The 132,392-nt window shown below is 43.2% G+C and overlaps 2 protein-coding genes and 1 long non-coding RNA gene across 8 annotated transcripts; 2 read left to right on the top strand and 1 right to left on the bottom strand.

Moving 5' to 3' along the window:
* The first annotated feature begins 27,225 nt into the window (after positions 1-27,225).
* Positions 27,226-61,654, top strand: LOC133366459 (gasdermin-A-like). 3 transcript variants are annotated; one of them, XM_061589586.1, is made up of 11 exons: positions 27,226-27,325; positions 32,678-32,926; positions 36,199-36,328; positions 44,128-44,293; positions 44,397-44,490; positions 52,571-52,609; positions 55,303-55,392; positions 57,094-57,248; positions 58,100-58,250; positions 58,941-59,014; positions 60,124-61,654. In XM_061589586.1, the coding sequence occupies exons 2-11, from the start codon at positions 32,710-32,712 to the stop codon at positions 60,352-60,354; spliced, it is 1,347 nt and encodes a 448-aa protein (XP_061445570.1). In that variant the 5' UTR covers positions 27,226-27,325; positions 32,678-32,709; the 3' UTR covers positions 60,355-61,654. The 3 variants fall into 3 exon arrangements, with proteins under 3 accessions (XP_061445570.1, XP_061445569.1, XP_061445571.1); XM_061589585.1 differs by having other exon boundaries at positions 36,199-36,391; XM_061589587.1 differs by lacking the exons at positions 27,226-27,325; positions 32,678-32,926 and adding an exon at positions 34,700-34,829 and having other exon boundaries at positions 36,199-36,391.
* A 4,997-nt stretch (positions 61,655-66,651) lies between these two features.
* Positions 66,652-91,858, bottom strand: LOC133367191 (uncharacterized). 2 transcript variants are annotated; one of them, XR_009758536.1, is made up of 4 exons: positions 91,575-91,858; positions 72,927-73,054; positions 71,573-71,813; positions 66,652-66,959 (listed from the first exon to the last, which is right to left on the bottom strand). It is a non-coding gene; the product is annotated as an uncharacterized LOC133367191 (long non-coding RNA). The 2 variants fall into 2 exon arrangements; XR_009758537.1 differs by lacking the exon at positions 71,573-71,813.
* On the top strand, positions 91,728-126,117 carry GSDMA (gasdermin A). Of its 3 annotated transcripts, XM_061591110.1 has the most exons (12): positions 91,729-92,216; positions 92,692-92,786; positions 97,183-97,431; positions 104,176-104,368; positions 104,744-104,909; positions 105,019-105,112; positions 109,843-109,881; positions 111,612-111,674; positions 117,391-117,545; positions 120,080-120,230; positions 121,791-121,864; positions 123,296-126,117. In XM_061591110.1, exons 3-12 carry the CDS (start codon positions 97,215-97,217, stop codon positions 123,569-123,571), a joined length of 1,428 nt encoding a protein of 475 aa, XP_061447094.1. In that variant the 5' UTR covers positions 91,729-92,216; positions 92,692-92,786; positions 97,183-97,214; the 3' UTR covers positions 123,572-126,117. The 3 variants fall into 3 exon arrangements, with proteins under 3 accessions (XP_061447096.1, XP_061447094.1, XP_061447095.1); XM_061591112.1 differs by lacking the exon at positions 111,612-111,674 and having other exon boundaries at positions 91,728-92,216; XM_061591111.1 differs by lacking the exons at positions 91,729-92,216; positions 92,692-92,786 and adding an exon at positions 96,610-96,676.
* The last annotated feature ends 6,275 nt before the right edge of the window (positions 126,118-132,392 follow it).

Raw genomic sequence — 132,392 nt, 5'->3', positions numbered from 1 at the left:
TGGTTCCTGAGTCACATCCTGGGCCTGACAGCTTGACAGAGCCACCTAAATCACCCTCAACGCTCTCTTCACTTGACTGGGACAAGATGTCAAAGGGAGCAGCGGGGGGTGACAAACCCCACTTCTGAGACGGAAGAAGTGGAACTCTTGAGGACTAAGGTAGCTGATTTGCAGACGGATGTTCAAGCCCTGCTAGCAGCAGTCAAGGCGCTGAAGACGGATAATCAAACCTTGAAGGCCACGATAGACCAGATGCGAACAGCCCCTCCAGCTGCCGTAGTAAAGGTTCCCATTGGATTGCCCCCAAAATACGCGGGACAAAGTGATCAGTTGGCAACCTTCGTGGCTCAATGTGAGTTATATCTGGATGTCAGGCACACGGAATTTCCAGACGATGGGGCTAAAGTAGCTTTCGTGATTAGCCTCCTGGAGGGAGAAGCTGCAAAATGGGTGACTCCGTATCTCGTGAGAAAGGATACTGTCTTAGGAAGGTACAGAGGATTTATACAGGAGATGACCGAGATGTTTCAAGACCCGCAAAGGGCTGAAACAGTAACGCGGCAACTAGGCGCTCTGAAGCAAGCTAAAGGGACTGTTTCCGAGTACACTAACGCTTTTAAAATTCTGTCCCAGGAAACTGGTTACAATGACGCCGCCCTGATGTTTATGTACCGGAGTGGATTAAATGCTGAAATCCTGGATGAGTTGGCCAGGACCTCCCCCCCCGCTGACCTACCAGGGCTCATCCGGCTATGCCTACAGATAGATCACCGGATGGAAGGAAGGCGCCTGGAAAGGAAGCAGGAGGTCCCGAGATAGTCAGCCTCGGCATCCCGCAACAAGACCCTTCCCACTGCAGGGATGGCAGGTAATGCAACTGAGGGACAGGGAGGGGCTAGGCCAAGACTGTCGGAAGAAGAAAAGGAAAGACGAAGCCGGGAACGTTTATGCTTTTATTGTTCAAAGCCGGGCCATGTGGCCAGAGACTGTGGACTGAAAGGGGGGAAAGCCGAGCCGTCGGGAAACTAGAACACCCAGTCCACGTGCAGGCCGGTGGACTGGGGGCAGCGTTGTATAAAGGCCCCCCAACGATCCAACCTCCCTCAAAGGGGGTGTTGGTCTTGCCTATTCGGATTACAACTTCCAGAGGAGTGGTGTTTAATTCCACTGCCTTAATTGACAGTGGAGCCTCCACAAATTTTATTGATGCAAAGTTAGTCAAGCATCATGGAATTTCCCGGTGGAAACTGGACGCTCCCCTAGCTGTGGAGACTATCGATGGGAGACCCCTGAAGTCAGGAGGGGTGACACAAGCCACGGAGGAAGTGAAACTTCAAATCCCTGGGCACGAAGAGTTCATTTCGCTATACGTGTCAGATCTCTCGAACTTTGAGGTGATTCTGGGAATGCCCTGGCTAGCAAAGCATGAACCCAAAATAAGTTGGAAGGAGGCGGTGGTGTGGTTCACCTCACAGTATTGCCAGGAGAACTGTCAATCTGAAGGAATCAAGAACACCCTAGCGGGGGCAGTGCAAAAGATCGAGCAAGTGACCCTGCCGCCAAAGTATGAAGAATTCAAAGATGTGTTTGATGAAAAAGAGGCAGAGACTTTACCCCCCCACTGCCCTTACGACTGTGCGATTGACCTAGTGCCAGGAGCCAGCATCCCATCAGGGAGAATCTACTCTCTCACAGAGAATGAGAGGGAGGCCCTGAAGGAATTCCTGGATAAAAACCTGAGGCGAGGATTCATACGCCCCTCACAATCCCCTGCTGGAGCGCCACTATTGTTTGTGAAAAAGAAGGGGGGGAACTCAGACCCTCAGAACTCAGACTCAGAACGACTATCGCGCATTGAACCAGATCACCATCCCCAACAGCTACCCGCTGCCCCTGATCTCAGAGTTGCTGGACCGACTGCGCTCTGCAAAAATCTTCACGAAGTTGGATTTGAGAGGAGCGTACAATCTGATCAGAATGAAGGAGGGAGATGAATGGAAAATAGGATTCTTGACCGCTTACGGACAGTATGAATACCTGGTCATGCCGTTCGGGCTTTGTGGAAGTCCAGGAATTTTTCAAAAATTCATGAACGACGTGTTTAGAGACTTGTTGGACACGTATGTAATCTGTTACTTAGATGATATCCTGGTGTTCTCAAAGAACCAGGAAGACCACGACCAGCATGTGAAGACGGTGTTGAAGAGACTGAGAGAAAATCACCTGTATGCTAAATTAGAGAAATGTGGATTTGACCTCAAGTCTCTAGACTTCCTTGGATATCGAATCTCAGCGGAAGGCGTGGAGATGGACCCAGGGAAAGTAAGCTGCATATTGGACTGGGGCCAACCTGTCACCAAAAAGGATGTACAACGGTTTTGGGGGTTTGCCAATTATTACAGAAAGTTCATTCCAGGGTTTTCCAAATTAACAGCTCCTCTGACTGACTGTTTAAGGGGGAAGAAGAAGTTTCAATGGACAGAGAACGCCACCGAGGCCTTTGAGGAGCTGAAGAGAAGGTTTGCTACTGAGCCCATTCTGCGCTTTGCTGATCCGAACCGCCCTTTCGTAGTGGAAGCAGATGCTTCAGATTTTGCCATTGGGGGGGTCCTGCTACAATTAGACCAAGAAGGGAAGGAGCTGCACCCCTGTGTGTACTTCTCTCGGAAGTTAAAGCCTGCAGAGAAGAACTACACAGTTTGAGAGAAGGAGCTGCTGGCCATCAAGGACTCTTTTGAAAACTGGAGACAATACCTAGAGGGGACCTCTCATCGAATTGAAGTGCGCTCCGACCACAAGAATCTTGAAAGCCTCCAAACCGCCAGAAAGCTGAACCAGAGACAGATAAGATGGTCCCAGTTCTTCACTAGGTTTAACTTCCAGATTACTTACCATGCCCAAGCCAAAAACCAGAGAGCGGATGCCTTATCCAGACAGCCACAATACAAAGAAAGTGAATCCGAGGACCAGCCTCAGTACGTAATCCCGCCAGAGAAATTAACGTTGGGAGTATGCCAGCCTTCATGGGAAGAGGAACTCAAAAAGGCACAACAAGAAGATGCAGACATGCTAAAATATCAGCAGGAGACGGGACAAGGTCAAGACTCAGAAGTAACCTTTCACTGGAGAAATGGACTGTTATGGTTCAAAACCGCCAGATATGTGCCAGAAGGGGAATTAAGGCTCAGAATCCTACGCCAGTGTCATGATTCCATCACAGCGGGACACTTTGGGATTTACAAGACCATTCAGAACGTGGCCAAGGACTTCTGGTGGCCTAAAATGCGTCGGGATATTGAGAGTTATGTAAAGTCCTGCTCTGTCTGTCTGCGGACAAAAACACAAACAGGGACACCAGCAGGACTGTTACAACCGTTGCCTGTCCCACATGAACCCTGGAAGGACCTCTCCATGGATTTTATAACTGATCTACCCAAGTCCCAAGGAATGACAGCCATCTTAGTAGTGGTGGATCTACTTACCAAAATGGCACACTTTCTTCCTTGTGCAGGGGCCTTAGAGGCTAAAGAAACGGCCAAGTTATTCATAAAAGAAGTCTACCGGCTGCATGGATTGCCAAACAGCGTAGTCTCAGACCGAGGAACTCAGTTCACAGCCAAATTTTGGAGAGCAATGTGGAAACAGTTGCAGACGGAATTAAAACTCTCCTCCGCCCATCACCCCCAGACAGATGGGCAGACGGAACGCTTGAACACCGTTTTGGAAAGATATTTACGAAGTTATGTGTCCTATCAACAGACTGACTGGGTATCATATTTGTATTTTGCAGAGTTCGCCTACAATTCTCTGCACTCCAGCACTCAACAAACCCCGTTCTTCGCTAATTATGGATTCCATCCTAAAGTCTTTCCAAGCAGCTCAGAAGGAATGCTGGTACCGGCAGCTGAGAACTTCCTTAAGGAATTGCAAGCGGCGCAACAGACACTGAAACAGCAGTTAAACGAAGCCAAAACGGAGTACAAGCGAGTTGCTGACCTGCACAGGAAGGAGGCCCCCCCCCCTTCAACCGGGAGACCAGGTATGGCTGTCCACCCGCTTCCTCCAGATGCCGGGCAAATGTAGAAAATTACAAGACAAGAGGGTGGGTCCTTTCGAAATAGAAACTCAAATCAATCCCGTGGCGTACCGACTGAAGCTGCCTGACACGTTTAAAATACATCCTGTGTTCCATCGATCCCTCTTAACGAAAGCCGCCCCTCCCAGTGAGTTACGGCCGGAGGAACCTCCCGGAGCTCCACTCCTGGTAAATGAGCAGCTTGAGTTTGAAGTTGAGGAGATCTTAGATTCCAGGATCAGACGCCACAAGCTGCAGTACTTGATTCACTGGAAAGGCTATGGGGTGGCTGACAGATCATGGGAAGATGCAGCTGATGTGCATGCTCCAGAATTGGTAAAAGTTTTCCATCAACGTTTTCCCCACCGTCCCAAGCCAGACAAGGGGAGGGGGGCACAGCCTGGGAGGGGGGATGGTGTCGGAAGGCAGAGCTGGGGTCCCAATCCCGGGGAGCTGGATCCCGGAGAGTTGGGAGAAGAGTATTCGGATGGATGGCAGAGGGAAGGGGGAGGAACTTCCCCCCTTTGGAGCGAAGACAAAACAGAGGAACTGCCAGTGATAAGGTCGCTTAGCAACGGGGAGCCTGAGCCCTCCCTGGACATTCTCACGCCTCCCCCTCTTTCAGGCTCAGAGCAAGAGGGGAAAGAGGGAGGGCTGCTCACAGCCGAAAAGCGGGGAGGCAGTTTACCATCAGCCCCTCCCCTATCCCCCATCCTGGAATCGGAAACTTCAGAAGAGGAGGGGGTGATGCTTCCCCCCTCACCGCGCACACGCAGACAGCTGAAAAGACAGGAGAGAAGGGGGGGAAGGTGGGCAGTACCTGAGGGGCAGTTAAGGAGGAGCGAAAGATTGCGCGCCCGTTTGGCCCCTTCTTAAAGAACAGGCGGGAAGAAGTCCCTTGCTCTGTCAACTTTCTCCCAATGCCGCAGGACCTGTATCCCTGTATTGCTTCATGAGAAAACGCAGTCTTTGTTTGGACATTACCCTAATAAAACACGAATTAACTACAGCCGTTGGTCTAGTTCCTGAGTCACATCCTGGGCCTGACAAATGCAGAGCTGCCAATCACGCTTTTGGCAATAGTTATGCTATTAGAAAAGTGAACTCTTAAAAAAAAATTATGTTGGCCAGGTCAAGACCATTTGAAGGCTCAGCTGAGAGGTTGTTCTTTCAGACAATATTTAACTTATTTTTGGTAAACTTTCAAAATCAAGTGGAGAAAAGAGCTGAGAAAAGAGAGCCTGGTTGGTAGTCATTCCTACATGCTCATTTGCTGAGGGCTTGCTAATCCTGACTTTGTCAAACAAAGCAAGTCCCATCAATACAGCATCCAATCCACAGTTCACCATATTCCCTGATAAAACTGCTTCTTGATTCTGACAAGAGAGTTCACACAGTTTCCTTGTTGACTGCTTACTGTAAAATATAAGATAGAAAGGGCTGCTTTGCTAAATCTGGGTCCTCCGCCAAAAGAGGCAGGATTCTGTACCCTGTCAAATTTAGTAGTTGCAAGTTGTAGCTTATTTTTGTGGCTTATTATATGCACTCTACTTACAGGGTCTGTGCATGCCCAGACCAATGCACAGAGCTGTCTAGAAGAGAAGAATGCTCCCCCTCTTCTCAGCAACAATCTTCTTGCATAGCATGCAGATTCCACAGAAAGACTGAGTGGCTGTGTACTTCCTGTTAAGGGCTGGCAAATACATAGTGCAAGGATGGGGAACCTGTGGACTTCTAGGTATTGGTGGGCTCAGTCCCATCAGCCCTGACCAACATGGCCAATGGTCAGTCATAATGGGGGTTGTAGTCCAGCAATATCTGAAGGCCTGTAGGTTCCCCATGCCTGGTCTACAGCAAATACAGGCAGATGGTCAAGCAGTCTGCATAGGCAGATGGATAGCATAGTGGTCTTTCTCTGAGATTTGAAAGATTTGTAGCAGAATTGGATTGGCTGTCTGGGGATCAGGTAATTCTCAACTGTGGTGCTAGTGTCCCAACTCCTCCCACCAGCATCCAAGGTGGCTCAGTGAGTTGGGAATTAGTGGCAGAACTGCATTGCACCCGATATGATCCTTACTGCAAAAAGTTTTTTAAAATGCTCCATTTCTTTCTGACAACAAGTACCCTGGAAATTAATGGCTACAAAAGAGCATTGGTGGCAGCAGAGGTGATGGAACTTGCAACTGCATAATAGTGTACTCTAAGACCAGTGGAAAGGAAGCAGCAACTGCTTTCAAAGTTGTTTTGGGGGCAAGACTCCTTGTTGATTGTTAAAGCATCACTCCTAATAAGTAGAACCAGGTTATGGGTTTGCAAACAGCATGTTCTCAGCCCAATTGGAGGTGACTGTCCACCTGGTACAGTTTAGCAGGCTCATCGAGGCAGTTCATGAACATGTGACTGCATAGGGAACAGTGATTAGTAGATGTCATCAGGAGTGCATGTAACTCTTCCAGCACTCTAGAAACAGAAGGGAAAAAAGCATCAGGCTCCTTTCACAGCTTAGCAGCAAGGTGCTGTGCTTACTACAGGAGCTAATACTTGTAGGTTTAATTAACAATTTTGCATGAATTGACTGGTGGGATCTAGGTTTTTCACTTAGCTTTGGGCTGTTTACTTCATGAGTTTTTTTAATTAACTATTTTAAAAATATGGTAGTAAATTCTTTAGGAGGGCAAGGTAGCTGAATTATCACAAACTGCATTTTATGACATGTCTGTGGATTGTTCTTTAATTGTAGTGAAATAACCTATTGCATTGATTTACCATTATCTGTGAAATACAATTTTTGGAATGCGACTGTGAATGTTTTCAGTGAGTGTTACATGGAACACCCTTGTGTCAGATGTAGAATTACAGTTGTGTTGGTTTCTTTTTGTCTTCTTTCATTTTTGGATTTGCTCTTGTTTTGTCATGTACACTTAAGCAAAGAAAATGTTCATCTGGAGAACTTTCTAAGACAAAGTGTGAATATTATTTTTATGAGTCCTTTCTACAGTATTCCAAGATAAACTAATAAAAAAAATCAGTATTCATGTAGTATATCTTGTGTGTATTCCTTGAATCTGTGGTTATGCAAGAATATAAGAAAAGCCCTACTAGGTTAGAGGAGCCTTCCTCAACCTGGTGGTCTCACAAAGTGTCATTGCAAACTAAATAAATATATAAATAAAATAATTACACAATTACCAAAGAATCATAGAGTGGGAAGGAGCTTTGTAGGCCATCTAGTCAACTCTTCTGTGTCCTCCGTATCCTGTCCCCAGGTTGTTCCCCTGTGCTGCAGAGGATGGGGTCTGGAAACTTAACCAGGAACTCTTTTTTTGGGAAAGAGGATGCATTGCAACATTTTGTTGCAACAAGGGCCCCTTTTGTGTGCATAAGTGTCATTTTCAGGCAGCTTGGACAGTTCTGCATGGAGCGTTCTTGCACCAGATGTAAAGTTTCCATTGTGTGGGTCTTTTGTTTTCTCATGGCATTTTGCTGTGTACACAAAAGGGAAAAATAAATCTTCCATCTTCAGAATTTCCTGTGACAAGATGTGGATATGATTTCTATTAGTGTTTTGCACAGTAAGGCAAAGGAATAACAAATATTAATGAAATGCCTTATCTATATACTTTTTCAGCCTGCACTTGAGTAATTGAGAAAGCCATTTAATGTGGTCTGCAAACCATAATCATGAAATACAGTGCTGGGATATCAAGGCAATCACAGCAAAAAGGAAAATAGACAAAGAAGAAAAAGGAGAGTGTACTTGCACAGAAATTGTGTCTTTTAAAATGAACAGTTAGTTAAAATACAGACAATTTTGACTCAGAACTTATCATCCCTTTAATAATTGCCAACTAGTTTTGATGGCTACAACAAGGAACTTGGCTATATTTTCTGCGATCTTATGGTTAGAAACTGCCACTAAAAATGAAACATAATAATAATAATAATAATAATATTAAATTTAATTTCTTCGTCGCCTATCTGGCCAATGGCCACTCTAGGCGACTTACAAAATTATTAAAATACAATTAATAAAATACAGTAATACAATAAAAACAATAGATCTACAACAACAATATTAAAACTGGGTAGGAGGCATTACAATTATATCGATTAACCCTCCCCGGATACCCCGAAGGCCTGCTGAAAAAGCCAGGTCTTTAAGGCTTTCCAAAATACATTTAGGGAAGAGGCGTGCCGGAGATCTTGTGGGAGGGAGTTCCAAAGAGTGGGGGCCGCCACTGAGAATGCCCTCTCTCTTGTACCCGCCAATCTGGCTGTTTTTGTTGGCGGGATTGAGAGAAGGCCCTGTGTGGCCGATCTGGTCGGGCAGCATAATTGGTGGCGTTGAAGGCGCTCCGTGAGATAAACTGGGCCGAAACCGTATAGGGATTTAAAGGTCAATACCAACACCTTGAATTGGGCTCGGAAAACAACTGGAAGCCAGTGTAGGTCGAACAACACTGGTGTGATGTGATCTCGGCGGCGACTATTCGTAAGTAGTCGAGCCGCCGCATTTTGTATCAGTTGTAATTTCCGGACCGTTTTCAAGGGTAACCCCACGTAGAGCGCATTACAGTAGTCCAAACGAGAGGTGATCAGGGCGTGTACCACCAGTGGGAGCTGATGAACAGGAAGGTAGGGTTGCAGTCTTCGTATGAGGTGTAGTTGGTACCAGGCTGCCCGGCTCACTGCCGAAATCTGAGCCTCCATGGACAGCCTGGAATCAAGCACAACCCCAAGGCTGCGGACCTGGTCCTTTAGGGGTAAACTCACCCCATTGAACTTCAGGTCAATGTCACCCAACCTTCTCTTGTCCCCCACAAGTAGTACCTCGGTTTTATCAGGGTTCAACTTCAGCTTGTTCCTTCCCATCCATCCACTCACGGATTCCAGGCAGTTGGACAAGGTCTCCACAGCCAACTCTGGTGAAGATTTAAACGAGAGATAGAGCTGAGTGTCATCCGCATATTGATGACACTGCAGCCCAAATCTCCTGATGATTGCTCCCAGCGGCTTCATATAGATGTTAAATAGCATGGGAGAGAGGATAGAGCCCTGTGGCACACCACAATTGAGAGGCCAAGGGTCTGATACCTCCTCCCCCAACGCTACCTGTTGGTACCTGTCGGAGAGAAAGGAATGGAACCACTGTAATACAGTGCCTCCAATTCCCAATCCCTCCAGGCGAAGCAGAAGGATACTGTGGTCGACAGTATCAAAAGCCGCTGAGAGATCGAGGAGGACAAGAAAGATGGATTCTCCCCTATCTAATGCCCTCCTCAAATCATCAACCAGAGCGACCAAGGCTGTTTCAGTTCCGTGACCAGTCCTGAAACCCGATTGGTATGGATCCAAATAATCCGTTTCATCCAAGTGTGCTGACAACTGGTTGGCCACCACTCGCTCAATGACCTTGCCCAGAAATGGTAGATTCGAAATTGGGCGGAAGTTATCTAACACTTGGGGATCCAAGGAGGGCTTCTTTAAGATGGGCTTTACAATTGCCTCCTTGAAGGCTGATGGCATCACACCCTCTTTCAAGGATGCGTTTACCACCGCTTTGATCCCCTCGCCCAATTTCTCTCTGCAGCTCACAAGGAGCCACGAAGGGCAAGGATCAGTAAGACAAGTGGTTGGCTTCACAGATGAAAGCACCTTGTCCACTTCCTCAGAAGGGAGAAGCCAAAACCGATCCCAATTTACCGGCTTGCAACTGGCCAACTCTGGTTCATTGACTGTGTCCACGGCGCGCGGGATCGAGCTCCGTAAGTGTTCGATTTTATCAGCGAAGTGTTTTGCTAATAGGTCACAGGAGGCCTTTGACTGTTCCAAGGGTTCCTGAGCAACTGGACCAACCAGGCTTCGGACCACCTGGAACAGCCTTCTGGGACAACACTCCGCAGACGCAATAGAGGCAGCAAAGAAAGCCTTCTTTCCTACCTTTATTGCCACTGGGTAGGTAGCTACTGCTGCTCTAACCTGTGTCCGGACATCTTCGGAGCGGGATTTCCGCCACTGGCGCTCTAGTCGTCTCACCTCCTGTCTCAAGCTACGCAACCGCGGTGTATACCATGGAGCTAGCTGAGTTCTATTCAGGGGGAGAGGACGTTTCGGAGCCACCTGGTCTAATGCCCTGGTGATCCCCACATTCCACTCCTTCACCAGGGTTTCGACCGGGCGACCTTCAGCAGGTTCCAATTCCCCAAGCGCAGTCAGGAATCCATCCGGATCCATCAGGCGTCTGGGGCGGACCATTTTAGTAGGTCCTTCACCCCTGCGGAGGGGGCATGGCAACGAGAAGTCCATATTTACCAGGTAGTGGTCTGACCATGACACAGGAGTGGCATGAATCACTCCCAACTTCAGACCACTTCTCTCCTCTCCCAGGACAAATACTAGGTCGAGAGCATGACCGGCTACATGGGTGGGCCCAGTATTACTTAGGTACAGTTCCCCAGGAAGCCATGGTTTCCAGGAAATCCCGAGGGGCTCCTATGAGAGCGGCCTCGGCATGCACGTTAAAGTCACCCAGCACTACCAGCTCTGGGGACAATGCCCGTACAGCTGTGACCACCTCTAGCATCTCGGCCAGGGAATCTGCCGTGCAGCGGGGTGGGCGGTACACCAGCAAGATCCCTAAACTGCCCTTCGGGCCCAACCTCCAGTACATGCAATCAACAATTTGAGTCCTATGGAGGGGAGGTCTGGCAAAAACCAAGGACTCTCGATAGATGACTGCCACACCCCCTCCCCGCCTTCCCACCCTCGGCTGCTGTGCATAACGCACATAAAATTCATCTTCAATTCCCCAGTGTAGAGAAAGTACTGGGTGAGGTGCCGTGGCAGCCCAGCAAATGGGCCTTCCTTAATTGCTAATGGCAAAGCATTAGGGAAGTGTGGTATGAAAACAAGAAGTATAGATGTACTTCTTGCCTATTGTATAACCCTAAGAGACTTCCTGCAAAAAAAAATGCAATTGCAAAATAATACTTCCACAATGCTTTTTGGTATATATGAGGGCAATGCTAACAGTGATAAGGCCTACTTTCTCTACCACCCCATAGACGTTCCTAAACTAACATTTTTATCAGCTGACTTGCTTCATTCTTCCTCTCTATTAGTCAGCATCTATTTTACACCTGTGTCATTTATAAAAATTCCACGACCCACAAAACAGACAAAAAGCACAGACTATTGCCTAATTTCTCAAACTATGGTTCAAGATCCCTTAGAAACACTTGCAGAGGGCGGAGGAATGCAGAGTTGCTACCAAATTGTGCTGAAAACAACATTTCAAGGAGGATTTGAGCATGCCATTAGCAATATGGATGTATGTATATATATTCATTGAACACTTCTTCACTTAAACACTATTGCACATTTTAATGTGTTTTAGCACAAATGAAAAAGTTAAAATTTATTAATATGCTGCTAAAATGATATTGACCAGAAAGGTAATAGTGGAGGTGTGTTAAAGTGGAAAGGCACAGCAATTAGGTTCAGCCCTCACTGCATCATTACATGCATCAAAATGGCACCTTTTCTGATGGATGAAATAATAGCACAGAGGCAATCTACACTTGCAGAGGGTGCACTGCTCTTGCATTCTGTGCCCCCAAAAGGCAGATCTTGTGAGCTCCAAAAAGAAACAGGAGCAGTACTGGAAAAACACAAGAGACAAACGATTTATGATCACATTATGCAGGTACCATATAAGGTGAGTAATCAAAGAGTGACCATTCTAAGGTAAGTACCATGGAAGCATTCTTTATTAGATAAACAGCTAGGTTGGTGACAATTTTTATTAAGGGAGTTGACATTGACAAGGATCCAATTGATCCATGGTTGTCTAGTGCACACAGTTTTTTCCATCTGGATGTTGCCTTTGCCTAAACAGGCATTGAAAGTTTGGTAAAGGACTACAAGAACCTTTTTGAGCACAGGCAAAGCTGGGACCAAATAAATTAGCCTGTACCAGAGGCCATGATGGTCCTGTTATACTGCATTCGGCGCTATGGGGTGAAAGCTATTGTCCGTCTCCAGCTCTAGTAACCTTGAACAGCATTCTCTCCCTGAAGTAAAAATGGAAATGTCTTCAAGTCGATCCCGACTTATGGAGACCCTATGAACAGAGTTTTCATGGTAAGTGGGATTCAGAGGTGGTTTACCATTGCCTTCCTCTGAGGCTGAGAGGCAGTGACTGGCCCAAGGTCACCCAGTGAGCTTCATGGCTGTGTGGGGAATCGAACCCTGGTCTGCCATGTCGTAGTCCAACACCTTAACCACTACACCACACTGGTTCTCGTAACCTGAAGTAAACCAAGGTTTTATTGTGATATTACAGTCTCTTTGACTACTGGAGCTAGAAATAGGGATTGCTAAATCACTGCTGCTGTTGATAGTAGTTTACAAGTCCAAGATTTAGTCTGCATGGAAAAGGGAGAAGTGCAACTAAAACAGCACAGCAGAAAGGAAAACAACATGGCGTCACCACACAGCACCTTTGGGCAAATCACTGCTACTGTTGGGACTGATGGCAGCATATAATTCTGAGATTTCATAAGTGTGGGAGGAGTGAATCCCCATTTCCCTGAAGTGAGATAATGAAAGAGAGAATGAATGCAACACAGGATCGGAGGGGAAAACCACAGAGGCCAAGGCACTCATACCAGTTTTCAGAAGTAATTTATTTATCTGTTCAAGAGCTCTCAGTCATACAACACATTCACACATGAGGGATAGTGGGATGGAGCAATAGTGGATCACTACAGAGGTTTTACCCAAAAATATATCTTTTCCTGGAATTCTTACAGGCTTTCTGCCTCTAGTTGTTCAATCCTCAAAGCCTCTTTCTCCATTTACTCTGTCCAAAGTTTAGTGTGAGGCAAACTGACATCACGATTACAGAGTTCTCTTGCCTTATCAGGATGCTGTTGTCCTTTCTGGAAGACCACTGTCCTGACAAAGCAATTTCAGTCAATTCATAACTTTGAGGAAGACAGCTCACCTCTTGATTTCTCAAAGGCAAAATCTTATTTGAGATAAACCACTGAAAGCTGTTGATGGATAAGTAGAGCTAACATCCATTCAAACACCCACTCTTTCGTCCATCGTATGATTACATTAAGAATAGTATATGGATAATAAAAACGTAAATGTAGTGAGTATCAGACTTAATATACAAAATAATATCTGACTTATTGTGATGTGTGACAATTTCCCTTTTGATACTGAAATTATCTTAATTGAGAGATTACACAGTTTTAACTATATATATATATTCTGGTAAGACAGAAGAATTAGGTTTCAACATTATGTTATGTATTTTTTGTAATTACACTTTATCCAACAGCACATACCCAATCATATAAAAGATTATTATGCTGAGAATAATAACCAAGAATTATTATGACCTAATAACATTAAAGTATCAAACATTGAGGGTGAATGCCCAGTACAAATATCATAGCAATGGCTAGTTCAATTCTTTGCTTACTCAGTCTTATCTGACCATGCTGAAGTTAAATGTTCCCTTTTAAATGTATGGAATGTTGCAATAAAGTGTCTCACTTATTCCAGCCTATACCTAGTCAAATAGTAAACATAAATAAGTGTGGTGAATTATAGACTGCAACAAATAAAAGTAAAGGAATTAAATATGGGGCATATATATTATTCTACAAGCAATTTAATTATCTTTCCAATATACCTGAGAGATAGGACACATATTTATTTATTATTAAATTTATTTCCCATCCTTCCAGAAGGAGCGCAGGGCAGCAAACAAAACACTAACAGCATTCCAAAAGATCTTAAAAACACACTTTAAAATATATTAAAACAAAACATCTTTGAAAACATATTTAAAAAAAGCTTTAAAAAATCTTAAAAAGCAATTCCAACACAGACACAGACTGGGATAAGGTCTCTGCTTAAAAGGCATGTTGAAAGAGGAAGATCTTCACATATGCCATCCTTCCCATTATAACAAACCAATGGTCCCCATCCCCAGACTCCTTCATGCTCCTATACACAGGTGATACTAGTCAAATTTAGATCACATGGTTCAGCTGCTGCCAGTGCCAAGGGCAGACAATTCCAATATTTATCTGTCCATAGAGGCTATGTACAATTGCTTTCCAGAAAGGACCTCTTACTATAGTTGGCAGAACCAGAATAGGTTTTACTACTGTCTTAACCGTATCTTTCAATTATCTTGTATCAACCTGAGATTAGATCAATTTACTCTACCCTGGTCTGCAGGAATAAAAGTTCAATTACCATAATTTTGGGCACATGTGCAGTAAAGCCTTCAAGTTACCCCATGCTATCCAATCAGCTTCCCCTTTGTACAGCCTGTATTGTCATTTCTTGCATGGCTAGAATCACCATTCCTAATATAATTATATAACAATGCCTAGGTTACCAATTCAGATTATTGTATATATTTTAAGCATATATTGGACCCTCATAGCCTATTCAGTTAGTTCGTAAATAGCAAAGTCTTAGATTCCTGTTGAAAGAGCAAGATGTAATCTCAGTTGTTCATTGAGTGAACTCAGGATAGCAACACATTCATGTTAAAAACAAAACAGACGTCATGTTAAGCAATCCACATTAACCAAAAATATTAAGTTTCTCAATTTGTTGTTGTTGTTATGTGCCTTCAAGTCAATTATGACTTATGGTGACCCTATGAATCATTGACCTCCAATACCATCTGTCATGAACCACCCTGTTCAGATCTTGTTAGGATCCTTTAATATCTCATCAAAATGATCTGTTCAATAAATCTAACATGTGCATAAGATTTTCTGTTCATGATAATTCATGTATATAAAAACAAATTATTCTGTGGCAAACAAAAATAAAAAGTTATTTTTGAAAATCAGTGCTTTTTATTCTTCAGGAAGCACAAAATCGAACAAGTTATGGCCATTTACATGTAACAAATCAAAAATAGAACAGATAGATATTTATGTAGGATACAAAATAAATTGTATTGTTTGTTGCAGCTTGTCTTTTATAATTTCTTTAACCCACAAAGAGACATAAGAACATAAGAACATAAGAAGAGCCTGCTGGATCAGGCCAGTGGCCCATCTAGTCCAGCATCCTGTTCTCACAGTGGCCAACCAGGTGCCTGGGGGAAGCCCGCAAGCAGGACCCGAGTGCAAGAACACTCTCCCCTCCTGAGGCTTCCGGCAACTGGTTTTCAGAAGCATGCTGCCTCTGACTAGGGTGGCAGAGCACAGCCATCATGGCTAGTAGCCATTGATAGCCCTGTCCTCCATGAATTTGTGTAATCTTCTTTTAAAGCCATCCAAGCTGGTGGCCATTACTGCATCTTGTGGGAGCAAATTCCATAGTTTAACTATGCGCTGAGTAAAGAAGTACTTCCTTTTGTCTGTCCTGAATCTTCCAACATTTAGCTTCTTTGAATGTCCACGAGTTCTAGTATTATGAGAGAGGGAGAAGAACTTTTCTCTATCCACTTTCTCAATGCCATGCATAATTTTATACACTTCTATCATGTGGTATAGTGTTTAGAATGCTGGACTAGGCCCTGGGAGACCAGGGTATGAATCCCCACTCAGCCATGAAGCTCACTGGGTGACCTTGGGCCAGTCACTGCCTCTCAGCCTAACCTATCTACCCATTTTGTCCTACAACCCCCCCCAAATTTTTTTTTAAAAAGAGAAAAAGAACTGCTCAGTACTACAAGCATTATTTTCTAAGCCAAATATGTTTCTCAAGGGCAACCTTGTGTTTATTTGAGATACCCATTAGTAACTTTCAGCAGACAATAGCACCTGCCCAGGAACTGGCCCAGGGTGAGCCTTGTTTAAACATATTTACTTGTACAGTAGGGCCCCGCTTCCCGGCACTCCGCTTCCCAGTGTTCCGCTAATGCAGCGGCTTTCCTCCCCTCTTTTAAAGCCGCTTTTGCTGCTTTTGTGGCATTTTTGTGCAATGCGCCCCATTAAAGTCAATGGGGTTCCGCTTTACGGCGATTTCCACTTTACGGCGGGGGTCTGGAACGGAACCCGCCGTATAAGCGGGGCCCTACTGTAAAAATTTTTTTTTGCTTTTGTCATCTGGCAGTGAAACATGCAATAGGTGGCTACAGTAAATAAAAAGGCTGCCCTTTGAATCCTTCCCCAACGCCCCTGAGCATTGCTCTATAGCAGCATTATGTAAAGAGCATGAGGTGAGTGTGTTAAAATGGTGGCTGTAATGCTCACTTAGTGCAGCTGCTATGCTTTGCTACAGTCAGCCTGCACATCCCTGGAGTAGATGGGCCCCTTTAAGAACTGCATACCCAATGCTGAGAGGTATCTGCATTAAGCAACCAGGCCAAAATTTTATCTCTTTCTCAATGCTTCTGATGTGTGGCACTACCATGCCAGGGGGTACAGAGAAAATAAAAAGAACTGTTTACTTATTCAGTGCAGGCACATTGAATGAATTAATGAGTATTTATTACGGTCAGTGACCAGCAGAAATCACAGTGCAAACTATAAAAAGCATCATAAATGTTAACAGTACAATAACTGTATACTGATAAGACTATAAACTCAGTCTAAAAAATGTTCTTCAAACTCCAACGGCCATTGCTTTGGCAGTGCTTTTCGATATTTAATCGCCGCATCACAAAAACCCGCGACCTTGGTTGTTACTAGGAGTTTTTTATCAGCTAAAAGATAATGTACATAAAAAGCAGGGTCCCTACCTGGAAATTTCTGAAGGAAAGGAGTAATAAACCAGATGCGGAGGGCGTGATAAAGGGAACATTCTAGTAAAACATGACTCTCAGTCTCTAGAGCACCAGTATCAAATGGACAATGACGTTCAGAGAGTGGGATTTTCTGGTACCTACCCTCTAGGAGTGCAGAGGGTAGGATGTTATGTTTGGCCAGTGTGAATGCTTTCCAGAGTCTAGGTATATGGAGGAGGGCCAGGTAGTGCGCCGAGGTAAAAGCTTTTGAATAAAGGATAGGGTCAGAGTTAAGACCAGAACAGGACAGGTGGTTTTGGAATTCCATATAGAATATTCTCTGCGTAATAGCCAACTTTGCTTGGGAGAAGCCTAACACTAGGATAGCAACAGAAGAGAAACACAGAATGGAAAGTTTAGTAATTAGAGATTTTTTCCATTTTGACTGGTACATATCAGATAACACGAGAGGGGCCAAACCGACTGGTGCAAAGATCAGTTTTAGGCAATACCTGAATTTAAGCACCCATATATGAGCCTCAGTGGTAGGCAGCCCAGCTTCAAGAAGTAGGTTGGCATTCGCGACACATGGGGGAGTGCCCAATATGTTCCTTAGAAACTTAGTTTGAATAGTTTCAAAGGAAGTATAACCGCCATAGACACTTATCTAGGTGCCATACAGTAATTGGGAGATGACTTTAGCAGAGAATACCTGCAGTGCGGATGGAACGAATTGCCCGCCCTTCGTGTAGAAGGAGGAGAGGAGTGCCTTAGTGCTCCTCATAGCATTTGCCCTAGCATTTTTTGCCTGCGGGTGCCATAATCCGGAGGAGTGAAGGGTTATTCCCAGATATCTGTATGATAGTACTTGTTCTATAGGACGTAATAGGACGTATTGGTGGCGGAGTTGCTCTATATGTGAAAGAAGGCATTGAATCCAGCAAGCTCGAAACCCCAAAAGAGGCAGACTCCTCCACAGAATCGTTGTGGGTGGTGATACCGTGCCCCAGGAGGGACTTAATACTGGGAACGATCTATCGTCCCCCTGATCAAAATGCTCAGGGAGACCTTGAGATGAGATATGAAATTGAGGAAGCTTCCAAACTAGGAAATGTGGTAGTAATGGGTGACTTCAACTACCCGGACATAGACTGGCTGCATATGTGTTCCAGTCATGACAAAGAAGCAAAGTTTCTAGATATTCTAAATGACTATTCCCTAGATCAGTTGGTCATGGAACCGACCAGAGGGACGGCAACCCTGGACTTAATCCTCAGTGGGGACCGGGACCTGGTGCGAGATGTAAGTGTTGTTGAACCGATTGGGAGCAGTGACCACAGTGCTATTAAATTAAACATACATGTAACTGGCCAATTGCCAAGAAAATCCAACACGGTCACATTTGACTTCAAAAGAGGAAACTTCACAAAAATGAGGGGATTGGTAAAAAGAAAGCTGAAAAACAAAGTCCAGAGGGTCACATCACTTGAAAATGCTTGGAAGTTGTTTAAAAACACTATATTACAAGCTCAACTGGACTGCATACCGCAGATCAGAAAAGGTACCGCCAGGGCCAAGAAGATGCCAGCATGGTTAACAAGCAAAGTCAAGGAAGCTCTTAGAGGCAAAAAGTCTTCCTTCAGAAAATGGAAGTCTTATCCAAATGAAGAAAATAAAAAAGAACACAAACTCTGGCAAAAGAAATGCAAGAAGACAATAAGGGATGCTAAAAAAGAATTTGAGGAGCACATTGCTAAGAACATAAAAACCAACAACAAAAAATTCTATAAATACATTCAAAGCAGGAGACCATCTAGGGAGACAATTGGACCCTTGGATGATAAGGGAGTCAAAGGTGTACTAAAGAACGATAAGGAGATTGCAGAGAAGCTAAATGAATTCTTTGCATCTGCCTTCACAGTGGAAGATATAGGGCAGATCCCTGAACCTGAACTAACATTTGCAGGAAGGGATTCTGAGGAACTAAGACAAATAGTGGTAACGAGAGAGGAAGTTCTAAGCTTAATGGACAATATAAAAACTGACAAATCACCGGGCCCGGATGGCATCCACCCGAGAGTTCTCAAAGAACTCAAAGGTGAAATTGCTGATCTGCTAACTAAAATATGTAACTTGTCCCTCGGGTCCTCCTCCGTGCCTGAGGACTGGAAAGTGGCAAATGTAACGCCAATCTTCAAAAAGGGATCCAGAGGGGATCCCGGAAATTACAGGCCAGTTAGCTTAACTTCTGTCCCTGGAAAACTGGTAGAAAGTATTATTAAAGCTAGATTAACTAAGCACATAGAAGAACAAGCCTTGCTGAAGCAGAGCCAGCATGGCTTCTGCAAGGGAAAGTCCTGTCTCAGTAACCTATTAGAATTCTTTGAGAGTGTCAACAAGCATATAGATAGAGGTGATCCAGTGGACATAGTGTACTTAGACTTTCAAAAAGCGTTTGACAAGGTACCTCACCAAAGGCTTCTGAGGAAGCTTAGCAGTCATGGAATAAGAGAGGTCCTCTTGTGGATAAGGAATTGGTTAAGAAGCAGAAAGCAGAGAGTAGGAATCAACGGACAGTTCTCCCAATGGAGGGCTGTAGAAAGTGGAGTCCCTCAAGGATCGGTATTGGGACCTGTACTTTTCAACTTGTTCATTAATGACCTAGAATTAGGAGTGAGCAGTGAAGTGGCCAAGTTTGCTGACGACACTAAATTGTTCAGGGTTGTTAAAACAAAAAGGGATTGCGAAGAGCTCCAAAAAGATCTCTCCAAACTGAGTGAATGGGCGGAAAAATGGCAAATGCAATTCAATATAAACAAGTGTAAAATTATGCATATTGGAGCAAAAAATCTTAATTTCACATATACGCTCATGGGGTCTGAACTGGCGGTGACCGACCAGGAGAGAGACCTCGGGGTTGTGGTGGACAGCACGATGAAAATGTCGACCCAGTGTGCGGCAGCTGTGAAAAAGGCAAATTCCATGCTAGGGATAATTAGGAAAGGTATTGAAAATAAAACAGCCGATATCATAATGCCGTTGTATAAATCTATGGTGCGGCCGCATTTGGAATACTGTGTACAGTTCTGGTCGCCTCATCTCAGAAAGGATATTATAGAATTGGAAAAGGTTCAGAAGAGGGCAACCAGAATGATCAAGGGGATGGAGCGACTCCCTTACGAGGAAAGGTTGCAGCATTTGGGGCTTTTTAGTTTAGAGAAAAGGCGGGTCAGAGGAGACATGTTAGAAGTGTATAAAATTATGCATGGCATTGAGAAAGTGGATAGAGAAAAGTTCTTCTCCCTCTCTCATAATACTAGAACTCGTGGACATTCAAAGAAGCTGAATGTTGGAAGATTCAGGACAGACAAAAGGAAGTACTTCTTTACTCAGCGCATAGTTAAACTATGGCATTTGCTCCCACAAGATGCAGTAATGGCCACCAGCTTGGATGGCTTTAAAAGAAGATTACACAAATTCATGGAGGACAGGGCTATCAATGGCTACTAGCCATGATGGCTGTGCTCTGCCACCCTAGTCAGAGGCAGCATGCTTCTGAAAACCAGTTGCCGGAAGCCTCAGGAGGGGAGAGTGTTCTTGCACTCGGGTCCTGCTTGCAGGCTTCCCCCAGGCACCTGGTTGGCCACTGTGAGAACAGGATGCTGGACTAGATGGGCCACTGGCCTGATCCAGCAGGCTCTTCTTATGTTCTTATGTTCTTATGTTCTAAGGGGATACTGTTTACTAGCCACCAATGTTTCACCCTCTTCCTTGTAAATACTATCCGCAACTTTTATATGGTGCTCAAATTACTACATACACGAATTTTACAAAGCTAGAATCCATTCAAAACTCTTTCCTAAGATCTATATTAGGTACTCCCACCTGCGTTCCAAATCATATCTTGAGACTAGAGTGTGGTCTCCAATCCATAGAGTCCCGTGTATGGCAGCTGAGATTGTTTTTCTGGTTGAAATTGGTATTTAATCCTCTAGGTTTGGTCCCCCATGTTCTCTCAGATAATCATTACTCCTCGTGGGAGAAATCAATCTTTGATAAGATATCAAGTTTAGGTCTCTCTTTACCATATATCTTACACCTGGGTTTTGAATCGGCTCGTGATTTAGTCAAACAACGGCTAAAAGATATTGATTTTCAGCACCATTTACTTCTGATTAGGAACCAAAGATACAACCCTAAATTTGGTACCCTAATGTCTTATCTTTCGACTTTGGAGCTCCCTCACTATCGTAGAGCTTTCATGTTAATGAGATTAAATATCCTGCCGTCTGCGGTTCTCTATGGTAGATACAATAAAATTCCCTATTCAGAGAGACTCTGCCCATGTGCTGAGGGAGATATTGAATCAAATGACCATGTTCTCCTCCGATGTATATACTATCGTGATCTAAGAACTCAATTAATCTTACCTATTTTATTGCCCTTCCCTGGTCGGTCCCAATCCTTTTATCTGGATTACCTATTAGGTGACCATTCACCGGAGGTGACATTCGCAGTTGCTAAATTTAGTGCGGCAGCCATCCACTATAGGAAAACAATGATGAACTATCCTTCTGCTAAATAATTTGTATTACTGTTTTAAATGATTTTAATTAATCCCTTTAGGGTCAAATTTTAATTTTAACAATTTTTTAGCATTCATTTAATGATTTTGTATACTCTGTGAAATGATTTTTTGTGTGAAATGGTCTTTTAACTGTAACAATAAATTCATTCATTCATTGTAAATACTACAACCTCAGATTTACTGTGATTAATGACCAGCAGTTCGTTGTTACAATAACTGGCGAGGGCTCTGAGCAGGCGATGAAGGTCAGTACTTGTGAGAGACAAAAGTACTGCATCATCTGCATATAGAAGAATAGAAAGAGGCCTATTCGACAAAGTAGGATGGTGCGTGCAGCATTGCATCAGGGCTTTGATTAGGGAGTTAATATATAGATTGAACAATGTGGGGGCTAAAATACAGCCCTGCTTAACTCCTTTGAAGGTGGAAATGGGTCTAGACAAGTTGCCAGTGCTAGTACATCATATACGAACCTGAGTGTTCTGGTATAGGCCACGAATTAAAGCTAATAAGCATCTGTCAATGTTCGTAGATTCAAGTTTTGACCAAAGCTTATCTCTTGGAATAAGATCAAATGCTGCCTTAAAATCAATGAAGGCAGCATAAAGAGCGCCCCCTGGCTTGGAGGTATATTTTTCAACAAGATGTTGTAGGACAAAGGCGTGGTCCAAGGGAGAGCAACTCGCCCTGAAACCAGCTTGCTCCTCCTCCAAAATATTTTCCCGCTCCATTCAAATTTGCAGTTTTGTAAGTAGGTGACTTGCGTAAAGCTTGCTGAGAATATTTAGCAGGATAATCGGTCTATAATTGGCTGAGTCCGCACGACTACCCTTTTTGAAGATTGGAATAATAGTGGCAAGGCCCCAGTCCTCAGGGATGCAGACAGTTCGATCAATACTCATAAATAAAACTGTCAGGACCGGTGCCCACCACTCTGGGTTAAATTTGATTGCTTCTGGGAGAATGTTATCAGGCCCTGGAGCTTTACCCAGCTTAAAGTTAGTGATTAAGGAGGTGATTTCCTGAACAGAGACTGGGGGCCAATTGGGGAGATCATTTGTGGGGTTCACTGCCCATTCGGCCCCAGTTTGATCTCCTGAGTAGATGTTACGGAAATGTGACTCCCATGAATTCGCGGGTATATGGTAATTCAACGAGGTAGAAGTGTTGGGCCAACCCCTGGCTACCAGCTTCCAGAAGACGGACGAGTTCTTAAATCTTGAGGCTGCGATCAAGGACTGCCAAAGGTGAGCCAGTGCAGAATTTCCCCCCCGCTTAATTAAAAGTTTGTATTTCTTTTTTAATGCGAGGCACTCGGCAGGCAGAGTCGGGAGGTCCTTTGTTCTGTACTCCCTATATTTCTCTACTAACAATTTTTTCAGATCAACACAATCCTTATCAAACCATGGTTTGGAATTGTGTGGACGGATGGGGGGTCTTGTCGATGGCTTGGGAATTAGACAATGTTGTACGTCTAAGATCAATTCATAATATGCAGCTAACATTGCTTCTCCAAGGGCTGCTGCTAGTAGTTTTTCGTGATGATGAAGACAGCTGGGTGAATAAGGTATTCCTTTTAGGTCCTTCTCCAACTTAGTCGACCATCTGACACGTGAAGCTCTTATTTCCGGGACCACTTTCAAAGTTGGGGGCTATTCGATGTGGATTGTTTGGACACCACAGTACATAGAAAGGATCACTGTCAGGGTGATCGTCGACTATGCAGGAGGACAAATTACTTAGTAGGTTGGTGGACACTATGAAAAAATCAATTGATGATGCTCCCATGCTAGGGAAATAAGTGAATTCACCGCTTTTGTTGCCCTCCACGGACCCTTTTGCTAAGACAAGATTCAATCTGAATAGCACTTGAATAAGACAGAAACCGGCATAGTTAAGCCCTTGATCTTTAGAGTGGTGAGTTGGTAGAGTATGGGTCTCGTCAGGGGCGGGGGGACTTCATGGAAATGGGCATATAGGGCCTCATCACTAGGGCCTATCCTGGCGTTGAAGTCGCCCGCTATCACCACCACCGCTTCTGGGTAGAGCGTTGTCAGCTTGGCTATGTATGCCTCTAGTTCTTGACAGATTTTGTTTACTCATTTTCTGGCAATTCGGGGGGAGGTATACATTTATTAGTAGTAGAGACATCCAATTAAGCTTGAGAACTTGAGACATGGCTAACTCTGGCAGAGAGTCCAGTCTGGTGGTGCTGGTTCTAAGGTTTGTGGCAACCAACACACAGACCCCCTTTGGGGCGGCCGCCTTTATCACTGGGCGTTGCCGCCAGCGAATGAGTGGAGTAGCCATCTAGTTCAGGAGCGTCAGTGGCCCAGGTGTCCTGAAGAAACACAATATCGTGCTTGCTTACATAATCCAAAAAGGAGGGATCTACCATTTTGGAATTCCATCCTGCGATATTCCAGGAGAGAAATAACAGCCGGGATGCCAAGCAAGTTGTTTTTAGTCAGGGCTTAGCAGGTTTGCTTCCTGTAATTTGTTGGGATGGTAAGGTTTTCTGCATATGAGAAGCACTGGCCATTAGAGGTGGTTCAGTCGACAAGAACTCGATTGACTGTAGAATTGCATCCTTCCGACTGACATTGGATATTGGTGTCTGTTTGGGGTTACAAGGAAAATCCCTAGAGGCAGGTGCCTTTTGGGGGGAGCATTCCTCATTTTTGCCCAGCCATCTCATTTTTGTCCAGGTAGGACAACGTGTTGCAACTGTTGCCCTTGAGGGCGCGGATATCTGAATCTTTGTTATGGGAAGTTGGGCTAAATTTGCTGCTGGCAGGTTAATTTCTGCTGTGATTGATTGAAGGGCATGTAAATTGCTTACTGGAGGCCTGTGGCTAAAAGTTGTTGACATGGGGATAACCTCTGCCTTGCTAAGAGGCTCCTCCATCAGTTGGTATTCTTTCCGGGCACTGTTATTGGTCGTCGCGGCCGACAGGTGCTTTAGTTATATAGTCAGTCTCTGCAGCCTTGAAACAATGTCTATTTGAGCTGGTGCCGGTAGAGCAACGTAGGCCTCGAATAGATTTTTTTCTTCTTCTGTGGGCAAGTCATTCCCTTCAGCACTCCCTAGACAGTGGGCTGGATCATTATCCATAACCGCTGACTTAGGATTGGCTAGGTGAGGCGGTGCCCACGGAGGTAAGGGTTGCTCAGTCTCAGCTTCCAATTCAATTAAGTTTTCTCCGGGCGCAGGGGCTGACGTTACCAAAGGGTTCTTAGTTGATATAAACGAATGACTAATTAAGGGCTGTGGGGTGGCTATATTTTCAGAGAGTCTTGTTGTGGTTATGCTGGTTGATTGAAGGGCGTCTCTGTTTTTAAATAGCTGGCTAGTTTTTTCAGGAGAGCTGAGGGTCACTATAGTTCGAGCTGTGACCTGGTTAAAGTATAAATATTCCACATTGAATATATATCCGGAAGAGAAAAGGCCTGGCATAATGCTTTCAAATATTCCAAGAAGGTGAGCCTTGCATTTTTTAAGTACAATGTGACACAGCAGTTTAGGGTAGTTGGACAGCACTAGCTTTAGACGATTAAGGATTAAGGTCCATTTAGCAGAGTGGTAAGCGGTGGTAACGCAGCCGAAAGCTCTGCTCACGGCCAGAGTTCGATTCCAACGGAAGGAGGAAGTCGAATCTCCGGTAAAAGGGGTCGAGGTCCACTCAGCCTTCCATCCATCCGTGGTCGGTAGAATGAGTACCTGGCATATGCTGGGGGGTAAAGAAAGACCGGGGAAGGAACTGGCAATCCCACCCTATATATACGGTCTGCCTAGTAAACGTCGCAAGACGTCACCCTAAGAGTCGGAAACGACTCGCACTACAAGTGCGGGGACACCTTTACCTTTAGCCTCAGAAGGGAGACTCTGAGCTGATTTAGCATCCAGGAATGGAAGCGACCAAGGGTCTTGCTGGTCTGAAGTCTGACACTGGTGGAGGTTGGTAGTTGCAGGAGGTAAAGGGGAGGGGGATGTACCTTTGCGGTTGGGGGCAGGTTTGTCATCCTCCAAACATTCCTGCTGCACTACAGGTTCTAACCTCCGACCAGTCTTCTGGTTAGGGATAGCGTCCAGTAGTTGAAAACGTTTGGCAAAGTTCATTTTGCTGTAACACTTAAACTTTGGGTGTTTCATGTTCTTACTCTTCTTGGAGATGTTGCTCTTTTTGATGATATTACATTGTTTGTTTCGTTTTTTCCTGGAGGAATTCTTGGGCATCTTAGCGCCCTGCCGCTTGGGCTTTACCCTTCGCGTAGTTTGGAGGTGACTTATAGAAGTCTGGGTTCCCTGTGATGTGCTACCAGACCATCTGGTAAGCTTGCTATGTGCCTCCACTAGTGTGGTTAAAAGTTTATTAGACTCAGACAGAAAAATCATGATAAGATCAATGTCCCTGGCTAGCATACAAAGCCAGCATTCAAGTGGGAACTTGCCGTCTATATTTAGTGGATTCTCCTCATCTGATGGATCGAGGGGAGTATGTAAGTTTATATTAAATGATGAATCATTACAGGTTGGGTGAATAGATGGACATTGGCACCCAACTTTCGGCTTCGTCTGGTCTTTGGCCACAGCAGGAGCCTCCATCTGGTCCAGATTTTCCGCAGCGGCGAGTTCCCATGCAAGGTTAGGAACAGAAAGGACGGGAGCCTCTGTTTGTAGCACTCTATTAAGGTCCAGCGACCAGTCCAGGGGAGTATTTGTCAAGGGAGGAGTATTTTCATCTTGTGCTGTGGGACTGCTGGCTCTATTGTCATCTCTGCTGGGGCTTCTAGATATACTGGCCCCACTTCCCTTCAGCCTCTTTCCATCTGTCATATCCACTGGATTCTACGGTTGTTCTTTAGAGATAAAAAAGCGATTTATCTTTGCTTGCTTGAGTTTCCTAGTGTGAAGGACGAGCTCCGATTGGGCCAGCCCCAGGCCGGGCCTGGTAACCAAGAGGTCTTCTGTATCTTTAAAAGTTGTGGATGGGGGAGGGAGAATGCCACCTTGTGGTTTTTCCCATTACAGAGTTGCAAGAACATCTGCACTTGGCTGACTTTCTCTTCTCCTAAAGATACAGGATCAGTCTCAGGCCATGAACCTGGCAACTCTAACCAATTATAGGCAAATGAACAAAAACCTGCTATTTGATTTGAGAAACCATAATGCAAAATGTGGTTATGATATCTTAAGCGTCTGAATGCATGGATAACAGAGTGACAAAGATGAACAACTTTCCAAAATATAGATGTAATAGAATATTAGTGTTTTAGTTTATTAGGAATAACACTTTCCATTCTAACATTTCTCAGTAATTGCAAGGATTGCAGACCCAAAAAGAGAACCAAGCTCCACTCTCTATTTCCCCAGCCTTTTTAAAAAAACTCTGCTTGTTCCATTTGGCTTAGCAGATACGATAACCCAACAAGCATTCTTCTGTACCTGCAGATGTTGTTGGACTGCAGCTCCATTCCATCATCCCTGACTAGGGTTGCCAGGTTGGGGCTGATGGGAGTTGGAGTCCAACAACATCTGGAGAGTCACAGAATCCTTGTACAGATTTCTGTATAATTCTGAACACCCTTTGAAACTGAGTTAATCTGTCACAAACAATACTAAAACCTTAAACCATTATACCTCATTTACTCATCACTTCATGCATTCACCTGTCACCTTGACTAATTAGTGAAAGCATTCCTTGGAAGTTTGATCAAGAGAGGGAAATAAATTACTGTCACAGTCAGTTCATTTAAAAGGAAAATGAAACCAAAGACATGCAAAATCTGCCACAACAGGAAGTTGGAGAGAATTTTTTTAAATTTCCTCTATTTGTAACTGAAGTGTGGCAAGCATAAGAGACCACACCAAGAAGAAGACACAGCTGCTCAAAGCCAAAGGAATCAGCTTTTCCTGAAAAGTCTCTGTTTAAGTACAGGAGAGGTAAGAAGTGTTCAGAGTTTGCAGTATGAGTTGGGTGGGTCTGCTAGCTATGAAAACCTTTTTCTGAGCTGTTTCTTTGTTCATTATGCTATTGAAGAAGGGATCTCTGTGATTCTTAGTGACAGGATTTCCGAGTTTTTCAGTGACCAACGGGTGAATAAGAAGCAAATAGGAAAACCACTTTTCCTCAAAAGTGACAGCTGATATGTTTATGCTTATTTGATCTTTGATCACTAAATAATCTCAAGCCTTGAAAGTGATTATTCAGATTGCTGAAAAGGAAGCAAAAACAAAAGGGCAGAATAAAATAGGTGTTTGTAAGACAGATCATTGGTTGCCTGAAACTTAAAACAAAGGAATAATTTCCTGTTAAGTTTTGTTTTTTAAAATAACATTTAATTTTTTTATTGTTTATCAAGTCGGCACAGGAAGTGTAACAAACGCCCACAATATTTGTTTTATTGTTAGGCGAGGATCCGCTCCCAAGTACAAGGTTTTAATATTACTCAAGGAACAACGAAACGGTCTTAAAAGTAAAGCCAGAGTTTTATTGAATCACTTGCAAGTGGAGAAACGAACAAAGCCGAGTCTGCCCCTCCCTGGACGCAGCCAGGTCTTATACCCTTGGCACTACATACATCATGCATACATTAACTGCTTGCTCAGCCTACTTCCTTATTTTCATGCCTCTCCATATAAGGCTTGTTTGGCCCTTCGCCACATTCCTTAGCCAGGCGTTGTCTCTTCACTCAGCGCCATTGAAGGCACTTGCACAACCGGTTTTTCAGACCAAGATAGTTTACTCAAACAGCGAGATAGCCAGGCCAGTTTATATAAACAGCAACGTCCACTGAATCACCAGCATTGTCCTTATTTCCTGCAGCCAAGCAAATTTTACAAAAGCCAAATAAGCATTATTTCTTACAGCACTATTTCCTACAGAAGGAGTAAGGCAGTGCTTCTGTATAATACTCTGGGCAGTATGCCCTGGAATCTCTGCCTAATTATTCCAGGGTAGAAATGGGTACATAATTTGATTTCTCTCAGTTTATTTTTCAGTTTAAATTCAGTTTTCCACACTTCCGCATCATATTGCAATTATTTTTAGTCTGCATAAAAATTCTCCATCATTGTGTCTATTAGGAGAAATTTGTATTACATTTTTGCATACAGTTTTACCCGATACACACATTTTTGTAAGCAATTGTCCCCAATGTGATATATTGTATGTTATTTTCACTCATATACACATTTTATGCATACTTGCTGCTAGGATACACTTTTTTTTTGCTCATTATTTGGTTGAAGACCAGCTTCACAATATTTGGAGATATATAAATTTTGAAGAATACTGTGTTTTGGTTCAGATGTTGTTTTGGAATTAGGAAGATTCACAATAAAATTTAAACGGAACAAAATTTCACACTAATTCTATGCATGTCCACTTAGAAGTAAGTCCATTATTTATTTATTTATTATTGAATTTATATTCCGCCCTTCCTCTCAAAGGAGCCCAGGGCAGCAAACACAAACAAATTATTTAACAAGAGGAAAAACATACTAAAACAATTAAAACATTCCAAAACACAGTTATTTATAATTAGAATATTTTAAAACACAGTTAAAAACATTATTTTAGTGAGTGTCAGGTTGCCAGGAACAGTACTCTTCAGCCATCAAGTGCCCAGGTAAACAGGAATGTTTTCAAATTCCTTCTGAAAGTTAATACTGGTGGAGACAGACACTCCTCACTGGGGAGGGCATTCCACAAATGACGCATTCCACAAAATTCAAACCAGACCTAATTTCACCCCAATTCTATGCATACCTACTTAGAGTGTTGCAAAGTTAGTGGATTAATTTTTTGTTTTGCTATGTAGCTTTTTGGTTTTATGTTTTATTTTGTATTTAAAATGGTTTTTTTACCTATTTATTGTAAACTGCTTGGAGAATGTTATATTATGGTGTGGTATAAAAATGCCATGAATAAATGAATGGATAAGTGAACAATTAACTTCATTAAGGCTGCAACCCAAGCCCCTGATCCATCAGGCTAGAGGGGGTTTAAGGATCAGGCAGAAGTGTCTGCCCTGGCTTCCATCCAACCCTATCTGACTGCCAGCCTCCATCAACACAGGGCACCTCAGTGCACCCACCTAAATGGAAAGTGAGCAGAAGCTCCTGCTGATGGTATCATCGCTTGTGGTAGCCAGTGTTAAACCTCTGAAATGGGGTGTTTCAGGGGCAGGGAGGTGACAAATCTGGGCTGGCAAAGGATCTACTGGATTCCAAGCACACCCTGCTGCCATGATGTGACTGCAATATGTAAGGCTAGAAATAAAATGTGCATATTCAAACACATATAATTATACAGCCACGAGAGTGGCTGTATACTATAGTCAGCGGGGATTTTTCACATTCCGCAATGTTAAATGGAAAATATCCCCCCATGCCATTCTGAGGCTTCCCATAAGTTCATTTCAAAACAAAACCTTACAAAACTTATAGTTCTGAACTCAGAAACGCTTGCTTAACAACCCTGTCAATTTTCATGGCGATACACAAAACAGTCAGAGAGAATCGAGAGTTCAAAGTCTAAAAAGAGAGAAAAAAACTCAGCCCTTTTGGATTTTTTCCTGCAAGTTCTCATAATCTGTTGAAATTCATTAAAAATCAGCCATGTTCACAGAGTACCTGTAATCCTAATACTGACCTTGCCCCATACTCTGACCTTCATCTACTGCAGTTTAAAAGTTTAAAAAATGCCTGGTTGAGTTTTAATTAATTTAAGAAATTTTGGCTGGAAGCCTATGATAACGCGGGGCATGCTCAGTAAGGACCAACTGTCAGTGTTCTAAAAGCCTCACAGCTGCTGGGCTTGGCTAATCAGTGGGCCACACCCATACCAGACTTGATTTCACTTGAGACAGTCATGGCTTCCCTCAAAGAATCCTGGGAAGTGTAGTTTGTGAAGGATGCTGAGAGGAGACTCCTATCCCCCTGAGAGAATGGTTTAACAGTCAGCCACTCTGATTAAAGGTCTGTGAGAGAAACAGGGAGTCTCCTAGCAACTCTCAGCATGCTTCACTAACTACACTTCCCAGGATTCTTTGAGAGAAGCCATGATTGGCTTTGAGCCATGGCTTTGAGAGAAGCCATGATAAATTGTTTTTAAAAGATGTGTTTTTAAATTTGTATATTTGTTTTTAATGTTTTTAGTTATTGTAAACTGCCCAGAGAGCTTCGGCTATGGGGCGGTATATAGATACACTAAATAAATAGATAAATAAATAATGATTGTCCAAAGTGTAATAGAGGCCTGGTGTGGATGTGGCCAGGAACAGCTTTGTTTTAAATTTGGGTGGGAGGTAGGGTTGCCAGGTTCAGGGCCTGAGACTGATTCTGTATCTTTAGGAGAAGAGAAAGTCAGCCAAGTGCTGGTGTTCTTGCAACACTGTAATGGGAAGAACCACAAGTAGGATTGTCCCTTCCCCCTGCCCAGCTGTGAAAGATACAGAAGACGTCTTGGTTGGCAGGCCCAGCCTGGTCAGTTTTACCTATCCTAATCATGATTGCATAGGAGTATATCCTATTCAACTCAATAATCATACAAATGATCAGACCTGCCTTTTTCCTCCTTCCCCTTTCGTCTCCCTTTCTCCTCCCCTCTTCCTTCTTCCGCCTTCCCTGCCCACTCCAGCCCTCCATCCCTCCCCCCCAGTCAGTTTTACCTATCCTAAGCATGACTGCACAGGAGTAAATCCCACTGAACTCAATAAACATGCAGACGACCACATCTGTCCTTCTCCCCTCCCCCTCCTGCCTGCTCCCATCCCAGTCCTCCCCTCTGCCTTTCCACCCCTCCCTCCTCCCCCTCCTCCCTTCCCCATCCCCTGTGGTCAGTTTCACCTATCCTAAGCATGATTGCCTGGTGTGTGTGTGTAAATCCCACTTAACTCAATAAGCATGCAAATGATCAATCCATTCTCAGCAAACTTGCACAGGATCCCATTTCTTACCTCCCGGATTAAAAAGCAAGGAAATTCACTAATAGGCAAAAAACCTTGCGGTTTAAGAATGTACCTATAGCCCACAGATATTTCTACCAAACTTTAAAAAGCAGGGAAATTGAGCAGCTATAGTGAATGCATGATTTCCTATAGAAAACTTCACTAAAATTGCAAAGTAAATCAGACATATTTAAAGTGACCATCTGAACTGTATCAACTGTCTTAATAATGTTGCTTCCTCCCGACTAAAATAAGACCAGCACAGGACATATCTTCTTTCTATTATTTGGGCTGATTACAGGTGTTGCCACCACTCACCATATGCTCAGAGGCACGTTACCAAATTCTTCCAAGCTACACAGCAAGTGGATTGGACTGTGAAAGACCAACCCAAATTGTGTTTGCATTTTGACAACTTTGTAGGGCAGTACAATATCTCAGAGAGGAGTTCAGGTCTCCTGCTCCCCTGGTGCATTCACTATAGCTGCCCAATTTCCCTGCTTTTTAAAGTTTGGTAGAAATATCTGTGGGCTATAGGTACATTCTTAAACCGCAAGGTTTTTTGCCTATTAGTGAATATAGATAATAGATCATGTTCAGACTATTTATTATAAGGAAAGATTCAAGGTTATGAACACAGAATCATGACCATATCATACCTAAAAAGTACTTAGGAATTTACAACAGACGCAGAAGTAAAAGAAGGCACATAGAGAATTCTGTGTATCGAGTCTGGAACAGCAAGGCATTTTGATAAAGACACCTTGAAGAAGAAAGTGGTACAGGGAAAGAGAAGAATAAATTAGAAGGAGAAGCCAGCATTTGTAAGACAGGTCATAGGTAGCCTAATGTATAAAATGCAGGAATTATTTCCTATTAAGATTCTTCACCATAAAAAGTTTCTCACAGATTTTTTTTAATGCTTTCTTATTCATCAAGCATTGGAAGGACAAAGACAGTTCTTCAGTGTAACTTTGCAGGACCGCCTTTCCCCATATGTGCCCACTCAAGTGCTTCAATCTGTGGAACTGGTCCTGTTATAGGTGCCCCTGCCTGCTTCGTGCACTAACTCCATGTGTACACACACACACACACCTCCCAAAAACACCCCCACATCCAGCAACTCCCCAAATGACCCTCAGGCACTTGTCTGCCACTCACTTGCTCACCTACCCCTACCACTATAGCTCAGTGGAACGGTAAAGTTGTAGCTTTGCAGATTGCAAACACCACAGGCTGGGAAATATAAATAGCCCATCATGTAGTACATCGGACAAAAATATATGGCAAACTACTTTTCTATTCATGAATATGTTTCTCTTCTCATTGCTTCTCCTTCTAGGTCAAACTACAGGCTTTGCACATATCCCAGAAATGTCATTTGATAAGGCAACTAAATCTCTGGCCAAACAACTGGATCCAGCAGGAGACTTGATCCCAGTACAAAGCATTATAGACCAAATTCATTTCAGGCCTTTCTGCCTAGTTGCAAGGAAGAGAAAGAATTATTGGTGGCAGAGTTGCCCTTATAATAAAACTGAATACAAGCTAGGTGATGTGATGTTATCAGGAGACCTTGCTGCAAAACTAGGTAATTGCCAAAATTTATAATCCTATGTGTCTACTCAGAAGTAAGATTTATTGAGTTTAATGGGACTTACTCCCAAGTAAGTAAGTAGAGCAAAGGCAGGGAATCTCTGGCTCTCCTTTTGCTTGCGGATTATAATTCCCTTAATCTCTGACCATTGGCCATATTGACTGGGGCTGATGTGAGTTGAAGTGTGTGAAGGCATTGGACTGTTCAGAAGAAATAAAAACTTTATATAATTTGGATTTGAAATTATGGGGTTCATTTGCTTCCTAGAGCCAACATTAGGTGGCTGATAAACACCTCGTGTTGTTACAAAATAATGAAGCAAAGTGTGGGTTGTGGTCAAATCTAGTCTGCAGAGGGGATTAAGGTAGAAGTGATCTTCTCTGATGTTTGGTTTATTTGTGGATTGGGAGATATATTCAAAGGGGGCTTGAAGGTGTTGGGAAAAATTGAACCCAGGGCCTGACGTAAAAAAATCCTCAGAGACTCTAATAGGCAAATCTTGAACCAAGCTGTAAGGGTTGACGAGACACAGAGGAGGTAGGAAGCTTAAGCTTCCTGGGTTTCGTTTTTCCTTGCGTGGGAACCCAGACTCAGAGGTGCCTGCAAGGCTGCAACTTGAGAAGATAACTACATTCTGTTCTACTCTCCTTGCCCTTTACACTCCTTTCACGCCCACATATCTTTTCTTGCAAAATCAGCAAAACAATCCCATGGTTCTCATTAAAATTGTAGCAGTTAGAGTGACCCTTTATATGTATGTACTTCCATGCTTTTGATCTCTAAGCGACAACTCAAGCCCCTTCTTCATTGTCTTATTTAGAATATTGTTCATAGTCCTGATTTTCAAAGAAACAACATCCTGGCTTTGAAATACAAGAAGTGATATGTAGCTTGGGCTTGTTATTTTTTTCTTTTATGTTATGATGTATTTGGTCTGCTAATATTTTTGCTTGAGGAACTTATAAAATGGTGAAACAGATAATAAACAGGGCTCTCTTCCTTACCAGACTCTCGTGTCTGTGTGAGCTTGAAACCCACTTTTTGATCAAGAAGTGTACATGTGTCATTACTTGGTATCTGGCTGAACATCCAAGCAGGTAATTGGAAGCCTCACTGCTCGCACTCCTTCTCGGGGTATTGAGGTGAGCAAGCCCACCTTTGGTGGGAACTAAAAGTCACCCTAACAAAGGTATAATTAAAGAGTTGCTTGGTGAAGGAGAAAGAATAGAGAGGGCTACTAATTGATGTGAGATCCTAAAAATTCCAACTGAACTTTGCTAAATGGAATCTTAGGAGGGAGCAGTTTTGTAAGTACTAGTTGAGTGCATCCTTATTTATTTTCATTGTCCTTTTTGCTCTTTTGGGATTAATTTGTGTGCATGTAATCATTCAGATGTTAAAATCTTTTTCCTAAGAATAATTCACTTTTTTAGTAAACCTTTAAAGTTATTTCATACAGTCTTGTGGTCTCTTGTCCGTGGTTTGCCCACCCCAAGCTTAAAAACCAAGCCCCACACTACCTAAAGATGTTCTTGATGAGACCCAAGGGAATTTAGGCTGTTTGCTGGAGGCAATCAGGGAAAAATAAAAGATTTCCACCTGGTGACATGAGAAGGGAAGGGCAAATGAGAGGGGAACATTCTATTTGGCCTGTTCTCCCTTCCTCACACAGGCCAGCATGTAGCTGGGGACCCATCACAGAGCCAACAGGTCTACAGGTTCCTACTCCCGTTGTGTAGAGGATTACAGACTTATCCTCCTTTACAGGGTTCTGTGAATACCATGATTTGGCAGGAATACAGAAAAATGCAGAACGTAGTACTGGGTGAAGAATTCAGCTTCCTGAGCATTTTTAAAGCAAGTTTCCAGTACTGTACAAGATTTTCAGTGGTTGATGGTGAGGTTTCAGTGCTCTTGATTGTCCCATGAAAAGGAAAACCAGTCTTAATTCTACAAAATAGCAAAGATCACACAATAAATTATGCAGCAAACTTGTTCAATTTTCATAATCTATACAGATTTAAGCATTTTTCCTTGCATACTTTGAATTGCCAGGTAAAGACTTTTTTTTTAACTGAAAAATACATGCAACTAGGGTTGCCAGGCTCAGGGCCTCAAAATGATTCTGTATCTTTAAGAGAAGAGAAAATTCAGCCAAGTGCATGTTTTCTTGCAACACAGTAATGGGAAAAACCACAAGGTGAAATTCTCTCTTCCCTCTGCACAACTTTTAAAGATACAGAAGACCTCTTGGTTGCCAGGCCCAGCCTCCAAGAGGTCTTCTGTATCTTTAAAAGTTGTGCAGGGCAAAGGGAGAATTTCACCTTCTGTTTTTTCCCATTATAGTGTTGCAAGAAAACCTGCACTTGCTGAATTTTCTCTTCTCTTAAAGATACAGAAACATTCTCAGACCCTGAGCCCGGCAACCCTACATGCAACCCAATTTGATTAATTCCTATTTTGCTGCCTCTATGTTAACCTACAGTCAGAGTGCAAGACTGACATATGGGGTTTGGGGCCATGGTAACCCTTTTTATTCTTATAATTGGTTATGGCTACTACTTCTGTTGGCTCTAGGGTGAATTTGTATTTTTAACACTACATTCAAATGGTTTTGTATTTTTGGCTAAAATATCAGTTGTTGTTTTATTATCTCATTGTTAATTGATATATTTCAGGGATTGCCAGTCTTCAAGAGAGAAAAAGTTAGCCACGCTTGCCACCTCATGACAAAGGGGGGCAGGGAGTGGGGTGTCTTAGATGCTTTGTGAGCACCAGGGGAAGATCTCAGGGGCACCATTGTGCGTACAGGCACCATGTTTGTGGCTCCTGGTATACTGTTTTAGGGATTTTCAATCCTCTCCTTCCCCCTGTGCTCCCCAAAACTATCTCAAGAATATTTATATTCTTGTTGTTCTCTTTTCCATCTTGTCTAAAAATACCACTTATTGGAATCCTCAGCCTGTAACTCAATAGTGAAGAACATGCTTTGCATGCAGGAGTTCCCTGATTCCACCCTAACATCTCTATATAGGCCTGGGAAACACTCCTGTCTTAAACCTCAGATAGCCACTGCTAGTCAGTGTAGAGTAGACAGTACCGAGCTACATGGGCCAATACTCAGTACAAGGCAGTGTCCCATGCTGTTTTTCACTTCTGGCTTTTTCCTGCTCCCCATTTAGACAGTTGCTCTGCTCCTCCAATTACATTTGTTGTTCTACTGTCCCTTTCACTATCACTGATTTTTCTCATCTTTTTGTCTCCAGATATTCAAGATTCAGGTCAAATCACCATTGTAGATCAAGCAGACGGAACACTGGAGGGAGATATTGCCGGAAATGTTGTTGACTCAACAGCAGTACAAGTAATGGGTAATGCCAGCATGTCTCATGCAAGGTCCGTGAAGCTAAAAAAGATACATATTTGCCCTCAACTCCTTGATTCTGTAAGAAGAGATGGGTAAGGCAAGAAAAAAATAAGTTATAAATATCGACCTCATATAACCAACCAAACTTGATATCTCTCATCACCATTTTCATTCAAGGATGCTCTGATTCCTAAATCAACTAGAGTTAATTTCCAATTCCAAGAGCAAAACCCTTTTTGTTACGCTACTTGTTCCTAACCTTAATTCCACTAGAGAATATAGCTCAAAAGCCCTACATACTAATATGGCACAAACCACAAAACGGAGGGGAAGTCAAACGTTAAAGGCTGTACATTATGAAAAGATTGTAAAAAAGCTGTGTTTATTGGATTTAAAAAAAATACATCATAGATTGCTTTTAAAATTATACAGGCATACCCCGCTTAAAGTCGATTCACTTAATGTCGCCTCACTATAACGTACATGCTCCATACATCCCCATACCCCGCTTAACATTCGTGCGCTTTGCAATAACGTACACTTTATCGGCATGACGCTGCTGCCATCTAGTGGTGATTGCATGCAGTACAAATGAAGACAATTGCTTCACTTAACGTTTATTTTTGCTTACAGTATACTCTCCAGTCCCATTGCGAACGTTAAAGCGGGGTATGCCTATATTTAGTTTGTATATGTACTACGCTCTGTTGGATACTGTGATGGGAAGGGAGATTATTGCGTTATTTATATTATTAACAAAACCCAGTGTCCAGTGGAAAGGCTTTTCTGCACTCATCTGTACCGCTGCCACCATTTAATATCGCTTATGCCCTTTGCACCCTTAACTTGCCAATAACCCTGGAAACTGTGGGATAAAGGTGTGGTACAAAGCAGCCAGATACAGTTACTATAATTAACATTGAGTTATTAAAAGTTTATGTACAGCATTAGCTTATTTGGTTATTTTAATATAGTACTGTTTCTTTAAGTGGGTATAAGTCTTGTTAACTTGTTACTGGCACTTTAAATACCACAAGCATATTTTACACTACTATTACTAAACCAAGGCAGTTTTGAGGAAGCAGTTAGTAACCCTATTAAATCTCTTTTGCCAGATTGCCCTTGTATTTCCTTCACCCTTGTTAAGCCTCAACTTATATAACTGAGGACTTTTGCTGAAGCCTCTGTTTAAACCCCTACTGACCTATTGAAGCGCAGGTCTCTTTTTGCTGTACTGTCCATGAATCTTCCTCTGGCTCTCCTACCAGACACCAGAGCCTAGCATTCCAAACTGGCTCTCGCTTCTTCTCTCTGTGCTGTAGACATGTTCTCCCATCACCTCTTCAGCCTAAGACAAATAATTTGGCTACCCCAGCAAGTCTACAGCCACCAAGCCACTCTGCCTTCCTCTCAGGTCTACCTTCTCTTTCTTCGATTCTCTCCTTCTTCTGGCTATCCACTGCAAACATCAAGCCACAGCTTGGAAGATTACTTTTAAAAAATAATAAATTACAGTCACAATTACATGGCCCCAAAAAGTTTACCGTCACAATTACAATTGCTCTGAAAGTAACTGATTACTTGTTCTCAAAAATAATCACTACAATTACATTTCAGTTACTTTAAAAAAAAACACCCTACAAGGTGCTGGCTTTGGCTGCTGCACATCTAAGTAGCCTAAAACAACATTAAAAATAAACACACACATACAGAGGTAGTAGAATAATTCTTTTTATCCATAAAATAACGCACCTCCCTTCATCCTTCTTTGGCCCCAGTCCTCATTTCCCCCCTCTGTTTAAGGTGGCTCCTGCTAATTCCCCCCCTCTGTTTTAAGGTGGCTCCTGCTCATTTTTCCCGTTCTACACTGCATGCTGGGATGCCTGTCACATGAGCAGCTGTAACTAGCGGAAAACTCCCGCGATGTTCCGTATTCCCAGCCTTGCTAACGGATTATTTGTGGTATTATTTGTCACTGAAATTAGTGCTAAACTTCCACTGCATTCCACCAGAATTGCGAAGCTAGCTTGTGCGTCGTGTGAAAGGTCAAATATAATGCGGAAATTAACAGGTAAGAAACTGTCAGAATAACGGAATAAACTGCAGTATGAAAGCACCTGTTGTCATCTTTCCCCTCCACAGTTCTTTATCTCCATTCTGCTGCTGCCTCCTTCTCCTTTATCTATTATTATTATTATTATTATTTTATTTTATTTATATACCGCCCTAAGCCAAAAAGGCTCTCTGGGCGGTGTACATAAGAGATAAAACAAGCACAATATATAAATACAATAAGTATAACAAAATCAAAAATCAAAACAAACAAATAACAAAGAACCAACAACGTCAAGATACAACAATAATGAAATACTGATAAAATACACTATAAAATACAATTTAAAATACACTTTAAAATGCCTGGGAGTATAAAAAGGTTTTCACCTGGCGCCGAAAGGATAGCAGCGTCGGCACCAGGTGTACCTCATCGGGGAGACTATTCCACAGTTCGGGGGCCACTACCGAAAAGGCCCTAGTTCTAGTCACAACCCTCCGGGCTTCTCGATGGGATGGCACCTGGAGGAGGGCCTTAGATGTTGAGCGCAGTGTACGGGTAGGTTCATATTGGTAGAGGCGTTCCACCAGGTATTGCGGTCCCATGCCGTGTAGGGCTTTATAGGTCAAAACCAGCACTTTGAATTTAGCCCGGAAACAAATAGGAAGCCAGTGCAGACGAGCCAGAACAGGTGTTATATGAGCGGACCTTCTGGTCCGCGTCAGTAATCTGGCTGCTGCATTCTGGACTAGCTGTAGTTTCCGAACTATCTTCAAGGGCAGCCCAACATAGAGCGCATTGCAGTAGTCCAGCCTAGAAGTTACCAGAGCGTGAACAACTGAGGCGAGGTCGTCACTGTCCAGATAGGGACGTAGCTGGGCTACCAGTCGGAGATGGTAGAAAGCATTCCGTGCCACCGAGGCCACCTGGGTCTCGAGAGACAAGGAAGGATCGAAAAGAACTCCCAAGCTACGAACCTGTTCCTTCAAGGGGAGTGTAACCCCATCAAGAACAGGATGAACATCCTCCATCTGGGCAGTGAAGGTACTCACCAACAGCGTCTCGGTCTTGTCAGGATTGAGCTTCAGTTTGTTAGCCCCCATCCAGTCCATTATCGCGGCCATCCAACGGTTTAGCACGTTAACAGCCTCACCTGAAGAGGATGAAAAGGAGAAATAGAGTTGCGTGTCATCAGCATACTGATGACAACGCACCCCAAAACTCCTGATGACCGCACCCAGCGGCTGCATGTAGATGTTAAAAAGCATGGGGGACAGTACCGATCCCTGCGGGACTCCACAATGGAGAGTCCAGGGTGTCGAGCAATGTTCCCCAAGCACTACCTTCTGGTGACGACCCACCAAGTAGGAGTGGAGCCACTGCCAAGCAGTACCCCCAACTCCCAACTCCGTGAGTCTTCCCAAAAGGATACCATGGTCGATGGTATCAAAAGAGCTGAGAGATCAAGGAGAATCAACAGAGTCACACTCCCCCTGTCCCTCTCCCGACAGAGGTCATCATACAGGGCGACCAAGGCTGTTTCAGTGCCAAAACCGGGCCTAAAACCGGATTGAAATGGATCAAGATAATCAGTGTCATCCAAGAGCCCCTAGAGCTGGCCGGCAACCACCCGCTCCAGGACCTTGCCCAGGAACGGAACATTCGCCACAGGTCTATAGTTGTTCAAGTTATCTGGGTCCAAGGAGGGTTTCTTCAGGAGTGGTCTCACCACCGCCTCTTTTAGGCAGTCAGGGACCACTCCCTCTCTTAAAGAGGCATTTATTACCTCCTTGGCCCAGCCCGCGGTTCCGGTCCTGCCAGCTTTCACCAGCCAAGAGGGGCAAGGATCCAGTACAGACGTGGTCGCCCGCACCAGTCCAAGGATCCTGTCAACATCCTCAAGCTGCACAGACTGAAACTCATCCAATAAATGAGGACAAGACCGTGATCTGGATACTTCATTAGGTCCAACTGCTATAATATTGGAGTCTAAGTCCCGGCGAATGCATGCTATCTTATCTTGGAAGTGCTCGGCGAACTCATCACAGCGGGCTACAGATGAATCTATAATATCCCGAGGGCCAGAATGTAAAAGCCCTCGCACAATTTTAAAGAGCTCCGCTGGGCAGGAGAGTGATGACTTAATAGTATCAGCAAGATCTATGTTCTTGCTCTCCGGCTCCTTTTTCCCTCCACTCCTTTCTTCACCATCACCACCCACTTTCTTAAACAACTGTTTTCTCCACTCCACCCCGTCTCTCTTTCCATCTCCTCCCTCGTCGTCTCCTACCCACCCACAGATGAGGGAAGAGCGACACTGCACAGAAACCCAGTTTTGAGGCACATGATTTTCATCCACAAATCAGAGGAGCAGAAGACTTCCCCTGCTTCACCCCCTCCAAGCAATGCCCAAAAGTAATGCTGAAAACATTACAATTACTCCACAAAAGTAATAAAATTACTCCTAATTGTATTACAATCAAAATGTAAAGGAATTACCCACTCGTTCCTCAAAAAAGTAATGAATTACAAGTAATTGTAACAAATTACTTCCAAGCTCTGCAAAATGCATTATATTAGGAGAAATTGCTTGCAAAAATGTGTACATTTATGAAAATGATAAAAAATGTGTTTGTTAGCAGAAATTTCCATTAAGATGCTGAAGAATTTTCATGCGGATTTTTTTTTAAATGCAAATTGCTGCAGAAATGAGAACTGAATTTAAGATTGGAAAAACTAGAAACTAAGAGAACTGAAATGGTCAGTTCTTACCCATCCCTACTGCCAGGCCTCCGCATTTGGTTTGCGAGGCTGTTTCTGCCAAGCCAAGCTGCTGCTATCTGCCCTACACCTGGCAAATATAGATGCGGCTTGCACCAAAAATTGGGTTTGTTGTCATGTGATCAGTTGAGCAGCAGGGCCTGGAAAACCCAGTGAAATCAAACCACACAGGCAAAGGAAAATGGGTAACCAGATGTCCTTGTGACATCAGGTGATTGACAGGAAGGAGGCCCCACTCACCTGTGAAACTTGGCCTACAGGAGGTGGGAGACGTGAAGATCTTCTGCAAAAACCAAATCCAGTTCTCCAACTTTGCAAATATTTCATGGATCTTTTCTTAATTTAGATTTTAAAAATATTGAAAGACTTAAGGTTTGTAAGATTTAGAAATGTATCTTCTCTCCCCAACTCTCATGATGCTAGAACTAAATTGGTTACCCAATTTAGGCAGCAATTCTAAACTCATTTGACGGAGTAAATCCTATTGGACACAGAAGCACTTACTGAGTATAAACATGTATTGGATTGCACTGTAACGTGACTGCCAGTAGGTTCAGGACAGACAGAAGAAAGTATTTACGCCATATGGCAGCCCCAACAAAATGTTGCAGTGTGAAGGGTTCCTCATCAGTGGCTGTGTATGTACACACTCTGGTTTACGCTGCATCTAGTGCACTCCCTCCACTGATTTGGGAAGCCTTGTACACATGACATTACCCACAATCCTATTTGTCCTGCATCTATTCTCTAATTTCTTATGACATACTGTGCTTTGATGTGTTTTCCACCAAACCAGTTTTGATCCAAACTGAGAAAAAGAACAACCTAGCTGCACTTGAAGCCAGTAATGAGTACACAGCCAGTGTTTCAGCTAGTCATGCCCTCTTCCAAGATACATCATGCCATTCCACCCTCCCACATGGTCAAGTCAGGCTGCATTCTGAGGCCACTGACACACTCCTCTCTATGGTGTTTTTGGATTCCCTCCCCTTTTAGCTTTTTCCCTAAAGCTTTTGTATACATCTGCAAAACACGGGGTCCTCCCAAACATGCTTATACCTCCATGTCTAATGCATAGGTGATGCCGTTTTGGCTATATAAGCAACAGCAGTCACAGCCTGCAGATGGGAAATAGATGGAATTATAAAGTTCATTACCACAAGATGTGGTGATGGCCACTGGCATGGATGGTTTTAGAAGGAGATTAGACAAATTCATGGAGAACAGTTCTATTCACTAATAGGCAAAAAACCTTGTGGTTGAAGAATGCACCTATAGCTAACGGATATTTCTATCCAACTTTAAAAAGCAGGAAAATTGGGCAGCTCTAGTGAATGCACCAGGGGAGCAGGAGACCTGCCCTGCCCAGAGTGTGAATCATGAAATGGAGGCGAGACTGGAATTAATTCCTGTTTTATTAGAGTAACATCAAAGGCAATGCATTTCATAGACTTAGCTATGCTAACTCACTGTAGTCCCTAACTAAGCTACCTAGGCGTACTCTGCAGCGTGTGAAGAAAGTTGACTCAGCAACCGGGTCAGGGGGGCGCCGCCTTAAGTAGGGAAGGTCTTCGCCCGCAATCTCTGACTCCTTCGAAGTCCCACCTTCTTGTGACATCTCATGCTGGGCGAAGGGGAGCAAGCCTCCGCCGGCTCATCTGACAGTACAGGCTCGATAGATGCCTCAGGAGGTGGGAAAGCATTTGAAGTGCCAGGCGGGGAATCCTGGGGGGGTGGAGCTGGCGCGCCTGCCCGATCATCCCCCAACGGCTCTGTTGGGGCATCTGTAGGTGATGCGAAGTCTGCTTTGGCGGGAGAACTGTCTGTGGGAACTGGCCGGCTGTCAATTATTCCCCCTCCCTCATTGTCCTTGAAAGTCTCATCTGCCTCTGATTCCTCCCCCTGCTCTATCTGAGGAGGCTGGGGCTCGGCTGGCTCCCCACCCTGATCCCCCTAGGAGAGCTGGGGCTCAACAAGACCTGACCTCTCTGAGATATTGTACTGCCCTACAAATTTGTAAAAATGCAAACACAATTTGGGTTGGTCTTTCACGGTCCAATCCCCTTCCTGTGTAGCTTGGAATAATTTGGTAACATGTGGGAGGGGAAGGAGGAGGAGAAGGAGTGGGAAGGAAGGGATTGGAAGGGGATGGGGGATGGAGGAGGGGAGGGCAGGTTTGATCATTTGCATGCTTTTTTACTTCAGTGGGATTTACTCCTGTGGTGGAGGCCACTTTGTGTGCCAAGTGCAAACACGGTACACACACACACACACATTGTCATCTTTCACCTCCACAGTTCTTTATCTTCATTCTGCTGCCGCCACCTCCTCCTTTATCCATGTTCTTGCCCTCTGGCTCCTTTCTCCCTTCACTCCATTCTTCTCCACCACCATCCATTGTTTTCTCCACTCCACCCCTGTCTCACTCTCCACCTCCTCCCTCATCGCCTCCTACCCACCCACAGAGGGAACAGCGATGCTGCACAGAAGCCCAGTTTGAGGCACATGATTTTCATCCACAAATCAGAGGCACAGAAGACTTACCCTGCTTCACCCCCCCGAGTAATGCCCAAAAGTAATGCTGGAAACATTACAATTACTCCACAAAAGTAATAAAATTACTCCTGGTTCTATTACAATCAAAATGTAAAAGAATTATCCACTTGTTCCTCAAAAAAGTAATGAATTACAAGTACTTGTAACAAATTACTTCCAAGCTCTGCATCAAGCACCAACCAACACAAACTGCCCCCACCCAAGTAACTCAAACCAACCCTCTGCTGACCAGCATCTGGCTATATATACATTTCTTCTGCCCCTCAAGTCCAGCCCCAGTCAATCACACTGTCTAACTGAAAATTCTAAACCTGCATCCACCAATCAAAATGTATATATATTTTATATTATTTTTCCATACTGAGAACTCTAACTCACAACTGTCAGGATTTCTTTGCAGATACATACTAGATAATGGATGCCTGTTTTCTACTTTAGGAAAATCGACTTGAACCATGATTTCATTAAACAGACAAAGGCTATGCAGAAGGATCTCTATGTGATCACTGAGGCAGTAGAGGCTGTGGAAGAGGCAAAGTTTGAGGAATCCAACAAAACAGAAGGCAGCATCTTTTACGAAACTTATATCAAACTGAAACTGGAGGTCAGAACTGAATTGTGGCCTTTCATGAAATAGGAGGAGAGAAAAAATAAATCTCTTCCCACTATTTTATTCCATGTAGTTCCAATTTGTTTTTGTGTTCTAGGGTGGCAGAGGCAGTAAGAAAGAAATTATCATCCCAAAGGCCTGCATCCTGGCATTCAGAGCGAAGAGATTATTAATCAGAGATGGATCCTTAGGTAAGATGCTTTTTATTTGGACAAAGGCCACTGTGATTAGCTGCTTAGCTGTGGTGAGAATTTGTTAGCATCTATTCCAGCCAAACTGTGAGTTCTCATGGTGATTAGATCTGGTATCTGGCGGCAACAGCTGGAAATCAGATGCTGGACTACAGGGATGCTTGGCTGAAGAGCTCTTCTTATGTCCTTCAGGGCCTAGAAGAGTTCCCAAGGAAGACAGCAGTAGTGTAGTGGCAAATTCAGAAGTGTAGGGTCTCTCCATGATTGTCACACCACACCTCCTCACAGCTACGCCCCCTATTCCCTCATCTCCCTTACTCTCCATGTTGTCTTGCAATTCCATACTCCACTAAAGTCCCTAGGAGCTAATCAACATGAAAGAAGACTGTGTGTTAGCTACTGAGAAGAGTGGCTGACTCACCTCCTTTCGCCCTGATAGGCTCCAGTTAGCATGAAAGGACAAAGATTCTTTGTAGTGGCTAACATACTCCCCTATACATGCTAATTGGCTCATACCTAGGGACCTGACTGGGCCCCTGCTCCCAAAAAAATTGCAGGCCTACAACCCCCTGCTATCCTGGATGACTACACTCCTGGAAGACAGATGTTGATGCAATAGCTTAACTAAGGCTTCACATCCCTCTTCAGAGTCTGAAGACTTCCACAGTCCCGCCCTCAAGCAAGAATGCCAAGACCTTATGCCGATTTGGAGTCTGAAAAGTTTTAAGCTGCTTCTCTTAGACTTACTGAAAATAAATCTTTTTGAGTTCAATGAGATTTACTAGTAAATTTATCTAGTAAATTTCAGAAATATATTTTGGCAGAAGGGTCTATCTCAGGCTCCAGATTTGGCAGAGTCAAGGGCGACAACACCTCCTGGGCAGATGATATGGACTCAAGGGTGAGAGGATGAGGTGTTACTGACAGATGGGTCTGGAAGCTTTTATTATTATTATTGTTGTTGTTGTTGTTGTTGTTGTTGTTGTTAGTGTTGTTGTTTATATCCCACCCTACGTCCCACCAGGACCAGGATTGTTTCATTGGAACATATAAATGGGCAAACATTGGCTTGGATCCCAGTATAAGCTAACTTATGGAAGAAAGTTTTTTATCACCTCCTCCTCCCCCCCCAGCCCTGTTCCCCATATCACATCATACAGGAGAGCCTCAACCTTCCAGAGAGCCTGATCATGAGATGCAGGCAGTGGAAGGGATGGGGAACTTTCCTTCTGTGAAGTTCTGTAAGTTGGACCATTGGTCTCACCTGAAGGGTGATTTTCTCAGGTAGACTCCATCATGTGGGATATAGCACCATCCAGCGTTTGAAGGCAAGAATGTCTTGAAGTCAGGACATGGGGCATTGAGCCCCTCCCACTCCAGTTCATTTGTGACAAGACCAAAGTAAGATATATCTAAAAAGACACAAAAGGCCAACGGGCCTACCAGCAAGGAAAACATTGTCCCAAATAATAACACAGAGACTATATGCATTTGAACAGTTCCAAAAAGGTCTTGACCTGACTAAAAAGTTTAAATAGTATAACTGTGAAGAGTGAGAATTTGAGAAGTACAAACTATCCAGATAGCCCCCAAGGGAGGGCCATGATGGAGTCTACCTGAGAAAATCACCCTTCAGGTGAGACCAATGGTCCATTTTCCTCAGGTAGCCTCCATCATGTGGGATGTACCAAAGCAGCCCCTAATAGGGAGGGACCGCCCCCTGATTACTTGTCATAAAGAACCTGTTGCAACACACGCCTCCCAAAGGAGGCATCGGCAGAAGCATAACAGTCTATCTTGTAATGCCTTATGAAGGAATGTGGGGTAGACCATACAGCTGCTCTGCAAATCTCTGCAAGAGTTGTGTTGGTTACGAAAGCAGCCGTAGTGGCTGCTGACCTAGTTGAGTGCACCATTATCTTACAAGGCACTGGCAGCTGAAGCGACTCATAGGGTAATGCAATGCAGGCACGCAACCAACAAGATAACGTAGAACTGGCCACCTTTTCCCCAAGAGTACGAGGATGAAAGGATACAAACAGTGAATCTGTTGATCGTATATCCTGAGTTTGAGACAGGTAGGTCTTGAGGGCCCTCTGGACATCTAGCGAGTGCCAGGCCTTCTCCAGTGGATGGATGGGATTCGGACAGAACGAGGGAAGAACAATGTCCTGGTTACAGTGGAACAGTGACTCGACTTTGGGACGGAAGAAGGGATCTGGATGCAATATCACTGAGTCCTTATGGAACATACAGAGATGGCGGGCTGAGGACAGTGCCCCGAACTCTGACACTTTTCTCGCTGAGGTGACTGCCACCAGGAACAGGACCTTGAAGGACAAAAGTCGTAATGGCACAGATTGAAGGGGCTCAAAAGGAGGACGCTGCAGGGCTTGCAGGACCTTCAATAAACTCCACGAAGGGAAATGGTGACAAACTGCCAGCGATAGTAGGGTAGCTCCCTTCAAAAAATGTTTGATGAGTGGGTGTGAGCCCTTAGGAGCACTAGGAGATGAGACGGAGGGAATAGAGGATATGGTGGCAGCGTGGTGATGCAGGGTGTTAGGTTTAAGTCCCATCTTCAGACCTCTATGTAGAAATTGCAGTACCTGTTGAACAGTAGCCTGAGATGGTTGGACGTTCTGGGAGTCACACCAGTTAGAGAAGGCAAACCAAGTGCCCTGGTAGATACGAGAGGTTGACTGCTTTCTAGACGCGAGGATTGTATCCACAACCTCCTGAGAAAGTCCTGAATTAATCAAGTGTCCCCGTTCAAACGCCACGCTGTCAGACTGAGCCATTCGGGATCTGGATGACATATCGGACCCTGAGAGAGGAGATCTGGCCTGAGTGGCAACCTCCAAGAGTCCGTCGCTGATAGGGAGAGCAGATCTGAGAACCATGGCTGGCGAAGCCAGTACGGGGCTATCAGGACCAGGCGGGCCCTTTCGTGTCGTAGCTTCCTTAAGGTTCTGCCCAGTAGCTGTATTGAGGGAAAGGCATATAGGAGGCCTTCCGGCCACGGTGTTAACAGGGCATCTACGGATTCTGCGTTGGTGTCCAGATACCTGGAGAAGTAGTGAGGTAGCTGGCAAATGTGACTGGATTCAAACAGGTCCACCGAGAGGATGCCGAACTGCTGTTGGAGAAGGTCGAACACCATAGGGTGAAGCTTCCATTCTCCCGGGATCACTTGTTGTCTGCTGAGCCAGTCGGCAGTAACATTCAAAACACTGCTGAGATGTTCTGCCCTCAGTAAAATCAGATGTATCTCGGCCCAGTCGAAGAGTTGAGCCGCTTCCATCTGGAGGAATTGTGATCTGGTTCCCCCTTGCCTGTTCAGATGTGATTTCACACATTTCACATTTCTGTTCGAATCAGTAAGCCTCTTTCAGGTCTATGGAAGCCAGGAAGCCCCCTTCGTGTAGAGCCTCTATAATTGACGCCAGGGACTCCATTTTGAATCATCGATACTTTACGAAGCGGTTGATGAATTTGAGGTCTAGCACTGCCCTCCAAGACAGATCTCGCTTGGGAACTGCAAAGAGGAGAGCGTAAACTCCTTCCGCTCTCTCCGCCAATGGTACTGGTTCTATTGCAGCTATGTCGAGAAGATGAGCTATGGCCTCCCGCATGATCCAGCACCTGTCTCAAACTCTGGGCAGGAGGGAAGGAATGAATCTGTCTGGGGGGGTCAGCCAAAGTTCCAGTTCGTAACCGTGAGAGAAGAGATCTCTGACCCAAGCGACCTGTGTCAGACGCAGCCAGTGACTTGCAAACAGTAGCAATCTGCCCTCAACCGGGAAAGCATCAGTATTGTCTGCACTGATGAGCTCCCCTGCTATATGAGAAAGTGGGGGCTGCTTGATTCCTCCGGTTCTGGACTCTGCCTTGAAAGCGTTGTTTGTTCCAGGCCCCTCTGGAGGAACAGAAATTGGAAAATTGATAATCGCGGCCCCGTGCTGCAGGCTGCACTCCTCGAAAGGGCTGAAAGGAGCGGTAGGGAGCAAAACGTCTGAACAGCCTATGATCCTCCCTCTTGGATGTGGCCAATACTGGTCTTCGGCTATCTTTGGGGTCTACCAAGACCACTTTGAGGGCTACCTCTCCGAAAAGTAATGACCCAGAGAAAGGTACCCTTGACAAGTTGACTTTGACAGCAGTATCAGCGTCCCAGTGCCTGAGTCAAAGCATTCGCAGAGCGACCACCTGTGCTGCTAGGGCTCGCGCTCCAAGCTGAGTGGCATCTAAGGTGGCATCAGCCACAAATGCGGCAGTCTTATGTAGCTTTACGAGGCCCTTTCTGAGCTTTACTGGATCCAGATTCGGATCATCCAAGATTTCATCCAGCCACATCATAGACACTCTTGAAAAGATGGAAGCTGCAGCAGAAGCCTGAATAGTAAAGGCGGTAGCTTCATGATTGTTATGCAGGGCGTAGTCCATGCAATGTTCAAACAGGTCCTTTAGCTGTGATTCCCCTTGTTTTGGGAGGAGGGACCTTGAAACTAAACTAGAGACTGGCTCGTCTATTCCTGGGACACTCAGGTGGTTCATGAAGTCCGGGGACAATGCATAATGTCTTTTAGCTGTGATAGAAAAGTGGCGTGCCTGCAGCGGGCGATCCAATTCTTCCTTGGCCAGTTTGTCGATGGGGTCTGGCACAGGAAGGTTGTGCTCCATTGATCTTGGAGATTTGAGGACCTTAGCCCCCTTCACCGGAGGAGCAGTAGATTCAGGTTGTGGGGTCTGAAGGCCTAACGTGCCCAGAACTGTGCGAGCAAGGGGAAGATAGTCGGCCGTATCAAACAGGAGATAGGACATGTCCTCCTCGAGTTCTGCATCATCACCCCACTCATCTCCCTCGGCTTGAAGAAAATAAGCTGGATCCTCCAAGCCGGGATTCTCATCTCCAATCCTGCCTCTGATGACATCGAATGGGTTAGGTGAGGAAGGAGAGCACACATCACTACAGCTGCAATGAGCCAGAGCACAGGAAATTCGTTAATCACTTTGCTAAAGTAATGGAGTCATTTGGACTCTTGACTGCTCTTGTGATAAGAAGCTCAACATATCCTTCAACTGCAAAAGGAATTTGGGAGACAGCTGCAGTCCCAGTAAAGAAGCAGGTTGTTGCCCTTGTTGAGGCACCGCTACAGGGGGCTCACTAGACTGATGAGATGTATGAGCTGTAGTAGATAAAATGGGTTGAGAGGGATAGTCCACAGGCTGGGTAGGAAAACCCTCAAAGTCATCCTCAAACGACCCAGCTGGCAAATGAAAGAGAGCTGTTAATCTTTCTTGGCCAGCAGCATCAGAAGGCGGAACAGAAACGTAATGTGCTCGCTTGATGGCGGTGTGGTTAGATAGGTGTTTGGTTTTAGCCACAGTCTTGGAGTGAAGTCTGGGCTGTTTGTGCTTAGCTGACTTGTGAGGTGAGGCCTTGCAGGGTTGCTTTTCCCCAGATGAATGTGCCTCTGGTTGTTGATCCGCCATTGTACACGGCCAGAGATGCGGTAAATATCACCAACACACGCACAGAGGTGGGGGGTGCAGTGTGGCAAGGGACTTCCGTACATGCCCACGGGGGGGGAGAATGTACAGTCCCAAATGCACAGTGCAGCAGTTGTGTGGCCAAGTCGACTTCTGTACATGCCCACAGGTGGGGGAGAATGTACAGTCCCAAATACAGTCCCAAACGCACAGTGTAGCAGTTGTGTGACCAAGTCGACTTCTGTACATGCCCGCAGGTGGGGGAGAATGTGCAGTTCCAAATGTGCAGCTGTTGTGCAGATAAGCTGTGTGGGGGGAGTTCAGTACACACCAACAGGTGGCAGAGAATGTACAGCCCCAAATGCACTGTATTATAGAACCTCTGTTGTGGAGGTGCCTTGTGAAAACTTTTTCTGCACGTTACGTTTAAAATAAAAAACGGTCTATTTTTACACTTTAGACTAAATAATTCTGAACTATGTCACACAGAAAGGAAGCAGAGAAAGGGAGCAGATTCTGAAGAGAAAGGGTGGGGAAAAAGGGACAAAACAAAATGGCGCCCGCTAAAAAGGGCGGGAAAATGTGAAAGCAAAATGGCGGCCGGGAAGGAGACAAAGCAATGGCGGTGGTCAGGAAGCACCTGCAGCCTTAACAAAGGGAATCTTGATGAAAACGCAGCCAAATAATGAAAAGGCTGCCTCCGCGTGGTCCAAATGGCCGCAGTTGCCAGCTGGAGGGAACGAGTCGCGGCCCCCTTCACCGCCACAGTAGCAAGCCGGGGGGAGGAGTTCTAAGGCCGTGGTTGGTGCCACGTGGCTGCCTACAAGTTGGTAGAGAAGCACCACAGGAGTGAGCCCCAAAGCGCTGCGTGCTAAATATAGCCACCGCAGCCTCCTGCAGCAAATTACAAGCTGCTGCTGCCGCCACCTAAAGTTACAAAGGCAACAAGGCAGCCAACAATAAAAACCACCGCCACCTGGGTGGAAAGGAAGATGGTGGTGAGGAGCCGAAAAGGCTTTAAAGGGGAGCCGCAGCTGCAGCTCCCAGCCAAGACTAGTCTCAGGAGAGACGTTGAGCCTAAGCGGGGGAACGGCAGCCGCCAGAGCCCCCAACAAAGGGACTGAGGAGGGGAATAAAAGGTAAGAAAAAAGTAAAGAAAAAATCCCCCAACAAACGTCCCAGGTAGACAAAATGATGAAAGAGGGAAGGAAACGAAAGGAAAAGGAAAACCAATCAGTCCCACACACTCAATCACTGACTTAGCTAAACAAGGAAATCCAAATGCCTCAGACGAAGGCAAGAATGAACTGGAGTGGGAGGGGCTCAATGCCCCAGGACTTGACTTCAAGACATTCTTGCATTCGGATGCTAGATGGCGCTATATCCCACATGATGGAAGCTACCTGAGGAAAATAACTTATCTTAGGATCCCTTTCATTTCAATGCCACTGTGCCACAGCTGTGTCATGTTATGTAGAAGAGATTAGGAGTACATCAAGGTGGCAAGCAAACAGGGAAATTGTGGTTTGTTAGGGCCCAAAGGAAACAACCAGGAGGTGGAGCTGCCCATTGGAAGGGAAGAATAAGCTGAAACAGGAAAGGAAATGAAAATATAAAAGAGAAACATGAGGTGTTGATGCGATGAGTAGTGCACAGTAGTTGGGATGAGGCTCCACTTTCTGCCATTATTCCAGGAAAAATCCCTTATTCTTTACTGTTATTTCTTACCCCTTTCAACCAGGCCCAGGGAAGCTGCTGTGTGTAACTGCTGGGTCTTTTTGCAGATCCTTTTAATTTGGACCATTTACATGACGTTTTTGCCAACGCAAGGGCATTCAGCTGCTTTTGCCTTTTAATCCGGATTAAATCGATGCGATAAAAACCTGAAATTGGCTTAAAAATCCACACCCACCTTGGTGCCAACCTGCTGTGTGGTCGCATCCTCCGCTGTTTGCCATTTTAGATCCTCCCTTTCTCCGCCCCCTATGGACATCATTTTGTTTCCTGCCACTGATGGACAAACTTCCAGTCGCTTTACACGCTATTTTACTTTACGAGCCGGGCAGGGAGGCTGCATCACAGCTGCACGGAGGGCTGATGTGAAAGCCTAATCCTTCCTTCTTGCTGTTGACACGCCCCAGCGTGGCCATGCCTCCCTTCATTTAGGGAAACACCGCCCCTTCCCCACCTCCACAGTTAACATTCTAATGTGTGGGCATGGCAACAAGGAAACACTGATAGCAATAAACACGAACGCATGTGAACGCTAAAAAGAAATACAGGCAATTTAATCGTAGCAAGGGTGGACGTATGTGAACTGTCAAAATCAACTGCGATGGAAAAAGCAGCATTTTTAATGCAGATCTTGGCTCATATGTGAACCAGCCCACTATCACAATAGAAGTACAACGCTTAACATGCTTAAAAACTTACACATCTCTACTCAGAAGTAACTCCCATTGAGTATTTTCCTTCCCAAATTTAAATATTACAGTTAAAAGACAGCCTCCAAGAAGTTCTTCAAATAAATGGCTGTTATTATTAATCCCCTTTATGTAAACCATTACCTTTTTGCTGTTTCTCCCAGGTATTTCCCACTTTCCAAGGGACAAAACAGGAACTTTTGGTAAGTTCTATTTAGCAGTTCCATTTTTTATTTATTTATCAACATTAGTGTTAGAGATGGTTTGAAAGTGTCATTGAGGCACTCAAAATCACACACATTTCTTCTGGTCTGAGATTATGATCGAGAAAGGAAAAAAATCCTTCTTGTTTTTTACTTCATTCAGCTTGAATCGGAATAGCTGATTGTTGTAGTAGGTCATGTGAAGACAATAACAACAATAAAGGAGCACAGAGTGAGCAACAATGGCTTAATCGTGCCACCATCAGCTCTTTGAAAACTGTCCCTACCCTAAACCATTCAAATGTGATCTGAGCAGGTATACCTGATGACAGAGAACTATGGTGTTTAGTGGGGATGTGGAGGGGGTGGGAGGAGAGAAAAGGTATACATTGGTATGAAATTTTGATTTTCCTGAAACATAAAATAGGGAGGGAGGGAAGCAGGGGAGAAAATGCTAATATTACAAATATTGTGTCAGTTTAGTTTGCTCTTCATCCCCAGCATAATACAACATCTCTGAATGATCTATGTATGTACTTTAATACTCCTCTGCATGCCATAAAATATATTCCAGTACAGTAGGAATTGCAGTGAAATCCTAAGCATGCTTATTTGGAAGGCCTGCTGATTTCAGTGGAGCTTCCTCTCATGGAAGTGTGCATAGGAGTGCAGTCTTTCTGTCTGTTGTTATTACGTTTAAAATATTTTTATACCACCTTTAAGTAAGAATCTTCTCAAGGCAAACCACAGAATAAAAACATGAAAAAGTAGTATACACACACTTAACTGAAGCAGGATTAAAATAACATTTCAAATAAAAATATCAGTAATAGTTAAAATTGGTAAATATTTATCATACAATTTTTTACAGCAAGGATTCAAGCCTGCAATTTAGGGGTGACGTTGGACCCAGCCTTATATCTGGAGGCCAAAGTGCCTCCTGGAAGTAAATCTCATTGAACACAAAAGGATTTTCTTTCCAACAAGCAAATATATAGTTGCGCGCTGTGAGGCGTCCTTCCCTGGCTCTCCCTGTCAGGTTCCTACCTGCTCGTGGTTACTGCCTGTCTCTAGGCACCACCAGGGACTCCACCAGTCCGGACCGCACTCTCTTATGGTTTACCTATCCGCTCTAGCACAGATCTCAACAGATCCCCCTGCTAGGCAACCACCAGTAACATCCCAATACTAGTATTCCCAGAGACTCTGAATACTGGTATTGTTATTCTCTTCACTGCTGCCACCATTTGTTACAGTTCCCCTTCAGCCTTGGTCATTACCTTACCCTCCCTTCTGGTCTGTGAAACCCCAGCCAAGGATCAGGCCTTTGGTAAACCAAATTAAGTATTTATTACAGATAACAAAGCTAACAAGATTAACAAGATTTCTTCTTAAGGCACATAAGCATATGGTTTTACTCAATACTAATCCGAACTCCACCTCCCTCCTGGCAAACAACTCTCTAAACCCCACCAAGCAACCCACTCAGTTCTCTTCTCCCCCCCCGATTCCACTATCACTCTTCCTTTTATACATTCAGCCATTTTAAACACTCAGCCAATCATCTCGCATTCTACTGCCCATTCACTCCCCCTCCTCTTTCACTCCACTTACCATGTATCTTCTAAAACAACAACACTTACCATATATACATTAATATAGGAACATCACACGCGCCTCCCCCAATCTCCGAGCGGTGAGATTTCAGGGGGTCCCTGCGCCCATCCAGGGTTTGGTTTCCTTTGGGAAGAAGGCCAGCGGAGACTGTGGTGTCTTTATGAAATATGGTTTATTTATGTACACACATTCCAACCTGAGCATAGGATGGAGGGGTTCAAGGCATCAGCAGTCTAATATCCAGCTTTTCCATCTAGGTGCAGGGGCATCCTATCGCCACGATGCAGGGAGCCAGCCTCTCCGCATGCCTGCAGCCCTAGTTCTCCTAGAACACACACTGCCAACTCCAAAACACACTTCTCCCCGCCCAGGAGTGGGGGGGAGACTCTCCTCCAGTAGAGTTTAAAATGACAAAAGGATCTTCCCAGCCCCTTTCACCAGTTGCCGGGGCAATTAACAGGCCCCTTAACTACCTGGCCACTCTATTTGATTAACAAAGGAGATTCATCTGGCTAGCAGAGCCAGCCTCCCAGGCATAGGATTCCAAATCAGAGGCTGGAAAGGTGACCCACAGAAATCATCCATTCCAGCCCCCCCCATGCTCATAACAATATGATTGCACTGTTAATTAGCTTTCTAAATGTATCAGTGCTGCTTGAATGATAATTGTACTTTTATATGTAAAATAAGTAAAAAAGTATTTTACATTTGATGTTTAATGTAATTGTCACAGGCTGTATTTTTTTTGCATTTCTTTTTCCTCTGACTTCACTTACATTTTTTCATCTCTACATCCACTGGCGAACTTGGGATGTTGCTGGACTACAACTTCCATCATCTCCAACTATTAGCTAGGATAGATGGAGCTGATGGGGTTTGAGTCCCAACAACATTTGGATGGTGAGAGGTGAGCACCCCCTGCTTTAAGGTGCCACAAGACTCTGTTGTTTTATCCAAGACAACCTTTTATCCAAGTTTGACTTTGGGAGCTTCAGATGGTTCATAATGGAGCAGTCAGATTACTGATGGAAACTGTCAGAAGTGACTGTATTAACTGCTTACCTGTTTATTTCCAGATAAAGCCAGGATAGGCATGTGTACTCCAGGGCATGCTGGAATTAAAATGGCAGGCAAAACAAGACAAATGGACATAATTGCCCCAAAATGTAAGTAGATTTCAGGATGCAGGTTGGAATCGAATATGGGTCCTTTTATGGAAAAGGTGAAGACTACTATTCTAGCTGACTTTTAATTTATTACATTTAGACACTACAGGAATACCCCGCTATACGGACCTTCACGTAACTTATACTCGCTTTTATGGACATACGCCATACTCCACCATGCCCCTGTTTACATACGCTTGCTTCACACTTACGGACACTTAACGGTGCGTGGGGGTGGAAATAGACATGATCGCGCCACTGCAAATTAGCTGGGAGGCACGATTGCGATCAGCTGCGAGGCACGGCAGCGCAGCAGCAGAGGCTTTAGCGTGGGGCTTTGAGGCTCCGCATGAAGGAGAGGTAAAAAAAGTTTTAAAAGGTAATGCTTCACTTTAAGGACATTTTCGGTTTACGTACTCGCTCTGGTCCCATTGAGTACGTTAATCCGAGGTATTCCTGTACAGCACTTCAATAAAGATTTGGGGAGGGGGGATTCTGAATTGAGGTGACAGGTTTTCTGCCATGTGGGATTTAAAAAACTAGATCATTAATATTTAGGGGAAATACAGTTTTTTTCAAATTTATGAAGTGAATTTATTAGTCTGACCGTAGCTAGACATATAGACATTCCTAGATATTAAATCCAGTGCTTGGCAGATGGCATCAAGCATATTGATCATTTGTCATATGCAAAAATGGAGAGGGGCAATAGCAACATTTCAAAAGCACTAGCATCCAAGCTGCATGCACCATGATAAAGAGGTGCCCTAGGGTATTTCTAGATAACCTGTGAGATTTTTGTTTAATGCAGCCTTTACCGACCACCACTCCAGATATTCTGGACTACAGTTCCCATCAGCCCTAGCCTGCACAGTTCTAGTGCTGGCTTGTGGTTGATGAGAGTTGGAGTCCAGAACACCTGGAGGACACCAGGTTGGTGAAAGGTGGTTTAATAGATGCTTAGACAACTATAGCCCTAATTCTATTTTCCAGATCAGCTGGAGGAGTCAAAAGATGTGCATGTTGCATTCACATGACTTTGTAGAGCTTGAAGGAGAGAACACTAACTCAGCATCTGACACAGCATGAGTTCCAGGTTTTCCTACAATGGCTAGGATTCTACTGGTTTTCTTCTATGATCTTCATAGGCACAATTCCACTGTGGGCCTGCAGTGCAGAGTAATTAAAGACATCAAGTTCAATTATCTGGACCGCCTCCCAAATTGGAAATATTCCTCACACAATTCTGCAAACCTAATACTCGCAGGGCCAAATGCATGTGAGATGTCCATAATTCAGTCTCCAGATATTTTTATTGCTACTTATAAGCAGCCATGGGGCTGGACCTAGTTTTCATCAGAGCAGTGGTATTGAGGGAGGAAAAGTGTAACCCATTTCCCTTATCTAAATTTCCCTCCACCTGCAACATTACAATTAGCCCCACAGTGGAAAAACACACTTTACAGGTATTCTGGATAGCATATAAATCATTTTATCACAATCAGATCAATAAATCCAACTTCTAATGCTCTACAGATAAATGCAAAAGCTAATTTACTTACTAATTTCATACACAGAGACCTACGTAGATTATTTTCCGTAACATGGAATAATATCAAAATTCTGAGCCCTGTGGTTTGTCCCTTCTGGGATAAGAGTAGTACATGCTCACCTCTAATTCTCCCTTCTCTATGTTGCCAGTGATCCCAAAAGAGAAGAGTAAAGCCCTACAGAAGGAAGTTGAGCAGGAATGTGCACAACTCTCTATGTTATCATCAAACCTGCGTGACAAATTTCTAACTGGCTTGCTGGCAATAATGAAAGAGAATGACTTCTTGCAAGAGTTGGAGCTCCAGGTAAAGATCTTTTATTTTATTTTATTACTCCATTTATATGCTGTTCGTACTTAACAAATCCCAGAGCAGGTCACAAGAATGTAAAATACACAAACAAAAAACAACAGTGTAAAAGAATACATCTAAAACCTGGAGAATTGCCCCAGGTAAAGACTTAAGCGACAGACATGTCCTCTCAATTATCACGAGTTTGTGTGACCTATTATCAATTGGAAAGATGTCTGAACCACTTAGAAACCGAAGAGAACACAGAAGTAGAACAAGAAAAAAGAACAATGCCTGTGTTGAAAATTTTGTTGTGTATCCCTAGAAAAAGTGTTTTTTGGGGTTTTTTTGCAACTGGAAAGGTGATTCTCATAACTCTTCCAATTGTGGGTGGAGCCTTCCACTTCCTTAGGGCTTCATGGCTACCATATCTCTGGCTTCTAGCAGTGCGTGCGTGTGGACTACACTGCTCTCCCTTAACCATTGGCATATTGACATGATGAGCCTGTCCCATTACTATCTTCCACACTCAGTAGTATGTTTTAATAATAGAGGTATACGATTTCTCTGCTGCAGTTACCCAATGTCAAAACTTTACTTGTTACATAACCCAGCCCATCATTAGGCTCTCAGCCCCTGCTCTGCAATACTTCCTACCCAAAACAGCATGCTTTTTCCTAACATTTTTACGCTTTGCTGGAAAGAAAAATGGTCAACTGGTCCAAATTCTTGATGATCACATTTATTTATAAATAAAGCCATACTCACCAGGCACCAACCCCACCCTTTCACAGATGTACCACCCAATCCCAGGCCATAGATTAATGTAAAGGTTGGCATTAACTTTTCCTGTGTCCTAACCTCAGCTGGAACAAGGTCTTGAATGCACTGATCAATTCAAGCTGAAAACTGGCAAACCGGAGTTCCAAGACTTGGTGGACAATTTACAGGATTCCAATGGGACCATGTTCACCGAACTTGCTGATGCAGTCCTCTACCTTCTTCAGGCTCTACATGGTAAGGATGATCTCTCTCGAAATACTACTGTATAGCCAAGTATTTCACTAGAGGGCCTTTCAGCCCAGGAGCAGTTGCAAGGAAGGCTGGAGAACCCCTCATCAATGTTCCAGTGCAGTTATTGGCTCAAAAAAGTATCCAAGTGTGCTCATTTTAGGAAAAAATAAATTTTAAAATATGTATTTAAATTCAGGTTTTTGTGTGGATTTTTTAAAAGCACAGATTGATGCAGAAACAGGATGAAATAGATTTATAAGTGAACACATACAACAGTGAGGCGGACTAATTTGTCCAGCCCTAATTTCTACAATAATTATCATAGCATGAGACATACCTGTAGACTTTAGTTGCCTTTGAGAACTCTTACATATTTAAGAGAGATGTATAAGATCATGATGAAGTTGCTAAGAGAATATCCTCACCTGATATTCATGTTTGTCTAGCTCCCACTGATTTACAACTCTTGAGAGACCCACAACACACTCTGTACAAACTGATAATGTGAAAGAGAGGGAGAGGACACTGAATAGTGCATATATTTTCTTGGATATCTCAACAAACTAAGAACAAACTATGGTTAAGATTGGTATTATTACTGACAACAAAAGCCTTGCCAGGTCTTTGCCTCAGCCCTGCATTTCATAGATTGGGGTCCTTTCCTCAAACTGAGTGTTTTCCTCACTTTTCCAGAATTGACAGAGTTCCAGCTGATGCTCCTGGTAGAATCTGTGGAGAAGAAGATTTTGAACGAGCAGCTGGCACTGGTAAGGGAGAAGTCCAGTCAAATCATTCCTTTTATTTTTCAGGGTGCGGTAATCTTAACCAAAAAAAACTTCCTGAAAATGGATGAGATTAAAGATGAGCAGAATGTTACAACTGCACATTTACAAGCCTAAAGGCTGCAGTTAATGTGCATTCTTGCCTGATCCATGAAACCAGTGCCTACTAGACTTCCATAGGCATGTGACTTCCTAAAAAGCCTTCAAGTAAATATTATGGTTAGTAACCAAACTGAAGGATTTCATTTTTGAAAGCAGCAATCCTTTGCATGCTTACAGTGAGAAATAAGTTCCACTGGACTCAGAGGTGCTTGCTTTCCATTAAAAATGCATTAAGATGGGGTTGCTCACAGTATATGCTTAGGATATACATTTCACATGCTGCACCTTTTGTTAATTTGATGTTAATTAGGGATGAGCAGTGAGATGGCCATGTTTGCTGATGTCACCAAATTTTGGTATGAACTTTGGGGCACTTTGGAAGGATCTCGAGAAAATGGCAAATATGCAGTTCAATGTTAAGAAAGTGTTAAGTGATACTAATGGTGCCAAAAATCCTAACTTCACATATATACAATGGGGTCTGAACTGGTAAGAAGAGAGACCTTGCAGTTGTAATGGACAGGTCAATGAAATGTCAGCTCAATATGGGCAGCTATCAAAAAGGCAAATTCCATGTTAGGGATCACTAGGAAAGGGATTGAAAATAAAAATGCCACTATCATTATGTTGTTGTACAAATCTATGGGGTAACTACACTTGGAATATTGTGTATAGTTCTGGTCATTGTAGAACTGGAAGAGGTTCAGAAAAAGACACCAAATGATCAAGAGGCTGGAGCAATTCCACTATGAGAAAAAGTTACAAGGCATGGAGCTTTTCAGTTTAGAAAAAGGGCAAGTTAAGATGGGACATGATAGAGATGTATAAAATTATGCATGGTGTGGAGGAAGTGGAAAGAGACACATCCCTGCTGTGGCAATAATACTAGAACCTGGGGTCATCCAATGAACCTGAATGGCAGGAGATTCATAACAAACAAAAGAAAGTACAGACCAGCATGTTCTGATTTTGCTTCTTTCTTATCTACAAAGGTCGGGAGCATCCTAGATAATGACTTCAGCGAAGGAGAAGGAGAGTTTACTGTAGATGCCCAGCTCTTAAGCGAAGAGGAGCTGAATATCACTGGAGCAATGATCACAATGAGTGGAGCGACAGTGAAAAAAAATGGATCCAGTCTTGCTGGTACTGGAAATCCTGCTGCTTTTCCAGCCCTCAGTGCACTGTATGTGGCTCTGTATGCGCTCAATGCCTTGTCTACATAAGAGGATGGCTAAAAAATGTTTAGGCCTATCAGATTGGTTCTGGACTACAAATGAAGTAACTTTGTGTGCAAACAGCCGGAGTTTCTTGATGGAAGAGCAGGCTATAAAGAAGATTAATACCACAAACATAGGTGTACTGTATCTACTCAAGTCACATTTCTGAACCTCTAGAATTCCTCAATATTCTTTTACGTCTTTCAGTATAATGCTGGTTTGTGGCTAATGCGAGATTATTTCTTATATTCAGTTTTTCTGCTGGATCCTATTGCTGTCTAATCATTTCTGATGTTCTCACTGGGGTGTCTCAAGTGCCAGGGAGGACTGGATGAGGGTGAACAAATTGAAATTAAATCCAGACAAGACAGAGGTGCTCCTGGTTAGTCGAAAGGCAAATCAGGGAATAGGTATTCAGTCTGTGCTGGATGAGGTTACACTCCCCCTGAAGACACAGGTTCGCAGTTTGGGTGTGCTCCTGGACTCAGCTTTGAACTGGGCCAGGAGTGCTTTTGCCCAGCTAAGACTGGTGCGCCAGCTGTGCCTGTTCCTGGAGACGCCTGATTTGACTACGGTGATGCATGCCTTAGTTACATCCCGTTTAGATTACTGTAATGTGCTTACGTGGGGCTGCCTTTGAAGACTGTTCGGAAACTTAAACTGGTACAAAGCTGCAGCCAGAGTGCTAACTGGGGCTGGTTACAGGGACCATACAACCCCCTTGTTATGACAGCTCCACTGGCTGCCAGTTTGTTTCCGGTCACAATTCAAAGTGCTGGTTTTGACCTATAAAGCTCTATACGACCTAGGTCCAGGCTATTTGTCAGACCGTATCTCCCTATATGAGCCTGCCTGGGTGTTGAGATCCTCAGGAGAGGCCCTTCTCTCAGTCCCAACACCTTCGCAAGCGCAATTGGTGGGGACGTGAGATAGGGCCTTCTCGGTGGCTGTCCCCAGGTTCTGGAACTCTCTTCCTAGGGAAGCACGAATGGCCCCTTCCTTGCTATCCTTCCGTCAGCAGGCAAATACTTTTTTATTCCGACAGGCTTTTGGACTAGAAGATGTTTAAGATAGAGCCTCATAAGGTCTGTTGTATTGTTCTATGGTCCTATACTTAATGTTTTAAATTGTCTTAGTATCTTAAGTGTATGTTTCATGGTTTTAATGTCGTGAATAGTTTAATTCTATTTTAATTGTATATCTTTGTATGTTTTTTTTACCAATGTGTACTTTTTATTTGTAAGCCGCCCTGAGTTCCAGTTTTGGAAAAAGGGCGGGGTAAAAATAAAGATTCATTCATTCATTATATGGTGAAGTTAAGCTGACTAGTTAAGAAAGAAAGACTCTTTTGGAGCTTCTGATGAGAGCCTGATTAGAAGTAACAAAAAGCGGGTAAGACCATGGCAACATGCCTTCTGATAGAAAAGAACGGGTATAAAAAGCTGGGCCTTTTGGGGGGGGCTGTGGCTTGCGGAGCTGTGTAATGGCTGCCTAATCTTCCTGCTCTGCTTCCCCCTGGAGTAAAACAACCCCAGAACGGCACTAAAGACTCTAAATATTTCCATTGAAAACTCTGAAACCCCTCGGGGAATGATTCCGACCCCTCCTAGAAATAAAGAAGGATATTTAAGGGGCTATTTTAAGTAGGGTTGCCACATTCCAGTTCCACAAATCCGGGCAGGCTAATTTGCAAATTATATAAACTATTTGCATATTATGCAAATTATTTGCATATTAATATTTGGATTGTCCAGTTGTTTTGTTTTTGTGCCTAGGAATTACCACCAAAAACTGAGGAAAGATGTGAGAAATCTTTTTTAAAAAAGCAACATTTTCAGCCTTAAATGCCTAGACTCTAGTTTCCAATACTATGGAATATTTATTGATTGATTAAGAGGATTTATATCCTGCCCTTCTGCTGTTAAAAACAGAGCTCAGCACAGCTTACAAATATAATAAAAACAATAAAAATACACAATCAATATAAAAACATAATAAAAACACAAAATAGCAACAAACATAAAGTAAGTCAGGGCAGCAGTATGGTTAACTTTTGCTGGTCATTGACCGAAATAAACTTATTTACATTTTTTAGTATGGTTAACCACTACATATACGATATATTTCAGAGATGTGGTGGGTGGAGAAAAACAAGAAGCCAAAATGTTAGGAAAAGGAGTCTTTCACACCACATGTTCAGTTCTAAATACTGTTGCAGCAAGTTTTACAAGTTCCTCCAGTATTCCACTGGTGCAGGCACTCAGACATTCAAAGTATCTGTATGTTTCTTAGGTTTTATAAAAGCAGAGCTTTGCTTAACTCAAAATTTCTTCTCCCTTTGATCAACCACATCTACACAGGTTCCACCTCCATACTCAAAATGAAACTGGGCCTGGAAGTGTGCAACAACCCCACACATACCTTGCTAATTAGATTACCAATGCCAGGATAAGAACATAAGAACATAAGAAGAGCCTGCTGGATCAGGCCAGTGGCCCATCTAGTCCAGCATCCTGTTCTCACAGTGGCCAACCAGGTGCCTGGGGGAAGCCCGCAAGCAGGACCCGAGTGCAAGAACACTCTCCCCTCCTGAAGCTTCCGGCAACTGGTTTTCAGAAGCATGCTGCCTCTGACTAGGGTGGCAGAGCACAGCCATCATGGCTAGTAGCCATTGATAGCCCTGTCCTCCATGAATTTGTGTAATCTTCTTTTAAAGCCGTCCAAGCTGGTGGCCATTACTGCATCTTGTGGGAGCAAATTCCATAGTTTAACTATGCGCTGAGTAAAGGATGTCTGGACATCAAAGGACATCACAGGATGTCTGTCTGATCGACTACTCTCCTGCTCCCCCCCCCACCGGGCATCATGAAAGACCCAGTCCTGGGCTCAGAAAGAAAATAAATATCTGGTCCTCTTCAAAGTACTGATAAGCCTCTTGTTTTAATTAAAATAATAATTATAAATTCTTGCTCTTATCACTAATGGGAGTTAATTATCTTGCATATGCTGCTGTTGCTTCTATGGCTGTAACGGAGTGAGGTTAATAAAGATAAGTGAAATGCAAATAGGGGGGAAAAAACACAAAAGGCAGTAACACTTTCCTAAATGTAATACCATACCAACAACAACAAGATTCCTATGAGTAAGGCAGAAAACTAAGCATCTCACAACCAGTCAGGATTCCTAACCAAAAACCAAAAATATGATAAATGAAGAAATATTTATATAAAAGCATGACTATCAAATATATTTATTATTTACACAAACTGTAAAGATATTTATAGTGCAATCCTAGGTTTATTTATTCAGAAGCAAGTCCCAGTGTATTCAGTGGGGCTTACTCAAACAGGGACAGAAATGCAACCTCAAGTGATAAGCAACTTCATTCACACAACCCAAGATTCCGAATCATGCCACTTTATGCTGTTTTGCAACTGTTTATATTTGTCTTGTGATTAATGGATTTTAAATGGCTTTATTTCTTGTTGTGAGCTGCCTTGTTTTCCAACCCTACCTCACTGGGTTGTTGGAAAGATATGCACACACACACACACACACACTGCAGATGTATAAATACATACAGCCCATATAATAGTTTATTGTCAATCCAGTTGGTCATTGCAGAAAAATCAGTATTAGTTTTTAAAAAATCAGTATTAGTTTCCTACAGAATAAAAACTGTAATACCTAAGTAAGCCCAGCCTACTTGCTTTAAAATAGGACTGGAAGGTAGGACAGAAAGAGTTAGAACACAAACACAATTCTTTTTTACATTCACTCCAAAGTCCCATTGATTTTCAGCACATTCATAACCATGTCTACTCAAAAGTAAGTCCTATTGAATTCAATGGGATTTAGGGCATATGGGATTAGCATTGCTTTTACAAAAGCAAGTATTGGGAAGGTTTTCAAAACACTGCCCAGGATCTGACTCCTGCACACAAGAGGAAAAAACCTGAAATGTATATAATTACCCAACTTATGAGATTTTCAGATAAACAGGGGGGGAAACCACCATTTTCTGGCATTGCAGTGAGGTTCTCTAGACACTGCCTCAGGTCAATCAAACTGAAACACAACCCTGGCTTCACTGATTGGCTGCAATCCTGAACGGGTGGGGTTAAAGCTAAGAAGTGCTATATAGTACTGTTTAAAGAAAGATTTAACAGTCAGGGGCAGCTGACATTTTTATGTATATCTTGAGAACCGGACCACCTAGAAACTTAATTTTTTAAAAAATTAAAGCTGAGAATCCAGGCCACCTAAGGGGCTAAATGGGCGCCAGGTGGCATGCAAAGAAGCCGGGTAAAACCCAGCTAACTGGGCAATATGACAACCCTAATTTTAAACCACTAGACACAGACGGCCCAAGCGCAGCTAAGAAGCCTGTGTTAGACAATATGGCTCCAGGCCAATCAAGGACAACAAAGACGATGCCTCAAGAGGTAGGACTTAATGTCCCACTTTCAAAAGAAGACTTGATAGCTCAATTAAAATTCTTTAAAACAGATATGGAAGATAGCTGGAATGTTGCCCTGAAGCCTTTACAAGATAAAATTGAGGCATTTGGTGAGCGATTTGATAACATAGCAGCCTCAGCATCAGTGGCTTTAGATTTGGGCCTAACAAATGCAGAGGACATTTCAATTCTAAAGCGGAAAATCAAATTATCAAAAATAAGCTTGAGGAATTACAAAATCGCGCATGACGCTCGAACGTTCATTTTAGAGGAATTAAAGAAGGAGCAGAAGAACATTATCCCTCAATGGCATCATTTATTACCGCATGGTTGACTACCATCATCCCAGAATTCAAACTCGTTCCTTTGGATTTGGAACGTGCACACCGGGCAATAGCAGCCAAACCTTCAGGCAAAGCCCCCCCAAGGGGTATCATAGTATGCTTTGCAAGGTACATCAAAAAAGAAGAACTCATGCAAAAAGTAAGAAAAATGAAGGAACTGTTTTATGACAATAAAGCAGTCATGGTGTTACAAGATCTATGCCCAAAAACTTTGCAGAGACGCAGGGACTTTCGACCGATAACAACTGCTCTTCAAAAAGCAAATGTTAAATACCGCTGGGGCTTCCCATTCAGGCTGCTAGTAACACGTAACGGCCAACTTCTTTCGGCATCTACATTGAGAGAAGCTCGGGGTTTGCTCACAGCATGTAACATACAACAGCTGGATATTGCAGAATTGGAAGAAACAACAGGACAACAAGGCTCCCTCACTGTTAGAGGAACAAGATGGGAAAAACAACACACAAGGGGAATGCAGCGTAAGCATGACACTCTGCAAGAGGAATCATCTCATCCTCCACTTTTACAAAATCGCAGCTAGTCAGCACTCTGTTCCTTATATGAATGACTCCTTGTATAAGGATGTGGCTTTCATCATAATTTCTATTTTCTCTTGGGGAGAAATGGCTATTAGCGAAGTTGGGGGGGGGAAGGGCTAGGGGATGTTTGGGGGCAGGGGTGGGTACTTTGCTGCAGAGGGAAATATTTTTTCAGTCAATCAGTTGCATCATTTTAGATGTAGTTAAACTGCAGATAATCTTTGATGAAAGCCCAGTAAGATGAACAATACAAAAGTAGTGACCCTGAATGTTAAGGGTTTAGGAAATGTAATTAAAAGAAGGCACATACAGTAGGGCCCTGCTTTATGGCGTTCCGTTTTCCGGCGTTCCGCTGACGCGGCGGCTTTCAATTAGGGGAAATTCCCCGTTTTAAAGCCGATTTTGCGCTTTTGCGGCATTTTCGCGTGATGCAACCCATTATAGTCAATGGGTTCTGCTTTATGGCGATTTCCACTTTACGGCGGGGGCCTGCTCCCTAACCTGCCATATAAGCGGGGCCTTACTGTACTTTCATATGTTAAGCAAATGCATCCTTCTGTTCTATTTCTACAAGAAATTCATACTCCCAAAAAATCAGAGACTCTATTAAAACATGCCTATTTTGGAAATAAATATTTAGCCAGACGCACATCCAAAGCACGAGGCAATTATTACTAATATTTATGTCTAATTTCCCTTTTAAAGTTAAAAAGATCCTAAGAGACCCTGAAGGTAGATTTATATTTGTAGCTGGGTTACTAGATGAAAAGGAGCTATGCACTTTTGGCTCTATATACACCCTAATAAAGGACAAGAAAACTTTTTTGCAAGTCTTTTCAAAAAGCTCTTCAAATTCAAATTAGGAAATATAATTTTGGGTGGCAATTTCAATATTAACCTGAAAGCCACTAACTCAGCAAAAAAAAATTAAAAAATTAAAACTGGACTGAAATCAAGCAATGCTCAAACAATGAGCCAAACCAAAACACAATTTTTACACATCTTACAATGTTATACTTTGAAAGAAGTATGGTCAGAATTATACCCGACTGATCATAGGCACACCTTTTTCTCATCAGTTTATAAAACTCATTCACGGCTAGATGGTATAGTGCTCTCAGACACTCTGCTTTCTCTTGTACAAAATGCTGATATAGGAGTAATAAGGATCACAGATCATGCCCCAGTATCAACCACATTGCAGCTTGCTCCGTCGAAAGCCACTATGCCTTCATGGCATTTTCACCCTTGGTTGCTTACCAGACAACCCTGCAAAGACAAAATCAGAGAAGCTCTAATAAATTATTTTAAAGAAAATGAAACTCCAGAAACTTTGATAGGCACACCATGGGAAGCAATAATAATATATTTAATAATAATAATATATTTTATTTATTGGTCGCCTATCTGTCCAGGTTAGCGGACACTCTAGGTGACTTACAACGGCAAAAACAATACATAGTATACAGCATAATAAACCAATAACATATCATAATCAGTTTAAAACAATTCCAGTTAAAACCACATAAAAATCTATCCTCCCCCATTCCATAGGCCCGCCTGAACAGCCAGGTCTTTAAGGCTTTGCGAAAACCTGTCAGGGAGGGAGCATGTTGGAGATTGAGAGGAAGGGAATTCCAGAGGGTGGGGGCCACGATCGAAAATGCCCTCTCTCTGGTCCGCACCAGTCTCGCTGTTTTAACTGGTGGGACTGAGAGAAGGTCTTGCGAGGCTGATCTTGTCAGGCAGCATAATTGGTGATTCTGGAGGCGCTCCTTCAGATAGACTGGGCCGAAACCGTATAGGTTTCCGTATAGGGCTTTAAAGGTCAACACCAACACCTTGAATTGGGCCCGGTAAACAACTGGTAACCAGTGAAGATCTATTAATACTGTCGTGACATGGTCACGACGACGACCGCGCTTAATCAAGTGCGCTGCCGCATTTTGTACCAGCTGTAATTTCTGGACCATTTTCAAGGGTAGCCCCACGTAGAGCGCATTACAGTAGTCTAGGCGAGAGGAGACCAGGGCATGTATCACCTGTGGGAGAAGATGAACAGGGAGGTAGGGTTGCAGCCTCTGTATCAGATGTAATTGATACCAAGCTGCCCGACTCACTGCCGAAACCTGAGCCTCCATGGACAGCCTGGAGTCCAAAATGACCCCAAGGCTGCAGACCTGGTCCTGTAGGGGCAATCTCACCCCATTAAGCATCAGGTCCATAATGCCCAACCTCTCCCTGTCTCCCACAAGCAACACCTCGGTCTTATCGGGATTCAGCTTCAGCCTGTTCTCTCCCATCCAACCACTTACGGCCTCCAGGCACTTGGACATGGTATTCACAGCCAACTCTGGTGTGGACTTAAATGAGAGATAGAGCTGAGTGTCATCCGCATATTGGTGACACTTCAGCCCCAAACTCCTGATGATAGCCCCCAGCAGTTTCACATAGATGTTAAACAGCATGGGAGAGAGGATAGAACCCTGTGGCACCCCACAATTAAGAGGCCAAGGGTCTGAAACCTCATCTCCCAAAGCTACCCGCTGGTGTCTACCTGAGAGATAGGAACGGAACCACTGTAAAACAGTGCTCCCCATTCCCAATTCCCCGAGGCGATCCAACAGGATACCATGGTCAACGGTGTCAAAAGCCGCTGAGAGATCCAGGAGGATGAGGAAGGTATATTCTCCCCTATCCAACGCCCTCCTCATATCATCCACCAGAGCGACCAAGGCTGTTTCAGTTCCATGCCCAGTCCTAAAGCCCGATTGGAATGGATCTAAATAATCCGTTTCCTCCAAATGTGTCTGTAACTGTTTGGCCACCACTCGCTCAATCACCTTGCCCAAGAATGGTAAGTTAGAGACTGGGCGGAAGTTATTCAACTCCTGGGGATCCAAGGAGGGTTTTTTCAAGATGGGCTTTATCACCGCCTCCTTGAGGGCTGATGGCATAGCACCCTCTTTCAAGGATGCATTTACCACTGCCTTGATCCCTTCGCTCAGCCTCTCTTTGCAACTTATAATAAGCCACGAAGGGCAAGGATCAAGCAGACAGGTGCTTGGCTTCACAGTACTGAGCACCTTGTCCACTTCCTCAGAGGGAAGAGGCCGGAACTGATCCCACCGGACAGGAATGCAACTGGCCGACCTTGGCCCACTTCCTTTATCCACGGCGAGCGGAATCGTGCTCTTCAGGCGCTCGATTTTATCAGCAAAGTGTTTAGCAAAATTATCACAGGAGATTTTAGATTGCTCCATGGGTTCCTGATCAACTGGACCGACCAGGCTTCGGACCACTTGGAACAATCTCCTGGGACAACACTCTGCTGACGCAACAGAGGCAGCAAAGAACTCCCTCTTTGTTGTCTTTATTGCCACTTGGTAGGCAGTTATTGCTGCTCTAACCAGTGTCCGGTTGTCTTCAGTGTGAGATTTCCGCCACCGGCGCTCAAGTCGTCTCACCTCCTGTCTCAGACCCCGCAACCGTGGTGTGTACCAGGGTGCTGTCTGAGTTCTATTCAGGGGGAGAGGACGTTTCGGAGCCACCCGATCCAAAGCTCCAGTAATCTCCCTGTTCCACTCCGTCACCAGAGCTTCGACCGGGCGTCCTTCAGCAGGCTCCAAATCACCCAGCGCCTTCAGGAATCCCTGCGGTTCCATCAGGCGTCTGGGGCGGACCATCCTAATAGGTCCTTGTCCCCTGCGGAGGGTGTGTGGCATCAAGAGATCCAATGAAGGCAGTCATCAGGGGAATATGCATTAAGGAACTCTCAGAGGTTAAGAAATCAAATAGAGCACAGACTAGTATGCTAGAACAGGAAATTGCACTGCTACAGAACCAATATGGTCTCACAGGGTTGCGGCAGACATATAAGATGCTTATATTAAAAAGAAATGAACTAGACTTGATTGAAACAAACAAAATTTTAATTGATACGCTATACACAAAGCAAAAATTCTTTGAGCATAGCAGTAAGAGCTCAAGGTTATTAGCAAATCAACTAAAATGTAAATGTAAAAAACGCACAATTCATGTAATCCAAAAATCAGATGGCTCCAGAGTTTGGACAAGTGTAGGTATAGGACAAGCTTTCACAGAATTCTTCTCAAATCTATATGAAGACCGGCAGGTAGACCATTCAGCTATAGAATCATATGTAAATTCACTAATAGGCAAAAAACCTTATGGTTTAAGAATGTACCTATAGCCCACAGCTATTTCTATCAAACTTTAAAAAGCAGGGAAATTGGGCAGCTATAGTGAATGCACCAGGGGAGCAGGAGACCTGAACTCCTCTCTGAGATATTGTACTGCCCTACAAATTGGTCAAAATGCAAACACCATTTGGGTTGGTCTTTCACAGTCCAATGCACTTCCTGTGTAGCTTGGAAGAATTTGGTTTGCATGCAAAAGTCCCCACATTCAATACCCAGCATCTCCAATTAGGGCTGGGAGAGATCCTTATCTGAAACCTTGTCAGTCAGTACTGAGCTAGATGGACCAATGGTCTGACTTGGTATAAAGCAGCTTCCTATGTTTCCTATACTCTACAGGGGATACACAAAACAATATGCTTGAGACCCTTTCTTTAAACATTGTGCATCTTGCAATCTATATTACTTTGCAAAGTATCAGCAGTTACTACCTCTTCTGCTTTAATCTCTGAATGCCAGTCATAGAGCTCACTGGACAGATTATACACTTAAGAAGCAACTGTGTGTTCTGAAATCCTTAAACCTGACTTTTTAATTTGCTACTGCACTACTGGTCACAAACAGAAAAACCACTTGGCCACCTTATTAGTGTAATATGGTATTACACTAACTGCAAATGTTTGATGCCCCTGCCAATGTTTGATGAAGACCTTCTGTTCTCTGCAAAAGATGAAGAGGAAAATGCCTCTTCCCTATACAGCAAAGGCTTTCACAAAAGTGGCAGTGGCCAACACAGCACTAATTTCAGATGGGGGCTTCAACACAAGACTAATTTCAGATAGTGAGTGAGTGCGTGAGTGAGTAAAAGAGATTTAAGATTAAATAACCAAGAGCTAAATTCAAGATTAAAGTGTTAAAAACAAAGAGTCGCATCAAATCTCAAAATAACTACGGCAATGTTATGAGCACAGGTCAAACAGCCACACACACTTCAAACAAAAAATATTTGAGCATTTGTCATTTATAAACCCATTTAAGGATTTATACCACCAGCATCAACCCAAACACAAGAAGCCTCAATTTTTCTCCCATGAGTGGAAAAGCAATGATCCCTCCACCCATTGTTGCCCTGGGCTCCTTCTGGGAGGAATGTTGAGATATAAATTTAATAAATTAAAGAAATAAATGCTGCTGCTACAGTCAATTTAAAAGTTCTTTTCAAAAAATAAAAAACACAAAACCAAGAGACTGAACAACACTGGTCTACACTTCAGGGTTGTCATACACAACTCCCTCTCAGCCCCCCCCAATATCTGTACAGTCACACTAGGCTACTTTGCAGGGCTGCTGGAACCTATCCAGCACTATATCCACCCCTCCCCACTGTGTGTGTGTGTGTGTGTGTGTGTGTGTGTGTGTGTGTGAGAGAGAGAGAGAGAGAGAGAGAGAGAGAGATTTAAGAACCAAGAGCTAAATTCAGGATTAAAGTGTTACAAACAAAGAGTCTCATACAATCTTGAAATAACTACAACAATGTTATGAGCACAAGTCAAACAGCCACACACACTGCAAACAAAAACTATTTGAGCTTTTGTCATTTATAAACCCATTTAAGGATAGGGGGTGGGGGGTGGGAGGTGGCAGGGCGATTGAGCCAGCGGAAAGAGCAGGCTGCGGGAGACAGCAGGGGTGGGAACACACACATACATCACCGTCACTCACCTCCATTCTGCTGCTGCCTTCTCCATCATCCTTGCCCTCTGGCTTTTTCCCTCCACCGTCCATTTCTCTCTCTCTCTCTCTCTCTCTCTCTCCTGACCATCTGGCTCTTCAATTCCTCCCTTGTGCTTCCTCACACAGAGCACGAGGGAAGAGCAACGCTGAGCAGAAGGCCAGTGTGAGTCACATGTCTGTTGCCCACCAATCACAGGAGCAGAAGACTTCCCCTGCTTCCTCCAAGTAACTGGAAGGGGAGGGGGAGGGGGAGTGAAACGAAAGAACTCCTGGTTTCTACTGCACCTGTGTGACGTTATAATCCACAGTAATGCATTTTTTAATCTATTAATTAAAAACAAACCATGCCCTTTTTTTACTTTAAACCTACTGAAGATGAAGATCTGTGTTTGGGGCAAGCTCAGGGATTTGATTAGAGATACCTTACAGTCATCTCTGAGTTTTAATGAACGACAACAGATTATGAGAACTTCTCAAGAAAAAAGTCCAAACGGATTCTTGTTTTTTTCTCTCCCATTTTTCACTTTAACCTATTCTCCGTGAGGGGGGATGTGTATCACCAAGAAAACTTTCAGAGTTGTACAGCAAGCGATTCTGAATCCAACAGTATAAGACTTGTAAGTTTTTGTTTTGAATTGGGACTATACAAAGCACCAGAAAGGGGTGAGGAGGGTATTTTCATTTAACATGGTAGAATGCGAAAAATCCCTACTGACTATAGTATACAGCCACTCTTGTGGCTGTATAATAAGGCCAACCTTCGCTCTTTAATAAGAGAGACTTTAATAAGAGAAATACAGGCTGAAGAAATAAATACAACAATTAACAAATTAAAGTCCAACAAATCTCCTGGACCTGATGGTTTTACTAATGAATTTTACAAAAACTTTAAAGAGATTTTAACTCCTAAATTGTTACAATTAATTAATGGCATTCTTCATGGAGACCCCTTCCCTCAAACATGGAAAACAGCTAGAATTGCAGTGATTCCAAAACCCTTTAAGGATCCCTCAAATGTAGAATCTTATAGGCCAATAGCATTATTAAATAACGACTATAAGACATTTACATCCCTGCTGGCAAATAGACTAAAGACTATGGTCACAAATTTAATTCATGAAGATTAAACAGGATTTATACCCAGAAGACAAATTGCAGACCCAACACGTCGAATACTAAATTTAATCCATTACAGTAAATCTAATAGTATCCCTATGGTTTTTTTTATCTCTAGATATATATAAAGCATTTGATTGTGTACACTGGCCCTTTTTAACTGAGGTAGCAAAAAGAATGAATTTTGGGAAACGATTTTTAACAATTTTAAACCAAATTTACTCACCTTCTACAGCAGTGATTAGGATAAATGGCAGAGATTCTCCACAATTTACAATCCATAGAGGAACAAAACAAGGATGCCCTCTCTCTCCTCTCCTGTTCTTGATGGTGATGGAACCTTTAGCACAACATCTGAGACAAAACCAAAATATTAAAGGGATACAGATAAACCAGGATACACACCTTCTTATTATGTATGCTGATGACATGGCATTGACAATGACCAATCCTTCAGAAGCAGCACTTCTATTAAAGACAGAATTAGAATTACAAGTTAATCTTACAAAATCGGAAGCAATGTGCTTCCACTTATCTCCAGAGACTCAGTGCCAATTCTCAGCTGCTCTGGGCATTTCTTTTGTGCCCAAAGCAGCTATGATACCTGGGAGTGCAAGTGCACAGAAACCTTAATAAACTATTTATGGTTAACTACAGACCAATTTGGTATGCATTAAAAGCTGATATGAATAAGTGGGCTAAATTACAATTTTCACTATCAGCAAGGATCTCCGCAATAAAAATGACATTTTTACCTAAGTTAACCTTTTTATTTCATGCACTCCCTGTTCACAGCTCGGAAAAACAATTAAAGATTTGGCAAAAAGAAATCGAACAATTTATTTTTAATAAAAAATTACCCAGAATTAAAAAAACATTTTTATACCGACAATCCAAAAAAGGGGGGGGGAATTCCACACTTAAAACACTATTTTGATGCCAACCAATTATATCATCTTATTTTTATAATATTGGATAATAAAACAAAAAGATGGGTTCAACTAGAAAATATTTTAGTGAAAGGTATTTCATTAGGGGTAATACTCTTCAGAAAACCCTCAAAAACTTTGTTACAACAATTAAAAGAAAATCCATTCACTAATACTTTACTACAAAGCTGGCAAAGATGAGGAAAATATCTTTTATCTAAGACATCATCTATGACACCACTCTTTTTTCACCCAGAATTTTATAATACCAATAGATACTTACCTTGGCAGCAATGGAGAGAGAAGGGGTTTTATTGTCTTCGTGATTTTTATGTTAATGGTTCCCCAATAACACAGCAGGCCTTTACAACAGCACTGGAGGGACAAACACTTCAATGGCTACACTGGAGACAGTTAGCAGACTTTATACACCATCCCAACATTAAAGAAGCAGGAAGGACAAGTTTATCCCCCTTTGAAAATATTATATTGGCAGCAAGAGACAGGGATAGGGGTATTGTGTCAAAAAATTATCAACTTTTATTAGATAAAGAAGGAGAGAACTTATCTGGATTAAAGAAAGTATGGGAAGGTGATTGGCAAGTAGAAGTTGAGGAGGAAGAATGGAAAAAGTTTTGTAATAAACCTCTGGTGAAAACCTCTTCCAACCAAATAAGAGAAACCATGTTAAAAATAGCCCACAGATGGTATTTGACACCAATACATCCATCTCGAATTAATTGGATACACTCCCCCAGATGTTGGAGAGGATGTACAATGGCTGGAACTTATCACCACATGTAGTGGGAGTGTGCCTCAGTGCAAAAATTTTGGACTTTAATCTTTAATGAAATTGAAATAATCATCTCCAAACAAATAGAACACCACAATTGGCAGTGCTGAATCTATTTGAAGGAGCAAACAAAGGTATAATCTACAAACCTCTATTAGGCCATTTACTGATGGCCACCACAATTACTATAGCTACACACTGGAAAACATTACAAGGAGCTACAGTAGATTATTGGTATAGGAAAACATGGTATCTTGCTTTCATGGAAAAATTAACGATCAAATTGAGAGCATCCCAAGGTATCACCAAGAAAGACAATTTCTATGAACTTGGTATCCATTTATAGTCTATGTAAATCAAAAAGAACATGGTAGAGAATCTCCAGCACATTACACTCGAATCTGGAATGCCTAACATTGTATGTGAGTTAATTTTGTATTTTTTGTTTCAGTATTTATAAGTTGATAGACAATTATAGGTGCTTTAAAAATGCTGCCACCCACCATAGTTTGTTCCACTAGCAGAGAGAAATCCCTTGCTTATTGTCCTCATCTGTTGTAAAATGCCCTCCCAGGGGGTCTAGCCCCAAATCTAAATTCTTCATCATAGACTTTCCTCTGGCTGATCTGGCAGGTGAGCCTTTGCAATGCTGACATCTTGCCTGTGTGGAATGACCTTCTCTGGCAGGTAACACATCGGCACAAAAGCACTGATAATTTAGAATAGAGGTGCCTTCCAGATGTTGAGGGACTATAGTTCCCATAATTGTCCCTGACAATTGGCCATGCTGGCTGCTGGGAGTGCCAAGTAGTGACTTCTTCCTGTCAGGCCTGCCTTAGATGAAACAAATCCTTGTGCCAACACACTTCCTTTCAACATCAGCAACATGGTCCTGATGGTGGGGACTCTGAGACAAGGCCCCTAAGCATGAGCTCAAAAAGTTTTTGTAGGTCTTGATGGAGAAGACCATTTTCATAGAAGTGGGTCCAGTCCATGGATTCAGGACAGGAGAGGATGTGCCGAGTGGGGGGAAGAGATAACAGATTTTTTAGCATGGATAAAATACTTAAAGTGAGTGAAGAAGAAACAGCCATATAAATATACTGTAAGTCAGAACTCAAGTATAATAAACAGGCACACTAGTAAGAATTTACCTGTTCATCCCTCTTAGCTGTTTCCTGGCACACTGCACAGAAAGTCATATTATGGTGGTGCTTTTCCGCTCCATTTTAAATTCTGGCTTCATAAAGCTGGAGAGATGGAGGGGGAAGTATGCAATTGTGCCCCCTAGGAGTTTTCCTTGCCCCATTCTATCCCATGAGCTCCTTGTCAAGTTCATGGTCAGACCCTCTGTGCATTTTCCCTCTGTATTAATTGCTCTGATGGATCTCCTGTCAATTTAGGACCTTTCCTTACATGATGGTCCCCCTGCCTACCCACTGCTAATCTCCGATTTACTACCACCACCACCACCTCTCAGCTGAAAAAACAATATACATCATTTGAAGAGGGTGTTGGATGCCATCCCTAGGACTTGGTGGCTTGAGAAAATTGGCTTGATTTTCCATGATGTTCTGAGAGAGACCAATGGGCAGAAGAGAACAGTCAGTTCCCCATGCACATTAGGAGGACTGCCCCAGTCCCAAATACCAGGTTCAGGATTTGATTTCAACTGGAATTGGCAATTCCATGACAAATGCCTGCATGGTCCTCCTCTCAGCCAGACCTACAGACCTTTCTTCCACAGAATGTTCCCCAAATCCCATCCCTGAGCCTCCCTCCCACTTCCCTGCTGGATTTCTCATCCAGTACCTCGCTTACCATGATCGCCTGGGTGGCAATAAGTTTTGAATAGGAAAGCATATTTTGCCCTGCTGGCAGGCCTTGGAGCTCATGTCAATAACAGACAGAAGGGAAAATTCATCCCAAGCAAGTTACTACAGTTGGCAATAGTCAGGCTATGAATTCAGGAAAGGGTTTCTCTGCATCTGAGATGGCACAACTGAGAAAGCTATGAGAGTAATGCGGGTACTCTGTGATCCCAGGGGGCAAACACCATGAATGGACATTGTCTTTGGCTTGTGGAAGGGAGATGAGGGATTTACTACCTGCTATTCTGTTTTCTCAAATACAAATCTCAGACGATGGGGAAACTTTGCTGATCTGCTGTGAAACTGCAATGGGAGAAGCAAGGAAGGACATAGAGACGGGTTAGTTCATCTCTTAGTATTTGTGATGCCCATGAGTTATTATTATAGCATTTTTCTTATCTTCCTACTTCTACTAAATCCTATTACAGGGTGGGAGTCCAGGGGCCAAATACAGGCCTCACTATCCAGCCCTTGGAACTATCCCCAGGCCACACCCCTTTACAGGCCACACCTCGTCTCCCTAGGCCAGACCCATCACTCATTCTGCTCCAAACCTTCCTTGTGCTTTTCCCTGTCTGGAATGTATTCTTGAACTGTGAACTGTGCTCACCTGAAAGAACATGTGCGTGTGTGCATATGTGTGTAGAAATCAGTGACTTTTGACTGGTTGGAACAAAAACTAATATACAATGATAAGAGTCACATCCATTGCTCTACCCAATTCTGCCTCTGACCCCAAACACCACTGGCCTGTGACCCCTGGACTGTTGCTCACAAGGGATTGCGGCCCTCCAGCTGAAAAGCATCTCTCCACCCTGTCCTATCAGCTGCCTCTGAAGCCTGCTTCCTCTAGAAATGCCTTCTCTTCTTTATCAGTCAATACAATTCTCATCGGAGCTCACAACTTTGCTCTTTCAACAAGCCTTTTAGGTTGAGACCTATCCCAGTCTGCGTCTGTGTTAGAATTGCTTAATATGTTTTTTAATAATGTTTTTAACCCTTTTTAAAAGTTCTTTTTAAATGTTTTTAACACTGTTTTGTTTTAATGTATTTTAAGATCTGTTTTTATGATGTTTTAAAGTGTTTTTAGCACACGTTGTTTGCCGCCCTGGGCTCCTGCTGGGAGGAAGGGCAGGATACAAATTAAATAATAAATAAATAAATAATAAAACTTTGCGGAGAATAAGGCTACTAGTGATGGCTAACAGTCATGTGGGTTTGTATTACCCTCAGTAAGCCTCTAAATAATACTTGCTTCGAGGGCTTGTGGGCAAGAGAGGGCTATTGTGCTCTTGTCCTGTTGTGGGCTTCTTCCACAACCTCCAGAGACATAGCTGACTGCTGTGAGTTTCAGGATGCTGGGCTAAATGGGCATTTAGTCTGATGCATTATTCTGGCCCTTTCAAAACGCTTATGGTTGTGGGATATGTGAACATTAGCCGGTCCACATCCTATACCCCAAGCTGCCATCCTAGCCTACTCCCTCTCCCCCCCCCCAAATAGGGCACCTGCTCATCAGGAGTCTCAGCTGGTCTGGCTTCCTCTAGGGCAGCCTTTCCCAACTAGTGGGCCACCAGATGTTGTTGGACTACAACTCCCATCAGCCTCAGGCAGCATTGCCAATGGTCAGGAAAGATGGGAATTGTGGTCCAACAACATCTGGTGGCCCACTAGTTGGGAAAGGCTGCTCTAGGGAGTGTTCTATATTCCTCCTCCTCCTTATAAAGCCCCATAGTCTCCTGAACCTAGAACGTAAGGGAAGGAGGGACGGAGGAAGGAAAGTTGAGACAGAGGCCTGTAATCAGAAATGTTGTTGCTGGAGGGCGAGGGGAGGAGTCTGGAGAAGATGGGCAATCATTGTAGGAAAGCCAGAATAGAAATGTGGGTAGCCTAATATATTTCAGTTTTTAAAATTGTGGACATGGTCCCACAATTTCATGCAGTTAATTGTAGAACATCATAAAAGCTGAGAAAGGAGCAAGAAAGAGGCAGCCAAGATAACTGAGGGCTTGGAGAGAAAAGTGGAGAGGGGGGAGTTTCTTTCATCTAATACTAGAACTTTGGGTCATCCAGAAACATTGATGGTAAAGATTCAGGACTTGAAAAGGGCTTTTTCATGTAACATTTAATTAGCTATATAGAACCTCCAGGTTGAGAGGCAGCCTAGCACTGAATTTCACTCACTAGAAGCAAGCAACAGGAGTGGGCTATTGCTGTGGGCTTCCTGGAGACATCTGTTTGGCCACTGGACTAGATGTGTCGTTGGTCTAATCCAGCAAAAGGGCTCTTTTTCTGTTTTTCATGCACATACAAACATCAGCCTGTTCTCTACAGGGATATTGTCTGTAGTGTATCTCTTCTGTGTGAGCTTGTGTATGCCTCTGAGTGTGAGCGTGTGCATATATCCCTTTCACTGCTATTACACATCACATGGAGGGATTCTAACATCCCCCCCCAAAAAGATGCTATCACACATCACATGGAGGGATTCTAACATCCCCCCCAAAAAAAGAAAGAAAAGGGAAGCATTTACAGCATTTAATGGCTCTTTTGGGGTTAACCCTACCCTCAGAGAAGGCCCCTTGGAGTGTCCTGGAAGCATCAATTTGTAAGAGAAAATGAGGGGAAGAATGCTGGGCAATCCAAGAGTGTGATGGGAGTCTTGGCTGGAGCCGGAATGACAGGTGGGGAGTGTCTGTAGAGATTAACAGTTGGAACGATGAAAAAAATGGGAGAGAATGGGATGGGAGGGCGTATGGAAACACAGGGGAATGGGTTTAGAGGAGTCAAGCTCTGCATAGTCACTCTTTCTCTACTTCTAACTCCCACACTGGACACCTGTAGTTGGCAACTTTTAAACAGCAACACAAGATGTCATAAAGGAGTCCTGGTGACTGTTACCTTGACAACCCACTTACCTTGACCCTGGGCATTGCTTCTCCTCAGTTGTGATATTTTTTCGGAACTTTGAGGCACCTGGTGTTCTGTCTGTTAGCTTGCTCAGAGCTTGGAATATTACTTTTAAAAAGTAATAAATTACAGTTACAATTACTTGGCCCAAAAAAGTAGTAATTACCGTTACAATTACAATTCCTCTGAAAGTAACTGATTACTTTGCCTTTTCTCAAAAGTAATCACTGCTGCACATCTAAGAAGCCTAAAACAATATTAAAAATAAACACACACACACAGGGGGTAGTAGAATAAAAAATTTTATCCATAAGATTGACATAATGGCATAACAGAATCTCACATCCCCCCAAGCAATGAAGATACCCCAACTCTTGAAATCAAATTTTACACTTGAAATGCTTTTATAATATGTTTCTGTTATGTCTCAAAAGAACAAGATGCTCAAAGAGCATGTCAGACAAGGAATGTCTTTTTACAGTCATTACGTTGCCACCAGTACTGAACAGGCGTTCTACTGCGGCGCTTGAAGGCATGCCTGTGTTGTGCTGCAAAAAACACCGCAGCACACGTGGAAAGCCATGGAGTGATGACACTTCCCTGCTGGGAGACCTCAGGTATCTCACCAGTTCCTCCTCAGCAGTGTCCACTGCTGACTTCTTGCCCTGGGGCAGAAAGTTAAAGAAGTCATCTTCTAAGTCATCTCCTTCCTGGTCTTTATCTGAAGACTGATCACTGTCCTCATTAAGTACACCCATCTTTATTTCGGCTTTCAACAAGGCTTTCATTGTGTAGCTAAGAAAGAGAGAGGATATGTTAACACATATATGTTAGGAAACCATCATCTGCTCTTCATTTCCTGATGCTTGTCATGTCTCCTGGTTCAGGGTCCAGCCTGAGCCTGTGGATGATGACATGGAAGGTAGGAAGGTGACCAAGTCACCACACTCATGGGGCAGCACAGCAGACCCTTAAGGATTACCTGCAGCAACCCAAGGTTGTGATGAGGAGCCCCAGGAAGAAAAGGCCCAGCCCCTGCCTACCACCTTAAGCCCTCTGATGCCTCCCTTGAGACAACATTTCCCTTGGAGTAATCCACCCAAAGAGCTTCCCTAATGTTCTTACTTGTTGGTATGGGTGGCGGCCTGACATGATTCCAGCCAATCTAGTTTGAAGCGAGGGTGTAAGCAGGCTGCCAGAAGAAGCCTCTTGTCCTCCCAGATAGCTGCAAACCGCTTTCTTAGGGCTTTGCGCACACCTCTCAGCAGCTGAAAACAGTATGTGTACTTCTGAGGTTTGTTTTCCAGTCCTTCTAACTTCGGTCCAGATTGCAGAGCGTTGGTAGCAAATACCCCATGAACATGCCGTTCTCCCGTTGCAGGATATCTAGGGACTGGGCTAGTGGCTCCATAATCTCTGTGTATTCCTGTACCACTTCAATCTCAGCAGCTGTGATCCTGGACAAGGAGCAGCGGTCCATTATGGCATGCATTTTTAGTGGCACAGTTGACAGGAGCTCATGTAGTTGCTTCAACGCATCAAAGGTGGAATTCCACCTGGTCTTATTTGGTACCTTCAGATACACACCATATTGCGCATGGATATACTCAGCAATCTGGGCTGACTGGTTCTGCTTGGACCACAACTTGCTGCACTTTCCCATCAAGGAACGAAACTGTTTCTTGAAAGGACCAAGAAGACTACTTTTGGAGGAGTCAGAAAGCATGGCCTCTATGTCTTGTGTTGCCACAAGGTTGAGGGTGTGGCTAGCACATCTCTGGTGTGGTGGTAAAACAAAATCCTCTCCTGAGTCTGCAGCTTCTTCCTCTGCCTCAGGTCCTGTGTCCAGGATCTCACAGATAGGCACAAACTCCACCTCAGCCTCCTCCTCCTCCTGGTTATCACCATCATCGTCACTGGTGCCTGCAGCTTCCACTAGTTCTTTGGCCATGAAAACTCTGAACGCTTTCACAAAGTTGGAGCCATTGTCTGTAGTAGTGCACATAACTTTGTTGTGGATCGTGTACTGCACATGTACATCACGCAGTGCTTTTGAAAGGACATCGTATGTATGGCGCCCCTTCAGACGCTTACAAGCCAAGGCCCCGACCTCACGTTTCAGGGTAGTTGGGTTGATCCAGTGGGCTGTTACCCCAAAGTAACTCTTCTTGCCATTGGTCCAACAATCTGCAGTGGTTGCTATATATGCCACAGCACCCATTCTGTTTGCAAGAGTTTCTCTCATGTGGCATGCTCTCTTCTCAATTCTGTCTCTCAGAGTCTTGGCACATATGATGGTGAGATCTTTGGGGAGTCCAATGCGAACCAGATTAATGAATGATGGTTTGTCCACAGTCTGAAGTGGTAATGTCTCCTCTACAATGAAATCAATGATTCTCCTGTCGAGATTGCTCTGGGTGACAGGCTCCCTGCCAGATCCCCACCTCTCAAGGGTTGTCTGCTGCTGCTTCAGGATTTTGGGAGGAGGGGTGTCATGCATTGGTTCAGGAAGGCCACGTCTCCTTGCCTTTATTGCTTCTTCAATTGCTCTCAGCTTCTCAGGGTGTGCCCTCTGAGGAAGAAGAACAAAGCATGAATCCAAGAAAAAATGGAAGAGGAACTTCACAATTTAAACATAAATAGACAATGGACACACTTCGAGGACCAGCATGACAAAGGCTTACCTCAAAATGTTTCTTCACATTGGATGAGGGGGAAACAGCTGATCTCAGATTTTTGATCCTTGGAAGGCAGTAATTGCATCGTACAACAACATTTTTCCCACTCTGGCTCACAAATGTACAAGCTTTCTCAAAGCCAAACCATGGTACTTGCTGTTCTGCAGATGTGGCTGTGGGCAACTGGCACTGCTTCATGCCCTCCTCCTCCTCGTGCACAGGGCCTCCTTTCTGAACCTCACTTTCTAGTTTTGCCTCCTCAGGATCAACAAGCTGTGGCTCAAGTGGCCGCACTAACTGACTGCTGCTCTCAGCAGCAAAACCTGCAACAGGCGTCTCTGTAATAAACAAGAGATAATGCTCCTATATGGGTGAACTTCAGCTGTGATGTGCCCCCATCTCTTCCCCATGCTGCAAGATCCCCCAGTCAGAGTAGAAGTAAGCAGGTCAATAGCGCAATTAAAAGAGATCCTATTTGCATCATTTTTGCTCACTGAATAACCCTGCCTGGGCCAGTCTAACCTACTATCTCACAGGGTTGTTGTGAGAACAAAATGAGACTAGGGTTCAAATCCCCACATAGCCATGAAGCTCACTGGGTGACCTTGGGCCAGTCACTGCCTCTCAGGCTCATGAAAACCCTATTCATAGGGTCACCATAAGTTGGAATCAACTTGAAGGCGGTACATATATTTTTTATTTTGAATATGATGATTATGATAATAAATATGCAGCATTTCAAATTAATTCTGTATGAGAAGCATTCCATGCCAAGCTTGGAAAACCAAGGATGAGGTATAAAATGTAGACAAAAATACTTTTGACAAAATGCCGTTTATCTTTTATATCTATATCTATAATTAGCAATACAGCTGAATGATGTATGTAAAGTATTTTTTCTTTCCCTTTTCTTTTTTATTAATATTTTAGTACTACTGCTAAAGTTCTGATGAAAGAATAAAGCATTCATTAGCCAAATTCAAATGATTAGAAGACATCACATAAATTCCACTGAAGTTGGAGTTTTTGCCATAGAAAATGAAAAAAAATATAACCTATGATAGCCCAATAGACAATCAGAACTAATATAAAACCCTATTGCTTCTCATTTGCAAATCTTGCAAGATCTAAGGTAACTCTAGATCATGTGAGTTCAGGTGATGCATGTTATGTACATTTGTATAGATATTAGCAGAGATTGTCAACAGTCTATCTCTCTCTGGGACTGGGAATCTCTCTCTTTCTCACAGAACATGAGTTTGAGAGCTGGGGGACAGAGAGGAGGAGCTGCAAGGACCCTACTTCTCACCTCATCTCTGCCAAGAACAAAAAAATCAGCCTTAAGCCATTTATTATACGCCTAATGATTTTTTATTTTTATTTTTATTTTTATTATTACTGAGACAGTTTTTGTCCCACATACAATTCAGTCTTGTGATTAAACAGGACAAAAATACAAATAAAAAGAAAGATGGAGTTCAAATAAATATACAATAAAAAGCTAGCCGGCATTTTAAAAGGCAGGAGTGCTCTGTCTGGATAAATACAGCACACAGGTATACATGGGAACAAGGGGGAGAGTTCAAAAAGGGGGGGAAGTAGGCCGAAGTTTCGGAAGTGCCTTGTGATTGATGGAGGGGGCGGCAGAGGCAAGGAGAGGCAGTGGGGGGGGCAGAACGGTGCCACGGGGGGGCAGGGGGGGCAGAACGGTGCCGCGGGGGGGCACACACACACACACACACACAAATCATCGTCACTCACCTCCACAGCTCTTCGCCATTCTGCTGCTGCCTTCTCCTCCGTTGTCCTTGCCCTGGCTTTTTCCTCCGGCGTCCATTTTGTCCTCTCAGACGCTAGCAGACCCTGCCTATTCACCTCTTCCCTCGTGCATCCTAACACAGATCACGAGGGAAGAGAGAGTCTGCGCAGAGGTCCAATCAGTGTGAGGCACATGTCTTGTGTTAACCAATCACAGCCAGGAGCTGTCTTCCCCTTGTTCCCGCCCCCAAGTAACGTGCAACCTAACATGGAAACGTTAAAGTTGCAGCTGAAAAGTAGGGAAATTACTAGTCGTTCCGTTACTTGCCAAATGTAATGGAATTACCCACTCGTTATTTAAAATTGTAACGAATTACAAGTAACTCGTTAAAAATAACGAGTTACTTCCAAGCTCTGAGCTTGCTGAAACATTCTCTTCTTTTTCCTATCTCAGTTTCTCATCTTCATTCAGCAGTATTTCTAAAGCAAGAACATCTCAACCTCTTTTTAAACTCCGTAGAAAACTAATACCTTCCAAGTTTAGGGATGTCTATAGCACAGTCATGTTGGCGTGTGTGGTAATTTGCGTGACCAGCGCTGTTACAGTTGAGAGCAAGATGTCCAGAAATCCACAGACAAAGAACTTGGTTAAGAGTCTTTTACTTCAGACATTAAGGCATACAGCTTACAAAACGGTTTCGCTTTCCCTGCACAGAACGCAAAACACTCACAGAAACAGCTTTCTCCACAGAAACAGATTCCCCCACACAGACAGATTCCCACACAGAGACTATATCTCTGTCGGTTGCCTTGACAGCAGGTGCTGGCCTTGACAGGCCGTGCCAAGGCTCTCTGCAAGGCCTTGCAAGCAGCGTAACCCCTGCTTTGCACTTTCTTGCTTCCAGGCTTGATGGAAACAGTGACAGTCCTGCCTAAGGGTCAACAGCTCCCACCTTTCCATCAAGACTCCAATTTACTTCAGCATTACATTTCAGTTACATTTCACTTTTTTTTCAATTTCAAGCAACGTTTTTCAGTTTCAGTACATAGCATTATACAGCATTTCTTCAGTTACATGTTTTATTTACATTGAAACTTAGACCACTGATTCCTTTCGAACTTTATTCAAACTTTGGTTGTACACAAGTCAGGTATAATGTTTCTGCATCCATTTCAATTTCTTTGCACACACCCGGGCCGCTGACTAAACCCACTGTAAACCTGTCAGGCAGCTTCCCAATGTTAGCCCTCTCAGAGCGCCTTAAGGGAACTGGAGCTTCGGCTCTCACTGTACCACCACTTTGTGCGCTCGTACCTGGCATGGCTTGCTCATATGATGTCAGATCATCAGCCTTTCTTTTCTTTTCTTTGTTTTACGTTTGCCCCAGATCAATTCATTTAAAGCATCTTTTAATGGAATTTGTGTGTCTTCTGTTTTCACCCCTTGTGTAGGTGTATTGTCTGACCCATTGAGCATAACTGTCTGGTTTTGGTCCCAAGGCTTGTCTGAGACTTTGATGCTCCTGCTCAGCACAACCTGCTGTGTCTTGGGAACCCACACCCTGTAATAGGCATTCTGAAAACCCAGCACAAACCCTTCCTGTGCTCTGGGAGCCAGTTTGCCACGTCTTTTCCCCTGTGGAATGTGCACCCAGCAGCGAGCTCCAAACCGCTCAATGTGCTGCACCCGAGGCTTTCTCCCCGTGAGTTTTTCATATGGAGACATTCCAAGAGCACTGTGCAACACCCTGTTGTGAATGTAATTCGCATACAGAATACACTCTCCCCAGAAAGAGCCTGCTAAGCTGGAATCCATTAGCATGGCTCTCAATGATTCCTGAAGCACCCTGTTTTTTCTCTCAGCAACCCCGTTACTGAACGGAGAAAATGGAGCTGTGAAATTCTGTTCAATGCCTTTACTTTCCAGGAATTCTTGCAATGTTTTGCCCGTGAATTCTCCCCCCTGGTCTGATCTGATGCACTGCACAGTAATGTTATGCTGTGTCTCAATCCTCTTGATGGACAGACGCAGCTTCTGTTCTGCCTCATCCTTTCTCTTGAGCAAATAAACATGACAGAACCTTGAAAAATCATCGACCACGACCATAAAGTATTTAGCACCTCCTCATGAACTCTGTATTGGCCCTGACAGATCTACATGAATGAGCTGGTAAGGAGCGGTTGTAGTGCTTTCCGCCTCCTTGTTTATGGGTGCAATTGTCATTTTCGCTTCACTACAGGCATCACAATCTATCAATTGCCCACAATCTGTCAGTTTCAAGTTTTCGCTATGGTTAGGGGTTTTCTTAATGGTTTCATAGTTTGCATGCCCCAGCCTTCTGTGCCAATCATGCACACAGCCTTTATGTGTCTGTGCCTCAGCACTCAACGCAGCACACCCTGCCTGATCGCTCTGTATTATAAACTGTGAATCTTTCAGGCTCCCTTGCATGCAGACCTCACCCCCTTTTAGCACAATACATTTCCCTTTTTCAAACAATACATTAAACCCAATACTCACTAATTTCCTGACAGACAGGATATTATTGGATAAGTCAGGGACATACAGAACGTCGGTAATGATTCCAATCTTATTTAATTTCACTGTCCCTCGTGCCATCACGGCTCTCCTGGAACCATCCGCTAATATCACAGAGTCCTGCACTGCTTTCGATGTGTGAAATAAACTGGGGTCTTTTAGGAGACAATGAGATGCTCCACTGTCACACACCCAATCAGTCTCAATCTGAGGCTTCTCTGTACTAACAAAGTTCACTCTCGATTGCCTCCAGCCTCCGTCTCTGTTTCTTCGCTTGGCTACACAGTTTCTCTGAATATGCCCACGCGCTCCACAAAAATAACACGTTTTATGATCCTGCTGCTCCTTGAAGCTTGCCGGCTTGCTTCTGACAGCTTCTCTTAGCTCAGTCTTTTTCTTCTCTTGTTGTCTCTGCCATTCCTGGTTAAGTTTTTCTTCAACAAAGTCCAAATTTAAGCCTCCATCGGGCATCGCCTCCACTGACATCACCAAATTATTCCACGTCTCATTAAGTGAAGCCAACACCAAGTAGACTTTCTGAAGATTACTATGCTCCATCTCTCTATCCTCCAATTCAGCAAATAAACGCCTGAATTCCATGAGATGCTCAGCCATGGTGCTTTCCTCCGTCAAACGCATCTGGTACAACTTTCTGGCCAGACACAGTTTGGACCCCGCTGTCATTTGAACATGAACATTTTGTAGCACGTCCCACATACCTCTTGCTGTGGTTTCGTATCTCACGTACAGAAGTTGAGAATCAGAGAGTGCTAAAGTAATAAACGCCTGCGCCTTTTCATCTTTGCGCGTCCAAGCCGCAGAAGGAGCCGCCGGTGGGGTGGTGTCGATTACTTCAAATAAATCTTCTTTTATCAGGAAAGCTCTCATCCTTAGCTTCCAGCTGGTGTAATTAGTCCCTGTAAGCCTTTCCATCAGCATGCCTGCTGATATATTAACAGCCATCACTGCTCACCTCTGCCAGGCACGATCAAGCAGCCTTCCGGAGCTCTTTCTTGGATCTTTACTCTGTTGCAACGTGCACTGGATCTGGGCCCATAACCCTGTTGGCGTGTGCGGTAATTTGAGTGACCAGCGCAGTTACAGTTGAGAGCAAGATGTCCAGAAATCCACAGACAAAGAACTTGGTTAAGAGTCTTTTACTTCAGACATTAAGGCATACAGCTTACAAAACGGTTTCGCTTTCCCTGCACAGAGCCGCTTTCTCCACAGAACGCAAAACACTCACAGAAACAGCTTTCTCCACAGAAACAGATTCCCACACACAGACAGATTCCCACACAGAGACTATATCTCTGTCGGTTGCCTTGACAGCAGGTGCTGGCCTTGACAGGCCGTGCCAAGGCTCTCTGCAAGGCCTTGCAAGCAGCTTAACCCCTGCTTTGCACTTTCTTGCTTCCAGGCTTGATGGAAACAGTGACAGTCCTGCCTAAGGATCAACAAGTCATACATTGGATTTGCCAAGGGCCTACATGTAAAGTCCAGTGTTTATAGGCCTGAATATCCTGGTTCTTTTTTCTTTCATTTTTAGTTCCTTCCCGCCCCCCATATTTCCAAACCTGGCCTCCCTTCCCCAATTTAAATTCAGGGCCAGGCAGGCTGGAGGGAGACTTTTGATTTTGGCTATTTATTATTTATCAGTATTACATTTATATCCATTCCACTTTTCCTCCAAGGAGCTCAAGGTGGCATTCATGGGTCTCCTTTTCTCCATGTTGTCCTGGCAACAACCCTGCCAGGTAAGTTAAGCTGAGAGACAGTGACTGGCGCAAAGTCACACAGTGAGTTTCACGGCCGATTTTAACCCTGGTCTCTTAGGTTGTAATCCATTTAATATATCTTATTCCACATTCTGGAAAAAAGACTGAGAAGGTAATAAGCTGGGGGAGGGGAATCATCTTTTCTCATAGGTCTGGAAATGCATGGGGTCCCTTGTTAACTGTCCTGTGTGGCACCTTTAAGATCAACCAATTCAGGCTGCAATCCTGTACACACTTATCAGGGAGCAATCCCCACAGAATTCAGTGGGGGCTTGCTTCTGAGTAATGTATGGTTATTGTCGCATGAATCCACACAGAAATTGTGATCTCTTCTGAACCAAGCAGGGATCCCTTCTGAACCAAAGTCGAACACTTAGGCAATGTTTCAGTGTTCACTGTTTCTTTGCAAAGGGAGAGGATAGAGAGAGAACCAGAACAGGTGTGCAGCAGTTTAAGTTTTCTGGTGACGGGGAAGAGAAATAGGAGGATTTGAGGAGGGAGCAAGTGGAAATGGTTGAAGGTAAAGGAGGCATTTGGAAGAGAGGAGTAAGAAAGTTTTAGGCCTCTGTTTATGGGGGCAGAGAGGCAAGCTGGAGTGGAGGAGAAATTGGGGAGGGGGCACGTAGAAATGACGGGTAAAGGGGAGCTGCAGTGCTGGGGAGGAGCAGGAGGCATCATTTGCAGAATTGAAGGGGGGATTGTGTCTGTGGTGAATGACAGGGAGAGGTTTAAGGGAATTGAAGGGGGGATTGTGTCTGTGGTGAATGACAGGGAGAGGTTTAAGGGAAGGCCTGGGTGGTGGGAATAAGTGAGTGAGTGAGTGAGAGAGAGTGAGTGAGAGAGAGAGTTTTATGCTTCCGGTGGTGGGGTGTGGGAAGAAAGCTGGAGGGGAGGAAGCAGGTGAAAGGGACTGGGGATAAAGGAGGCATTTGCAATGCTGGGGAGGAGCAAGAGGGGGCATTTGGAAAAATGAGGGGGGAATATGGGATAGAGGGAGGGAGAAAGAGGTATGGAAATAAGAGGGAAGGTGAAAATAGGCTGCAGAATAGAAGGGAAAACCAGCTTCAGAAATGGGGTTGGGAAGCTTAAAAGAGTGCTTATAAGTTGCATGAGGTGGAAAGGGGAAGGTAAGGGGTTACCACGGGGTGGAGCAGGGAGGTTGGCAAGGTCTGGGGATTTGGCAAGGGGGGTTGGCAAGGTCTGGGGGTAGGTCAGGTTGGTAAGCAAAGTGAGCAGGGGTGCAGCCCCTAGTAAAAGCATATAAAAACAAGTAAAACAGGAATTCAGGAAATTCAAACACATAAAACAGAGTATGATCTCATGGATCAAGGAAGGCCTGGGCAAAAAGGGAAGTCTTTGCAAGAAGTCTGAAGCAACTGTTGGTTGCTGTTTCATGTGCGGCAGAAGGAAGGACATTCCATAGTACAGGGACAATAGCAGAAAATGCTGTTTTTTTGTTTTGGGTTTGTAAATTGCTTAGAGGTTTTATTACAATCAAGTGGTATACCAATGTTGTGAAATAAATACATAATGATAGGATACAGTTCCACCAGTAAAATTTCCCCAGTTGATCTAGTGTTCTACAGACAGGTAGTGTTTCAGGTAGCCTCGTTCCATGTTGCTCAGGGCTTTAGATAAACAATAAGATCCTGAACATGGCCCTGTAGCTGATTGGCAGCCAGTGCAATTCCCTCGGCACAGGTATAATATGTGCACATCTATGTGCTCCACTCAGCAACCTGGCCACAGCATTTTGCACCAGCTGCAGCTTCTGGACCAGCCTGCATCAGAATTCAATTATGAAGTCACCAACAACTGAATCGCAGTGGCCAAGCTATCCGTGTCAAAGGAAAGGTATAATTGGCATACCAAACTAAATTGATAATAATTTTTGATAATCCAATCTGCATCTCAGATAAGTTTATAGTTTTAATATGAAACTTCAAGTGAATCTTGGAGAATATGTGATATATAGCATTAATTTGTGTTTGTAGAGAACAGCCTTCCAACAATCACAAAACTGCTCAGCTAAACAACTTGTTATTGGCCTCTGACTGACCCTATTCCCCAAACAAGATTGTTTAGAACACCTTTCCCAAGGACTTGGGACATATTTGAAACAGACGTAAATATTGAAACCGATCTATAACACAGATTGTCATAGTATTGCATAGTACCGTGGTTTATTGTCCTAATTGTATTTATGTGCATTGTCCTTTTCTATATGCTTGTTTGTTGGGTACATTACAAGTATATTTTCATAATCGTGGGCCTTTCTGTGTCTCTACATCAGTGAGACTGTGCCTCATGTCATGTGTTCCACAGCCTGTATGTGTTGCACGCTGCTTAAAACTCTGTCAGCCACCACTGGAGCCACAGAGCTAATTCCATTATTAAGGAGGGAAAGAGCCAACTATATTGCTTAGAGACTGTTATTAAGAACAGAAACATATGAAATAATTAAATATAATGATTTGCTGTAAGCCTTCCCCCCCCCGCCTTTGTTGGTATTTGGCCGCCTCAGAGTTAGAAATAACTCTTTCCATTCTAACATTTCTTAGTAACTGCAAGGGTTGCAGCCCCAAAGAGGTGATCAAGCTCCACCTTCTATTTCCCCAACCTTCTTTTTAACCTGTGTTCTCTGCTTGCTCTTATTGTTTTAATATAAATAACTGAACAAGAATTCTCCTACATTTGCAGATGTTGTTGGACTACATCTCCCATCATCACTGACCCCTTTGCTGGGGCTGATGGGAGTTGGAGTCTTAACAACATCTGTAAATGGACTGCCTTCAAGTCGATCCTGACTTATGGCAACCCTACGAACTGTTGAGCCTCAGCTCTCCCAGAAGGGACAGGAAGGAGGGAGGCATGAGTTTCAGGCGCCTCTGTGACGCCCTTCCCTGGCTCTCCCTGTCAGGTTCCTACCTGCTAGTGGTTACTGCCTGTCTCTAGGCACCACCAGGGATTCCACCAGTCCAGACTGTCCTTTTTTATGGTTTCTCTTCCCGCTCTAGCACAGATCTCAACAGATCCCCCTGCTAGGCAGCACCACCAGTCACGTCCTATAACCAGTAGTCCCAGAGACTCGGCCTGAGTCTCCCTCAATTAGGTTACCTCTGTGACTGCGTCCTTAAGCTGTCCCAATCCCTTTGATTTACTCAGACTGCTTGTGGTGTTATTCTCTTCACCGCTGCCACCATTTGTTTGCCTTCAGCCTTGGTATTTACCTTACCCTCCCTTCTGGTCTGTGAAACCCCAGCCAAGGATCAGGCCTTTGGTAAACCAAATATATTTATTAAATAACAAAGATAACAAGATTTCTTTATAAAGGCACTTAAGCATATGGTTTCATCTATCCCTGAGGTACTGGTCTTAATATTAATCCAAACTCCACACTCTCCTCACATCCACCAACTCTCCACACAATCTCCTCTCTTAAACCCACCAAAACAACCCACTAACATCCACCACCACCCAGATTCCACTGTCATTCTTCCTTTTATACTGTCAGCCATTTTAAACATTCAGCCAATCATCCAACATTCTACTGCCCATTCACTCCTCCTTCCTCTTTCATTCTACTTACCATGTATCTCCTATACAAACTGCACTTACCCTATTTACACTAATACAGGAACATCACAGCCTCCACTGCCAGGAGACACAGAAGACTTGGGAGTTGTTGAGTCTGAGCGAGACCTTGGGCGGGGGGAGCGAGCCTGAATTCCAGCCAGTTCCCACAGAAGGCGCGATCTCTGAGGAGGAGGAGAGTGCACCGCCCCCAGTTGCTGCTGAGGACCTGTTGGGGGAAGCTCCAGCAAAAGTGCCAACTCCTCCCTTACCAAGCAGCTCCCAGGATGCCACCAGCGTGATGCAGCCCCCTGACCTCAAGTCCGTTACTCAGGAGCAGGTGTCTTCCCATGAGCCGTTAGAGACACGCCCACCGTCACCTCGCTCCCGCCGCCGCAAGAAACGGACAGGGCAGAGACAGGACTTGCAAAGGAGTCAGAGATTACGATTGAAAACGTTCCCTACTTAAGCTTGCCGCTTACAGTGGGGAGCTGCTGTGTCAACTTCCTTCATACACCGCAGAGCATGTCTAGAGTATAGTCAGGGATTTTAGTGAGTTAGTGCAGGTTTTTCTATGAAGCGCAATGCCTTTGATGTATCCGTTACTCTAATAAAATGAGATTTAATTGCACCCGCGTCTCAGCCTCGTAGTTCCGGCTCTGGATGGACACGAACAGGGATTTCATGGTAAGCAGTATTCAGAGGTGGTTTACCATTGCCTTCCTCTGAGGCTGAGAGGCAGTGACTGACCCAAGGTCACCCAGTGAGCTTCATGGCTGTGCCGGGATTCAAACCCTGGTCTCCCAGGTCATAGTCCACCACCACACTGGCTCTCACAACAACATCTGTAGGGTCACAGAATCCCTGTACAGATTGATTGGCTGTACTATCGATATCTCAGCACCTCTTGAAATTGAGCTAAACTGTCACAAACAATAGTAACACCTTAAATTCTGTTTACTCATCATCTCTTTTACTCACTGATCTGTCACGAGTGATATGTGAAAGCATGCTTTGGAAGTTTGACAAGATTAGCTAAGAATGGAGGATATAAATTACTGTGACTTCCAGCTCATTTAAAGGAAATCGAAACCAAAGACGTTTACAATCTGCCACAACAGGAAGTTAGAGATAATTGGTTTTTTATTCCTTCTGTGTGCAGCTGAAGCGTGGAAAGCACTGAGACTGTACGAAGAAGACACAGTTACTCAAAGCCAAGGAACCACCCTTTCCTGAAATATCTCCGTTTAAGTACAGGTGAAGTAAGAAGGGATCAAAGTTTGCAGTAAGAGATGGGTGGCGCGGCGGGCTTCTTTCTGAGCTGCTTGTTTGTTCATTCCGCTATTGAAGAAGGGAGATCTATGATTCTCAGTGGCGGGAATCTTAGTGATTTTAGTGACCGATGGGTGAAGCAGGAGCAAACAGAAGCAAATGATATGTTAATAGTTTTCTGATCACTGAATAATCTCAGACTCTGAAAGTGATTGTTCAAAGAGACTGCTGAAGAGGAAGCAAAAAAGGGGAAAGGGGGAGAATCCATTAGAAGAAGTTACGAGCGTTTGCAAGACAGGTCATGGGTAGCATGAAGTGTAAAATGAAGGAATTATTTCCTATTAAGATTCTTCACCTTAAAAAACTTTACCTTTTAGAAAAAATATTGTAAAATGTTCTTTATCACAGTGAGGACACATGAGACAGTGCTTCTGTGCAACACTCTTTCCATTTCATCCTCACAATAAGCCTGTGAGGTAGGTGAGGCTAAGAGTTTGTGACTGGCACAAGGGAACCCTGTGAGCTTCATGGCTGAGTGGGAATCTCAAATTCTTTTTGCTCAAAAATGAAAAAGAATGCCACACCTGGTCTTGCACTGAAGGTGGCATTGGCAGCCTAAGATAGCAGATGAAAGACCTACTTGTTTACAATTCATGAAACTTGAGTTCTTTGCATGGCTTAAGGTTAGCACTGGAGCAGAGCAGCCTTTAACAGCTATATGGCAGACAGATTAAATAGAGTATGCCTTTTATAATATATATAGAACTACAATTATGGGGAAAGCTTCACCTGTTGATATTCTATCTATTGGTTATTTTATTACTTGTGTGTGACCCCTGTTTTATTTTTGGCACTCCTCCCCACCTGCAAAAGAGGGTACATATTTGCATGTCACACAAAGAAAGAGGGGGGGGGAGCTCCAAATGCTGAGAAAAAATTATTACTTTGGAAAGCCCAACACATTTCAGCCTAGTATATTGAGCCTTCATCAAGGGCTATAAAGAAGACATTAGACTACATTATATGTATAAATAGACAATTGTTAATCACAATCTTTCTACAAGGATTTTAAGTTGTCTAGAAAGGCAGGTGCTTGATAAGGGACTCTCATTTGTTCCCAACATGACCTGTTCAAGTGAGATTAGACTTGTTTCATTTTTATGAAACAACAGATTGCGTCGACACCTCGGAGGGACTGTCTTAAAATTTACAGATTCCAAAGTCAGTTTCAGAACTCCTTCTAACTTTATGCCTCCTGGTGCAATAGACCCTGCCATACAAACTTTTGAGAGATTGGTTTCTCAAGATTTAAACAAGGTTGAGATATCATCTCCACATTTGTGGCATAACATGAATCGTAAAGAACAACATATTTTAAGGAAAGTAGCATGGGATTCCTCTATTGTTATCAAAGAGGCAGATAAAGGTGGTGCCATAGTTTCTCAAGACGCTAGTGATTATAAAAAAGAGATTCTACATCAACTGTCTGAAAGAACAGCATACCTGTTATTCCCAGTCCTACAGATGACATTGCCAAGGAAGTTAAGATCGTCCTTGAAGAAGGACTCAGTTTGGGTTATATCTCTAGTGGTGAACACAGATTCTTGTTAAATAAAAACCCTAGGGTACCAGTTTTTAATACTCTGCCCAAGATTCATAAAGGGATAACACCTTCTCCTGGCCGCCCCATTGTTTCAGGCTGCAATTCCATTTTGGAGTCTCTCTCATTGTTTCTAGATCATTTTCTGAAACCTTCCATACCTTCCATTCCATCCTATGTACAGAACTCCACTGATTTTATGAACAAATTACAGTCCATCAAGTTGAACTTCAGGATATCTTGGATATGAGGTGGATGTGAGATCCCTTTATACCAACATACCTCAGGAGCAAGTCGTAGATATAATAAATCTTAAACAGGAGAATGAACAAACACCTTCCTACTCACTTTCTTTGTGCAGTAGCTGAAATAGCTATGTGCAGGAATTATTTTAAATTGGATCATTCATCTTATTGGCAAACTAAAGGGTAGCCATGGGATGTCCCATGGCCCCTGAGATAGCCAATCTATATTTGGAGACTTTTGAAAGAGATATCATTTCATCTGATAGTCCTTTTGTGGTTCTTGAGATGCTGACCATTTTTTGTTTCCACATATTTGCATGTGACATAAAAGTGTATGCAAATTTACACTAATGTGTGTCATCTTTTTTGAGTGCAGCAGAGGGCCCAATCTGCATACAGTATACTGGGCCCAGAAAATCCTGTTGGCACCTCTGTCCAGGGCTAAATACAAATTGCAATTAAATGCTTTACAGCACAATCTTATGCATGTCTACTCAGAAGTCCTATTGAATCCCACTGAATTTACGTCCAGGAAAGTGTGTATAGGACTGCAGTCTTGTATATTAATCTGAGTCTTTGTTTTGTTGTTATTTGGGCAGCTTTTGTATCTACGTTTTATTTTATGTTTTATTTTTTCATATTTACTGTAAAACAGAAGATTTATGTAACTTTAAAGTTGACAATGAGGACATTGAACTCGTCAAGGATTAATCAAAGTCATTAACCAAAATGGAGACAATAGTCAAGAAATTAGAAGAAGATTAGGACTGAGGAGGGCAGCTATGAGAGAACTAGAAAATATCCTCAAATGCAAAGATGTATCACTAAACACTAAAGTCAGGATCATTCAGATCATGGTATTCCCGATCTCTATGTATGGATGTGAAAGTAGGACAGTGGAAAAAGCGGATAAGGGAAAAATCAACTCATTTGAAATGTGGTGTTGGAGGAGAGCTTTGCAGATGCCATGGACCGCAAAAAAGACAGTGGGTGTTAGAACAAATTAAACCAGAGCTATCATTAGAAGCTAAAATGATGACACTGAGGTTATCATACTTTGGATACACTATGAGAAGACATGATTCACTAGAAAAGACAATAATGCTGGGAAAAACAGAAGGCAGTAGAAAAAGAGGAAGACCAAACAAGAGATGGATTGATTAAGCCACAGACCTGAACTTAAAAGTTCTGAACAGGCTGATTTATAACACATGCTATTGGAGGTCGCTGATTCATAGGGTCACCATAAGTCGTAATTGACTTGAAGACACATAACAACAACAAGGCAAACATAATGTTATGGGGTGGCATACAAATGTCATTAATGAATTAATGAATGATTAATTCCATTAAGGCTGCAATCCAAATCCCTGATCCACCAGGGATGAGGGACTTTGGATCAGACAGAAGTGTTCCTCCACCAAGCTCTGACTCTGCTAGTCTCTACCAACACAGGGCACTTCAGTGCACTCACCTAAATGGCAGGCAAGCTGAAGCTGGTGGTATCTCTGTTGGCAGTAGCTAGTGCAAACTCTTAAAATGGGCCATTTCAGGGGAGGGGAGGGGGCAGAGCTGGACCACCAAAGGTTCTGCTGGATCCTGAGCGAGCCCTGGTGCCATCATGTGATGACAATGTGTAAGACTAGAATAACGTGCATATTCACATATATATTTATAAATCATATTCAGACTAATAATTATAGGGGTAAATCAAGGAGATTCAAGATTATCAAGACATAAACTGTAATGTCTAACACCATATTATAACTAAAAGCAGTTAGGAAATTTCAATAGAAGTAAATAGAGGCACATAGAGAATGCTTGCAATTTTTTAAAATATAAAGTGGATGAAGACAGATGACAATTTGACAAATGTCTATATGACTCTAAAGGCAGGCCATGGCATACTGTGTTAAGAGACCAAATTTGTTCATCCAGTCCAGAACACCAAGGCATTCTCATAGCAAGGCACACCTTGAAGGAGGCGGTGGTGGATCCACTCCTGAAAAAATCCCTGCATGGACTGTGAGGTACTTGACAGTTTCTTCCAGTCACCATACTCCTTTTTGGGGCAAGGTGCTGGAGAAGGCAGTGGGGGTTCATCCGCAGGCACTTTTGGAGAAAACCCATTATTTCTAGACCCTTACCAATCTGGTTTCAGGCCCAGTTTTGGCATGGAATTAGCCTTGTTCGATCTGACACATGCTTTTCTTTGGGGGAGAGTGACCCATGTTGCTCCTGCTGGATTTCTCAGTGGCTTTTGATACCATTGACTGTGGTATGCTCCTGAATCATCTCTGTGAATTGGGAGTTGGAGGCATTGTTCTATGGAGCCCCAACTTCTACATATGTGGCCAGTCTTGGATTATAGTATTGCTGGGGGGGAGGGGGGATGAAACTATGTGTCTGCACATTTTTTAAATTGCTTTCCAAGCTGGAAGGAATTATTATCTGGCAAAGGGGAAAGCATTCTCCAGTGCACAAGACACACTGCAGTTCATGAGAGTGTTTCTCTTCTTGTTTCTTCTTCCTGTAGGTCAAACTGCAAGTCGTGAATATATCCCAGAAATGTCGTTCCATAAGGCAACCAAATCTTTGGCCAAACAACTGGACCCAACAGGAGATTTGATCCCAGTTCAAAGCGTTATAGACCAAAATCATTTCAGGCCTCTTTGCCTGGTTCAAAGGAAAAGAAGGCGTTCGTGGTGGGAGACTTGCCCTTATCATAAAACCGAATACAGGCTATGTGATGTGTTGTTATCAGGAGACCATGCTGCAAAACTAGGTAATCTCCAGAATATTTGCCTACTTAGAAATCAGCATTACTGTGTTTAATGGGACTTACTCCCAGGGAAGTATGCAGAACAGGAGTGGGGGAACGTGGAGCCCTCCATATGCTGCTGGAGTACAATGTCTCCCTTCATCCCTGACCATTGATCATGCTGCCTGGAGCTGGGGAGAGCAGAATCCAAGAACCTCTTGAAGTCCACAGGTTCCTCACTCCTGGTGTTGAAGATTATAGCAGCATTCTCCTTCATATATTATTTACAAAGTGGTGTGCATGCCATGATTTGGCAGGAGTAATTCAGCTGCCTGAGCATGTTTTAAAAGTATGTTTCTAGTCCAGTTTTTTCAGTGATTGGTAGCAGGGTTTCAGTGTCTTGATCTTCCTATGACAAGAAAAACCTGGCTGACTTCTACAAAACAGCAAAGATCACAGAATAAGTTCTGCAGTAAACTTGCTGAATTTGCATAACCTATATGCGTCACAGAAGTCAGCTTTTATTGCACAATTTGGATTTCCTGGTACTCGTTTGTTTTTTAACTGAAGAATAAATGTGACCCAAATTATTTACTGCTAAGAAAATATTTTTCAGACCAAGCCTACCACACCAGTTTTTAATTTTTTGATCTTGGATTAGAAAGCACAGTGAGTCACTAGCTAGGGACTGGAACCTGAATGAAAGCTAATAAAGTCAGATTTCTTGTCTGCTCAGGGGTGGCTGAATAGTTGTCCCAATGATAAGGCTTCTCTGAAAGTACATAAAAAATGAGCTACTGTGAACTCTGAAATAAGGTCCACTTCACATTTGACACTGTCCATACACCAAGGGCACATAGGGTAGAGAAAACTACATAACTACATGTATATTATCATGTGTTCTGCAGAAGAGGGCCATCCTATCAGAAGATCGATTCCATATGATGTCGGCATCGGGGCTTCAGTGTGATGGTACCTCCCCTTTGGAACTCTCGTTGCATATCAGACAGGGGCCTTCTCTGTTGTCTTTTTGGCACCTGCTAAAGACATTCCTTTTTCAACAAGTCTTCTTAAATACTTGGTCCCAGTTGGTATCTGTCTTTGATTTCAATTGATTTTATGTATGTGTTGCTGTTTTAATTTTTAATAATTGTGTTATTTATATATACAGTTTTAACTTTTTATAATAACTTTTCTATATGTTGTAAATCATGTCAGGATACCTTATGGGAAGTGATTGGGGGGGGAGGTCCCTAAAAATATTTTTCCTTGTATGATGCACCACATCCTAGTGGTACTCTCCTATTTACCCTAAAGGAGGACAGGGCAAAGCACAAGTCATTCCAATACAAGTAGAAAGAAAGAAACAAAAGGCAGTAGAGACTATGGATGGGAAGGACATTCCAGTGGTAGTGCAAGGTGTGTGCAATGTTTGTTTTCTTGCCTGAGAACAACACGGCATACACATGCAACAGATGCAAGCTGCTGGCACTGTTGGAAGAAAAAGTGAGGGGTCTGGAACAGCAGGTAGCCACACTGAAGAGCATAAGAGAAGACAAAGAGTTCTTACATAGAACACTGGAACAACCAGAGGAGTACAGAAGGTGGAAGAACAACAACATGTTGAAGCAGAAGAGGAGACTGTTGTGGAGAGCAACGATACAGTGGAGGAAACTCTGTGGAAAAGGGTGACAGTTAGGAGCAAAAGAGCTAGAAGACACCCTTCACCAGTGGAACTATGGAACCGCTTCCAGGCACTTGAGGACAGCCTGCAGGGGGAGAATTACAGGAGACCCCACGAGACAGCGAGTGAGAGGCTACAGCTCAGTCAAGCAGAGGCAATGAAACCATGCTCCATGACAAGAAAAAGAGAAGAATAGCAGTAGTGGGAGACTTCCTACTGCATGGGATTGAAACCCCAGTATGCTGAGAAGATCCATGGACTTGCCAGCTACGCTATCTCCCTAGAGGATGGATTAGAGATGTGACTGAAGGGTTGCCATCACTCAAAAAGCCCACTGACAGATGTCCCTTCTCATTCATGTGGGAACAAATGATACTGCCAAGTGGAGCTACAAAGAAATCACGTCAGGCTTTGAAGCTCAAGGACTTTGGAATCCAGATAGTTTTCTCAGCCATCCGGTACTTAGAAGACGAGTGGAAAGGGAAAGGAAAATACTCCAGGTGAATGACTGGCTATGAAGGTGGTGCCGATGCAAGATAGTTGGATTTTAGGACCATGGGCTATGCTTCCTGGAAGATGGACTGTTGGCAAGTGATGGGTTGCAAGGACTCACAGGACTGGGAAGAATGTGTTTGGCCACAGCATGGAGATATGCTTTAAACTGAATCCTAAGGGAGAGGGAGATATAAACTTGGCGGTAATGACTAACAAAGGCTTCTGCACAGTAAGAGGAACTGAGGGAATGGCTCTAATGGGGCCCAGTAATAATCTTCATAAAAATGTAGGAAGGAAGCTATGCTGTAAATCACATGGTCTTTGATGTCTGTATACTTATGCCCAGAGAATGGGAAACAAACAGGACAAACTTGAACTCTTAATACAGGAGAGTAAATATGACCTGATTTGGTGGGATGACTCCCATGACTGGAATACAGCAATTGAAGGATATAACTTATTCAAAAATAACAGAAGGAATAGAAAGGGAGGTGGAGTCATGCTGTATGTTAAAAATATATATCCCTGCACAGAAATACAGGAGGATGAGCTTGGTAGCTCCACCAAGAGTATCTGGATTAAAATAAATGGGGCAAGGAATAAAAGGAACATGGTGAATTGAATCTACTATCGACCACACAATCAAGGAGAAGATAAGGGTGAAACTTTTGCAAAGTATATTGCCAATGTTTCGAGGAGGCATGTTGTAGTAGTAATGGAGGACTTCAATTACCCCGATATCTGTTGGGAGACAAATTCTGCCAAACACGGCTCCTCCAAGAAATTCCTGACTTGTGTTGGATATAACTTTCTCCTACAGAAAGTGGAGAAAGCAACTAGAGCAGTGGTTCTTAACCTGGGGTACCCGCACCCTGGGGATGCAAGACACTTTTTCTAGGGATGCGAGGCATTGTTCAAGAGAACAACCAAAGATTTTAGAAAACTGTCATTTATCTTAGCTAGATTAGGCTAAAACGCACATTAAAATTAAAATAAATTAAAATAAAAAATGAATGGTATTTTTTCAGGGGGTGTGAGAGCATATTTTGGAAATCCAAGGGGTGCTGGCAATGGAAAAGGTTAAGAACCACTAAACTAGAGGATCAGCTATCTTTGACTTGATTCTAACCAATAGAGATGACTTGGTGGATGAAATGGCAGTTACAGGAACTCTGGAGGAAAGCGACCATGCTATACTTGAGTTCTTGATTTTAAAGGAAGCAAAAGCTGAGAGTAGCCATACAAGTACCCTGGACTTCAGGAAAGCCGATTTCAGTAAACTCAGAATCGTGATGAGTAAGGTTTCATGGCAAGCGACTCTAATGAGAAAAGGATGACGAAGAAAAAGCAGAAGTACTCAATTTTACTTTGGCTCAGTCTGCTCCCAAATGAGGGTCTATGGCCCTCCTAGCAAACGTGAAGTTAAAGGGGCAGGATTGCAGCTTGAGATTGATAAACAAATGGTCAAGGAATACCTGATCATTTTGAATGAGTTCAAATCTCCAGGCCCAATGAACTGCATCCTGGAGTATTTAAGGAACTGGATGAAGAACTTTTGGAACCACTGTTTACTTTCTTTATGAAATCGTGGAGGATGGGTAAAGTGCTGGATGATGGGAGGAGAGCTAATGTTGTCCCTGTCTTCATAAAGGGCAAAAACGAGGAACCTGGGAACTACAGATCAGTCAGCCTGACAGCGATCCCTAGGAAAATTCTGGAGGAGATTATAAAGCGGTCATTCTGTAAGCACCTTGAAAATAATACAGTGATTACTAGAAGCCAACATAGATTTATCAAGAACAAATCTTGCCAGACTAATCTTATCTCAGTTTTTGATTGAGAAACCTCCCTTGTAGACTATGGGAATGCTGTGGACATAATATATTGTAACTTCAGCAAAGCTTTGCACAAAGTGCCCCATGATATTCTGATCAGGAAGCTAGCTAAATGTGGGCTGGATGGAACAACTATTAGGTGGATTCACAGTTGGCTACAGAATCGTACTGGAAGAGTGTTTATCAATGGTTCCTTCTCAAACTGGGGAGAGGGAACAAGTGGGGCACCGTAAGGCTCAGTCCTGGGCCCAGTACTCTCCAACATTTTTATTAATAACTTGGATGAGGAGGTGCAGGGAATGCTTATCAAATTTGCAGATGCTACAAAATTGGGAGGGACAGCTAATAGAAAAAAATCAATGTGATCTTGATAGGCTGAAATATTGGGCTGAAAATAACAGAATGAAATTTAACAGGGATAGGTGCAAAGTTCTACACCTAGGAAAAAGAAACCAAATGCACAGTTATAAGGGGGGATACTTGGCTCAGCAATCCTACATGCAAAAAGGATCTTGGGATTGTTGTTGATCACAAGCTGAATATGAGCCAACAGTGTGATGTGGCTGCAAAAAAAGGCAAATGCTATTTTAGGCTGCATTAACAGAAGTATAGTTTCCAAATCGCATGAAGTATTGGTTCCCCTCTATTTGCCACTAGGTAGGCCTCATCTTGAGTACTATGTCCAGTTCTGGACACCACACTTTAAGAAGGATGCAGACAATCTGGAACCAGTTCAGAGGAGGGCAACAAGAATGATCAGGGAACTAGAAACAAAGCCCTATGAGGAGACACTGAAAGAACTGGGCATATTTAACCTTGAGAAGAGAAGCCCGAGGGAAGATATGATAGCACTTTTCAAGTACTTGAAAGGTTGCCACACAACCGTCCCAGAATGCAGGACACAGAATAATGGGCTAAACGTGCAGGAATCTAGATTTCAACTGAACATCAGGAAAAACTAACTGTTAGAGTGGTACGACAGTGGAACCAATTACCTAGGGAGGTGGTGGTACACTGGAGGTATTCAAGAGGCAGCTGGACAGCCATCTGTCAGGTATGCTTTAATTTGAATTCCTGCATTGAGCAGGGGGTTGGACTCAATGGGCTTATAGGCCCCTTCCAACTCCATGATTCTAATAATAATACTGTATGAAGATCATTGTTTTGCACAGCATCCATGAATTTGGAAGCCACAATTGCCATTTCTTATAAAGCAGCAAACATGATTGCCACTGTTTGTGCAAGTACCAGAGTGCAGTATTTGTTCCTTGCTTTCTGGCCCAAGTACCCTCTAAAAACAAACCATTTTTCCTATAAGCGTAAAGGTATAAAGTATGCATGTAGCAAACCTGTTTTATATATTTACAAACTATTTTCCCTAAATATTCAAAGCAGCTTTCAAATAAAGTAGTGTGGGCTGCCTCCCCTTTTTCTGCCTCTGTATTAACTTGAAGTGAGGTGGGATATGGTGACCCTTTCGATTCTGTGCTATTTCTGTGTTATATGGTTATGGCCAGTTCTTTTCCTGGTTTCTGCTGGCTCTAGCATGGATTTGTATTTTAATGTTACATTTAAATGGCTTTGTATATAAGTGTGTGTTTTTGGCTAAACTATGGGCTGTTGTTTTATTATCCTGTTGTTAATTGATATATTGTAGGTGTTGCCAACATTGTAGACCTGTTAGCGCATTTGAGTGCTGTGAGTGCAACCCCCTCTAGTAACTTTCCTCCTCCTCCTGCTCCTCTGGATCAGCCAGAGACAAAGGGTGCAGTGGGGGGGGGGTTCAGAGGCATTGTGGGTGCCAGGGGAAGACCTCAAGCACATTATTGTGCTCATGGGCAACTCGTGATATATTGTTTATGGCTTTTATATTGATTAACAGAATCATCAGATGATGGGTCATATTATTTGTCTTTTGCTGTGGTACTTATTTTTGCATGATGCTAGCTGCTCTGGACTTTCTTTTATGAGGGAGCAGAGCTTAAATGAATGAAAGATGAATACAGAGGCTTGGATCCTAAGATAACTTGAAAATGTTCATGAAAGTTAAGGACGCTTCAAACACAAGCCCAATTTATAGAATTCCTTTCTCTGATAAGCATCTGCTCTTTTTATCATTTCAGAGAAAAGCTAAAATCTATATGTTCACCAAGACTTTTAAAAACATTTAAGTGGCTTTTTAATATTTTCCTGCTGCTGTTTTTAAGTTTTGAATTTTAATTACCTTGGTTTCAATCTAAATTGTTCACACTTGGATCCCATTGAAATCAATGTGAAGTTAGTCATGTCCTATTGATTTCAATAGGTCCTAAGTGTGCCTTAATGTAGTCTGGATCCAGTTTTGACTTGGACATTAAAGAAACTCATGAATTATAAATTTCCAATCTCCTCCTCCCCCATAACCCTCCCCCAACCTTCTCAATGGTCTTATTTGTATTCTTGTTGTATTGTTTTCCATAAATAATCTTGTTTTAAAATACCACTTATTGGACATCTGCAGGTCATAGATTAATGCATACAGAGGGTCTCTGGTTCCAAACCAGAATCTTAGTTAGATTTGGTAAACTCTTCTGTTTTAAACATTGGACAATAATGAGCTAGATGAACCAGTAATATTTCTAAGTGTAAGGCATGTCTTATGATCTTCTTTGCTCTGAGCTTTTTCCTGCCCCTCATTAAGATGGATGATCTGCTCCTCCAATTGCATTTGTTGTTCTAGTGTTCCTTTCACTGTCACAAATCTTTCATCCCCAGATGTCCAAGATTCAGGTCCTATCACAGTTGTGAACCAGGTAGATGGAACAGTGGAGGGGGATTTTGGCGGACAGGTTGATGACCTAACAACAGTAGAAGTGAAGGGCGCTACCACCATGTCTCATGCAAGGTCTGTGAAGGTGAAAAAGATACATGTTTGCCCTCAACTCATCGATTCTGTAACAAGAGAAGGGTAAGGCTGGGAAAAAACAAGAGTTATAGATACCGACTTTGTATACACAACCAAAGTTAACATCTCTCATCACTGCTTTCATTCATGGATGCTGATTCCAAAGTCAACTATAGTTGATTTCCTGATCCAAGAACAGAAATCCTTAACAACTTCTTCCTAAACACCATTTAGCTAAAGAATATAGTCCAGAAGCCCCACACAAACATGGCACAAACCACAAAATGGAGGGGAATTCAAACAAACTGTTGTACATAGTAAAAAGATTGTGAATGAAGCTATATTTATTTATTGGACTTTTAGTAATGCCTTATAGATTGCGTCACTATTTTATGCATTCTGCTGTATTGGATAATGGATGTATATTTTCTACTTTAGGAAAATCAACTTGAAACATGAATTCATTAAACAATCAAGGATGATTCGAAGGGACCTGTATGTGATCACTGAGGCAGTAGAGGCTGTGGAAGAGGCAGAGTTTGGGGAATCTAACAAAGCAGAAGGAAGCATGTTTTACAAAACGTGTATCAGTTTGAAGCTGAAGGTCAGCTCTGAGTTGTAGCCTTCCATGAAATAGGAGAGAAAAAAAACATCTCCTTCCACTGATACTTTGTTCCTTGTAGTTGATCCAAGTTTTTCCTTTCCTGTTTTAGGGTGCCAGAGGCAGTAAGAAAGCAATCATCATCCCAAAGTCCTGCATCCTGGCATTCAGAGCCAAGCAACTGCTAATAAAAGAAAGAGAAGCACGTAAGATACTTTTTATTCAAGACCTATACCACTATGAATAGTTGACGCTGAGGTGAGACTTTGATAATGCCCTGTCCTTCCAGCCAAACTAGAAGTCCCCACCCATGGTGATTAGATCCAGCATCTGCCTGGCAATAGCTGGGAAATGGGATAATGGACACTTGGTCTGATAGAACAGAGTTCTTAACGTACGTGCAGGACCTGGGAGTGTTTTCAAGGAAGGCAGATATTGATGCAACCATTTTCATAGCTTAACTGAGGCTTCCCTCAGCAGGGCCTAAGGATTACTAGAGTCGCACCCTAAAGCAAAAATGCCAAGAATTTTAAGAGGAAAGTGGTTTGGCCTGAAGCCTCATATTGGACAGATCTTTGGATTATGCCCTCTATCTTTGTCACTGAGGGTTCCGCAGACAGGCTTTGGTGCCTGTTTAGACTCTGAAAATATGTAAGCTGCTCCTCTTAGACTCATAGCTTAGTAACACTCTCCTTTCCAGAAAGATATTTTGGCAGAAAGATCTATCTTGGATTCCAAGATTTGGCAGAGTCAAGGACTTTCTGGGCAGGTGATCCTGGGTCAGAGTATGAGTTATTAACAGATGGGTCTGGAAGTTAGTTCTCAACGCAACATCGAGTTCTACCTAAACACTGGCATAATTTAGATTCAGTGGACTCAAATGGGCAAACATGGGCTTGGATCCTACGATAAGATAACTTGTGGAAGAAATGTTTTTAATCCTCTCCTCTCCCTACAGCCCGTGCCCCAACTCACATTTTTCAGATGAGCCCCTGTCAGCCCCCCACCTGCGGTCTGGTCTCATAATGGATCTCTCACACTGGCCCCAGCACAGGTCTCTCACGATCCCACTACTAGGCGCTACCACCTGACACTCTGTAACGCAATACTGCCCTGAGACTGTGCCTTAGTCTCCTCCACAACCCCCCTGTATCTTTCTGCCTTTAAAGATTACAGCCCTGGGCTGCTTTGGATACCTGCTGCTGTTACACTATCCCTTCACCGCTGCCACCATTGATACTGTTCCCAGCTTTGGTATTTGCTCTGCCCATCCTTCAGGTCTGTAATATCCCAGCCAAGGATCAGGCATGTTGTTAAACCAAAACTATTTATTTATTAACACAAGGAATAAACAAGATTACTTTAAGTTCAGTCAACATGTGTGTGGTTACATATAATAGTTTTCTCTTTATATATCTTAGTCCTAAAACCTGCCTCACTACCCACCTAAACACAAATCCACCCCTCCAAAACCAACAACCAACCAAGCACTCTCCAACTGTCATCCTCTCATTTATACCTTCAACCACCCAGACACTCAGCCAATCACAACTCAGCATTCTTCAACATTCCAACACATGTACTCCCCCCTCCCAACTCTCTCTACTTACTATATTTACACTACAAAACCTGCACTTACCATAAATACTGTACAAATATAAAAGGGCATCACAGCCACCCCCTGCCCCCCACCTTCCAGAGCACAGGGAGTGGAGGAGATGGAAATTTCTTTCTGTGAACTTCCTTATTTTAGGATCCAATGCAATTTAATCCCTTTGTTTTCAATGGCTCTGTGCCAGAGCTGTGCCACCTTTACAGCTGATGAGTGGTTCTTGGGCGTTTCCCCTTGCCCCTTCTCCTCATTCCAGCCAATCACGTATCTGCACTTTTGTGCATGTGCGAGAATAAGCCCGGGAAAATTGAACCAATCATTGCAATGGTGGGGTGTTGGGGTGGGTGGGTCTGCAACTACTGCGCAGATGCATTTTATTTTTTGCCAGCCTGCAAACTGGGCAGCTGCTCTAGGTGAGATCTGCAATGCACAGCAAGCGAGAAAGGGGCTGCTGGTCAGTTTCACGCCTGCCTCATTTCACCTCAGGAAGGAAAGGGAGAAGGAGGCATGTGTGACACATGAGTGCAATTGTCAGCTTGTGTATCTCCTTAGAGACTGGAGAACCACAGAGAATGAAATTGACAAAGCTTTCCCAAGGAAGGCGTGAAACCGACCAGCAGCCCCTTTCTTGTTTGTATTTGCGATATTACGCTTAAACGAATGTATGCTTTTCTGCCTTTATGGATACAGTATTTAAGGAGATACACATGCTGGCAATTGCACTTATTTCTCCAAAAAAGCAAGAAACATGTCACCCCCCTTCCTTCTCCCTTTCCTTCCAACAGGGAAATGATTTGAAACAAAACCCCCAGCCAATAGAATGAAATTGACAAAGCTTTCCCAGCAGCCCCTTTCTTGTTTGTATTTGCGATATTACACTTAAACGAATGTATGCTTTTCTGCCTTTATGGATATTTAAGGAGATACACACGCTGGCAATTGCACTTATTTCTCCAAAAAAGCAAGAAACGTGTCACCCCCCCTCCTTCTCCCTTTCCTTCCCCCAGTGAAATGATTTGAAGCAAAACCCCCAGCCAATAGAATGAAATTGACAAAGCTTTCCTGAGGCAGGCTGAAACCGACCACCCCCCTCCTTCTCCCTTTCCTTCCATGGCGAGAACTCCTTTACAGCCATATTGTGCTTCGTTGCAAAGGGGGAGAGGAGCATACGTCATTTTTTTGCTGACCAATTGGTTGATAGGAGGAGGTTTTAGAGGCGGAGCTTGCAAAAACCAAAAAGAATGTAGGGGTCTTACCGCTGCATGTGCGGGTGCAAAAAAGAGTTTTTTTTAATTGGGAAAGAGCAAACTAAAAGGCAAAGTGAGGACTATCAGATGACAAACCAAATATGGAAACCATGGATTATCCCTCTCCGTTTGGATAAGCCCTAGATCTCTGCTTCAGTAATGCTCTCTCAATCCTGTTTTTTTTTTTAAAAAAAACCACACACAAAGTGAATGAGTTGCTGAAACTCACATTTAGCAGGCATTAGCTCCACAGAATACAGTGGGATTTACTTACTTCTGAATAAGATGAAGAAGATTGTATTAGTAACCACCAGTGCTTTGGAAAATTCATTGTAAAAAGGAACAAAATAGTTAAAGTTCATCCAAATGCACTTTTAGTTCATAATAATTTCTGCCTGCCACACAGCTGTTTAAAAGCACAAGAGTGCTACTGTCCCCCAATGCCAACCCTAAACCTTACAAAGAACTCTAGTGAAGAGTAAAAAGAAAATAAAACACACATTTGGGCAATTTGATAATATATTTTTAAATTAAAGCTTATTTAAAATGAGCATCTGTATTTGTATAAATGTAATGGTTAGGATGTTGAACAAGGGCCTGGAAGACCAGGGTTCAATTCAATAAACACAATGGGGCTTACTTCTAAATAAAAATAATAGGATTGAGTTACTACAGCTAAATCATACCTCCTCCTACACATGCCCTACTAATTGGATTGCCAATCCTAGGATATCTGTGTTATCAACTCCTCTCCTGCTCTCTTCTCCCCCGGTCCCCATCATGAAAGACACAGTCCTGGGTTCAGAAAGAAAAGAAACATCTGGTCTTCTTCAAAGTACTCCTAAGCTTTTTGTTTTAATTAAAATAATTCTGTTCTTGCTCTTATACCTATGGGGTTAAGTATTTTACAGAAGCCCATATCAAATTTTCAGATACTTTAAATAAATAAAAAGGAATAAAAAAGTCCAGCCCAGTCCATTCTTTAGGCAGTTTGCCACCAAGAATCTCCTCTTTCCCCACCCTGACAATAAAAAAGGCTAGTTTGGCCCATGAAGAAACCAGATTTACCCCCACCCCCTTACGATGCCAGCCAAAGCTTTTTAGGGACAGTTCATCACCAAGGAGAATCTCCTCTCCCTTCCCAACCCCCTACAATAATTAGGGCCTAGTGTGGCCTATGAAGAAACCGAACCAGCTTTTAGAATAGTTTACCATCTAACTAATATGTCTCTGTATATCTGAGCATGCTCGAAACCAATGTATGATTCTGATATAGGCTAAGACTACCAAGTGGGCTGCTCTTGAAGCAGTCTAGACTCCTCGCTGATTTGCTGTAGTGGCTGTGTTAGAGAGACCTCTTAGGAACAGATGGAGTAGAAGCCTTCTAAGAGGGCTGGCAAGCAGACAGACAAAATGGAGGGACTTCTTTGCTACTTTTGGATAAGGATTGGCTGAGTGGTGCAGAGAGCTGATAGGTCAGGGAACAGTAGTTTGACAGAAATGTTTGCAGAGCTTCTCTGAGATCACATAGAAGTATAACAAGAATGTGTGGAACAAGAAAGTGTGTGGCTTTGAGATTTTTTGGGGGGGAATTCAAAATTGCTCAACATTCTCATTGGGAGGGCTGTGCCCCAGTAGCCCCAATGGACCAGCCTCCACTGGAGGTGGAGTTGCCCATTGGAAGGGAAGAAGAAGCTCAAACAGGAAAGGAAAACAAAACTATAAAAGAGACATGAGGTGGATGTTATGAGTATGGCATAGTAGCTGGGATGCAGCTCCCAATTTCTGCTTTTCCCCCCAGAAGGAATCTCTTATTCTCTAGTGGCGTTTCTTACCCCCTGCCACCAGGACCAGAGATGCTGTTGTGTGTAATTGGGGTGTGTGGGGCATGAGGTCAGGATATGTCACAAGGTATAAAATGCTAAACAAATCCTACACATCTACTCAGAAGGAAGCCCCACTGAGTAATTTCCTTCCCAAATATAAATATTACTGGTAAGAGAGTCTCCAATGCAAATTACAAATGTGAATCTTCCAATAATTATCTTTATATAAGCCTTTTGCTGTTTCCCCCCAGATATCTCCTACTATCACAATGACAAAACAGGAACTTTTGGTAAGTACATTTTAGGAGTTTCATTTGTTATGCACGTTAGACAGAGCAACAGAGATGGCTTGAGAGTGTTGTTACAACTCTCAAAGCACACACACTTTTTTCCTGAACTGAGATGATGCTTGAGAAAGGGTAAAATCCTTTAGTTTTTTTTTTTACTTGATTCATCTTGAATCAGGGTGTAACTAGTTGTAATAGGTAATTTTTATTTTTTTTTGTATTTGATTTCTATTTCATATATTGCTTTGAGATTCTTTTGACAATAAAGTGTTTTAAGAAGTTTTCTAGATAAAATGTGTTGCCTATTCCTGACAACAGTAATAACAGAAGTGCATAGCATGGGCAGCAGTGGCAGAAACTTGCCACCTTCAGCTCTTTGAAAGTTGTCTTCTCCCCAAACCATTAAAATACATTCTTAAATGATATGCCTGGTGATGACAGAGAATTCCACCATCTAGTAGGGTTGGGAAGAGGGGAGTTTTTAACTGCATTGGTATGAAACCTTGATTTTCCTGAAAGGTGGAGGAATTGGGAGAATCGGAAGGGAAAGGAAAAAATGTGGATGCTAATATTACAAAGTTTGTATCAGTTGGGTTTGTTCTGCATCCCCAGCATAATATAGCATCTGTAAAAGATCTCTATATGTACTTTCTCATTCATCTGCATGCAATAAAATATACTCCTGTATATAACAGGAATTGCAGTGCAATCCTAAGGCCCACTGATTTCTATGGAGTTTATTCATGTGAGTGTGCAAAATAGTGCAATCTTTCTGTGTTTCATTCTACTGAAAATGTTTTGTTTACAAATTTTTATGCCACCTGTAATTAAGGTAAAAATCTTAAGGCAATCCACAAAATAAAACCATGAAAAGTAGTACATGCACACACGCAACTAAAACAGGATTAAAATAACATTCCAAATAAAAATAAAAATATCAGTAACAGTTAAAACTGCAAATATTTGTCATACAACTTTGTAGAACAAGGATTTGCAACATGCAGCCCCTGGTACTGCTTAGGGATGGGGAAGAAATTCAAGCGAATTCACATTTAAAGGCAAATTATGAAATTCACACTTTATGAAACAATAAGAGAACTGAAACACAGCCATCCTTTGAAATTCACACTTACCCAAGTTCTGTGATGCAGTTCTCCACCAATGGTTACAAAAATGCATATATTTAGGGAAAGTGTGCATAAAAATGAATATATTCAGGAAAATTGCTTGCAAAAATGTGTACATTAGTCAAAACCGCATACAAAGATATTTTTATTATAAGAAATTTGCACTAAAATGCTGAAGAATTTTCAGGAGGATTTGTTTTTTAACAGATCACAAATTGCTGTGAAAATGTAGTGAACTAAATTTAAGATTGGAAAAAAATAAAAGAAAAGAGAAACTGAAACTGACAGATCCATTCATCCCTAGTGGACTACATTTTTCTCATCATCACTGGCTATTGGTCAGGCTGGCTGAGGCTGATGGGCATTGGAATCCAGTAACGTCTGGAGACCCTTAGGTTTAGCACCCCATGCTATAAGGTGGCACAAGACTCTGTTATCTAAAATGACTTTCTATCCAAGTTAGATTATAGCCTATGAAAAACATTTGGGAGCTTCAGTTGCTTCAACACATAGCAGTCACATTATTGATGAAAACTGACTGATTTGATCATATTTTGTACTGATTTGATCGTAAAAGATTTGCACTGGTTACATCTTTGTTTCCAGATGAATATGTACTTGCTAGCGCTGTCCCTGTTGTAAAAGAACAAGATGCAGCTGATGAAAAATGTAAGTAGATTTTATGATGCAATAAAGCAAGCACTGATCTCAGGCTCAGTGCAAGACAGAACACTAATGTTGCTTCAGAAGCATCAAACTGAGACTGAGCCCTGTATAGCAGCAGTTGCATCTTCATTGCTAGCCCTCACTGGAAGGTACCTTTCCAGTTAAAGGACCCCAGCCCCCTCCATCAGTCTTCTACTCCAGCGGAGCAGCAGAGGCTCTGGTTTTATTGGGGACTCTACAACAGAGCCCTCCAAGTCTGAGGTTCACAAGTTTACATCCACAGGCTGGAGGTACACTGGCTGCACAGGGTACTCTGTCCTCATTCTTATACCCTGAAGATGAGAAATCTGACTCCAGAGTCATGATAGCAGGTTGAAGTTAAATGTGGGACCTGGGATGGAAAAGCTGGAAGACTACTGTTTTATTTATTTATTATTTGATTTACATCCTGTCCTTCCTCCCAGCAGGAGCCCAGGGCAGCAAACAAAAGCACTAAAAACACTTTAAAACATCATAGAAACAGACTTTAAAATACATTAAAACAAAACTTTAAAAACATTTTAAAAAAAAGAAGCTTTGAAGACATCTTTTAAAAAAAGGTTTAAAAAACATATTAAAAAGCAATTCCAACACAGAAGCAGACTGGGATAAGGTCTCAACTTAAAAGGCTTGTTGAAAGAGGAAGGTCTTAAGTAGGCACCGAAAAGATAACAGAGATGGCGCCTGTCTAATATTTAAGGGTAGGGAGTTCCACAGGGTAGGTGCCGCCACACCAAAGGTCTGTTTCCTAAATTTTGCCTGGTCCTAAGCTGTATAGCGCTTTGTACACCAAAAGTAGAACCTTAAACTTGGCTTGGTAGCAAATGGGCAGCCAGTGCAATTATTTCAGCAGTGGGGTGACATGTTGGCGATACCCTGTCCCAGTGGGCAGTCTAGCCACCACATTTTGCACCAGCTGCAACTTCCGGACCAACCTCAAGGGCAGCCCCACATACAGTGCATTACAGTAATCCAGCCTGGAAGTTACCAGTGCGTGGACAACAGTGATAGGCTATCCCAGTCCAGAAATGGCCACAGCTGTCTTACTAGCCAAACCTGGTAAAAGGCACTTCTAGCCACTGAGGTCACCTGGGCCTCTAGTGACAAAGATGGATCTAGGAGCACTCCCATACTACAGACCTGCTCTTTCAGAGGGAGTACAATCTTATCCAAAGCAGGCAAATGACCAATTATCTGAACTCGGGAACGACCAACTGACAGTGCCTCCATCTTGCTAGGATTCAGACTCAGTTTATTGGCCCTCATCTAGCCCACCACCGAGTCCAGGCAGTGGTCCAGGGCTTGCATGGCCTCTCCCGATTCAGATGTTACAGAGAAATAGAGCTGGGTATCATCAGTGTACTGCTGACACCTTGCCCCAAATCTCCTGATGACCACTCCCAAGGGCTTTATATAGATGTTAAACAGCATGGGGGACAAGATGGTACCTTGCGGCACCCCACAGCACAACTGCCAGGGGGGCGAAAGACAATCACCCAATGCTATTCTCTGAGAACGACCTTGGAGATAGGATCGGAACCACTGCAAAACATCTGATACCCATCTCACCAAGTCAGCCCAGAAGGATACCATGGTCAATGATATCAAAAGTCGCTGAGAGATCAAGTAAGAGTAACAGGGTCGCACTCTCCCTGTCCTTCTCCCGAAAAAAGTCGTCCATCAGGGTGACCAAGGCTGATTCAGTCCCATAACAAGGCCTGAACCCAGACTGGAACAGGTCAAGATGATCTGTTTCATTCCAAGAGTACTTGCAATTGCTGTGCCACAACCCTCTCAATCGCCTTCCCTAAAAAGGGGGTATTTGCGACCAGTCAGTAATTGTCACATACCAATGAGTCCAGGGTGGGCTTTTTCAGGAGCAGTCGGATCACCACCTCTTTCAAGGTGGCTGGAACCACTCCCTTCCGCAGTGATGCATTGACCACACCCTGGATCCACTCGGTCAAACCCCCTCAGCAAGCTTTAATAAGACAAGAGGGGCAAGGGTCGAGAGGACATGTTGCTGGCTGCATCATCACAAGCACCTTGTCTACGTCATCAGGCCACATCAACAAACCGTTCCCAAGAAGTTTTAGCAGATGTTGCACTGGACACCTCATCGGGGACTACAGTAGATGTGGATGGGGCTACGGAGGTGAGCAACTTTACCCTCAAAGTGCCTTGCAAACAATTCACAGTGGGCCTCTGAAGGGTCTAAGATTTCATTTTCTGGAGTGGATGTCAACAGACCCCTGGCAATATGGAAAAGCTCTACTGGATGGCTACTTGAGGATGCGATGGAGGCATAGAAGTGGGCCTTCTTCACCGCCCTCACCACCACACAGTAGGCACAGTTATGCTGTTTTACTTGTGCCCGATCAGCCTCACAGCATGTATTTTGCCACTTGCACTCTAGTCATCATCCAACCTGTTTCGTTGCTCTTAGCTCACTGGTGTACCAAGGTGCAAACTGGGCTCCACAATGCTGGAGAAGGTGCTAGAGGGCAACCATGTCAAGAGCCCGATGCGCCTCACTGTTCCACAATGTGGCAAGGGCTTCAACAGGGTCACCTGCTCTATCTACTGGGAACTCCCCCCAGGCATTCAGGAATCCAGTGGATTCCGTTAGTTTCCGGGGGGGGGACCATCTTAATCTGTCCACCACCCCTGCAGGGAAGGATCGGAGCCACAAGTCTAAACTTCACCAGGAAGTGGTCTGACTATGACAATGGGGTGGCATCCACCACTACCCCATCTCCAGACCACTGCTTCCTCCATCTGGAGCAAAAACCAAGTTGAGGGTGTGCCCTGCCCTATGCGCTGGGCCAGTGACAACTTGAGACAGCCCCATGGTCATCATGGAGGCCATGAAGTCCTGAGCCAGAACACTAGAGGCAGCCTCAGCATGGACATTGAAATCACCCAGCACTATCGTTCTGGGCTCCTCTTGAGCTGAAATTTTAGCAAAATTTTAATTACATTTCCAACAGTAAAGATGTTTTTGAGGATTTTGAATGAGGACAATAGATTTTCTGCAATGTGGGATTTAATAAACAATACCACTAACGTTTAGGGCAGCGAGTGGATGGGGAATTTGACCCAGCAGACCATTCCTCAAAACCCTCACCCACCTGTCCCACACTTGACATCATATGTGATGTCAGATGTGGGGCGGGTACTGACATGGCTGCAAAGGAAAATCGAGAGCTTAATATGAGTTCCTGATTGCTGGAGCAAGGCATGTTCTCACCACCCATCAGCTGATGGGCAGTTGGTGTGTGCCTTGCTCCAGAAGCATCAAGTAGTTTGTATTGAAAATGATCACTGCAGTGGTTTTAGGGCAAACTGCTTCGTGCTGCCAGAAAGCTGGCTTGAACTCAGTTGAAGGGCAGTAAATTCAAGTCCACTGGATTGACTGCACAACTGAGTTGTCTGCACAGCCATACCATACAGGAAGTAGGCTGGAACTCACTGCCCATCAGCTGATGTGCAGCAAGTTCCAGCCCATTGAAAAGCACTTTGCCAGCCCTATGCTCAGTGCTTCCCAAGTGCCAAGCATAGGACCAGCAAAGTCCCTTGCCCTATGGTTCCCAAGCACCTGACATCCACCTAGCTATTGGGTTATTGTAAGTGACTTTGACAGGTGGGCAGGACGTGCCGCCTTTCAATCATCTGATGTCATAATGAGGCCAGGTGATTAACAGGTGAGTTGTTCCATCTGTCAAACTTATTTTATTTATTTATTATTTTATTTATATCCCGCCCTTCCTCCCAGCAGGAGCCCAAACGTGGCTTGCAGGGATGAGGATAGATAATGATCTGGCCCATTGAGCCAAAAATTTCCGCCCTGGGGTTAGGGAAGATAAAAATACTTGTTTTTATCATAAGTATGTTACCTTATGTTATGGCTTATTTCTATGCTGGCTTTTGGCCAAAAGGACCCCCAAGGCAGATCACAAAGAATACATTCAAATACAAAATACAAGTAAGAAAAGAAAAATACAATTTATAAAAAGGTAAGACAACAAAATCTTAACATTTAAAAAAAACAAGTAAATGCATTCATCTTCCTGGTAAAGGGCAGTCCCCAGAAAGATGTCAGAAAGTAGTATATCTATTAGTCTAACACTCAGAGCTGGAAAATATTAGAGATTCCTGGACACTCAAATCAAATGCTTGGCAGATGGCATCAAACGTATTGATCACTTGTTCAAAAATGGGGTCAGGAAACAACATTTCAGAAGCACTAACATCAAAATTGATTGCACAAGGAGAAGCAAGTACCCAGGTTTTTTTCCTAGGTGACCTATGAGGTTTGTAAGTTTAATGCAGCATTTGCTGCGCTGTTGCTGTCCAGATGTTCTGAGCAACAACTCCCAATAGGCCCAGCCAAACACAACACAGCCAAGCACAGCACAACCTAGGGCTGGTGGGGTTATAGTCTAGAACATCTTGAGGACACCAGGCTGATGAAGGCTGGTTTAATGGATGCTTGGTTAGGCAACCATATTCCTGACCAGCTGCTATATGTCTTACAATTTTAGTATGAGCCGTGCTAAAAATGCTTCTGCAATGCACTGGTGTGGCTGGGATAGACAACATTTCCTTTATTTATTTATATTTATTTAAATATTTATAGACTACATTTTTGTAAAAATACAGCCGGGCAGTATACACCATACAAAATTACAATGAAAGCAATAAAAACATCAGTAGAAACATCAATAAACACTGGTTGGTAAAAAAAGAAATTCATATTGTAAAGGCCTGTCTGAATAACACAGTTTTTAGGAGATATCTAAAAAAAGGCAGGAATTATTGCTACTGTACCTCTACTGGGAGGGCGTTCCACAGGGCAGGGCCTGCCACACCAAAAACTCCATCCCTAGTAAAGGCTGACCGAACCTCAGGGGCATGGGGATTTGTTTTTACCCACATAGGTGAGTGTGTTCCATAATGCATGACTCTGTAGAACTCAAAGGAGAGAGCACCAGCTCAGCAAGAGTTCCAAGTTTTTCTGCAATGGCTAGGACTTGATGGGTTTTCTGCTATTGGGCTCCTACTGGGAGGAAGGGCAGGATATGAATTTAATAAATAAAGATAATAATACTGTAATCTTCATAGGCATAATTCCACTATGGGCCTGCAGAGCAATCAAAAAAATTAAATCTGATTGTCTGGACCACCACTCCAATGGAACTGATTCCTTCTCACTCAAGTCTACAAACCTAACATTCTTAGGGCAAAACGACATGAGATGTGGGAGATCCATAATTCAATCTCCAAATATTTCTGTTGTTACTAAAACCAGTCTTGGGGCTGGGTCTAGTTTTCATCAGAGCAGCGGTATTGAGAGAGGAAAGGTTTAACCCATTTCCCTGAACTAACTTTCCCTCCACTATTGCTATTAGCCCCATGGTGGAAAAAGATACCTTACAGGTATTCTTGATACCATATAAATCATTCCATTACAATCAAATCAATAAATCAAACTTTTAATACTCTAGAGGTAAAGAACTTCACAGGCTCTGCAGCTTACTAACTTCACACACCAAGACCTGTAGATTCTTTTCAGTAACATGGAATAATACCAAAATTTGGAGCCCTGAAGTTTGTCCCTTTGGGGATAAGAGTAACATGCTATGACCTCTGTTTCTCCCTTCTCTGTCTGTGTTGCCAGTGGTCTCGGAAAACAAGAGTAAAGTCTTACAGAGGGAAGTTGAGCGAAAATATCAAGAACTCTTTTTATTATCTGTGAATTTGCGTGGCAAATTTCTAACTGGCTTTCTGGCAATAATGAGAGAGACTGACTTCTTGCAAGAATTGGAGCTCCAGGTAAAGATCTTTATTTTATTTTATTTTATTGTTTTCATTTATATTGCTCTACATTAACAAATCCCAGTGTGGTTCACAAGTAATAATGTAAAATACAGAAATAACAAAGAGTATAAAAATACTTTTTATATCTTCAGAATTATCCTATAAACTAAAAACAGTGAGATGATACATTAAATAGTGTGTTCAACAGATCAAAACATCAAGAGACCTAAATGAGTACACTGGCACCAGGGGGACCTGGAGGCCCAGGTAAAGAAGAACTGAAGCAACAGATATGTCCTCTAAATAATCAAGCGTTCATATGACCTGTTATAAATGGGAAAGAATCTGAACCTCTTAGGAATAGAACCCAGAAGTAGGACAAGAAATAAGACCAATGCCTATGTTGAACGTTTTGTGGTTTTATCACTGGAGAAAGTGTTTTGTTTTGTTTTGTCTGTTTGCTACTGAAAAGGTTATTTCTCATGAAGAGCTCCACCCACAACAGGAAGCTTCACTTCCTTAGGACCTCATTGTTCCCATATTTCTTGCTTCTAGTAGTATGTGTGTGGACTTAACTGCCCTCCCTTAACGGATATTAACATGATGGGCCTGTCCCACTACAAATTTCTGCACTCAGTAATGTGTTTTAATAATAGAGGTGCAGTATTTCCCTGCTGCAGTTATCCGACATCAAAACTTTACCTTTTTGTTACACAGCCCAGTCTCTCATTAGGCCCTCAGCTCCAGAACTGGATTGCAACTCTCATCATCCCTGACTATTGGCCATGCTTGCTGGGACTAATGGGAGTTGAGTCAACAGCATAGGGGGATCCAAAGGTTCCCGATCCCTAGATTAATGTAACAGGATGGCATTATTATTATTATTATTATTATTATCATCATCATCATCATCATCATCATCATCTTTATTTATACCCCGCCGTTTTTCCAAACTGGAACTCAAGGCGGCTTCCAGATAAAAGTAAGTACATATCATTAAGAACATATAAACATATAAAACATATAAAAATCAGCATTAAACAGAATTAAACTATTAAGATGTTAAAACGAATTAGCCATACACTTAAAATACTGCAACCCAGTTTAAGAGCATACAAGTAAAACAATAACATACAGCACCCTCTTCAGTCGTTACTCTTAAAGCCTTCAGTTCCAAAAGCCTGCCGGAAGAAAAAAGTCTTTAGCTGTCGGCGGAAGGACTGCACAGAGGAGGCCATTCTTGCCTCCCTAGGGAGGGAGTTCCAGAGCCGAGGGGCAGCCACCGAAAAGGCCCTGTCTCGTGTCCCCACCAGTCACACTTGTGAAGGTGTTGGGATTACGAGAAGGGTCTCTCCTGAAGATCTCAGGGCCTGGGCAGGTTCATATAGGGAGATACGGTCTGACAAATAGCCTGGACCTAAGCCGTATAGGGCTTTATAGGTCATAACCAGCACTTTGAATTGTGTCCAGAAACAGATTGGCAGCCAGTGGAGCTGTTGCAGCAGGGGAGTTGTATGATCCCTGTAACCAGCCCCAGTTAACATTCTGGCTGCAGCTCGTTGCACCAACTGAAGTTTCAGAACAGTCTTCAGAGGCAGCCCCACGTAGAGCACGTTACAGTAGTCTAAGCAGGATGTACCTAAGGCATGTGTCACCGTGGCCAGATCAGATGACTCCAGGAACTGGCACAGTTGGCGCACTAGTCTTAACTGTGCAAAAGCACTCCTGGCCACCACAGAAACCTGGGCCTCCAGGTTTAAGGCTGAGTCCAGGAGCACACCCAAACTGCGAACCTGCGTTTTCAGGGGGAGTGTAATCCCGTCCAGCACAGGCTGAATCCCTATTCCCTGATTCGCCTTTCAACTGACTAGGAGCACCTGTCTTGTCTGGATTAAGCTTCAGCTTGTTCACCCTCATCCAGTCCACCACTGCTGTCAGACACTGGTTTAGAACAGAGACAGTTTCCTTGGAATTAGGTGGAAAGGAGAAATAAGAGTTGGGTGTCATCTGCATACTGATGGCATCGAACCCCAAACCTCCGGACAACCTCTCCCAGCGGTTTCATGTAGATATTATATAGCATGGGGGACAAAACTGAACCCTGAGGGACCCCACAGGTCAACGGCCAGGGAGTCGAACAGGAATCCCCCAGCACTACCTTCTGGGTTCGCCCCTCCAGGAAGGAACTGAGCCATCGTAAAACGGTGCCACCAAATCCCATCCCAGCAAGGCGACCCAGAAGGATACCATGGTCGATGGTATCGAAAGCCGCTGAGAGGTCCAAGAGAACCAACATGGACACACTCCCCCTGTCCAGTTCTCTGCATAGGTCATCCACCAAGGCGACCAAAGCCGTCTCCGTCCCATAAACAGGTCTGAAACCAGACTGAAATGGATCTAGATAATCCATTTCATCCAGGAATCCCTGGAGCTGGGAGGCCACCACACGCTCGTATTACCTTACCCAGAAATGGGATATTAGACACTGGCCGATAATTATCCATAATAGATAAAATAATATATATATTTTCTCTGTCCTAAACTCTTAGCTGGAGCAGGCTCTTGAAAGCCATAATAAATTCAAGCTGAAGACTGGCAAACCAGAGTTGCAAGACTTGGTGGACAATTTACAAGATTCAAATGGGTACTTCTTCAGATGTCTTATTCAGGCAGTCCTCTACTTTTTTCGAGCTCTAGATGGTAAGGATTCTCTTTCAAATTATTATAGCAAAGTATTCCACTAGGATCTCAGCCTAGCAGTTTGCAAATAAAGCTGGAGGAAAGCTCACGTTTAAGACTTAGATACCAGAACTAAAAACGGATTGAAAGCTCACACCTATCTTTTTATATAAAGCCAACCAATAGTCCCCTCAAAAATCTGAGACACAGTGGTATTTGCTTATTACTTTCTAATACAGATGCTTAAGGAGCTGAATCTTAGGGAACTCTGACCTGATCTACACCTCTTAGACTAATGTACGCATTCCAATTATCCACAATGTTCTATTACTGAATATTCCATTGCAGTTGTTGGCTCAAGTAATATCCAAAAATGTGCTTAGAAGTGCATATTTTCAGTGTAAAATATGTCTTTAAATATAAACATTTGTGTGGCTATTTCCTTAAATTGCAGATTAATGCAGAAACAGGATGGAATAGATTTATGAATGAACACAAACAACAGTGAAGTAGATTGATTGGTCCAGCCCTACTTTCTACCATAATTATAACCACATGACACATGCCTGCAGACTTTAGATGCATTTAAGGACTACAAAATTTCAAAATTGGGAAAGATTATGGACAAGGAGAACAGCAACCTAGGCTTCTTACAGTCCTGACTGTGATAGACAAAACTTGTCTAGTCCTTTTTAAATACTCTTCAGCGTCTTTATTGTCATGACAGCAGAGGAAAACTAAATGAGTTACACTTTAAGGGTGCTTCAGCTGGGCAGAGGCAGTCTGCAGGTAGAAGTGGAGAGAAGGGATGGAGAACTCACAGCTGATGGGTTTATCAGATGGCAAGGGGAGAACTAGGACTTCCACTTGCCTCAAAAACAAAACCTCTACAGTCTTCAAGAGGATAGATGATGGAGATGCCAGACATCAACAGCGGATCTGTATATTTCCATTTGGCAAGTAGTGGACATATCCACAAAAAATAATCTGTGCTCCCCAAAATGAGCACTGTTAAGGGGAATAGACATGGAATTAACCACGTATCTTTTGACAGTAGTGAAACAACTTACAGCTGCTAACTGGAAATTTATTGTTTGTATAATCATCTTTCTTGGTTTTCTCGTTTACTCCTTGTTTCTATTCTAAATGTCTGACCATTGAAGTGTTATTGTATTATGGGGGAAAGGAATGTTTATCAATGTAAATATTCTTAATGTATTCTGTTAACAAACAAAAACTGTAGTAACTCCAGTACAGATGTAGGTCATTTTTTGAGCACTCCCACCACAACCAAAGTCTGATTTAAGAGAGATGTATGAGGTCATGGTGAAATTGTTGAGAATAGCCTTACCAGATGTTCACAGATTTGACAAGCTCCTGTTGAATTGTATCTCTTGAGAGACTCACAATTCAGTGGATACAGATAATATATCTGAGAGAGAAGTCACCAGATAATGCTTTTCTTTGATATGGTTGGGATTGATAGTATTGCTGACAACAAAACTTTGCCAGGTCTTTGCTTCAGCCCTTCTTTTCATAGAATGTAACCCATTCCTCGGACTGTTTTCCTCATTTTTCCAGAACTGACAGAGTTCCAGCGGATGCTCCTGGTAGAATCTGTAGAGAAGAAGATTGTGAACAGACAGCTGGTATTGGTAAGGGAGAATTCCAGTCAAATACTGTAACTCATTTTATTTTTTCAGGGTGCAGTGCTTAACAGGGATTGGTGGAGAAAACATTAGGAGATATACTTCCTGAAAATGGGTGAGGTTAAAGATGAGCAGAATGTTACAACTGCACATTCACAAGTCTAAAGGCTGCAGTTAGTGTGCATTCCTGCCTGACCCATCAAGTCAGTACACATGAGCATTCCATATGGATGTGACCTTCTAAAAAGCCTCCCAATATTATGGGTTGTATCCAATGCAAGTCCTACTCAGAGTAAACTCATTGAAATTATTTCAGTGGGTCTGCTCTAAGTAGGACTAGCTTTGGGTACAACCCTATGGCTAGCAGCCACGTGGAAGGATTATACTTTTAAGGCAGCAATCTTTTGCATTCTTACAGTGAACTTGGAGGTACTTGCTTCCTAGTAAAAATGCTTGAGATTGGGCTGCACACAGTATATAACTTTCATGATGCATGCAACGCTTTTTGTTAATTTGATGTTAATTAATGAGCAGTGAGGTGGCAAAGTTTGCTGATGACACCAAATTCTCCAGGGTGGCAAGAACAAAAAAGGATTGTGAGGGGCTCCAGGAGGATCTCTCCAAACTGAGTGAATGGGCATAAAAAAGTTTAAAGTGATGCACATTGGTACCAAAAATCCTAACTTCACATATAATGGGGTCTGAACTGGCCCGGAAAGAGACCTTGGGGATGTAGTGGATAACTGAATGAAAATGTCAACTCATTGTATGACAGCTGTGAAAAAGGCAAATTCCATGTTAGGTATCAATAGGAAGGGATCGAAAATTAAATTGCCAATATCATTATGACACAACACATATATGTAGTGCAAGCACACTTGGAATATTGTGTACATGTGTACAGTTCTGGTCACCGTAGGACTGGAAGAGGTTCAGAAAAAGATGTCAAAATGATCAAGAGGCTGGAGCAATTCCACTATGAGAAAAGGTTACAACACATGGCCCTTTTTAGTTAAGAAAAAGGGCGACTTAAAGGGGGTCATGATAGAAGGATATAAAATTATGCATGGGGTGGATAGAGACATCCCCCCGGTACCTTAATACTAGAACCTGGAAGTCATCCAGTGAAACTGAATGGTGGGAGATTAAGAACAGACAAAAATAAGTACTTCTACCCAACACATGGTTAAAAAAAACCTGTGGAATTTGCTTCCACAAGATGTAGTGGAAGATGTAATGGCCATTACTCAAGTCCTGCTTACAGGCTTTGGTTGGCCACTCTGAGAACAGAATGCTGGACTAAATGGGCCTTTGGCCTGATTTAACACGGCTCTTATTATGTTCTTGTTGCTTTGCAGCATACACACTGATATTATTATTGATCAATTGCTGATATTACAGACCAGCAAATTCTAATTGTGTTTCTTATTTGCAAAGGTTGGAAGCATCCTAGATAATGACTTCAGTGAAAAAGAAAAAGATTTTACTGTAGAAGCCCAGCTGTTAAGTGAAGAGGACCTGAATATAACTGGAGAAATGGTTGAAATGAGTGGACTGACAGTGAAAAAAAATGGATCCAGTCTTACTGGGACTGGAAATCCTGCTACTTTCTCAGCCCTCGCTGCACTTTACGTGGCTCTGTATGCACTCAGTGCCCTATCTACAGAAGAGGATGGCTCAAAAACCTTTAAGCCTAACAGGGTCTGCATATAGGGATGGGTGAATCTGTCAATTTTGGTTTCTCTCAATTTCACATTTTTCCTATCTTAAATTTGGTTCTCCACACTTCCGCATCAATTTTTAAAAATCCTCATGAAAATTCACCAGTGTTTTAGTGCAAATTTCTCTTAATACACACAAGTTTGTATGCAATTTTTAAATTTATCTTTGTGTCAAAAACAGTTTTTTAAGAAAAGACAGAAAAAACAATACCAATGCAGACTGTCAGCTCACATTGTAAATACAACAGTGTCAGTACTTCCATCTAAAATTAAATGTATAAATCAGTATAAGCCCTCCAGATGTCCAAATAGGTATCCACACAAAATTGATGTTCATTAAAAGTGTTCAAATGTAACAATGGCAATGAGGTCCTCAGACCATTGCATTATAGGCGGTGGGCATTTATCCTTCCAGACTCAAAGTATATGTCTCTTGGCAACCATAAGGGCTAGCAATGTCCACTTTTGTTGCTTTAAATGGAAACAATCAAATTTCTCCCCCCTCCCTGGATACAAATGAAGTAACCTCATGTACAAATAGACCATGATGAAAAGGAGATTAATACCACAAACCTATAGGTATCTACTCAAAAGGAAATCTCATTCAGTTCAGTTGGGTCCTCTAAAATTCCACAATATAAAATGTTCATATATGTAAGCTAATGTTCATTTATAGATAATGAGATAATGTTTTTTACATTCAGCTTTTCCTATGTTTGTTTATGTATATTGAAGAACCAGTTCAGATTTTATGGGGAAACGGTTCCTTTCTATAAGAACGAGCTGTGCTTTCCCCTTCCACCCTCTTTGGTGCCTGTAAAGAGGTGGTTGACGTTTCTGATTTTTAAACTAATCTCAGTTCCTCATGATGCTCAAATTCGGGGACCTGTGGTTTGTTTAAAATAGAAAGCAGATGCTTTCAATACCCTCCTCTGACATGAGATGAAAGAGGAAGAGTGGGATGAGGAGTGCATGAGCCCATGGTTGATTGAGGCTGGAGCATCTATGGTCCTCTGATGTTGCAGGACTGTAACTCCCATTAGCCCCAGCAAGTGTGGCCAGCGGTCAGGGATCATGCAAGCTGTGGCTCAACAACATCTGGAGGGTAACTGGTTCCCCATCTCTGTCATAGGGGGAAAATATAGCTTCCCATTACCTCTGAACTATTTCTATGTCTAGCTAGCCACTTCGGATATTTTATAGAAAAGTGAGATGTAAATCTTGAAAATGCATGAATAAAACAATGTGATAACATGCTTCACTCTTTTGAGAAAGGAGGTTTTGGGCTCACTGGGTGGGGTGTTACATGGGAGTATATATTTGCAAAGTATATATATATATATTTACAAAGGTGGTTCTTGTAGGGTTACTAGTTCACTCTTTCTCAGCTTCAGGTCCCTGACTCTAAAATAGAAATGTATTTATTTTATTTTATAAATTTCTGACCCATCTTTTAGATTACCTACTCTTACAAGGTCTTAGTGTACTTTGCTATTGCATGTGTGAACAAAAACTTAATTAAAATAAAATAGCTCAAAACATTAAAAATTAGAACAGTCAATATGTTTACTATGGTGGATGTTCAACCTGTTCTGGATGGGGTTACACTCCCCCTGAAGGAGCAGGTTCGTAGTTTGGGAGTTCTTTTAGAACCATCCCTGTCACTTGAGGCTCAGGTAGCCTCGGTGGCACGGAGTGCCTTTTACCAATTTCGTTTGGTGGCCCAACTACACCCCTATCTGGATAGGGAGAACCTCGCTTCAGTTGTCCATGCTCTGGTAGCCTCTAAATTAGATTACTGCAATGCGCTCTATGTGGGGCTGCCTCTGAAGACGGTTCGGAAACTGCAGCTCGTGCAAAATGCAGCGGCCATACTGATAATGGGGACCAGGCGGTCCGAACATATAACACCGATTCTGGCCCGCCTGCATTGGCTGCCTATATGTTTCCGGGCCCGGTTCAAGGTTCTGGTTTTAACCTATAAAGCCTTACACGGCGCGGGACCACAATATCTGGTGGAACGCATCTCCTGATATGAACCTACCCGTACGCTACGCTCAACATCGAAGACCCTCTTCCGGGTGCCTACTCAAAGGGAAGCTCAGAGGGTGGCAACAAGAAAAAGGGCCTTCTCAGTGGTGGCCCCCGAATTGTGGAATAGTCTTCCTGATGAGGTACGCCTGGCGCCAACATTACTATCTTTTCGGCGCCAGGTCAAAACCTTCCTCTTCTCCCAGGCATTTTAATAAGTGTTTTAATATGTGTTTTAAACGTTTTAAATTTAAAATTTTTTAAGGAAGCCCATTTTCAATGTTGTTTAAATTGTTTTAAATATGTGTTTTATTGTATTTTGATATTGTCTGTTGTGAACCGCCCAGGGAGCTTCGGCTATGGGGCGGTATATAAATTTAATAAATAAATAAATAAAAACATAGCCCTATACCATTTTCAAATGCAGACCAAAGTAAAAAACATTACTTTTTATTTTCTGTTACAACACAAACTATAACAACTAATAAACATTGGTGTATAGATGTTCTTGTTACAGTACCAATTTTCCTTTTTGAGTTCACACTTCTATTGCAAGACATTAAAGCATAAATGAATCTGCGGACATATGTTTCTCCAGAGGGCCTCATTCACTGAAGGCGGGATCAATGAGGGGGTACCTTTGCCAATATACATTATGAAAGGCATCCAAGTATCTGCACATTTGCCCTCTTTAGGTCCTCTGCTAGCTCTGCAGCGTTGCATATGCTGTGATTATAAATTCTTTTTAATGCTGTATTTTAAATTGTTATAACCTGCCCTAGGACCTCGGGGTAAAGGGTGGGTAATAAATTAAGATCATCATCATCGCATGTAAAATGAGCTACCAGAGTTTGGCAATCCAGCCATTTACTGAAATTCTTCTGCCTTTCAGTTCATGCTACTTCTACCAATTGGTGATCACTCGTGGCCAAGTAAGATTGTCTTCCAGGGTAAGGTCTTTAACAGTGATATTAAAAAGATTAAAAAGCTTTCCATTTGTTCGATATATAATTATTTGCAACCAAAATGATAGTAACAGTCCTAATAAATGTAAAAACTGTCAGCATTGGGGATATTGTATGGGAGGGTACATACAGGAGAAGGCAATCCATAGGGTATTTGGGTCCCAAGCATTTAGGGATTTAAAGGTAAGAAGCAACATCTTGATGTGACCCTGGAATGAGCAAGTAAGATAACCAGCGCTGATCAGTTATATGAGCTACCTGGCCCATCCCACATTTGACATCTGGGATGCAGTGATGGGTGAACACATTTCCATAGTACTAACACCAGAGGGCGCTCAGTGAAATTAATATAGCCATTGTACAAGAAAAAGGAATTTATTTTCTCATAGTTTTTGGGGTTATTATTACTGCTCCAAAGTAAAAATTCTGATGTTAACTGTATTTTGTAACTTGAGCCCTTCTGCCCTCGCTTAGCCGCCTCGGGTTGGGGGTCGTGCCCAAAGAGTGGGCTGGTGAAGGGCGGGCTAGACCCCGGCCGCTCCCCCAGCCCCCGCAGGGGGGCACCTCTTTTGGCAGTGGGGCAGTTTTAGATTGACTCAGTTTCCTTAACCCCCCCTCTCCCCCCGCGCATGGTAATGTGTATTGTGGTGCATAACACTCCTGCGCTTGTTAGAAATCCTTCAGCAGGTACCCTTTGGAACTCCCTGCATGGGGACAAATTCATGGAGGACAGGGCTATCAATGGCTACTAGCTGTGATGGCTGTGCTCTGCCACCCTAGTCAGAGGCAGCATGCTTCTGAAAACCAGTTGCCGGAAGCCTCAGGAGGGGAGAGTGTTCTTGCACTCGGGTCCTGCTTGCGGGCTTCCCCCAGGCACCTGGTTGGCCACTGTGAGAACAGGATGCTGGACTAGATGGGACACTGGCCTGATCCAGCAGGCTCTTCTTATGTTCTTAAAGAACAAAATTTTAACAGGCATCACTCAACTGTTTCTATTGCATATGCTTTCAGTTCAGGGAACAGTGAAAGATATTTAAGCATCTACTTCCATGATTGAGGAGTCAGGCAGTGTTTATTCCTCATGTCAGTATCCTGTTTTTCCCCCCACTTCCCTTTCCCTAAACATGTTGCTAGATTTCCTGAGAACACATAACCTGAATTTTATATGTGCATTGACTTTGGAACACTACTTCACTTCAAAAAAACTTTTTTGCCATCTTTCTCAACAATGGGTAGAAGGTGATTATTACTACTGCTATTACGAGACTTACAAGCTGAAGCGTAATCCAGGGAAGATGGAAGTCTTGTGAGTTAGGAAATCTGTTGATTGGGATGGTATGGTACAACTGGCCCTGGATGGGGTTGCAGTCCCCTTAAAAGGCCAATTACACTGTTTGAGAGAGCTCTCTTTGAAGGTGCCCAAAGGTGCTTTTTACCTGCTGTGGCTCATTTTTCCACAGTGGTCATATTTAGAGAAGGCAGACCTCACCCCGGTGAGACATGCTTAAGTTAATATCCAGGCTAGACTACAGTAGTGCACTCTACATGGAGCTGTCCTAAGGACAGAAATTTCAGTTGGTACAGTATGTGGTCACTTATAGGAGCTAGGCATTGAGATCACATTACACTTATTTTGGAGAGCCAGTGTGGTGTAGTGGTTAAGGTGTTGGACTATGGTCTGGGAGACCAGGGTTCGCATCCCCACATAGCCATGAAGCTCACTGGGTAACCTTGGGCCAGTCACTGCCTCTCAGCCTCAGGAAAACCCTATACATAGGGTCACCTTAAGTCAGAATCGAAGGCAGTACATTTACATTTTTATACTTATTTTGCGCCAGTTACAGGAACACAGGAATCTGCCTTATACCAAATCAGATCATGGGCCCATCTAGCTCAGTATTGACTATACTGAATGGCATTGGCTCTTCAGCCCTACCTGGAAATGCCAGGGATTAAATGTGGGACTGTCCATTGAACTATGACCTCCCTGTTATGTTGTCTGCCTATTGGTTTCCATGCCCAGTTTAGGGGTAGTAGCCTTTAAAGCTCTAAATGGTTTGGAACCAGACTATCTGAAGGGCCACCTGCACCCATATGAATCTGTCTGAGCCCTGTCATCTGGGACCAGGTTGTATGGTCTACCAATGAGCTGTCAGGCTGGTGCATAAGAGGAGCAGAATCTTATGGGTTGTGGCCCTGCAGCTCTGGAGTCCTCTCCCCAAGGCAATTTGTATAGCCTGTTCATCATTGGTTTTTAAGACATCCTTAAAGATTTACTGGAAATCTGGATCAGCAGCTGCTACACACAACCTTTGCAAGAGTTAAGGAGTTTGCTCTGAAGATAGTTCACTGATGGCATCTGACACCAGTATGGCTTCTCCATACTAACAAGCAGATACTGCTTAAAAGTTGGAGGAAGTGTGGGAAAGTTGGGAACTTTATTTCATTTGTGGTGGACTTGGCCAGAGGTTTACAGATCTTGGATGGTAGTGGTTATTTTCCATTGGTAACTGGGCAGATAGTTGTTATGAGTCCATCACTGGCTATATTGCTACTTTTGGAAACACTGAAAAAAGTAGTGCATAAAAATCTGTTTGTGTTCATGTCGGCAGCTGCTTGGGTAAAGTGGATAAAGAAAGCTCAAGAAATCCAGCATTTTGCAGATGCTCATGATGCATGGGGCTTTTTTAATGCCACAAAGGCCATCTACGGACTAACAAATTATGGTACAAATCCCTTATGCTCAATAGATGGTACCAAACTTCTAAAGGACAAAGAGTCTATTGCACTGCATTGGAAAGAGCATTACCATGACCTCCTTAATCGTAACTCTATTGTGGCTGATGAGGTCTTCTCGCAAATCCCACAACAACAAATTAGAGATGAGCTTGCAGTATCCCCTAATTTGGATGAAGTCAGTAAAGCCATTAATCAAATGAAGAATAACAAAGCTAGTGGACCTGATGGGATTCCTGCTGAAGTCTTTAAAGAAGGTGGGCCTGAATTTACACAACAACTTCATAAGCTCATCGAAAAAATCTGGATTAGAGAGGAGATCCCGGAAGACTTTAGGGATACCATAATTATCACTCTTTTCAAGAAGGGTGATAGAACAGATTGTGGGAACTACCGAGGCATCTCCCTAGCTACCTCAGGTAAAATCCTTGCAAGGATCCTCGCAAATCGCCTCCTTACCTATCTCAGAAGACATCCTCCCTGAATCCCAAAATGGTTTCCACCCTTCCAGGGGGACAGTGGACATGATCTTCACTGCATGACAGCTTCAAGAAAAGTGCAGAGAGCAAAACCGACCTCTGTATATGGCATTTATTGATCTGACTAAGGCCTTTGATACTGAAAATCGAACTGCTCTCAGGACCATCCTTCTGAAAATTGGATGCCCTGATAAATTTGTGAATATTTTGCGACTCCTCCATGACAGCAACAATTTTGGATAACAATGGCTCTCAAAGTGATCTATTCAAAATGGGACCAAGTGTCAAAGAGGGATGTGTCATTGCTCCGACCTTATTTGCTACTTTCATCACCATGATTCTACACCTTATTGAGGGGAAACTTCCCACTGGTGTGGAAATCACATATCGAATAGATGGAAAGCTTCTTAATCTCAGTAGGCTGAAAGCAAACAGTAAGGTTATTACAACCTCTGTCACAGAACTTCAATATGCCGGATAATGTAGTCTCCACACATTCAGAGGAAGATCTTCAAACTATCCTAAATGTCTTTGCAGAAGCATACAAAAAGCTTGGCCTCTCGCTTAACATCAAAAACACCAAAGTGCTTCATCCGCAAGTGCAAACCAATCCCTCTGTAGCACCATCAATCCAGCTTAACGGTGCGATGCTGGAGAATGTCGATCACTTTTCTTATCTTGGCAGCCATCTCTCTGTAAAAGCTGACATCAACGCTGAAATTCAGTATCGTCTGAGCTCTGCGAGTGCCGCATTCTCCCGAATGAAGCATAGTGTTCGAGGATCGGGATATTCGCAGGGAGACCAAAATGCTTATTTACAAAGCCATAGTACTACCGACCTTACTGTACACCTGTGAAACATGGACCATCTATAAACGCCACTCCCAACTTCTTGAAAGATTCCACCAATGCTGCCTCCAGAAAATTCTGCAAATTACTTAGGAAGATAGGCAGACTAATGTTAGCGTATTGGAAGATGCAAAGACCATCAGTGTTGAAACAATGATCCTCCAACATCAACTTCGCTGGACCGGCTATGTTGTTCAAATGCCTGATCACCGTTTTCCAAAGCAGCTACTTTACTCCCAACTTAAGGATGGAAAACGGAATATCGGTGGACAGCAAAAGAGGTTTAAAGATGTTCTCAAAGCGAATCTAAAAAATGTAACATAAGCATCGAGAACTGGGAAGCCTTGGCCCATGAGCGTCCCAATTGGAGGTCGGCCATTATCAAAGGTGCTATGGACTTTGAAGAAGCACAAGTATAAGGCGAAAGGGACAAACGAGCTAAGCGGAAGGCACGTCAAGCAAATCCTCATCGTGACCATCTTCCATCTGGAAACCTATGTCCTCACTGTGGGAGGCTGTGTGGATCCAGAATTGGCCTCCACAGTCACTTACGGACCCACTGTTAAAGACCTTATCTTGGAAGACAATCTTACTCGGCCACGAGTGATCGCCAATGAATGATATATAGCTATGTATAATGCAGAGTGAGTTACTGACATTATTAAGTAATTGTATTTATATATTTTTAATTGTATTTTCTGTTTTGTATGTTGTAAGTTGTGTCAAGCTTCAGCACAGGCTACACAAATTTAAAATATAATAATGATAACAGGTTAGGGAGAATAGCATATATTTGTAATAACAAGCTGTAACGGGTGGGGAGCAAGGGTCACAGAAGGAAGCAAGACCAGGAGCAGATGGGCATTTAGGCACATGTTATTTCATCATGAAGCAAAGTACAACTCAGCAAGAGAAAGGAAGGAATCCTGTATTTATGATCAAACATGCATATGACTGGTCTTTTCAACAGGTTGTCTCTGTTTAAAAAGAAGTCATATTTTTGGAATTTACAAACAAAGCAAGTCCAATATTCCACTTAGATTGTACTTAGTTACTTTGTTGGAATCTGCAGTTTAAGAGATAAGTTATGCATTAGTTGTCAGAATGAAGAGTTGAGAACTGAAAAGCATCCATCATAAAGTTTGACATAACACTGACTCCTGTTTCAGTGTTGATCCCAGCCTGCAGAAAGAGAGAAATGGCTCTGAAAAATCAAGAAAGGGAATGTGTGGGGGCAAGGAGGCAGAGTCCTAAAACAGCACAATAGGCAAAATGAAGAACGTGTGTGTAAGTTAATACAGGCACCTTAACTTGCACACAGCATATCTTTAAAGTACCTCCCCCAATAATCCTGGGAACTGTTGCTTGTTAAGGGTGCTAGGAATTGTACATCTGTGAGGGGTAAACTACCGTTCCCAGGATTCCTTAGGGTGCATGTGCTTTAAATGTATGTTGTGTGCACAGCCCGTTTCCATGCTTTCTAATACATGAGCCTTAACTCGTCTCTGAAAACGACTTGTTTTTAAATACAATAATTACGTGTTTAAGAATATGTAAGACGCATTAGACACCTTTTGTACAGTAAGGGTTGTTAATCAACGATTTAAAAAGCTGCAATGTAAGACTGAAACCTTATACTTACAAGAGAGTAAGTCCCACATCCACTGGGACTTCACGTCTGAGTAAATATGCACAGGAGTTCGCTATAAGTTATTAACCCACCGGGCACACTTTTTTATTTGCGTTGGTTTCT

This window comes from Rhineura floridana, chromosome 11, assembly GCF_030035675.1.
Source record: "Rhineura floridana isolate rRhiFlo1 chromosome 11, rRhiFlo1.hap2, whole genome shotgun sequence".
NCBI lineage: Eukaryota > Metazoa > Chordata > Lepidosauria > Squamata > Rhineuridae > Rhineura > Rhineura floridana.
This window is presented reverse-complemented; position numbering and strand designations above follow the sequence as displayed.

What these genes read in the sequence shown, in the direction of transcription:
- LOC133366459 (XM_061589585.1), top strand. Translation starts at nt 32,710, where the DNA reads ATGTCATTTGATAAGGCAACTAAATCTCTGGCCAAACAACTGGATCCA. An exon ending in AATCAGAGATGGATCCTTAG is followed by an intron (nt 44,491 to 52,570) that starts GTAAGATGCTTT and finishes TGTTTCTCCCAG; the next exon opens with GTATTTCCCACTTTCCAAGG. An exon ending in TGCAAGAGTTGGAGCTCCAG is followed by an intron (nt 57,249 to 58,099) that starts GTAAAGATCTTT and finishes TCCTAACCTCAG; the next exon opens with CTGGAACAAGGTCTTGAATG.
- GSDMA (XM_061591110.1), top strand. Translation starts at nt 97,215, where the DNA reads ATGTCGTTCCATAAGGCAACCAAATCTTTGGCCAAACAACTGGACCCA. An exon ending in AGACCATGCTGCAAAACTAG is followed by an intron (nt 97,432 to 104,175) that starts GTAATCTCCAGA and finishes TTTCATCCCCAG; the next exon opens with ATGTCCAAGATTCAGGTCCT. An exon ending in TGAACAGACAGCTGGTATTG is followed by an intron (nt 121,865 to 123,295) that starts GTAAGGGAGAAT and finishes TTATTTGCAAAG; the next exon opens with GTTGGAAGCATCCTAGATAA.